Genomic DNA, 144,179 nt, shown 5'->3' with positions numbered 1-144,179 from the left:
CAGGGGCACGGAAGCAAGTGCCTGAAATATATGGTTGCAACGTTTAAATAGTGTTTTATCCTATCTTATATTCATATTACACTGTGGTATTACAGGAAAGACATTCATATATATATATATATATATATATATATATATATATATATATATATATATATATATATATATATATATATATATATATACATACACATACATACATGCTCCTATGTGTGTGTGTAATTAAATTGTAGTATAAATTCGCACAAGGAATGCGACATTTGATGCATAGCGGTTTCATTATACAAAAAATAGAATTACTATACGCAAATGCAGTATAATAGAGACTTCATCAATCGTTAAAACTGCCGAAGATAATTTATACCTAAGTCTAAAATAACTGATACATCAATGTCCGGGACCCTCCGCGGCTTTCGGTCTAATACCAGAACGTATTAACAGGGAGCGTTCATTATTTTCAGCATTTAACATCAGGGCGAAAATAATCTTCCAGTCATAATCGTTTAAGTCTGAGCTTATTCACTTCACTCATTAGGATTTCAGTATTTAAAATCTGGCTATTTGAAATATTTGGTCTCTTGTTCTTTCAAAACTTCCCTAATGCAGATTGAATGAATCGTGTGCAACAAAGCTAATTTCCCCAGATCTATGCATAAAAAAATCTCTTTCCCAGAGTCTGATACATAACTTCCAATCTATAAAGTGAGCGGAAAGACCTTTAATTTTATCATTACTGAGATGTTTTGCGCATGTTCGGATTTCTGTAGGCTTTTAGGGTCTTATTCCGCTGACAAAATGAGTGACAGGGTGTTGGTTTCCTGTTTCCTGACAGTGATAATTATGATTCATACACTGGTCAGATGATATGCTGTCTTGGGATCTTCCATAAATTCGATTTTAATACAGAACCGCTATCACGTTCAGTTTTTGTTCCTCTAAACTAGTGCGTGCTGTTCTATTTGTAGTATCAGCATTCATATTTCACGTCGAAATGCTACGCTGTCATCACCCTTGTGTACGTTTATTAAAAACTTTGCTTTCATAATAGAAAAATTTTATATCATTTTCAATTAGTTAAATTTTGCATCACATACCCTGAACACCCTTCATGCAAGCATTAGCTGTCAAAAACCTTCCAATAGTTTCCTGTACGACACGGATTTTGCTTTTAATTCCAGATTTCTTACACTGCATTTTGCTTACAGATACTTGATCCGCTGTGTCGTGTAGATGGCAATTAAGTAGTACTGTAACCATTTAATGTTAATGACAGTTATATATTACTACTAACATCTAGTCAAGGTCCAAAGAAAAGCGGAATTCAATGGTGATGGCAGTTAAATGTATATTGCTACCACCGTCTACCGCTTCTGATATTTGCCTGAAATGGTAAGAGATTAGTTATTGATAATCGTGTCGTATTCTCTTCGTCGGAGTTTCCTGGATGTAGGTTGATGATTAAAGATAATTTTCAGTAGTTTTATTGCGTATCGTACATCGCAGCCAGAGACCAGAGAGAGATGAAAATATACAAAAGTATAAACGATGCGATGATGCAAAACATATGAGCATCGGAGCTTAGCATACAATAAGGAATCATATCCTATTGCACCAGGTAGAACTAACAGAATCTTAGCCTGTGAGGTATAGTTCGAATAGGATACAATACATGGCATTAAAATCTGAACACGTTTACTATACGAGATTTCCCGCGCTGGTTACGCAAGATATCTTGCTCTGCGGAGTTATATAACTACACTGACATACGAGACAAACATGGCAGTTTCTTTACTCTTCACTAGTCACTAAACAAATATACATAACACGAACGCAAGCACCCTCTTCCTTGCCTAAACCTGTACTGCTCTTCCACTAATAATCCGTTAGTCGTATGTCTCAGTATATATCGATACACAACTACACACTCCCCACTTGTACTCGGTTTTGGTATGTCCTCATAATTAATAAAATTCTGTAATCACACTCATCACCTTTCCTCTTTACAAGAACAGTCGTTCCTCACAACTCATCTTTGGGAACCTTTCCGTTACCTAGGCGTAGCTTACACACCATGGGCAGCCACTGATTTATATACCCTTCCACTACCTTAGTGCAGCATGTCACTTGTCATTCTTTACCTTCAACATTCTCACTCCATCAACAAAGTATATACTGCATTCTCTTATCACAGCATCCCTCCATTTCTATCGTCTATTCTGACAAGGGACTTGACCCTGGAGATAGTGGTGAACCAGAATATTGAAAGACGAGAGCCAGCTTGGAAAAATGGAAAACAAAAGCAAGGTTAGAATTCAAAAATTTTTCTGTGGTACGGACCGAGTGGATACTGAACTGAGTTGGTTTCTGCAAATGCATTGAGGATATTGCATGTCATTTTCCCAGATGGATTAAGTTAAATTGCTTGTTAGTTTTTCTAACTAATGAAGGAATTTTCCTTATAAAAAAATCGGGTATTGTGTGTAAAAAATCTTCCACGGCTCATGATTTAGTACGAGAACAATTACATTAAAAAGCTCGGTACCTTAATAACCTGCACAAACTGTTCGTTATCATCTAGTTACTTACTAATCACTTCACAATGTCCAGTACTTTGCTAGTCGTTCTGCCAACCGCAACTCTCTGCTATTTTAGCTACTCGTTCAGAGGCTTAGGCGAACAAACACTTGACCAATCGCTTTTTATTTTGATTACGGATTAACTTAATTAGGATTCTAATAGACAGGAACTGTAGAGCTAGCCGATTACCCACTGGAAAACACACCCACACACTGCGTTGTTAAAAATATCACTTGGATTTGGAAGAAGGAAAAAAATGCCAAGTTTTGTCTATCGAGAAAGAGCCAATTAACAAACTTTTGTCTAATTAGTAGGGGAAATTCAGATACCAGGATTTTTTCTTTGGAGAAGAAGAAGAAGAAGAAGAAAACTGAACAGGAGGGATTTTGAACTATGTGATCTCTGGCCCCTGACATTTCTAAAGTAGTTCGCACATCAACTCGGTGACTATCTTCGGCAGCATGTGAGTTGGGCTTACAACATCATCCAAAAAATCTGCGTGAAACGGAAAGGTAAAACCTCTTGAATCCATTCCATTTATGATAAAAAGGCATTATATATATATATATATATATATATATATATATATATATATATATATATATATATATATATATATATATACATACACACACACATATATTAAGTACCCAATTCACTGTTGAGGTCAACAGACGCACAGAGGGTTTTAAGAGGACGAGCATAGATTGTTCCACGTGGCTCGGGAATCCAGGTGGAGTGGAAAATATAACAAAGTTTTGTTTGACTACCGTCCTACAAGCAATGACTTATGAACAAAATCTTGACCAGAGATTAGATGTGGCCTTTATGTGTTGCAGTCAACACACACACAAACACGTACGCACACACATGTATAAACACTTCTCTATATTTTTTCATCCATTTCTAGTCTTACAATTTTATTGCCGTAGTTTCTGAAAGAAGTACTCTCAGAGTCAAATACTGGCAACGCCATAAATACTTTTAACCGAAGTTAACTAGAAATGATATGACGTGATATGTCAGCAACTATGTTTTATTTCCTGGTTTACTTTCGGAGTCCCCTGTCGGTTCTCATTCTGTCCTTCGCGCGGGTATCGTTCTTTTTGTCAGTTGGTTCCAGGCACTTGAATAACCTGTTTTTCCTTATCTCAACTGTTTTAAATAAATGTCTTTTGCTTCTGCTGAAGGACTGAGGTTGGAGGTTGGGGAACGCCATGTCATACAGTTTTACTGGGTCTTCGCAGGTTTTTATTCCGATTTGGGGACAGCTTGAAGTGTCTACACGTGTATTCAGAAGTGCGGTTTCCAGTACCTTTGTTTCATTTGGGTTCCATTAATCTATATCTTTCCATGACATGTTTCTACATGTAGTTATGTTTTCCGTGGTATGCATGTGTAGGTCTTTTGTATATTTCGTAGTTGTATAGTTCCTCGTTGGACGAGTCGGTAGAGTTCTCGGCTAGCACTCTGCTACCCGAGTTCGAGTCTCCGTCCGGCCAATGAAGAATTAGAGGAATTTATTCCAGGTGACAGAAATTCATTTCTCGGTATAATGTGGTTCGGATTCCACAATAAGCTGTAGGTCCTGTTGCTAGGTAACCAATTGGTTCTTAGCCACGTAAAATAAGTCAATCCTTCGGGCCAGCCCTAGGAGAGCTGTTAATCAGCTCAGTGGTCTGGTTAAACTAAGATATACTTAACTTTTTAACTTTGTATCATTAATCAAGATTTTGCTTTGAAATATTTTACATTCAATTCCTACAATAGTAAATAGACGTTGAAGTCCAGTATGGGTGGGTGTCATCCTACTCCGGATGGACGAATACATTATCAGTTTGCCTTATTAACTGAACCATAAAACGCTGAGTATATTCTTCATCCAATAATTTACTATCCATTTCAGGGACCACGAGTCATCGTTTTTCTCAAATATCTTTCAAACTAATTATTTGATCGAAATGGTACTTTGGGACGGTGTACAAGACACCTCCCGCTAATTTTTGGCAATATAGTGCACTATCAAATGGTTTTAGTCAAGGCGTTTTCTCTTGACTTACACAGTGTTGCCACGCATCGCCAAACTATGCATTCGAACGTCCTTTATCCCCTTCCCGTCCCTCCCTCACCCTTCCCCTCCTCATCCCTTCCTCAACCAACATCCCTCGCCTCCCCATCTCCTCCCCCCTTTCTATGGGGGATAGCGGACGTTCGATTGCGTAGTTTAGGACTGGTGACTCATGCGACTTTGCATTTAAAAGTCGAGAGCAAACGCCTTATCCAACACCATTTGACAATGCACTATATTACCAAAAATTACCATTTCGAGCAAATAATTATTTTGAAAGATATTTGAGAAAAACGATGACTCACGGTCCCTGGAATGGATAGTAGTCAAGAATTGTAAATCGTTGTAGTAGTCTAGTCGTCTGCAATATAATATTGTTGTTAGGAACAATCGCTTGCCGATTGTTCCCTTGGTGGATTGTTGCCTCCTTTGTTTTCTTTGTTTTTCTTGCTGGCGAGTTGACGTCTGATGGATGGCGTCAGACTTCGTCAGTCAGGTTCAAAGCAGCAACGAACCAGGTTCTGGAGGGCAGAACGACCGTTGGTCCAGGGCAGCAGCAGGTATCCGTACCTGCGACTTTGCGAGTCAGGTTCGTAGCAGCAACGAGCCAGGTTCTGGAGGGCAGAACGACCGGTGGTCCAGGGCAGCAGTGAGTCAGCTGGAGTAGCAGCAGTAGGTATCCGTACCTGTGAGTCAGGTACTGGCAGCAGAGCAGAGCAGCAGAGAGTTTCTTGAGGACGAGATGGTTGCCGTGTCGGCTCTGTCATGGTCGTCGTAATTGAAGGAGGACGTCAGTACGTTTCTTGGAGGACGAGATGGTTGCCGTATCGGCTCTGTCGCGGTCGTCGGTACTGGAGGAGGACGTCAGCACTGTGCTTGAGGACGAGATGGTTGCCGTGTCGGCTCTGTCATGGTCGTCGTAATTGAAGGAGGACGTCAGTACGTTTCTTGGAGGACGAGATGGTTGCCGTATCGGCTCTGTCGCGGTCGTCGGTACTGGAGGAGGACGTCAGCACTGTGCTTGAGGACGAGATGGTTGCCGTGTCGGCTCTGTCATGGTCGTCGTAATTGAAGGAGGACGTCAGTACGTTTCTTGGAGGACGAGATGGTTGCCGTATCGGCTCTGTCGCGGTCGTCGGTACTGGAGGAGGACGTCAGCACTGTGCTTGAGGACGAGATGGTTGCCGTGTCGGCTCTGTCATGGTCGTCGTAATTGAAGGAGGACGTCAGTACGTTTCTTGGAGGACGAGATGGTTGCCGTATCGGCTCTGTCGCGGTCGTCGGTACTGGAGGAGGACGTCAGCACTGTGCTTGAGGACGAGATGGTTGCCGTGTCGGCTCTGTCATGGTCGTCGTAATTGAAGGAGGACGTCAGTACGTTTCTTGGAGGACGAGATGGTTGCCGTATCGGCTCTGTCGCGGTCGTCGGTACTGGAGGAGGACGTCAGCACTGTGCTTGAGGACGAGATGGTTGCCGTGTCGGCTCTGTCATGGTCGTCGTAATTGAAGGAGGACGTCAGTACGTTTCTTGGAGGACGAGATGGTTGCCGTATCGGCTCTGTCGCGGTCGTCGGTACTGGAGGAGGACGTCAGCACTGTGCTTGAGGACGAGATGGTTGCCGTGTCGGCTCTGTCATGGTCGTCGTAATTGAAGGAGGACGTCAGTACGTTTCTTGGAGGACGAGATGGTTGCCGTATCGGCTCTGTCGCGGTCGTCGGTACTGGAGGAGGACGTCAGCACTGTGCTTGAGGACGAGATGGTTGCCGTGTCGGCTCTGTCATGGTCGTCGTAATTGAAGGAGGACGTCAGTACGTTTCTTGGAGGACGAGATGGTTGCCGTATCGGCTCTGTCGCGGTCGTCGGTACTGGAGGAGGACGTCAGCACTGTGCTTGAGGACGAGATGGTTGTCGTGTCGGCTCTGTCTTTGTTGTCCTGCAGTGTTCCTGTTTTGGAGTCATTTGTTTTACGTCTTAATTACTCAGTAAAGCAACTATTGGAGTATTTATCATGCTGCTTATGAATTTTTTTTATACTAGTGTATTATGTTGCCTTTGTACTTATATATTTTGCTGCTCAAGTGTTATTGATTTCTTGTATTTGTGGTTTAATTACTGGGATTGTATTTTGCTGCTCAAGTGTTATTGATTTCTTGTATTTGTGGTTTAATTACTGGGATTGTATTTTGCTGCTTAAGATTTTGAGTTGAAGTTTAATTATTTTGATTGTATTTTGCTGCTCAATTTTTATTTATTAATTTATTTGGAGTTTAACATACTTCGTTTGTATGTTGTACGGACTCGATTTTGTTATGTTTAAATTTGTTCTCAAGTGATGTTTATTGACTTTTTTTCATTTTAAGTATTTCGTCATTGAGCCTGACTCATTTGTATATAATGTAAATTACTGTAAATAATAAATTAAGTTTAAGGTTACCCTTTTTGTATTTGTTCTGCTCCTCCCTCCTTTGTTTGTCACCTCGTCAGTCATTTCAGCCCAATTGCTTGTTTATTTTAAAAGAACCTATCGATCTCCAGAGGCGAGATCGTAACAATTGTACAAGTTATTGTACCAGTATTTTCAACGTTTTCATTGCTTAAACATTTCTTAGGTGACAGTTTCCTATTTTCCAGATTCAATGATTGATTCGTCAAATTTAGAAGGTTATTAATTGGTAGTTGAGCTTTCCACACCGTCTTCACTATTTGCCCCTTTGTATCATTTAATGATACAATGTCAATATTGAGCCGTTTTGTTTTTATCTCCACGAAGTCTCAGCCTTCATCTGTTTGCCCAGCTGTTTTCATCCTTCGTTGTATTCCCTGCTATTCGTGATAACTCCAGTATTGTCCATAACCAGTAAAACCGCGTATCACTTATTAAGACTCTACACTGTATTCAGTGTTTTTTCTTTCTTTTGTGCTACAAAGCATTTGAGGGGATGGCACCGCAGCTAGGTTCAGTTTTCAGTCGAATCAGTTTCAAGATTTGTGGCTGGGTCTTTGCTAGGAGTTTTAAAATGGCTACAGCTAAACTGTGGAATAGTTTGCCCACTGCTGTTGTGGAATTTTCTGACCTCCAAATGTTTATTTAAGCGAGGACCAAATTCATTCCCGCTTTCTGTTGACGTCTCCTGAATTCAGGTGCATCGGTCTTAATTTCTACTCCATCATATTCATGTATTTCTCACCTTTTCTGCTACTTATCTCTCTCAACAGGCTGATCCTGATTCCCCTTTGGAGCCTCTTGCGTCTATAGTCTATCCACGAAGGTTTTCAGCTGACGACTTAAAATAACGTTAGCATCAGCAACAACGATGTCAGTGATGGCAATAAATATCATTGGGATGGAGAAGGAAAAGTACGTAAAGTTAGTGGTAAGAGAAACTAAACTTGAAAAATATAACATTGAGTAAGGTCATGGAGACTTAGATCTCTTGATTTTTCAGTCATTCTTCTTCCACAAGTACATTTGGGAGTCCTCCTATCGACCCCCCCAACTTGGTTTATCGGTAGTTTACTTCGTGTTTGTCGGTTATAGCTTAGATTTTCCTTGAATTACTTGCTCTTTTGTTGGTCGCAACTGTTTTTATTATTGACTTTAATTATAGCTTTCATATCCCAGTTTTCCAAATAATTTTAGTTGTTGGGGCAATTTACTGAATAGTTCTGGGTTTGGTGCGCACACCTCTTTTCCGGTGGCCGGTAATAAAGTCATAGGGAAAAAAGTCACAATTTTGGCCAGGAAAAGTGTCACAGGAAAAAAATCACATTAATTTATGGTGGCCGGTAATAAAGTCACAGGGGAAAAATTCACAATATTTCTTGGGGGTCATTATCTTTATGATATTTACAGTCTTTTGTTTATGTTTTATAAGGAAATCCCCAACGAGCTTGTACTAAACACGCCGCAAAGGTGGATACATACCGGGTTAAAACCCTTGGCGGTCACTATCTAGGAAAGATTATCGTGACTTTTTTCCTGTGACTTTTTTTACCTGGTTTCTCTTTTCCAGTGTCTTTGTTGCATCTTGACTCCACGAATGAATGACAACATCTCCCAGGTGTAATTGCACTGAAAGTGGTATATTGCTTTTCATTCTAGGAGGCATCTCAAATAATTCGGTTTCCAATCCTCTCTGACGAGGTACGACAAAGCACCTATTTTGTTTTCAGTAGGTGGACAGTGATGCTCACTGAGGTTGGACATGACCTTATCAATTTTTTCATTACTGCTTTACGTTCTTCATGAAGTAAGCTTTATAAATTTATTTTTGTGAGTAATCAGGTTGACTGTTCATCATTAAGCTATAACAGTACTCTATTTTTATAATTACATGACTGAGGACCCATTTGTAGCGTATCCAAGTTTAAATATTTTCTTTATAAATTCCATATTTCTTTTGCTGTAATGCCCTGTTTTCTGTACATTTAATATTTGATGTCTTATCGAGATCTATGTTAGTGCTCCAAGATTTCCCACTGTTTTCACTACTTCTACTTGCATATTATTTATTTTGAGTGCTTTAATGTATATTTTTTATGTGGCCACAGTAATGTCTATCCTTTTCTCCCCTCGATTAGTTTCAGTCTTTCTCCGTCCACTTTTTAACATCCTCCATTGTGTCATTTATTTTGAACGTAACAGAATTGTGTAAAACCTCAAGTTATTTCATGTTCAGCGATAGTGTGAAGTGTATGCACTAAATAATGTATGCCACAGAACACTGCCTTGTGGGTCTGATTGATTTCCCGGGTGTTATCTGGCGCCATACTTGCCAGGATCATTGACACCGGATCATTAAATAAAAGCTTCAGACGACACCAGATAGATTTCCCTCCGTATGGTGTTAATCTTGACAAGACTTTTGGTTGGTGGGTTGTTTACATTAGGGCAGCACAAGCAATTTCCTGTGTGGAGTCGTTATGATACAGATTTCAAATGTTTGATTTGTGCCTTTTTTAATGTTTTGGATATTATCTACTTTGCTTTTAAATTTGGTTTTATATAAATGTGTACTTTTCTCACTGCCCGGATACAAGTATTTTTCTATGATAATGTTTATCATTAGGGGTGTGAAATTACACAACTTTATGAAAGTTTATGAACGTTTTCCACTGTTTCAGCGCGTGACATTAGAAACGGGTCATCTCCAAAGTATTTAGTGGAACATCATGCTCAAATAGCATCAACATCAACGATATTTATTTAATAGCCAATGATGATATTAAAAAAAAATGGGCAGAGAAGAAAAGTCTTTTGAAATTGAGAAGAGAGAATGGATTGAAAAGAACTGTAATACTGAGTAACGAGAAGGTTAATATGGCTTCATTTAAGTTATTTTTTAAGGACAAAAACTGGAAATTGGCGATGAAAGGACAGGCGTATATAGACGGGTCAGTTCGCTGTGTTCACTTTGTTTGGTTTTATGTACAGCCCTCCACAGGGATAATTCCCTCTCTGGCGGGCCCTTGTACGTTTTCGAAACAAGGTGCTTCTTATATTTTATAATTGTCTTTCAGTGTTTTCTTGTCAGTATCGTAGCTCCTGCAGAATAGAGAGTCTTCAGTTCCTTTTAAATTTGCATTTTCTTGTATGCTCTTCACTTCCAGATCATTTATCAGGTTTCTAATAGTGTTAGTTTTATTTCCTACGGACTGTATATTTATTAAATTACATGGAGGGTTATTAGTGAAAGCCATGGTCCGTATTATTTTTCACCCTTGATAGGCTACATATTCTTTATATACTGTGCACTTATTGCCATCATATGTTTTATGTTTAGTATCACTATGGCCTTTCTTTGCACTGTTTTTTTGTCTTTAATGATTCCGCATACGTTTTATCCATGTTTGTCATGGTCTTTACATCTTTATCAACATTGTCAATTTTGTTTTGGATTTCATCTATGTTGATCATTACGTTACTAGTTTTCTGAACCGAATCCTGAATCAACTTTGTTAATGTCTCTGTGTTTTCTTTTGTTTCTTCAAGTTCATCTTCGATGAGATTTTTGTGTGTTCTTTGTTCAGGCCTCTTGCATTTTTGTTACAGATGTACAATATATTCTCACTACCAAGTATAGGTGTGTATCTGGGCTCTATACCGGAGCATCTGTAATGAAACCAAGTGTCTTTCAAAGTATCACAGCAAGTTCCTTCATCAACAACTTCTCCAGAGCAAAGTCCTTTTCAGGTTGCTGACTCTCCTCGATTGGGGTTGACTCAGCTTTCTCCCAGTACTGTCTTTAGAGTTGCATCGTTACGTGCTGCACTGATAATTATGAGACAATGTTCGTATGATAGATTGATATTCCCTTTACTTGATTTAATTTCTATCGTACTTGTTTTCTCTTTTTCCTTCTTCTTCTTCTTCGTTTTCACTTTGAACATCGCGCAAGTCAGGCACTTTTACGCAGAGCACACGTTCGACCCGCACGAAAGCCGCTTACCTGTTGAAACAAGGTCTAGTACTAAATCGAGAGGTTGAGTGAAACACGTCCTTGGGAAAGTGTAAGGTATATGCGACCTAAGCTTCCAGTATTTAGAGTTAAACGTACGTGAACGTTGCATTATGTCTGAGAAAGTAAGTTACTAGGATAAATGAAAATGTCCTATGAAGGAAACAACCATTCTGTATAGCAGAGAAGACGTTGACGAGAAAGAAGAATGAGAACGAACAAGGGCTAGTACTAAATTGGAGATGCTGTAACAGAGGGAAAAATGTCAACTAAACTAGAGTAAACGTGAACGGCATTATGTCTGAGAAAGTAAGTTACTAGGATAAATGAAAATGTCCTATGAAGGAAACAACCATTCTGTATAGCAGAGAAGACTTGACGAGAAGAAGAATGAGAACGAAAAGGAGAGCTGTAACAGAGCCAAAATGTCAACTCTAGTTACACCGTACTACTACTACTACTACCAGACCTGACGTCTTGATCGAGAATCGTGAACACATCCAACATACATTGGACCCCAAGCCATCGTTTGCACCACGTTATTCGTGTGGGAGTCGTCGGCTGAAGATTAAATCGACGTGAATTGATATCATGTAATTAAGGAAAATGATTTTATTGGTGTAGAAGAGATATTTTAGTTTTATCCGGGAACATGAGCGTGTTATGAATGCCACACTGGGACTAACCTAGCTCACGTGAGCATCCTCCTTTATGGGACTTCGAAGAGGCCACTTTGATTACATTCATTATTTTACTGAAGGTAAGTGTATAACTTCGTCCTCTTCCAGCTTATCAGAAGCTCCCATGACTGGGAGAATTAATTAAAGCTTTTATTTTACACTTTACGATACTTATTTAGGACAGGCTGTATCCGTTGTACCAGTTGTTTACGTTCGGACAAAGGGTAATGACAGGCTATTACAGATTAAGGCAGATCTTTAAAATAGGACACATGTTCGAATATAAAAGCAAGTTTAGCCACATATTGGGATGTTTTTTGAAGTACCGATGCCTTGAATTATTTTGGACAAAAGTTGTAGAAATGGCAGTGACCTAGGCCACATTCAAAGGTAGCCTAGAAGTACGATTTTCGTGTTTATGGTGTATAATGTGATTTTAGATTTATAATCTTTATCTAACAGTAATGGGGACCACAATTAGTTAGGTAATATGAAAACTAGCAAAATCCATGAATGCCATTCAGACCTAACCCTACCCTAGGCTACCCAGCTTGACACATGGGATAACCCCCCCCCCTCCAACCTGATCTAGGGTGATGTAATCATTGAATGAATTACAAGATATATTCCAATTTAACCTAGTAGATTGATTGATGTGCTGGAGGCTTTGCTTTTGCATTTGCACCTCCAAAACATGTTTGTTTTAGGGTGCCATGTGGGTTAGGCTACTCCTCCTTGCTAAGTTTTTTCAGATTTTTTTCCCCTTTAATGTCACATCTCATCTAGCTGTTGTTTCTTTTGTTTTGTGTTACTTTTGTTGTTTATGAATAAGGCCATCATTTCATATAAGTTATCTATTCACATTTACCATTACTGCAGGTATATCTGTTATATAATTGCAAAGAATTAGTAAGTTTTCATCTCGTCCACACCACTTCATGTAGCAGTTTCTGCATTAATGCACTTCTTGTCCTGTAAGGGAAAACAGTTTGCCTGTGTCTTATATAGGATAATAGTTTGGCCTCTTGTCATAGACTGTTCTTGGGAAACTTTTCAGCTTTTGTACATTTCAAAGAAGTACCTGCTTTGTACTCCTTGGCCTAATTTTTCAGAGTGATTTTTCCTTTTAAGCTTTTGTGTACAGTTCTAAGTGTATTTGATGGCTTCTAGGGTTTGTTTACATATGCTTTTCTCTATTCTTTGGGGATTTTCTATTTTTGTTTCTGTAAAATTTCATATTTTCTCATCAACTTCTCACATGATTTTGGTATGACTAAGCACTTGATGTTGTGCAAGTCTTTCAGCTTTTGTTCTTGTTTTGTCACTTTTAATTTCCTCCCATTTTGAGTGGCTATTCCTTCATATTGAAAATTTTTTTTCTTTTGTTTTTGTACAAGTCCATTTCATAGTTTCTGTTGGTATACATTATTATTTCTTAGTACCTTTTTGTCTCATCTGTAGAATATGCTTGCAGAAGACACTCATTTGCAAATAAACAAGCTTTTTATGTTGACGTGATTTTTAAAATCGTGATTCTGATTTTGTAGTTCATTCATTATTATGTTATTAGTTTGAAGAGGACATTTGATCATGTGCATCCATGCCTTGAGACATTTGTAATTTCAATTTCTCCTTCTGTCTCTGCATATTTTATTTTTGTATGTTATTAGTTTGAAGAGGACATTTGATCTTGTGCATCCATGCCTTGAGGCATTTGTAATTTCAATTTATCCTTCTATCACTGCATATTTTATTTCTTTTTATCAATTATGTAAGTTAACTATTAAGGTTAATAGCTTGGCTGTCTGGTACTTTATTAAGGCCTCTTTCGGTTTTTTGTTTTTGATAGTCCAAGGCTTTGCTAAGGTCAATGAGTTATTTTTGATTTTCATAACGTATAATAAGAACATAACCAGTGAATAAGTTATGTTCTAGTTGGACTTCCCTTGATTAAAAGTTTATGGCTTTAGTTTGATTGTTTGTGGTATACTCTATTTGTATGCAGTTTCTCCAAGGCTTTATCCTCTGCTTTTTATGTTGAATTTGCTGTAGGTATGCTGTTGTGGGCTTGCAACAGATATCAATCTCATTCATGGCTCTCTTAATGTCAGGTTTCAGTGTACTGTAACTGTCCACAGGTTTTTTTTTTTTTTTTTTTTTTTTTTTTTTTTTTCTCCATGCACTGTTTTACTTGGTTAGCATTTATCTTTGAGTATGTCTTTTGTTTTATTATTTTGTTGTTGTGAATACCATGCCCATGTATTTTTGGAATGCTGATAAGCAGTTAAACATGATATCCCCTTCTTGGATTCACATCACTTCTTGTGATGACTTCTTTTAAATCATCCTCATAAGTTTTTCTTTATTCTGTATTTTTTCTTATTTTCTGTAAATCATGTTCCAGTGCTCCAACATTTATTGCCCTTTTTACTCCTTGGCTATTTATTTTTGTTTTGCATTGTACAGTACCAAGTTTTTCTTTGCTTTTGTTTTCTGTTTATCAGTGTATTGATGTCCCAATGTGTATTTTTGGCTTTTGCTCATTTATTTGTTTATTGTTGTTCTCATATTTGTATATTTCCTTAGGGCATTCAGCAGACCTTGGTCGCACTGAATGTTAACAACAAATAACAGCTTGTCTTTCCTTATCATGAAATTTATTGTGAAAGTTGGCCTTCTAAAACCTTTGGAAAATCTCCCCCAGATTATCTTAGATCATGTGAGGATACCTTCATATTGAAGAGATTAAAACATAACTATTTAGTTACTATTACACCAGTGAAAACAGAATATGTGATACTTAAAGAATAAACTGTATTGTTGCTTTTAGAGAGTGGTTCAAATAATTTTCAATCTGTTCCAGCATCTTTGGTCTTTGGTTTTATGCATAGCATCGTTAGGTCTGAATAAAACCATAGCATTATTAGGTCTGAGTGTTATTGGCTGCAATTATTAGAGCAGTCTGGGAGGGCTGACAAGTTTTATTCCTCTCCTCTGGTTGAGGATCTTTCTTGTTGTGAAATGGAGTATTTGGGATTAGATGATCTTTCACCTGTAGAACCCAGACAAGCAGATTAGAAGGCTTACCTTTGGTGCTCATAATGGTTCTTTTTTGCATTATGTTCCTTCAAAGTACAGTACTGGTTTATGTGCTCAATACGAATCAGTTGCCTGGTCATTCAAAAAAATTCAGATCCAAATAGACATAACGTAAAAATCTTTATACCACGTTCATTGTGGACAATGAACATTTGACAAAACTTGTATGCAGATAACACAAAATTCTTTAGACTTTGTTCATTGTGGACAGTGAACATCTGGAAAGACATACTGTATATGGTTTGGAAAGGGTGTACCTCCAGCATCTTTAACCATAGGTGCTGCCACAATGGATAAGGTCTATGGTTGTGCAGTCTATACAGATTGAGTATCTTTTAGCAGTATATTTACACACCACTCATGTCTAGTGTTGTAGTGAACTGATCAGTTTCTTTAGGCATTGGGACGGCTTATATTGTTATTGGGAGTAGGCTATGTGGTTGAAGTTATCATTATGGACAATTCTCTCATGAAAACTTTCTTACTCTGCTCTTGCCTGGTAGGGACTGTATGAGGTATGGCAATCCTTTCCAGGTTTGGCATAGGTGCTGCAAGTGCCAGTGGGTGATGCAGACCAATTGCTGTTTGTCACTGACTTGGCCTGTGGCCAGTGCTACCTGTGCCTAGTACTGAATGAATATCACTGGTGTCTGCCAGGTGTCCAGTCCAGCAGTGCTGTTTCAGTGTCAAATAGGGTCCATTCTCAGTGCAACTTTGGCACCGTACACCAAATACTAACTGTTTATATAAAGGAGAGAGACCACGCTCAGGACTATAAGAACCCTTTCAAACTTAGTGGCCTCCCAGCCTGGCCTTCCCAGTTGGTACAGATTTGTTTGCTGTTTGGTTAGCCTTGCATTTGGTATGCTCTGCTTGGGCACACAATTTCTAGTTTCTGGATTCTTGGTCCTGTCTTGCTTCTGTAGCAGCCTGTCACATTCTGGGTTTGGGTTTGTTTTCCAAGCAGAACCCCTTGTGTTTTGTGCTGGAAAGACTTCCCATGAGCAGTTTTTTTTTTTCCTTCTTACATTTCCATGGAAACCCTGACCAGGTCTCCCAGATCATGGTACATTGGTATTACCTGAGCTTTAATTCACTCAACAAAAATAGAGGAACCTTCTTGATCACTTCTCAGTTCTTGGAGGGTTGTAATGGTTCTTGATTTATCAGAGAAAGGAGGGTAGGGAAACACAAGAGGAGTAGTTCTTCCCCAAATTTTTTGTGTAAAAGACACTGACCTTAAGAGATATTGAGTTGTAAAGAATTACAGTTCATGCCAGGTATTACAAAATAATTCTGAATACTCTTTAAGTCATAGGTTTGCCAACAAAACCAAATAAATTTTATAAGAGATATGGTAACATGAATTTGAGTGAACCATGGCTCAACCTAAATTAGTATGCATTTTGATTCATGACATGACACATTACTTTATTCTTTCCAGAAGAAATAGATTTATTTTATGAATCCTACAATAGAATTAGTATGTCCTAATTTAGGCAAGGCATACCAGTGTCCTAGGATAGTTTATTCAGGTCTATTGATGGGTTTTTGTAATCTGCAAGCCCAGGCTTAGACCTCTTTTATCATTTTTGACTTTCATTTCTTCAGAAAATTGAACATACCCCATTTAAGGCTTTGTTTCTTAAAGTGAAGAATCAGAATAATTTGATGAGAAAAAATGTATTACCATGGTCTAGTATATAATTAAAGCTTGAATTTGAATGAACTGTGTTTCTGTTCATGACTAATACTTATACAAGGTACTTTGCTTAAATCCACCCACTTGTTACAACTGTATTGCATATCCTAGGCATCTTTTAGTTTGAGTGATGTTTAGTGACTGCAGTTTCTACTGTGCCCTGCTTGAGGATGAAGCCAAATTTTAAGCCAAGTTCATTTCTATTGCTTGATGCAAAATGAATGTTGATGAAAAATTGTTTGGGATGCATAAAAATCTTTATACCTAAATTTGGTTGGAGTGTCATAAACAGAGGCACTTTTATGCTTTGGTACAGTCCCAACATTAATCATATTATGTGCCCTGTCTGATCTGTTTCATTTGTCTTTCCAAATAAAGAACAGTAATTTTTTCATGGAAACTTGTTCAGTTAATCTCTTCTGTCTCCAATACTTTCTATTACTGTATACCTTTGATATTAAATACCTCAGTTATTTTACAGTTTCTTTAGTCATATCTTTATACACAATAGTACTTTGTATGAAAGAATTTGTTCTAACGCTTATCAAGAAATTAGTGTGTAAATTGCCATCAAGTACATTGTGTTGGTATACTGCATAGTACTGTACTTGTACAGGTCATGTCTACTTTATGTAAATATATGACCACCCTAGGTGTGTCTAGCTGTCTTAAATATTATGGTTTTACTGTACAACGTGGCCTGTATATGCTTTTGGACATGTTTAGTTGAGCTATGTAAGACCAGTTTTAGGCATTAGTGTCCCCTCTGTATGTTGCATTCCTATTTTGCGTCAAGTGGTAAGATGGAAACTATGATAATTCAGGAACAAGGTGAGGTCAAACCTTGCATCAGGTGGTAAGATGGAAACTGTGATGTTTCCAAAAACATAATGAAATTAAGTTAATGTAATTCAATTATTTTTTATTTTCACTATGCTGTATAATAGAAAACATTGTAATTTATGTCCATTGTTCAGACAGGCAAGTTTTAAAAGTAACATAATGCCAAAGTCTCTACATGGGGCAGTCATTTAAAAGCAACTGATGTATTTTGTCTACATTTCATTTTATGCTTTGAGTAAAAATGTTTCTAAGAATAGAATGGAATGGAAGGTGAAAATTGGTTTGAAATTAATTATTTGTCTTGTCAGTACTTTGTTAGGGAAAGTGAACGGTTTTTAGCCAGTACCGTAGTACAGCATATTTGTATTGTTTAAGAATGAATGTTTTTCTTATGTATTTTATCTGTACATTAACAAAAATCTGTGCCTATTTTAAATTTCTGTTTGTGTGGAAGTATCCTTGTAAGAAGGAAAGAAAGGGTATGTGTATTCTTTTAATAGTATACATGAGAGATATAGTGGAACCATCATGTGCATTTGTCTGATATTGAATGATTGATTGTCTATTATTTTGCTTTTCAGATTTGCTAAAAAATGCTCTACTTCTGTCCTACATGTGCAAATCTTTTGATCGTTGAGGAGGGCTCTCAGGTATGGGACTACAGTACTTCTTATCCAAGTGGTGAAAGATCCATGTTCTTGTTCTGGTAACTATAGTCTTAGAATGTTAAGTGGATTTCTTTGTTCGGGCACTTTTTATGTTTTATGACGAAGATGAAAATATTTAGTGCCTACTGTAGCTTTACACGGATGCCACGGAAGGATTAAGTTTGCATGTTGCCTGGTTATCAAGATGCAAAGACATGTGGTACATATGGTAATCCATATTTTCTACCTGATTTCTGCTTAATTTGTAGCTTGTGATTTATTTTAGTCTTTTTCTTTTATGACATGATGTACATACACAAATATCAACCCATGTTTGAAATATCAATGCACTGAGTCTGCACAAGCCACAAAAAATCAGTTTCTGTGTTGCTGGTATAATCCCTTTCACTGTGTTGTAATAGGTCATGAAATATCTTAAATGGATGTGAATGGGGGGTCAGTTGTCTCTATCTTATGGTTATAATTTTCCCACATCTGTATGACTCTAAATCCCAAGTAAGTTTCCCTCTTGGGCCAGTTTTTGGTTGTGAGTGTTTTCCGACTCTTGATTTACTCATGAGTGATAGGTTAAGTATACTTTGTGTATAACTGATCACATCCTTTGTGAAGCTGTAGCACAGAAGCTATTGTCTCTACACTTCTGTACCCCGTAGGGGGGTAGTACCGTTGGTGTACCTCGTGTGGTACTCTGTAGGCTTTACTTAAGGGTCTTTGCAGCATCCCTTCGGCCCCTAGCTGCAACCCCATACATTCCTTTTACTGTACCTCCCTTCATATTCTCTTCCTTCCATCTAACTTTCCACCCTTTCTAACAATTGTTTCAAAGTGCAACTGCGAGCTTTTCCTCCTGTTACATCTTGCAAACCTTCTTACTGTCAATTTCCATTTCAGCACTGAATGACCTCAGGTCCCAGTGCTTGGGCTTTGGCCAAAATTCCATATTCTATTCTATTTTACACTTCTGTACAAGAAAATGGGAAATTCTAAGGTGGGGTCATATTTCCTTTGGAGGATGACCCTTGTAGACACTTGTCTTCAAGGCACTGAGGTTGACTGAGTTACAGTGTCTACACTAGGATATGCTTTCAGAGTGACACTGATAGATAAAACAAGAGATCACTGGGATGGAGTTTGATGTACTGAACTACAGTAAATACAAAACTGCTGAAGAGTCCTAGAGATATCAAGGATGAAGAAAAGGGATTTTCCAAACTCCCATAGAGAGGATGGAGAGGTGTACCATGTGAGATATGAAAGACAGGCCCAGTAGATTTTGCCTTGTTGAAGTAAATTTCGGTTCCAGAAGACAAGTAATTTTGAAAACATTTTATTAAATTTTAAAAACATTTTATTAAATAAAAAACTAGATAGTTATTTGAATTTATTTTTGCACTTTGCTTTTACCTTTTTTGTGGGATGGTTAGAAATTTTTTCATTATTGTGGGAGGAGGAAAACTTCAAATATTAAAGATTTTTTGTGTTGGAGATTAAAGCAAGATACCATAGCTCTGAGATAATGGATAAAGCGCCCGAGCCTACACTGGTATATAAAGAAACTCGGATATATCGTTGTATATATATCGTGAATGCGTGTTTTTCTATAAAGTATTTTGTTCATAAGAGACTTACCTGTCAGATATATATATAGCTGTATTCTTTGATAGATCCGACAGAATTTCAAAACTTCGACACACGCGGTGGGAGATCAGGTGGTTAGTACCCATTCCTGCGCTGGGATGGGTATCTGGAATCATTCCATTTTCTGTTCAGATTTTTCTCTGTCGCATTACTGTCAACACTTATTTTCCAGTACCTCCATCTTAGATTTCGGATAAAACTTGGTTGTCACTTAAGTATTTGTTTGACTTTTGGTTTTTTGACTTGGACTTGTGGCTAGGCATACGCTATTGTGGACTGTTTTGGATTTTGCTTTGTTTTTTGCTTGGATTAAGATGTCTGAATCTAGTTCTGCTAGTTATAGGTTGCCGTGTACCAGGGCCTAGCCAGGTGAGGCTACCGAAAATTTGAGTAGATCCTCACTGTATGCTCGGGAGTGCAGAGGCATGTTTGTTTGTTGAATGGCCGATGCAAGGAGTGTAGATCTTTGTCTGATGCTAGTTGGAGGACTTACTTGATTCTTATGTAGAGAAAGTTAGGCGAGATAGGGTCAAGGAGTCTTCACTCCAGAGAGTGGTAGAGTCAGGGTAGTGTTTTTCACCTGCTAACCCTCCTGCTCGACGTAGCTCTTCCCTAACCCTGTGATTATTTGCCCCCAAGAAAGCCCGGGGGTTGTGTCTGGAAGGTGATGCCCTGGCCCGGTTATTATATCTTCCATTCATAACTTGGAAGCTAAAATGCTGCGCTCTTCAAAGTGCTGTGAAGTGCAGTGATGATGTCCTGTCCCCTAGTGTTGTGGAGGCGTCAGATCGGCCATTATAATGCCTCTAGGTCTAGACCTCTGTGGACTCCAGGACTCAGGGGAGTGGGCAAGTCGAACCGCCAAGAGGGTTCTGCGGACCCCCACCCGATCTGAAGTCCTTGGCATACTGATGGCGCTTAGGCTGCCAAAGGATGGGTAACAGGAGCACGAATCCTTGAGATTGCTTCTCATCCCCGATTCCTCCTCGGCGTCGGGTGGAAATCTCGGGACTCTAAGCCCTTTGAAGAGAAGCTTCAAAGAGGGGCGCTTCACGTCCCTTTTTTCTTGTAGCAGCTCTTCGCTCCTCGGAGGATTTTGGCGCCCTCCCGCGCAGAGGACTGGGGCGTCATCGGACGATGGCGCTTTTGAGCGCTCGCTCGCTCAGAAAAAGCTGTTGCTTCCCTGTGAGAAGGAAGAAGGCGTCCCCTCGCCCCTCGTCTTCTCACAGGATCAGCCCCTCTCCTGAGGAGGAGACTTCTCCTACTCGTAAGCTGCTGCTAGGCATGCAGAGGCAATTGGCTTCGTTAATGGCCCAGAAGGAGACTGATACGTGTCGTCGTCGGAAGGATTCCCGGCTGCCGATCAAGAGGTCCAAACCATCCCCTTCTCCTTCTCCACGTTCGTCGTCATCTCATGCTTCGCCGCCCTCTAGAAGTCCTTTTGCTCAGCGCTTTACTGGTCTCGGCGGGGATGCCAGTTTCCTCTGTTCCAGTGCGGTTGTGCCTCGGTCGGCTCCTCTTGTTTCTCGCGGGGCCCTTCTCATGCTGCTAAGCATGGCCAGCCTCATGCTGCTCGGCAGGGCCTCCTTGCTGCTCGACATGAGCGCCTCCTTGCTGCCAACAAATCATTGACGCCTCCTGGCTGCTCGCAGGCCTTTCCCTTGCTGCTTTCGGCAAGGCCTCCTTGCTGCCTAGGCAAAGACGCCTCCTAAGCTGCTCGCTCTTATCAGGGCGCTGCGTCGGATCGATCGTCAAGGCGCTCGTCGGGAATCTCGTCAGGACGTTCGTCTAGACTCTTCTGCCCGAGACTTTCGTGACCCCTCTCGGACTTCTTCCAAGCAGAAGTCCCTTTTGCGTGTTGGTCTGCAAGGGCTTCGTCCTCCCGGGTCTTCTCCTGCCCCTTCGGTTGTTCCTGTTGAAGAAGGAGAGCTGTCTAGCGCTTCGGATCCTGCAGTTGAGGATCAGTCCTCTACTTCTTCAACTTCTTCCGACCTACAAGTCTTAGCTAGGCTGCTGAAGGACTTGTTTGGGGACAAGTTTCCCAGCCTCACGCCCATGGCCCTCCCCTACTTCGCCTCGTCTAAATCACAAAGTCTTCTGGTTTTGTGAAAATGTAAGCTCACGTCTCTCTCTGAAGAGGGCCTTTAGAAGGTTCAGGAGTGGATGGACTCCAGGAAGGCCCAGTGCAAGACTTCTTTCGCCCACTGCCTCGTCAAGATTAGTGGAAAAGCAGGAATTTGATGCGAGACAGGAGAGAGGAGGTTGGTTGGAGAGTTCCTTCCTCTTCCCCAGGGGACTTTGCAACCTTGTGGGCGCCCCAGAAGAGTCTCTCTCCTTTCATCAGCCAAGGTGTCCTGGACTTTATCTGAGAGCGATCACCATCTGAAAGGCCTCTTTGGAGGTCTTTGTGATTTTCAAACTTTCTGGACTGGTGCCTGGGAGTCCTGGGCGTGCAGGCTCGTGGCCCCTGACTCAGATAGTCAGTTTGTTCAGCGTCCTATCCTGTATGGACAAGGCGGTTAGGGATGGCTCAGAAGAACTGGCTGCCCACTTCTGTGTGAGGGCTTTTAAAGAGAGAGCCATTTACTGCAACTTCACTGCGAAGTCGGTCTCTCCTTCTCAGAGAGCCAGAGTTGTTGTTAAGCTCTGCTTTCCTGGCCATCTTTTCCCCAGTCCTTGATCAGGATCGGCTGCCACTTTGCAAGAGAGAGGCTACTCAGGACCTCTGGCCCAGTCTTCCTAGGCGTCCAGCAGTCCAATAACTTCTTCCTTGGGCAGGCTTCCAAGATTGAAGCCCTTTCGTGGAGGACCCTCTTCTAGATCGTCCTTTAGAGAAGGGTCCTCAGAGGTAAACCCCTTCTAAGTCAGGGGCAGGAAGTGACTCCTTGGACTAGACACCAGTAGGAGCCAGGCTTCTTTCTTTTGCCCAGAGCTGAGAGAGAAGGGGCGGACAACTGGTCCCTCAGTCATCGAAAAGGATAAGATCCCATTCCTCGTCTTGCCTCCAGGGTGTACACGAAACCCATGAATCAACCTTCATCCTATCAGCATGGGAGAAGCAGCAGATTCTCTTGACCTAACAGAGCAAATGCTCGAGAAGGCTGTGAATAGATCTCAGATTTACAATCTGAGCTTTTACAACAGGCTGTTTCTGAGTACCGAAGCAGTCAGGGATGGAGACCAGTTCTGGGCGTCAGCAAGTTGAACCATTTGTTCTGAAAGAAAAGTTAAGTAATAGAGCGTCCCAGTCGGTCGCCCAGAGCCCTAAGACCAGAAGCGACTGGATGGTTTCTCGATCTCCAGGGCGCCTGCACCACGTCTCTACATCCTCGAGAAATGAAGGATTATCTCAGGGACAGAGTATTTCAGTTCAGGGCTCTCTTCCGGGCTCAGCACAGCTCTGTGATGCATTCACGATTTTAATGAGGAATGTTGCGAGATGAAAAGCCGCCTTGGAGGAATAAGAGTCTCTCTTTATTTGGGCCCGATTGGCTCATTGAGCCATTCAAATGGCCGAAGTGTCTGGAGGATCTTCACATGACTTTGAACTTGAAGTCCTAGAGGCTTCTGGTGAATTCTAAAAGTCCCATCTGACTGACTCAGTCCATCGTTTATCTAGGGATTAGATGATTCTCATTGGCTTTTAAAGTTTTCCGTCAAGACAACTGCAGTCTTTGAAACAAAGTTTCAGCCTTCCTGCGGAAAGAAACATGCTCGGTGAGGGAATGGATGAGTCTGCTGGGGACCATTTCATCGCTGGAGAAGTTTGTTTCTCTGGGGAGACTGCATCTCAGACCGCTTCAATTCTTCCTTGCAGAGAACTGGCAGGACAAGGAGAATCTGGAAGTTTCTCTGAGGATCTCGCCAAAGGTGAAGGATCACCTAAGGTGGTGGCTCGATCCATCAAAGTTGGCAGAAGGCCTTTCTCTCAAACTTCAGGGCGACCCTGATGTTGTTCTCAGCCGTCCCATCTCGAGGGTGAGAGCAGCACTGGAGGGCTGGTGAGCACCTGGAGAGGGAACAGGTGTCACAGCACGTAAACCTCAAGGGTAGAGGCGTTCAGATTTGGCCCTTCTTTTCTTGAGGGGCGAGTCACGAACCGAGTTGTCCAGATCAGCTCGGACAACACCACTGGCCCTGTCATTCCTCAAGAAACGAGAGACTGCCTCTGGTCCCTGTTCGCCTTAGCAAAGGACATCCTTCTGTACAGGCTCAGGCCGGAATATTACGATCCTCATGAGTTTGTTGCAGGCGTAGAGAACGTCCGTGCGGATCTTCTAAGTCAGACAACGACAACTGCTGCCGACCGAGTGGACCCTGCACCAAGAGGTGTGTCAAGGACTGTGGAAGCTTTGGGGACGTCCATTGGTAGATCTCTTTGCAACTTCCAAGACGAAGAGACTTCCTCTTTACTGCTCCCCTGTACTCGACCCGGGCGCTCTCCAGTAGGCGCTCTTCTCTGGGATTAGACGGGGATGGGCGTGTATGCCTTTCCCATTACAAAATCTCGGAGAAGTCAGCAGGAAGTTTGCGTCGTCGGAAGGGGCGAGGATGGCGTTAATGCGCCCGTTTGGCCTTGAGAATGGTTCACAGGGTCATGTCAACTACTAGTGGACTTTCGAGATCTCTGCCTGATCGATCTACTCAACAACCCCCCACTTGAGAGGTACCACAAAACCTCCCGGCTCTGAGTCTAACTGCATTCAGACTGCTGAGAAGCTGGCAGTAGAGAGTTTTCTATGAACCGAGTAATGAGCTATTACCAGAGCAAGAAGACTCTCTTCAGTAATTTGTACCAATAGTGGACCAACTAGGAGATGGTGTAGAAAATTATTTCACCTACCCACGACCTCTGTGAGCAGATAGCAGACTTCCTCTTGTTTCTGAGGAGTGATGTCAAACTAGCAGTCCCACGACTATCAAAGGGATATAGGAGTATGCTATCATCAGTTTTGACACTGACTTTGGATCTGTCCCCAACAACAAGGGCCTTCGCGATCTATTTAGATCCTTTGAAACCTCGAAGGTGCCTGAAAGCGGACTCCTTCTTGGAATTTGGATGTAGTGTTACGGTCCTGATGTCCAGTTCTTCCAGACCTCTTAGTTCTCGTCATTGAGGAACATTACCAGAAAGACTATTTTTCTAGCGCTCTAGCAACTGCGAGAGGGTTAGAACTAAACCTTTAGTAGACATATAGGCTTTAAGGACATAGCATGATTTGTTCTTTAAGCCCTACATTTTAGCGAAAAAGTGAGAACCCGTCTAACCCTTGGCACAAGAGCTTGAAATCAAAGTGTAGCTGAGATCCTAATTCAAGAGCCAGAGAGAGTCCTTTGCCCTGTTAGAATCTCCAAGTCTACCAGACAAGATGAAGTCGAGGCCCCTCAGATAGTTTATGAATTGTTCAGTAAAGGGCGGACTTACCTATGTCGAAGAATGCTCTGGCATTCTTCCTGAGGAACACGATTAAAGAAGCCCATTTATGCTGTCAAGACACTGATTTTAAACTTCAGAAAGTCAATGCTCACGAGGTGAGGGCGGTTGCAACTTCAGTGGCTTTTCAGAAGAATATATCCTCAGTAACATTCACAGTTTTACATTTTGGCGTAAGCAACTCTGTATTCGCTTCACACTACCTGAGAGATGTGAAGAGCGACATATGAGAACTACTTCATAAGCTAGGACCATCACGTTTCATGAGATGCTTTCCTGGGGGCGGGGATGGCCTCATCTATATAGAAAATGGTTGGATAGTGTTTCTGGTTGTTAATTAGAGCTGCCTGTGGCGGACTTCGCTCTTAGCTGGTTAGATTATCTGCTTAGTTGAAGCGCGGGTCAGGTGGTTGGTTTCGCCGTTTGCCTCATTGTATGGTCAATATGGTCTAGTCACATTGTGGTCACGCCCCGTTGATGGATCATCTAAGGGCTGCCAGCTATACAGGTGACACCCTTCACAGAGACTCTAGTTAAGCAGAGCGGACTTGGTGACAGTAATCAGAAGTCAGCTATGCTAGTGGGGAACCAAGGTATCTTTCACCTACATATGAGTGTGTTTCCTAAATCCTATTCTGTCTGTACCCACACTCCAATGGTGGTATTCAGCTATATATATCTGACAGGTAAGTCTCATGAACAAAATGATATTTAATGATAAAATAAAGATTTGTTCAAAACCTTACCTAACCAGATATATATATTCATAGTGCCCACCCACCTCCCCTCCCTCCAGGAGACAGTGGCACTAGAAAATCTGAATAGAAAATGGGAATGGTTCCTGATACCCGCCTCCCAGCGGCGGGAATGGGTACTAACCACCTGATCTCCCACTGCGTGTGTCGTAAGTTTTGAAATTCTGTCGGACTATCAGAGAATACAGCTATATATATATCTGCCAGGTAAGTATGAACAAACTTTATTTTATCATTAAAATATCATATTTATACCCTCTACCCCTTAAACTAAAATTCTTATAACCATCTATTTTAACAGTTCACTACCTAATTTAGTAGTTCAAACAAAAATATACCTTAAATTATCATAGTAAAACAATTTAATATTTAAAACAAAAATACACCCCAAGCCATCATCCCAAAACACCCAAAGTCACTTTACATTACCCTCCTACAACTGTTACTCTCAAGTATATACATACATCCCTAAAGCACTTATAACAATGGTTTACTAATTTTAAAATAATGTTAATGTAAAAACAGCAAAATATCTAAAATGTTTAATACATATTAAATAAATCTTTAATACAGGTTAAATAAATCTAATACAAATTAAATAAATCTCTTACAGAAGTGTGACAACTAATCAATTTATCCCTATACAGTATACGTAAACATAGTCGTTTTCTCTCATATTATTGAGCATAGTCGTTTTCTCTCATAGCATTAAAGTCGTTCCATTTTCATTTTTGCCATAAAGTATATTTTTAAACATCTAACTGACCTGGTAGTTATATATATAGCTTAAGTCCCTGACGTGACGGCAGAATTTCAAAAACTCACGGCAATCTCTGATCGGGTAGTCAGGTGGTCCACCTGTCGCCCTCTACCCAGGTAACTGGAACCATTCTACATATTCATAGATCTTCCTGCACGCCCGTACTTGGTGACATCGTTGGAATTTCGTTACATGGCCTGTGTTTTTTCAGTTGTTGGTGAAGTACACTTTGGCTTTGGCTTTCGCTCACTTTTGGATTTGCTTTTGGATTATTCTTAGACCTTTTAGATACTGATTGGTTTGAACCTCTGCTTGTGTTTTGGATCTCTCTTTTGATTTTTCAACATGTCTGACTCTTCATCGAGTGTAAGAATGTGTGTGAGGGGATGTAAGACTAGACTTGCTAAAGCCTCTTTGGATCCCCATCAAATATGTGTAAAATGTAGAGGTAAGAGTTGTCAGTTGGACAATAGATGTGATGAATGTTTGGGTCTGTCTGAAAGAGAAGATAAGTTAGATTACAACGGTATGTGAGAAAACTTGAAAGAGACGGCTCAGAAGAATGAGTTCTATATCTCACTCTTCAAGGGACAGTCAGAGGTGAATGTTTTAGCACCCATTCTAACAATCCAATTGACCCTTCTGCAGTGCGGTATTTCTAACTCCTTCTGATACAGGTAATGAGAACCAACTCTTCAGGATATGATGGCTGACCATTCATGCCTGAGAATAGATAGAATCCCTTAGAAGACAGGGAGAGATTGTAGTCCGATGAGAGATCTAAAAGTGAAAGTTTAGTGCAAGTGCAGTGGAGGTGCGACCGCTCGGTCTGTCGCTGGCTCTAGTCCTGGACCTCTTCAGCTCACCAGCCCCTGTGAGAAGGAATGTCGAAAGATGAAGGAGCGAGAGGCTTTATAGTTCCCAAGCGATCGTCCCCTCGGGCGTACCTGTTGGCCCGGCTTCCCAGGGCGCTCACCCACCGCCACAGAAAAGGCGAGGGATTAAATCGTGTTCTTCGTCTTGGACTGACGCGGTCCCCAGAGCCGAGGCTAGCATCTTAAATGAGTGGGGCCTCTCAAGAGAAAACTTCGCTGTTGCAGGGCGTCATAGAGAGGCGGCCAGTTCTCAAGTGACTTAAAGGATCGGCGGTACAGCGAACACAGAAAGAAGATTGGTCCTGCTCAAGAAGTTCCGATCGCTGTACGTGAACCTGAGGAAGCTTTTGACTGATGTCACACAGGCAGCCAGTTCTCAAGTGACCTCAAGGTTTGGCGGGACAGCGAACGCCAGAAGGCTGCACAACGGGACGCATAAGAAGTTGAACAACAAGGCGCCAAGCGTCATTTGGCTGGACACAAGGACGTGGATCTGCAGGAAGACAGACGCCAGGACGCCAGGCGTCAAGGAGTTCAGCGCCAGGACGCCAAGAAGTCAAGCTTCAGTAGATTGGGCTCCAGGACACCAGGCGTCAAGAATTTGGACGCCAGGACGTCAAGCATCATGAGACTGTACCACGGGAAGTTAATCTTTTAGAGAATGGCCTCCAAGACACCCAGGCGTCAAGAAGCTGGGCGTCAATATGTGGGAGCGCCAGGGCGTAAGCGTCAAGATGACATACACCAGGACTTCAAGCGTCATGAAACTGAACTCCAATATACAAAGGAGGACTTCACCGACCCGATAACAGGACAGCAGTCGGATGACGTGGAAGACGATCTGCCTCACTCACTAGACAATCCGGTGGATGACATATCGGACGAGGAAGTGCGAAAAGACCAACATCCCTCTTCGGACTTAAAGAAATTAATGAAAGTTTTCACGGAACCTTTTCCTGATAACTTCATTCCAGCCTCTCCTCGTTCTCCTCCATCAGAATTTACTTTAAGAAAGACGTCGTCAACGAACTTCTTTACGAAAATGGTTATGTCTCGCTCATCCACACGGGCTTTAAAATTGATGGAAGTGTGAATGAATACTAAGAAAGATCTAGGCCGGATGGTGTTCTCCTTTCCCCCAGCCAGGCTAGCTTCTAGATCTAGCGTTTGGTACGAAACTGGAGAATCTCTTGGCCTAGGAGTTCCCTCTTCTTCCCAGGGGGATTTCTCGAGCCTAGTAGACGCTTTCCGCCCTTTTAGCTATGATGAAGTCGAAGGTGTTTTGGTCCGCGTCTGAAATGGACCATCTTCTCAAAGGAATCTTTAGGGCCTTTGAGGTTTTTAATTTCCTTGACTGGACCCTGGGAGCCTTGGGTAAAAAGATGGATGCCAACAAGAATGCAGACATGGAGGATCTGGTACATATAATGGCTTGCATGGATAAGGCTCTCAGAGATGGTGCCAACGAGCTGGCGGTACTTTTCTCTGCAGGAATCTTAAAGAAAAGGGCACATCTTTGCTCTTTTCTTTCCAATGGAGTAACTACTATTCAAAAATCAGGAACTCCTTTATGCTCCTCTTTCTGCTCACCTGTTCCCTCAAGAGCTGGTAAAAGAAGTCACAGCGGCCTTATCACAAAAGGCCACGCAGGACTTGATTACGAAAACAGCTAAAAGTACCTTGTGGGCTTGTCGCATTGGAAGAATAGAGGAGAAGCTCTGTCAGCCCTTTACGTTTCAAAGCCCTCAGTAGAGGAAACTCAAGATCTGCAGGGAGAAGATCAACGAAGAGAGGCTACAGACAAGGAAAACACAGAGTCTGATGGGAGTCTCCTTCAGACAGCGGTAGGAGCCAGACTGAACAACTTCTGGCAAGTGTATGGGAGAGGGAGGTCCGGATCCGTGGTCCATCCAGTTGATCAAGGGGGTACAAGATCCCGCTTTCCTCATGGGGAAGCCCCTCTGGCATCAAGACTGATAGACCTTTCGGCCAAATACGAGAAAGCAGCGGAGGCTCTGCAACAGCAAATATCTCTTCTATTTGCAAAGAAAGCCATAGAAAGAGTTCAGGCGTGGATTCCCCGAAGTTTTACAATCGAAAGCATTCCTGGTTCCCAAGAACTCGAGATGGAGACGGTGTTGGGCGTGGTGCTCTCAGCGTTTTATACAAAGACAAAATTTACAATGGAAGCAGTGAAATCATCCCTAGCAGCAGTCAGACAGCCGCGACTGGATGGTATCATTGGATCTGCAGGATGCTTATTCCCATCCCTATCCACGAGCTCCAAGAAATATCGAGATTAGTTCACGGAAGAAGTGTTCAGTTTGAGCTCTGTTTCGGCCTCAAGTTTTCCGGATTGATGAACAGTGTAGCAGGAATGTTGCACAGGCATCAAGATCTCCTTATACCTAGGCAGCTAGCTTCTCAGGCCCCTTCCTGCGCTGCCTGGAAGGATCTTCAGACGACAATCCAGTTATCAGAAGAACTGAGCCCTACTTAACGCAAACAAGGAAAAATCCCAACTGATTCCATCCCAAGAGATTCTACACCTTAGGATGAGGATTCAGGAAGTCAGACTTTTAAACCCTTCCGTCGTTGTCAAGGGCCGGAACAAGCCTTAGAAAGATTCGGAGCTTCTTAAGGAAGCAGACATTGCTCGGTGAGGGAGATGGATGAGCCTGCCAGGATGCCCTTTCTCTCTGAGCAGTTTTGTCTCCTTGGGAGACTGAATCTTCGCCCGTTAAATTCCATCTCAGTCAGATTAGGACAAGGAAAAGAATTGGAGGCAGAAGTGTATCCCCATCCTGAAACCTGTGAGGCAATGTCTAAAATGGTGGGCAGCCATCCAAGCTCACGAGGAGGCCTTTCCTAAAACAGAGAGGAACCCAGACCTGAGTGTTGTTCTCCGGCGCATCGGACTCAGGATGGGAGAGCGACTCTGTAGGAATCAGCAGTCTCGGGCTCTTGGACCAAACAGCAAGAGTCTTGGCATATCAATCAGAAGGAACTAACAGCTATCCTTCTAGCTCTCAAAGAATACGAACAGGTAGTAAAAAACAAAGTGGTGCAGGTCAACTCCGACAACACAACAGCGCTGGCCTACATCAGCAAACAAGGGGGCACTCACTCCAAATCTCTATACGAGACAACAAGAAAGCTTCTTCTCTGGGCGAAGGAGAAGAATGTGATACTAACCCTTTATTCTAGGGCAGAGAAATATAAACGGTGTGCTGAGCAGGAAGGATCAGTCCTGCGTTGATTATATCAGAGCGTCAGCATGTTGGTTGGGATGACAGGCGCATAGACCTTTTCGCCACAACCTGCAGACGAGGATAGAAACTTATTGTTCCCCCGTTCCGGATCCAGAGGCTGCTTACATAGACGCGTTCCTCATGGACTGGTCAAACTTGGACGTTTATGCATTCCCACCTTTCAAAATAATCCACAAAGTATTGCAGAAGTTCGTGTCGCACGAGGGCACCAGAATGACTCTAGTCGCTCCTTACTGGCCCACAAGAGATTGGTTCACAGAGGTACTGGAATGGATAGTGGACACTCTAAGAGAACTTCCGCTAAGAGTAGATCTACTCAAACAACCCCACTTGGAAAGGTATCACCAAAACCTCCAAGCGCTACACATGACTGCCTTCAGACTATCGAGAAAACTGTAAGAGCTAGGGCACCGAGAAGGGAGGCAGCTAAGCCCAGCGTCGCAAGAGCAGGAGGGTCTTCCACCATTAAAGGTATACCAATCCAAGTGAAATTTTTAAAGGATGGTGTAAAACAACTCTGGATCCTCTACCAGTACCTCTGCTTGACTCAGATAGCAGACTTCCTTAGCCTTCATCTTAGGAAGAACCTTAGATTTTCAGCTTCACCATTAAAGGGGTATGAAGTATGTTAGCATCGGTCTTTAGACACAGAAACTAGACCTTTCTAACAATAAGGACCTCCAAGACCTCAGATCCTTGATACATCTAAGGAGAATTTACAGAATCACCGGCTTGGAACCTAGACGTGTCCTGGCTCCTCACGAGTGATAGATTTGAACCTTTACAAAGGCATCTTAAAAGATCTCACAGTAAAGCCCTTTCTAGTCAGTTTAGCTACTGCCAAAGCGAGAGTAAGTGAGATTCATGCTTTTAACAAAGCTATAGGTTTTAGACAAGGCAAAGCAGTTTGCTCACTTCGACTAGATTTTCTGGCAAAAAATGAACGTCCATCTCAACCTTGGCCCAAAGCATTCGAGATTCCGAACCTGTGGATGTCTGGGTGAAATAGAAAACTCTGTGCCAGTAGCTCAAAATATCATATCTAGAAAGGACAAAAAGACTACGGGGGATTCAGAAGGGCTTTGGTGCTCTGTCAAAAAACCCTCTTTACAAATGTCTAAGAATGCTCTGTCCTTTTTTATCAGACAATTAATAAAAGAAGCTCATTCGGGATGTAGGGAAGCGGACCACAAAATTCTAAAAGTTAAAGCTGCAGTCAGGCCAGTAGCAGCAACCTCTGCTGTTTTAAACCAATCAGGTCCCTCAGAGTATCTTGGAATCTGACCTTCTGGAGAGAACAAGTCTGTTTTGCCTCACATTACCTTAAACAGGTACAGACTGTTTATGAAGATTGTTACATGCTGGGTTCTTTTGTAGCTGCAAATTCAGTAGTGAGAAAAGAGCTACCCCTACAATCCCATAACCCAATACCCTTTTTCTTCCTTGGAACTAAGATGTTTTTGGTTGTTTGCAGAAAGCTGGGCGCCAGTCTTCCGCAATCATTAACTTGAACAGTTTTTAAATAATATCATTTTACTTCAGTTCTCTTAGTCAGGTGGTCGTTTGTTTCTTGATGGCGCCGGAATAAAGAATTATTAAAGGAGGTCTAGTCACTTAGGGTTATACACGGTTGGCAGCCCTAGGATTTTTCAGCCCCTGGGTAGATCGCTGGATCTCTTAAGGAATGCAGACATAATGAGGCAGGAAAACAATGAAGTCAGCTTCCTTAACAGGTAGGAACCTTTGATTGGTTTGCAAATTTTTTAGTATTTCAATTCCCAACGATGTTGGCTATCTCCTGACCCTCCACCAAAGAGTGTCAATCAACTATATATATATAACTATTAGATGAAGTTAGATGTTTGAAAATGTTATTTTCATAATAAAATAAATTTTGAACATGCCTGGTAGATTTATATATAATTAAATCCCCTCCCTCCCTCCCCACTAGAGACTAGGGGGCATGGAAGATCTGGGGAATATGTAGAATGGTTCCAGTTACCTGGGTAGAGGGTGCATAGGTGGATCACCTGACTACCTGATCGGCAATTGCCGCGAGTTTTTGAAATTCTGCCGTCACGTCAGGGACTTAAGCTATATATATAACTACCAGGTAAGTATGTTCAAAAATTTATTTTTTATGAAAATAACATTTTATAAACGAACAGCACCTGTAAAGTAAGATAAAAGCCTTACTATTAACCTGTTAAGCATCACCGATGGCATATCTCGGTCGGCAGCATCCCATATCAAACCGCCTTCAACGGAGTAATGCATTTTACCTCTTTCAAGGCTGGTGTGCTACTGAATTTGGTCCGAAATGCTCTTCCCTCTTATACAAATTGTAGGAACATCAGTTGGTAACACTATGAACTAAATTAGCAGTAAGTGGCAACTTTTTTTGTAAGGGAAAGACAGTCTGACAAGATAAATGACTGATTTATATTTGTTTGATCCCATTTATCCCTCATAATGAGCGATCTAAAGAGAAACAAAAGTGTTTTGCCTGAAGAAATACAATCTCTATTATCATTGCAGAGAATGATGATGACTACGATAAAAGGAAATACCAGCGCCTTTTCCATAATCAACGAAAAAATTACTCTCTCTCTCTCTCTCTCTCTCTCTCTCTCTCTCTCTCTCTCTCTCTCTCTCTCTCTGCTGCGGATTCCACAGGATAAGAGAAACCTGTTGAGTTCCCTTTACTTTTCTTTCACCCATAGGTGTGAAATTTGGTGTTCAGGATAAGGGAAACCTGTGGAGTTTTTTAATTTTTTCCCTTTTACATTTCATGCTTATAATCTTCAGGACATAAAAATACAAAATAAATATTTTCACCTTTTCTTCTTCTAAATTATTTATTGCCCTGATATCTTTATATAAAAATCAATATCAATTTAAAAAAGAACACACAAAAAAAAACATAAAGATTAGCGTAGATGAAATGACCCCTGTGTGAGCTAGAAAATGTGATGATACAGGAGCGACTTAACAGGTTAATATAAACTGCAGGATAGTGTACGGTACAGTACGTATTGTAAAGTGAAATTACTGTGTACAGTACTGTAAGCATAAGCATGTACTGTAGTCATGCATGGGTGATGCACTTTCTCCCTCACTCAAACTCCCAGCATTCCTTGTGGTGTGTGATTTGAAAAACCAGTTCGGTGCTTGATCTGGAGGCAAAAACCCTCAAATTGATATTTTCATTTCGCACCGAAATATCCGTAAGTACGATATACCACGATCCGTTATCTCAGTGCGCTACTGTACTGAATTTCCTGTCGAGAGGATTTTTTTTGTGAGGTAAATAAATAAAGTAATTTCAATCAGATATACGTAGACTTTATGAGCATCAAATGAAATGTTTATGATTAGGATGACAGACTAAAGGTTATCAAGGGAAACTGTTGTGATTGAGGAGGGAACATAGTCATCAAGCAGTAAGACTATGATCTCTATGATGTGTTCTGCATGAGTAGGGCATTTGTATAGTAGCTGTATTTTTCCCTTATTATATGAAATTAGGTTAGCCATGTATATTAGTTTGCCACTTGCTCTCAGAGAACATAAGTTTAATAAAAATGAATTTTAAAAACTGAAAAATGATTTAAAAGACTCAAGAACAGGTATCTGGTTGCAGTTAGAAGGTTTTGGGAGGAAAATGAATTGATAATGTGGTTTTTGTTGTAATGGAAATTAAGGGCATTTTTTTTCTGTAGAAGTTGTGTGGGGGTATTGGAGCCACTTAAGCTGAACTTTCACGTCATGAAGATGATAGATTTTGGAGTCTTTGATTGAAGTATGATACTTGAATAAATAAATGGTGACGTGAATTTGGGAATGCAAAATTGTACTAGGGAAAGGAAGATTTGAGATTCACCCTCTAAATAGAGATTTTGATTTTCAAGATAATGATTGTCTAGTTCTGTCAATAACTTTGTGGCTGACATGTGCATTTATCCCTGATGCAAAATGTAGCTTCCAGTTTGTACATAAATCTAGCAGATTAGTAGCTGGTGTTAATTTAAAAACAAAACTGCCAAAAGTAATTTAGTCTGAATTTTACGAGGCCAAAATTTTTCTTCTTTGGACTTGGTCCATATGTAAACCACCACTGTCAGCTAGGGATGGTAAACTGATAAATAACTCATGCATATTTCACTGCATATTTCACTGGGCTTTCAAGGCTTAGCAATCTTCTGCTACAGTAATCTTCTTGCTACATTTAATTATTTACTTTTTCATTTTATGAGAGCTGAATCTGTTGAATAATGTGGCTTTCCAGATGACAGCAAGAGTGAATATTACAATAATTATAGGCCAATGCAGTAAACCCCTGTATTCACATTTCACGATTCCTGGACTTGCCTACTCGTGGATTTCTCTGTAGAACATTTATACACATTATTCGTGGAAAATTCGCCCATTCACGGTATTTTTCATTGAGAAATATTCACTAATTACTGTATTTTCATGTCATTTTAATGACTAAATGAACTTTTTGTGATAAAACTATTAAAATACTCAGGTACCCAGGTAGTGCTCGAGTTACGATAATTTGCCTTACGATAATTCGATTTTCTGATGGGGTAAACAATTAATTACGACAATATTTATATAATATTTTTAAATTTGCGTGGGCGCAGGCAGCAGCTTGCAATCAGGCAGCGAGAGAGACCAAATTACAATAGCCCAACTTCTTTTCCTCGATCTCTTTATCCCATCTTCTAGTTAAAAAAGTAAAAGAGGATGATAAAAGTGTTGTTAGTAACGTTATACTCTTGTGTAAATGTGTACGGCCATAAACAACCAAAAGAGAAACTGTTTGGTATTTCAACCATTGTATGGTAGTAAACAATTACTGCAGTTATGTTACAAATGACGTTAAGTCGAATAGGACTGATATATCTTTACATGACACCCTTATTTGGCATGGATAAAAGATCGGCAAGAAAATATACTGCTAAATTTAAGCTGCAAGTTGTAGCTGAAGCTGAGAAAATGTTCAAGCCGCTAATGACTATAAATTATCGTGCATCGGCAACATGGATGAAACTTGACCGTAAATAAAATTGGAGAGAAAGTATTTTAATCAAAACTACTGGGCGTGAAACAACACACATTACTGCTGTTTTGACACCGATAAAAGATAAATACGTAAAGCTGGCATTATGATGAAATCCAGTGAAAATAGCGAACGGAATATTGATTTTTTTTTTATTCAAAACAAACGGCCAACGTCGTCTATTAATGAAAAAACAGCTAAATTAATTTCACAATGAGATGTATTTAAGTTATATCTCGACTTAAAAACATTTCGTATAATGAAAAATAACCTTGGCCCATATAAATAAAGTATATAGAGATTTATTTACGCTAACTAGAAGCATGAAAAGCACTCTGAACTGAGTTATGGAGAAATAAACTTACTGCACAATCGATTTCCAAACCAAAACATTGATCGCTATGATCGCAATTTATAACACAAAGCAATATAAGAATATATACAATATTATTGGATACAGTGCAGCAAAGCATAACATTTTAAAGATCGAATGAAAAGATGCATATTTGTGATGTTGATATTTGTATAATACAATAATATGTGAATATAGAGTACAGTATAAGGTAGGCTAGGCTACTGTATATGTATACGATATACCATAGTGTAGGCTCAGCTAATTCTTGTTTATTATTCAATTTCTCTTTGTATTGAATTATCGTAAGTCAATCTGCATGAACCTCCAGAAGTAGCTGATATTAATAATTACCATACTGTATATGTGTAGAGTATACTTTATAGTGTAGGCTAGGCTACCATATACAGTATGTCTACACAGTACTGAATTCCCTATTGTAGGCTAGGCTGTATTCGAGATAGGTTTTTTCCAACAAATGATGGGTTTTGTGGAACCTAACCCCATTGCAAGTAGGATAATACCTGTACAGTATAAGCATTTTTAGAGTTTTTTTTGTTTGAACTATCAAATGGGCAGTTCTAAGTGTTTTTTGAAGGGTTTTAAGTATTCGCAGATTTTAGCTATTCACGGGGGCCGGTGTGGTACGCATCCCCTGTGAAATGGGGGGGGCGCGGTTACTGTATCCATCTCCTAAATGCTCTTAAAGGTTGCTTAGAATTTGATTTTCAAGCCCTTTCACCATTAATCAAGACATTTACCCCCTAGAAGTCAGTATGCATGTAGGAAGCTTTTAGTTACTTGTGATTTCCTTTTGGATCTCACAATTACCTGGACCATGATACGTACGAATCAGTTACTTGTGATATCCTTTCTGATCATGAAAGTTGTGGTTAAGGAAATATAGATAATTGTAGTGAGTCCAGACTTAGTATTCAAGTCTGCTTTAGTACACTGCCATTAATTTGAACGTAAGGCTGGTGGTTGTTGAGTTGCCCTTAAAAGTTTACAGTATATATACTGTAATGCTGATATTGACAATGTTCATTGCACTTACGGTGCCAGTTGACTTTTTGTCGTTCATTCATTCGTCTTGTCTTCCAGAAGTAAAATAATGAACATATAGCAATAATAGCCATTGCAGCTTTGTTATGTTTCTCAGTTACACCAATAGTGGAGCTCAGTGCTTGGATGTAGCAGTCTACTTTATGCTAAGATAAATTCTAAGAAATTGTGGATAAGTGAATGGACATTTGCCTCACTATATTTGCAATAGATGTTGTATTAATATGCAGTTGTGGTTAGGTTTTTCTGTGCTGTGTGTTGGTAGAACTAAGAGCCCTGAAATGTCATAGATACATTATGAATGGCAGACATACTTTACCATATACATTATGAATGGCAGACATACTTTACCCATCAGTATGGTCCCATGTGCAAGCTACTGAGTGATTACTACAGTGTAATAATCATGGTGCCCTGTGAACTCCAGTTTGAAATCAATAATGACTGTTAATAATTTTTATTCACTGTGATGAAATGTATCATCTCTCCACTGTGTGACTGAGCTTCATGGACACTCCTTTTGTCAGTGATGTGGGACTTGCGTAAACCTACAGATCAACAAGTTTAAACTGTGCTGCAGTTGCAGTAAACCTGCTTGCTCATGTAGAATGGTCAGGTGAAAATATGATAGGCAATTAATTGTTCAGAGTTCAGTCTTGATGTGGCCTCACTTATATAATACCTTTGGTTTGTATGGTGTGAATTATTCAAATTATTTTAAAAATTTATACACCACTAGGAAGTAAGGTTCATTTATAAAAACAATGTAAACTTGGGATATAAGTACAGAATTGTATTAAACTGAATTTTCTTGCACACATATATATTCTGAGTTGTGAGTAGTTTTAATACTTATTGGCCTTTCTCAAGTAATAATTCTGGTATGATTGTTTGCTACTAATAGCAATTTTTGATTTTCCTCTAAATGAAAAGCTGGTTTCTTAATACCAGATAACATATCTTTATGATATACTTTTGCTTTCAGGATGCATACTTGCCTCACAATAGATGAATGTGTTTTTTCAAAGGTAGATAAAATATTTTTTCTCAATATTTTCCTCAATATATTTACATTTTTTGTTTTTTATTTTTCAGGGTATGCGCTTCTCATGTGTAACATGCCCTTACATTTTCCCAATCAAACGCTGTGTATCGTACAGAATCTACCCCAAGCTTAAAGCTCTTGATGATGTTTTAGGTGGGGCCGCTGCTTGGAAGAACGTTGACTCGACAGACGAACCATGTCCCAAGTGTTCCCACCCTAGAGCATTCTTCATGCAAGTTCAGACGAGGTCAGCTGATGAACCTATGACACTTTTCTACAAGTGTTGCTCACCGACTTGTGGCCATAGGTGGAAAGAGTAAAGAAACTTGAATTTTATGCTTTGAACTTTATATTCCTTGTAACGGTCTATGAAGCACAGAAGTGACAAATTTGATTAGTGCATAGACTTCACAGTGAGTGGTTTGAGACAGAGGTTGATACATATTGAAAGATCAATGAGGCAGTTTAGACCTGTCTTGAAAACACTTAGACTTATGAATAGTTCAGCACCAGCACCGGTAGTGAATGGCATTTGTGCAAGCAATGTCATAAACCTGAATGATGGTCAGAGTATAGATAATCATGCCAAAAGAGCCGCTACTGCCTTGAAGTCTGGCCATGTCATATCTGTTCCAACTGACACCATTTATGGTGTTGCTGCACTTGCACAAAATAAGGCTGCTATTGAAAGTATATATGAAATAAAGAAACGTAGTACATCCAAACCTTTGGCTATTTGTGTGTCTGAAGTAGATGATGTTTATTTGTGGGGTGAGGTGACTGTCCCTCATTCGTTACTTACATCCCTCTTACCTGGACCTGTAACCGTTGTTTTCAAGCGCACACCACAGCTGAACTCTTCACTGAATCCTGGGACAGAATTAGTTGGCATTCGTATCCCAGATCACAAGTTTATAAGGACAGTTGTAAGGTACTGTGGAACTCCTATAGCCCTTACAAGTGCAAACGTGAGTTCACAAGAAAGTCCTTTGAATATTATTGAATTTCAGGAACTATGGGATCAGTTACACTTGGTGTTTAATGGAGGATGTCTGGGAAAGAGCTCTGCATGCAGAGAAGGATCAACTGTGGTTGACCTTTCACAGCCAGGTTTATACAGACTTATTCGAAGAGGTAGTGCTTATGAACAGACTGTTAACATCCTTGAAAAATATGATCTATGCATAGTTGAATAGGTGTGTGTTTTATGGGTTCTGAAAGGTGAGCTAATGACACCCAAAGGAAAATTTCTGTCAACTATTTTAGAGATGCAAATTTAGTGTAAAGAATCGTTCCAGTACAGTAACTGAAAATGTTTAGTCAGAAAATTAAGAGAGAGAAAAGGGAAGCAGCCATCAGTGCTTCACTTATTGCCCGATTGCAGGAAGCAGTGCAGAGTGTCTTGCAACCTGGCAGTAGGGGAGAATTTACTGATTCACGAAGTTCTCCTGCAAGCCTGAACAGATCATTGCTAGGCCTTTCTGATAATACTAATGCCCTCTGCAATGTCTTGGAAGCCATTTTCATCCATGGTTTACGGGACTCCCTTGGGGAACGGATGTCCTCACTCCTTGGGTCTGACCCTGACCGAATGCCTGTGCCAAATTTCTGGCCAGTCATTATGGTTATTAGCCACCGAGATCTTATGGAGCAGGTGGGTAATGCAGCATAAATTGTAAAAATGAAGCAGTATTATGCCTAAAACCAGATCAATTCATAAGAGGACATTAAGGAAGCATAATGTAGTAGTTAATGAGGAATATTTTTGTTCACCATATACTGTATATTGTAGTTTTATAGTCATATTTGTGGTTTGTGACCAAAATGTCCCATAATATCTTGTTTGAGGAAAAGAAAATTATTTTCAACATCCAAAGTCAGAGCCATATTAAAATATGCACCGTACTTTCTCAAATTTGAATTTTCAGTTAGTCTTCAAATTATAATTAACATCTTTGATGTTTTTGCTGTAAGATTTTTAATTGGCTGTGAAGTATAATTAATGTATGGCAATTCAGGGCATTTTTCTGGGTTGATAGTTTCGTCAGGCTAGAGGTAATGCAGTTGATGGCTGTCAGAACAAAACTGCAGTGCTGAAGTTGATAGTTACGTAAGATTCATTGTTGTCACAGCAGCTTAATTTAGCATTTCCAATGTCCCAGGTGAGTGAGCTGTCCTTTATCACGAGTGAGGTTGGACGAAGCCGTGCCTGGGTCCGTCTGGCTCTTAACCAAGGACAAGTGTGTAGCTACCTAAGTGTGCTGCTTCAGGATAATCGAACTCTGAAAGATTATTATAGGTGTGTATGTTTTTAAGTGTTATCCTTTTCATAAGAGGAATGTTACATTTCCTCTTTATGTTGACTGTTAGAAGTGAGTATATTTTTGTGAAAGGTAAGCAATAGTAATACTCTGTCGTGTTCACAGAGTACTAACATAAGTACATTTTACTATAGTTCAAGGTTATCTTTTAAGTAGATTTTTTGCCATGTCTGTCTGTGCTTCTGCTGAAACCTGCAGTGATAGCTTCGTTGCTTCCTTCACTTTTGCACTTGTCTGCTAGCAGTAATTATTCAGTCTTGTTCAACGCTGTTGAATGTAACAGATTGTGCCTCAGATATTCAGGATTGCACATTTTTAATGGGGCAAGGGACTTTTGTTGTTCGACATAAATAAGAACTTATATTGAAAAGATTGGGTAGCAGATTCTGTTGTGGTGGAGGAGGCAGAACATTTTTTGTCACCTTCTTGACAATTTATTGTTAAGATAGAGTTAAGACGGCTGCAAAAAGGAGAATAGTAACACCATGAGAAAAGGTGCAAAAGTTTGAAGGATTGCTGTGATTATGAGTATCCCATTAGTAAATGATAAATAAACTTTATTGATGTGTAAGTCCTCTGCAAAATGGAGACCAAGGCACTTTACATATCCTATTGATGTGTAAGTCCTCTGCAAAATGGAGACCAAGGCACTTTACATATCCTGATGTTTCAGTCTTTTCATAGTAACAAAGTTTTTATATACATTAGTTGTGCATATAGGAAAGTTAGAGGGGTTACTGTACAGGACAAAGATTACCAGCATGAAGCAGAAGCTTCTGTTGAAGAGTCTTAGGATAAGTCATGATCCTTATGGTACCCAAGGCAGCCAAATGATTGGAAGCCTGTAGAAGGACCTGACCCCCATCCTCAAGAGGAGGGAAACGGACATCTGTTTGAGCACTGCTTCCAAGGTTTATGTGGGATTAACATAAGAATTGCAGTCATTAGATTATCCTGGATTCTATGTTTCAAACTCCTCATCCTCTCAGACAGTCATCAGAATTGTGGTTTTAGTTGCAGTGCAACATTCATGTTGCAGTCCTTTGTGGATGCATCTTGAGGATTAGCTTATCTTAGGTTTTCCCCAAAGCGCTTAATTGTGATTCTGTGCTGAAAATTCCTTGGCTTCTTGATTATTAAACGAGATTTCAGGCACTCCTGTATGAACAGATATATCTCAGTCTTTAATGGGCCATGACAGGAGGTTTAATGATGTCAGTTTAGCATACCAGTGTACTTGTTTAGCTTTCCACCTGTTGATATCCCTATGGATAAGCACCCATTCAATTTACAGCCCCATACATTCTCAGTTGCAAGTGCTCCTTATTTGTTTTACTTTCCATATTTTGTCATGTTTTATGAATTTTTTTACTTGTATGTGCATCATTATTTTAGATGCTTAAACTCATCTTCACCATCCACAAGGCCGTAAGCCATTACCAAATCCTAAGTCTGGATCTTCAGCTGTTCAAAGTATTTTGTCTGTTTCATTGTTATCTTCTGTATCTTTAAGGTTGATATTTTTTAAATAAACTGTTTGCACTTTGTTGTTCTCTATTCTTATGTATTGCTATTCTGTATCTCTCATTATTTACTATAAAATCTAATCATTTACTAAATGTTTTTCTTTAATTTTCATTCATAAATTTGTTCTCTGAGCTGTATATAAGTATCAGAAGATTATAACTTAGCAAATATGTACCAAGAACTTGATCATCTTTAATATGCATTTACCCTTGGTTCATTTATATTTTACAAAAACCTCTTACCACAAATGGCCTTGTAGTATGTCCCTTGTGTGGAGATGAATTTTACTGCTTGTAGATTTCTCTGACAAGCATACGTTAGCCTATAGAGGCATCTACATTTGTAATACAGTAGGACTTGCATTAGAATAAAATGTAGGACAAGCCAGTGTAGATATTATCCAGCTAAATGATTTAGATAAACACAATCAATCACCAGGGGGAGGAACTTACCGACCCGTTTGCTTGAGACTTCTTAGGGTAAAATCTCTGGTTAACCCACTGACAAGACTTTTTTGGTCTCCTCAGAACTGAACATCTATACCTTGTCACAAGGCTAGAGGTTTCAATTCAAGAACAAAATGAGATTCAAGACAGTAGATTTTCTCAAGAACAAAATGAGATTCAAGACAGTAGATTTTCTCAAGAACAAAATGAGATTCAAGACAGTAGATTTTCTCAAGAACAAAATGAGATTCAAGACAGTAGATTTTCTCAAGAACAAAATGAGATTCAAGACAGTAGATTTTCTCAAGAACAAAATGAGATTCATGATGGTAGATTTCCTCAAGAAGAAAATGAGATTCATGACAGTAGATTTTCTCAAGAATAAAATGAGATTCAAGACAGTAGATTTTCTCAAGAACAAAATGAGATTCAAGACAGTAGATTTTCTCAAGAACAAAATGAGATTCAAGACTAGATTTTCTCAAGAACAAAATGAGATTCAAGACAGTAGATTTTCTCAAGAACAAAATGAGATTCAAGACAGTAGATTTTCTCAAGAACAAAATGAGATTCAAGACAGTAGATTTTATCAAGAACAAAATGAGATTCAAGACAGTAGATTTTCTCAAGAACAAAATGAGATTCATGAGAGTAGATTTTCTCAAGAACAAAATGAGATTCAAGACAGTAGATTTTCTCAAGAACAAAATGAGATTCAAGACTAGATTTTCTCAAGAACAAAATGAGATTCAAGACAGAACAAAATAGATTTTTTTCTCAAGAATAAAATGAGATTCAAGACAGTAGATTTTCTCAAGAACAAAATGAGATTCAAGACTAGATTTTCTCAAGAACAAAATGAGATTCAATACAGTAGATTTTCTCAAGAACAAAATGAGATTCATGACAGTAGATATCCTCAAGAACAAAATGAGGTTCATGAGAGTAGATTTTCTCAAGAACAAAATGATATTCAAGACAGTAGATTTTCTCAAGAACAAAATGAGATTCAAGACAGAAGATTTGCTCAAGAACAAAATGAGATTCAAGACTAGATTTTCTCAAGAACAAAATGAGATTCAAGACTAGATTTTCTCAAGAACAAAATGAGATTCAAGACAGTAGATTTTTGAAGAGGATGATAGAAAACTGTCACAAATAATCAATTTCTAATTCTCTTGGTGTGATTAACTGGCCTTTGCAGGTTAAAAGACAATTGCAAATAAGATTTATTGAATTGGTTTAGATGAGAAGTATTTAGAGCACTGATTGATTTGATATCATTCAATGGCTGGAGTTCGTGTAGCAACTATGGCACCTGTAGAAATGGCTTATGGGCTTGCTGTGCATTAAGGTCTGGTCAGTTTTGTGAGGATGTTTCAAGAATCCCTAACTCTGTGCATCAGTTCTGATAAGCAGTGTCATAACATTTCTGAGTAATGAACATTCTGCATTAATAATACAGTATACAAAGTGATTTGAATAAAAGAGGGTTTTTTAGGTGTTTTTAATAGCAAGTATGCTTCTAAGCCCTTAGGTGGTTCAGCATAGTGGTGGGACTTCACAATTTTGCTGAAGATAAAACAAATACTAGAATTACAGTACTGTATTATTTTGTATTGGTGCCCTATATTGGCTTTGTGGAGTCTCTTAACCTGTAGAATGTCATTTATTGTAGACGTTGCCACTTCTGTATCGTCACATTTACTTTCTTACAGAGCAGTTATTTGGTCTGTGCTAGTTTTTATGCATTTTTAGGAGTTCTTTTTTTCACTGATATTGTTACTGCCCAGTCACTTGGCAATGTGATGGTTTTCTTCATGGTTTATGGTTTTCTTCAGAATCAGATCAATCTTCTTCACTGTCTATGTAGTCATAATTAATCTCTTCACTGAGTAGTGACAATATCTCTTACAAGCAAAAGCTTTTTCTTTCACTTTGGAACACTTACTAAGGGGGATAAATGGGATCAAAACAAAAAGAAATCAGATGTTTGTCAATGAACACCTGAAGCATAGCGGGAGGCGAGAGGTAGATGTCCTTTGTCAGACTGTCTTCTGTTACAAAAAAGTTGTCATTTACCCCTAATTCAGCTCATAGTGTTGCCAAATGATGTTCCTACAATTTGTATAGGAGTAAAATGTACAGTATTTCTGAGTTTGATTAGTGTGGCACCAGCCTTGAAAGTGGGAGAACAAGTTACACTGTTGCCATTGGTGACGCTTTACAGGTTAAGGAAACCTTACACTGTTGAGATGTAAGCTCACCCCAGAAGGCAGGCTATTTTGTCTTGGCCTTTTGCATGCTGCTGTAAGGGCATTCTTTTAGAGACCAAGAAAGAACCCCATAATGCTAGCCAGGGCTCATTGATCTTTCCTCATCAGACTAGAGCTCATAGAGCCAAATGTCCTGCACTCCACATGCAGCTAAAATACAGGAGACAATCTCCATAAACACCATCCAGCTTTGGTAGTGGGGTTTATATTCAGGTATGTATGTAAGTCCAAGACTAGTTAAGTCATTGTTCATGAAGTTAGTCTTATCCGTAGATACCTTTGATACAAAATTTGTCTTCAGTTTGGCATGTTTTACTGAAGATAGAAGCCATCTTCAACTGCATTTCTTTCTGTAGAGGACTGGAGGGTACATGGGTTAATTTAATAAAAGCAAGAGTACTTGATTTTTCTTTTTGTCATTTGCTGTTAACATGTTGATGCTGACCAAGTGGTGTGCAGTCAACTGAAGTATCATGGTTTTACTAGAGCTGATGTGATTTGTGTTGGGGATGTGCATAGGTCTACCTGCTGTCATCCCAGTTCTCCCTGGTCCTACCTTGATTGCTGATCATTTGTGTATGTGTTTTATATCTTGGGCATTATGCATCAGCACAGTGACCTTTTCCTTGCCTCTGCTTATTGTTATCAACCTGTAAACCATTCAACAGAGCAATCTTTTGGAAATTAAGAAAAAATTGTATGGATATTGGTCAGAAGATTAACATTGTTACATTTTTAAAGGAAACACTTTTGCATTTTATTATTTCCTTCATAAAATTAAGTTGATTTGCATTATGACCAAAACTATGGGGTTTTTTCACTGTTCAACATATGCACTTTAAGAAATGAAGACCAATTTTTTTTTCTGGTATCTTAGCACAGTTTGTATTTTGCTTACGTTTATTATTTGCTTATTTCTTGATGTTACTTTCATCACGTTACTCATGAATGTGCTAGGCTTGATTGGAAACAATTTTCTTCATGCAGAACCACAGCCTTTCTGCGAGACACTGAAAGATCAGACATCATGTTACGGGTATTACAGCCAATTTCTACCCTGACTTTCAACTTGGCCACTAATGCTGCTGTCTTGAATACATGGACACAAACTCCATTGGTTTTAGCTGGTCTTTGGGCACCAAGTACACAGGTAAGATATTGTGACGAATAGAACCTTTGTGCTTAACTATTGTGTTATAAGATTTGTTAATCCTCATATTTTCATGTGTGGTCTTTTCTTCACATTTCAGTATTTTACATTGTGTTTGTAGCATTTTTTATAAAGATGTTGATAGGATAGAAAACTTAAAACCTTTAACCCCACAGACCCAGGAGAAGGGAGAAAAAATGGCAGTAATGTGTAAGCATAGGTAAAGTTGCTAACTCTGTACTTCCATTTGTTGCTTTGTCATTCCAAGCCTAACCCTTCAAATGAGAATTAGGACTTTGCCATGTCAAATAATACTTAATGTAATACAGTAGCTAGTGTCACAGTAAAGATACAATGGATTGCAAATTTAAATGGCTTAGGGGATTTTTCTCTCAGGTTGCAGATTTCAAAAGGGGTAAAGGGTGTTCTATGCTTAATGGTATAGGAAAGAGTCATTGGAGAATAGATAGCAGGCAGATGATTATGGTGAAGGAGCTGAACTTGGAGAAAGCAGGATGTTTTTATCACCTTTGTTATTAAATGAAGGAATCAACAAGGTATAAGGACAGAGCAATAGAATACAGTAGTACTGTTGCCTAGATAACAAAGTTGTGTTATTTGCATTGAAGAAGAAAGTCTAGAGTAAATTATTTTAGACATGAGCCTCGGAGGAGGAAGAACCAAGAAGATATCAGTACAGTATCATATTGATTAAAGTAAGTAAACAAGCCACAGCAATTAAACAATAACATTATTACGAGCAAAGCATTGAAAAACAAACTTGTGACTATAAAATACCAAGATTCAAGGCTGCAGTGGCCTATAAATATTTTAAAAATTAAGAATTAGTAGAGATTTAGCGTTCTGATGCTGGAAAATAGGTGAAGATGGGTCCGCTTGCAGTGAGAGATGGAGATGGTTTGACATGCATAGATGAGAAGAGATGGACAGGTAGTGAGTGAAGTGGTACTATTGGAGGTGGCAGGAAGCTCACTAGTGGAAAGCCAGGAAAAAAAAGCATATATGTGGACTGGGTGAGAACTCAAACAGAAAGTACACAAAATAGGGGAGAATGGAAAGATCCAAGAAGTAGAGTCCACTAGAGGGAAACTTGTCATAAAAACTTAAATGAGTATGATGTATTTCTTTAATCTTTTTCTGTCATCCCAGAAAGTTGCAATTTAGTAATCTGAGATTAGTGTTCTCTTGTTTATGAAGATTAGACAAGCTAGTTTTGTATTTCAAGGGCTTTTTGCATATGGATTACACTCATACTTGTGTTTTTAAACCATCACATCATCATTAACATTCTTTGGTTCCTCTTTACAAAGGGAGATATTTAATGAGTTCTCTTGAGTCACTTGTATTTTATGCACCTTTTGCCTTAATTCACATTTGGTCCAGGCCTTCAGTGGTGCTTTCATCAGTGATTGTCTGGGCTTTCCCACAAGCCTTTGTCCTGCTCCTTCCTTATCTACTACAGGTTGTGAATCCTTTATCTGAGATGCTTGGGACCCAAAGTATTTTGGTTTTAAGATTTGTTTAGATTTTGGAGTACTTATATACAGCAGTCTCATTATTATGGCTGCCATGGATAATTGCAATTGTTGTAAAAAGATGGTTAATCTTAAAAGTGACATAAAGAGAGACTTTCAAAAGCCTTATTTTCCCAACTGTCTGAGAAACCCCTTCTGTTCCAGTATGGTCAGCTAAGTCTCTAGTATACCCCAAGATTAAGATCCCTCTGCCCCAGAGTCTGATAAACTTTAATGAAGCTTTTGTTTGCCCAGTTTGTGACCCCTTTTGGAGAGCATACACTGAGGTCACATACTTTATAAAAGAACTTTATTCTTCATTAACCTTTCATTTTTTCTTCCCTCTTGAATCACATTTTAGAATATTACATCTTGTAAAAGTAGGCAACTTCAGTCTGTCTTCCCACATCTTCATTCCATCAGTATTTCATTGCTCTGCTGCTGTTAGTTATCTAGTACAGATTCATAACCTCTCTACAAAATACATTTTCTCATTTCCTCTTGGTTGATACACCTATTCTCCTCTTTCCTACCATCATTCAAACTTTCATTTTGCTCACTTTTGAAATATTTAGTTTTGTATTTTTTAATGGTGGCTAGAGACAGGGGGACATTTCATTTGTAGCACTAGTAACATTTTGAAGCGATATATTCACTAGTTCCACTTTCCGTCACTGACTAATATGCCATTTCCCTTTCCTGTAACCTTGGCACTTACTTTCAGTGATGAAATTTTCACTCTGTAATAGTCCATCCTTTGTCTTCTGTACTTCTGGTCTCAAGACTTGCTGTGGGTTTGTATACAGTAGATGCTTGAGAGGTAAGTTCTTGCTTGGTCTGAGTCTAGCTTACTAGGTCTGGTAGGAGTGCAGGAAGACTCACTGAAGGAGGTTCAAAAAAGCATTGAACTAGAGAGACCATAAGGTCTCTTCAGCCTTGGGATCTGCAGGGTTGTGAGGTAGTCTGTGCCCTTTCTGCTGCCATTATAGCATGGCAAGATGTTCTTTAATCTCTGTTTGCTTTCTCTCCTTCTTTCCCTTTAAACTCACGAGGGCATCCACTCATTGAAGGAGTTGATTTTTTTTCATATTTTATAGATATCCCTTATGCCTCTACCTTGTTCCTATTTCCCCAATGCATCTGATGTTGTCATTCAAGGAGTTAGACTATTTGAAAGTAAAAGTAGTTGCTTGGCATATATGAAACTTATGAAAATATCTATATAATAATTATTGTTATAATTAGTTTTGGTGCTAGTTTTTAATCTCATATGCTTCATTTTTATATGAGGGTCTAAGGTTGGACTCATTTTTAAATGAAGGGCTAGGGTTTGACTAGGAAGTTAAAGAAGAAAGTGTAGAGGGAATGATTATGAAAAGTAAGACATTTGGCAATGCAAGTGGTGACCACAAGGAGGTTCTGTGGAAGTTTTGATACTCCCATATCATACTAGGCTGTTTGCCCTTTGCAGGGAATACAAACTATTACAAGCACAATATTTGGGTTTCCATTCCTCTCTTCTGGTATCTTTATTGAGTTATGGTTCAGCAACTTGAGAACATACATAAGTTAAACCCCATAAGAAATTTGGTATATGTTTAATGGGTTTAATTGTTAAAACCTTATGATATTTGCCTTTAGTTGAAGTAATGAATTTTGTAGATAAATCTTGTAAATAGAGGTATGAAAATTCAAGAAAATTATAGCATGTTTCAAAACTGTTTAACAAATTTCTAGGGTCTTTAAGAAGTGTTTTCAGTACTAATTTTTAAAAACTTAATTTCTTGTTGTATCTTTTTGTTTGGTATAAAAGTTATACAGTATATATTACAGTAACACACACACAGTACAGCTTTTACTTGGAAATATATTTTTAATGATTTGGAAATCACTAAACTGGGAAGTTTTTCTTTGTGAATAACTGGCTTGTAGGTAGATATTACTACTGCACTTTTCAACATTGGGGAATACCTCAGAGTATTTTATTCCCACAGGCTGTGGTTGCTGACCCTGTTTTGGCTGCTACTGATGTTGCCAGTACTGTTTATGATCAACCAACAGTTGGGGTAGCCATACCTGTTGTAGAGACTCCAATTTGTGATGAAATGTTCAATATGATCATTGGTGGCACTCCTGAAACTAGTTTTATTAAAGATTCAGTGGAGAGGCAGAACTCAGGTGAAGTTAAGGACAGCCAAAAATCTACAAAGCATGACCAGAAAGATTTAACTAGCAGTGACAAGAAATTTGTGAATAAAGAGGATGGTAACTTTCCTAGTCCCACTTGTGAGAATGTCGAATCTCCTGATATACAAGAGATTAGTGATCTGACAGAGAGTGCAGAACATGTCCAGACAGAACTTGCTAAAACTGATGAAGACCAGGAAAGTTCTGTGGAAAATTCTGTGTCTGATTCCTACAGGCGTAACTGGAGTGTGGACTCTGCCCAAAGTTTATATCAGTCAGGTCCTGCATTTGCAAAAATTATTTCAGAACTAGAAACTAACAATCCATTTTCTTACATGTGTAATGATACAATAGAAAGTAGCCAGACAGTTTTATCATCAGATTCAACACCAAGTCAAGAGGTAAGTTCTATACTTCATTATAAGCATAAAGTCAGTAGTGCTTGAAAAACAAAAATGACCATTTTGTGGTCAGGTCTGAAGTTCATGGTGGAACAGTATTTATGGCGACAGTATAATATGAATTTCTATACTTGTTGTTGCTTTCTATTTTACTGTTGCACTAAAATGTGTGTTGATGTACTTAAACAATTGGAAATTTTGTCTACCCAGTTAACTTTTATCATGTACTGTACATTGGTGTGTCATTTCAGTCGTCAAGGTCAGATGAAGCAGAGAAGCTAAATTATGAGGTAGTTCCACAGCAGCCAGTTTCCAAGGAGGTGAGTTTGTGAATAAATTAGATGTTGAGTATTGAGCGCAGTCACAATTGAAAGACAGTACATTATTACAAAAGAACTGGGAAGTTTAGAGAGTATCATATAAAGATTTTAAGTATCTCAGCTGCTGAAATTGAGTGCATTGAGAAGGCCTGAAATATTCATCATTTTAATGAAAGAAGGCAATAGTAGTGCTTGGTTTAAGATTTTGAGAAGAGTTTTAATATTCTGAAATAAAATTGATAGGAGATATCTGCTAAAATGAATGTAATAAAAGCTTTAGGAACAGATTCAACATGAGTTTCTTCATAGTCTTCTGATTCAGTTATCATTTACCATGAATATATCTCTTTTAACTAAAATGAAGCTGTTTAGAAACATTGCTTGTGCCACCAGATATAATTATACATCATAACTAATTTCACTTTTGTCCTTGGTCAGATCGTAGGCTTTATGGTTATATTTTCTTTTTATTATAGTTTACATTTTTTTTTTTTGCCTTTATGTGATTGTGCTGGATCAGATGTTTAAAGACCACCTCTTGAAGTACTGTGAACATTATTACATATAGCTTTATATTTTTATGGGAAAGCTATCCAAGTCTGCTTGTACTGAATGTGTTTGGGGTTGGATGTTTAGAATCAGTTATTTATTCACGGGTACAAGACAATTAAGTATGCACCTGTTTAAAATTTCATTACGTACTGTGCTACAGGTGTCTTATTTTTAATTATGCCCAGAGTTTAAGTTATGGCCTGAAAAGTGGCTTATGGCTGGTGAACATAGAAATTACTTTAATTTTACATGTCCATGTAAATTGAGAATTTCTTTGAACTTCTTTTAAGAATTTGAACTTGGTCGTGTGGTTGAACTGTCTTGTATAACTAACTGTTTGACTAAATGATTATGACTTAAGCAAGCATTAAAAACCAAGCATTAATGCATGAGTAAAAGTTGAGTTTCTTATAATTTGAGATGTTATATTTCAGGATATGGATCGTCTCTTACCACTTCTTACTAGACTGACAACAGAGGAAGGACTCGACTCCCAAGTGTATCAGTGTTACGAATGCAAGTCCTATATAGGAATGATATATGGAAAGCCAAGGTATGAAAAATACTTGCTTGGTGGAAAACACTATTTTGAGTTTATTTTTCAAATCACAGCTATTTTTTATAAGCTATATTTTGCAACATCTCCACTTATAATTTTCTGACTCCTAGTATTTTTGTCTGCCTTTGTACAAACAGAGAAAAGTGCTTTGAACATCTTGTTAAAAGGCAGTTTTGTTAGAATTGGATGATTGGTATAGATGGCTATTACAATATTCAGAAACATTGTGAGCATTGTGTAAAAAATGTGAGTTAGAAATTTCTTTCCTTTGTATATTATAATTGCCCATGGTTTTGTCCCCAGCATTTTTTGATACTCATGTTCTTATGATAGTGAGTAAAGTATATTTATTTACATTTCTAAAAGTTTTGTTTAAATTATTTTTTATGTAGACTGAGGTTTGATTTTTAGGATTATTGGAGTTTTTATGGTATTTTGACTTTTGTTTAGTTCATAAAATACAACTATTTGTAAACAAATGGAAACTAAAAGATATATGTGAGTGCCTTGGTAGATTCCAAGGCCTTACAGAAGAAACAGATATTCAGATAAAAGGCCATGGTTGGGATCTCTAAGAAAATTAAAGTAAGTAAAGGAACATATATTTATAGTAATAGGTAGAAGTTATGACACGAAACTACTGAATAATAATAGAATAAAGTATTGCAATAATGATGTTATTAAGTTGATAATAAGGTGTATGATTTACAGGATGGTTCCCCACAAAATAGGATTAAGAAAAGAGCAGTTGTAGGTTGCAGTAGTAGCTCTGTAGGTGGCAAAACCAGACTGCTGCATCATATTTTAAAATCAAATAGAGGAAAGGAAGCTAACTCATTACAGAGTCCTAAAGTCTGGATATGCATATATTATTTACCTGACTGCATTCCATTTCATGTATAAGCGCTACTTGATGTATAGTGTCTTTTATACATGTTATATTTTTCTTACATCCTCTTTCCAAAATATTTTTGGTGCTAGCTCTTTCCCTGACATTTTCCCTCAATTACATCAGATTACACCAGCCTCATATTTAATATCACTAGTACATTATAATGTCTTGGCTGGTATTTTGTATTCAGTCAGTACTGTAATGGGTTTCATGCTTACTAGATTTTCATAGTTGATGTAAAAAACTGGTAGTTCTCCAATTAAATAATTGAGAGTTAATGTCATGATAACATTATTTCACTTGGAAGGAGAATTGGACAATTTGCGATATCAGTTTTTGCATTTTTTATTTGCTTACCCCTGAATTATCTTGAAATGTCTTTTGCAGAGTTTGTAATTTTGACAAGAGGTACTATTGTTATGAATGTCATGAAGATGAGGTAGCTATTATACCTGCACGTCTGGTTCACAATTGGGATCTCAGCACTTACCCAGTCTGCAAGAAAAATTCTCAGTGGTTAACTGCCATTCACCATCAACCTCTGATTGATCTACGAACTGTTAACCCAAAATTATATTGTCATGTTGATGATCTCGCTGAAATGCAGGTGAGAAAATCTCTTTTGATTTATTGGTCAAGTGCAGTCTCTGCCCTTTTGCTGTAGGATGAAATGACTGCCTTTACTTCCCCCTCCACTGAGTTCACCTCCTACAAGATCAACCAGGTTCTTCCTACAAATGTTGTCAAGTTTGCTCCCCAGTACTAAACTTAATTTAAACTCTTTCAACCGTATTTTTCATAGTTTTTAAAAAATTCCTTGCCATCATCTGTCACAGACTGCAAATCTGTGGGTTATAAGGGTATATTCCATTCCATACTAAATCTCAGTGCATTGCTATAGGTCTTGGAAGACAGCAAGTAGAGTTTTATTGTACAATAGGGCTGCATGAATAATAGCATTTATTTTACTTTCTTCCGATTGTTTTCAAATCTCTTCTATTAGTAAAAGATCCTTCTTTGGTGTACTTCAGTGTGACTAACGGCTTGGTTACATGCCCAGTTTAGTGTGTACAGTACTTTGCTAATTAATTAAATCTGGCACCCTTTAGTATGAGCAGTGCTAAATATGATCAGCAAATCCCTCTGTGTGTTATTTTCAAGAACTGCAAGGATATTAATTTCTCTGTTAGAAGAAGATATCTTAGAGGTCCAACCTCAAATAGGACAAAGAGGTAAAAAAATCCTGTGGGGTACCTTTAATGTTGGATCAAAATAATTATTCTGGATTCAAGCGAAGCCTTATTTGTTGAGAGATTGTTAAGGTCCAAGTAGTCAAGATGAGTAGTTATTTTGTCTTTGGATGGGTATTTCTTCTAATGCAAACTATTACTCTGCTATGCTATATTATTTGGAGTGAATCTTACCAACTGTTAGGTGCGATTGGCATTCAAAATAAAACAAAATAACCCTCAGCCAACCCGCAATGACTGTTTCTATAATCACCTGTTTCCCACCAGGTGGCGTTGGAATATTTACATTCTTGTCAGGACTCTTCATGCTGTCTCCTTGTGCAGATGGTGTGAATCGGTGTTAGTAATATTGTTGGCTATTTCTGATTAATTTTTTCCTGTGTGGTATTGTGCTTCTTTTCTGTTTTTGCATTATGTCATCTACAACAAGCAAAGAAGAAAGCACTAGGCTGTATAGGAAAGAGTTTGTGGAAACCGAATGTTTTGGTTGTGCTTGGTGGCCACGTGTGTGTTAGCCTAGCTGTTGAAGCATGAAGGTGGTTTTGTTGATGTGAAGATAATAAGGAGTGATCTGATGAGAGGATGAAAATTTTGTGAAATATCGGAAGATGCTGGAGGCCAATAGTTTATATAGACAATAAGTTAGGGCACACCATAAACCTAGTAAGTCTTTTCCTGTTGTCTTTCGATGTTGCCTCTCCTCCTCCATTAGCCTACCTGATAGTTTGGCTAATTCCTCTCTCACTTGTGCTTTGCCTTCTTTTGCCCCCTATGTGGTTCAGGAGAAAAATAATAGGTAATTGAGAAATATTCTATGATTATGGTTAGAATTTGACCATATTTATCAGGGTGAAAATCACCCCCCATAGTGATCGACCTTTTTTGGTTTCCCTAGCAAGAGAAGAGGTGTCGGAGCCTTGCTGTCTGTCTGTAGCCCACCCTCTGGACTGCCCTGGGTCTGTTGGTTTCTTGGGAACCATGACTTATTAGGTCTGTGCCCTTTAGTACTACTCGTGTTCACCGGCTGAGTTGTCATCCATTTTGGAGAGAGGGATAGTGATGTATGTGAACTGGTAGAGTTATAGGGATAGACATAATACATTTACCTCAGTACTGAGCTGCCTGTCAATTCTTCTGTTATTTACTCACCCAGTATCCTCCTCCAAGTGGATGATAACCCTCCCCCTCTTACTCAGCTTTCCCCTCTTTCGTCTCATATTTGTCACCTTGTGACAATTATTCATTTTCATGATAGCGGCTCTTCCTGTTCCGCCGCTTATTTATATAGAGCAAGTTATTCTGGTAATAGAACGGCTCTTGCTTCTCTGCAGTGACCTCATAAGCTTTGTGCAGATGGCTCCGGCTGTTGTCACGGCTATGTGGTGACATCTTACAAGAACCCTCTACCTTCCCCTCCCAGGGGTGTCTCTCCCAGCTGTCCGGTACTTGCTACTGGCATTCCGTGACGTCATTACTGATGTTCTGTGGTATGTCACCTTCTCTGGCATTTTTCTGCTTCATCATCATCATCTGTAGGTTGCCATTTTCTTCCATCTCAGTTCCTCCATTCAGGCTTTAGGGGTTTCAGCTGTGATCTGGTTGATTCCCCTTTAGTATTTAAGTGGTGCATAGCTCGTGTTGTTCCATTTTCACTTCCTTTAGCCGAAGATGAATCCGTTGAGTGGTGCTCTTTAGTTTACTCTGACCTCTGCTTCTGTTAAAACGAGTCAGAAGTTGACACTGATTATGGTAAGGTATGTCATCATGGAATTAGTGTCTTTGGAAAATGGATGAACAGTCAAAAGATAAAGCTAGGAAACTGTTTAGTGCTGAGTATCTCTGCACCTTACTCGAACAGTGTATTGCACTTGTAACTGTGTTTATAGACAGCTCTTACGAACCTACCATCATAAGCAGTGTGCCAGCATGTTGCTGGCTTAATCTAAACAACAGAGGTGATCTCGGAAGTTATCCTTTAATGCTGGTTCTCGGATGCTACTGCAGCTATTTCCAGTTTTTGAAGCTGCTTAGAGCTGGGTTAGGACTTAGACTGGATATAAGTTTTTTCACTTTCCTCTGTTCAGCATGCAGATTTCAAGTTCTTGGACCAAGGAAGCTAGACTCTTCTAATTGGTAAGTACTTTGGCCTAATTGTGAGGCAGAAGTACCTTTGAATTCGGTATTTTGTTCTTAGCACTACAGCTCCATTACTGCAAGAGTAATACATATATGTGATTACAGTGTATACAGGCAGTCCCCGGTTCACGATGGGGGTTCCGTTTTTACGCCGCGTTGTAAACCGAAAAATCGTCGAAAATCGTCAAAAATCCTAAGAAAACCTTACTTTTAATGCTTTGGGTGTATTGAAAATGATGTAAACTGCATATTTATTGAGTTTTTCATAAAAAAAGCCTCCAAATTTTTATTATTCTGCCGTTTTTTAGTCATATTTCTTCCGTTGGATCGGTGTACGACACGTCGTAACCCTGGAACATGCGTCATAAACCGGGAAATAATTTCTGATGAATATATTTGAAAAGCGTCGTAACCTCGGAACGTCGTAACCTCGGAACGTCGTAACCTCGGAACGTTGTAAGCCGGACCCGTCGTAAAACGGGGACTGCCTGTATATACTGTATGTGTATATCTTGTAATGTTTATGCATGCATATGTAGGTATATATGTATATGTCTGTATGTACATCTGTAGACATTTGAAAGATGATGATGATAACAATTGTAAATATTAATCCTGAAGAGGCAGAGTTTCTTGATAATGCATCCAAGTCGCTGTTTTTGACAGTGTCCCATCATTGTCTCCTTAATCCCTAAGTGTTTATGGCCATCACCTAAGATGCCTCTAATCAGATTAGAAAATTCGTAGTACTACCTTTGAAGTTTTCCTTGTAGGGTCTTGCCCCTACAGCTTTTTTTGCATACAAGTTCCATGTAGAATTTCCCAAACCACTCTCTAGTTCTGCTTCAGTAGTGTCTTGGGTCACATTCTAAGTGGAAAAACTACACGTAACCATAACCGATGCTTTGAATTCTCACTTCAAGTAGGCTGTGTGATCCTCAGAAGGCCGTGTGCAGAGTTTCAGAAGTGGCTGGCAAAGCATCAAGTAGAACCTTTGGTAGTGATTATTCTCAGGGAAGGCTACTTTGTATCTTTTCATTATATTTTTACCCCTATCAGCTTCCTGATATCCTTCTCTTCACACAAGGAAGTCCAGAGTTGGGAGGGGTAGATTGGACAGTTGTTATGCTACAAGGCCATTGAGCCATGGCATTTCAAGTCTCAAGTTTATTCATAATACTCCCTTTTCGATGAGTTCTTCAGTTTGGTCTTGGTAGCCTTTCGGAAGGGCAAAGGATATTTCTGTCGATATGTAGGACACATGCTTCCACTTTCTGGTACACCTTTTAGCAGGATGGATTCAACTGCTTGGTATCGGAGTAGTTCTCTCATTTTTGGATGACTGGTATGTTCCCACCTCTGATGACCTTGAGGGTGAATAATTATATTTTGTCTAACCTCAGGGCTGAGCATTATGTTCAATACTGACTAATCTATGCTTTTCCAATCCAGTCAATTGTTAATCTTGGGATAAAAATTAGTCTCTCTTTAGGGGGGTTTTTCCAACAGAGATGGACAATTTTCTACCACTTTTGAGAACTTTAATGGGTTGGCCTGTAGACCTCAGGAACCTTTTACACTGTCCTCAGATTTTTTGGAGGCAGACTTGGGAGCCATTCTAAGAAACATTTGATGTCAGGGAGTTGGAAGGTAAACAATCTACAGCTTGTGGCAGTTTGGAATGGTTGTACACAAGAGAACATCTAGTCAGAGACAATGTGATTGCAGTCTTTTCCGACAATTCAACCTCTGATTCTTACATAAGATGATGAGAAGACACAGATCAAGAGATTTGTTCAGGCTAGCATAGAAACTTCCTTCTTTGGATAGAGCCCAGCAACATCATTCCTTTACCTCATTTTGTCTTATGGAAAAGCATTGTTATTGGAGACCAACTCAGCAGAAAAAGGCAAGGTCTTCAGTCAGATAGTCTCCTCTTCCTCAGGCTTGCCATAAGTTGTGGAACCTCTGAGGAGACCCAGACACCAATCTGCTCATGACTGCCCAAAACGCTACTCCCAGTTTACTGCCCTCCATGCCAGGATCCTCAGGCATGGGCAGTTGGTGCCTTCCTTCAGAATGGTTGAATCTAGATCTTTATGCTTTTCCTCTATCTGCAGCTTTGAGGAAATACTCAACAAGTTGTAAGGTTTCCAGAATACAAGGATGATTTTGATAGCTTGTTGATGGCCTGAAAGGGAATGTTTCCCCTCAGGAAAGATCTTTTCAAGACAGTTTTATTTTAGAAGATTCCATCAAACTTCCACATGCTTCATCTGACCACGTGGGGATTGTCATTGTCTGTTACGAGGTAAGGGCATTTCTAGAATGGCCATGGAAGCAATTCTTAAGTCTAGAAGGCCCTCCACTGTTCAACTTGTATATCAATAACTGTGGTCAGTTTATTGATCTTGATGCTTGTCCAGAGTGATATCCAGCACCTGTTCACTAGATAGCCTGATTCAAGTTCTGCCAGTATTTCAGGTATGCAAAGCAGTTTTCTCTCACAGTGATCAAAGGATATCGTTTTACATTGCATTCAGTTGTGCATCATGCTGACTGGAATATCTCTCACGATTAAGTTTGATGAGGTTTGATATCTTTTGTGAAGGGAATTTCAGTCTTCCTGTCGTGGTTTACGATGAAATTTAGACGTCCTCCAGACTTTTAACACAACCTCAGTTTGAGCCTTTTGATAAGGCATTACATAAGAACTTTGAAGACACCTTTCTTTTAGCTCTTGCTGCGGCAAAGTGTGTTAGTGAGCTTTAAGCCCTTTCTTGTATGTGGGCTTTGTTCTTGTGGCGACTTCTATCTTTTCTTTTATTGTTTAGAGAAAAGATATAGAAGTGAAAGCCCTTGTCAGATTTGTGAAGTGCCTAATTTAACTGCTTTGGTAGGCAGTGCTGAAGTGGCTATCTTATGTCCAGTTAAAACTCTTAAGGGTTTATATTAGTGAGCTTCGAGCCCTTTGTTGTATGTGGCCTTTGTTCTCGTGGCAACCTCTCTCTTTTCTTTCATTGCTTAGAGAAAAGATTAGCAGTGAAAGCCCTTCCCAGATTTGTGACAGTGCTTAATTTAACTGCTTTGTAGGCAAGGTAGCTTTGGTAGCTGCCTTATGTTTAGTTAGAATTCTTAAGGGTTTACCTGGATAGACATAAACCTTTAAGAGGAGGAGTTAGTATTTATCTGTGGTGTTAGGAGACCAAACACTCCTATGTCCAAGAATGCTTAAGTCAATGCATGCACAGTTGATTCCTGGGCTTTTACTATTTTTGAAAATAATCCTCATGACTTCCTTACTGTAAGGACATCTTTATTTCCTTTAAAACCTTTTGCTAGAGAAGGTTGTCATGCAAGCTAGGAGAGTTGTAACTGTTGTTGACTCATATTATTTACAAAATGTTCAAATTTAGCATCAGGTGTATAGCCCTTAGTCCCATCATTGCGGCGGGGACTCTCCTGAACGAAATATGATAGTAACCTTGCTTTCTATCTTGTCATTAGTTGTTAGGAAATCCCTCTGTTGAATTTTGGGAGCATGAAGGTACACATTGGTGTATAGGAGCACACCTTCATACAGTATATGAAGGTGGTAGTTGTCTTTAGTGTTGGACTGTCGGTTATGGGCTTTCGACTCAGGCACAGGAGTCACATGTACTCTATGAGATAGTGCTTTTTTCCTGTAAGGATCATCTGACAAGTATTGCTACAATGGCCTTACACCTTGTTGTGGTTCCAACCTCTGGTGACAGTACTTGCCAGAAGGATTATACAACAGGCAGGAATGTTGAGAAGTTTTTTCTCTCTGTAAAAAGCATTTAGTTCACTTGGCTGAACATTGTTTCTCTGGCTGCACTAACCCACCGTCCTCATTCAATGTGGAAGTCAGCTGACTTTAACAGTAGGTAAGATTCACTTCAAATAATGAAAATTTTCATGATGAAATGAAATTTATGGATACTTAACTACTGTTAAAGTGGAAACCCACCCTGCCTCCCCACATCTTCGTTGGTGGTCATGAAGAGTAAACATTCCAATGCCACCTGGTGGGAAACAGATGATTGCAGAGACAGTCCTAGCAAGTTAGCCAAGCGTTATTGTTTTATTCTGAATGCTGATTGCTCCTAATGGCATGAAGATATAAGCTAACTTTAACAGTAGGCAAGTAATCCAAATAATTAATTTTATCATGAAAATTTTCATTCTGTGTATTTTACCATGAGGGTTGAGATGTTGTCACAGCTGAATCATAGCTTTTGTAGACTTATTTTTTAATAAGCAGTATAAAATGCAAGGATAGGTCTAGGTTTTCATATTGGTATTTGAGTTTCTCAAATTATGAAATTTACTAACAAGCAAGATTTTTTTCATTTTAGTGTGACTATTTACAAAGAAGGGAAGACTTAAAACTTTTATGCTATGTTATAAAGAGAAATAAATGATCAGAACAGTAAGCACAACTTCCCGTTGACATAACTTTATTTTTAAATGGGATTCTTGTAAATTTGAGGCACTGTAATGTAATTCAATGTACTTGTGGTTGCTTCCATTTTAACATAATTTTATCTCGTCCAGATGCTGCGAACTCAACTCCTGTATGTTCGAGCTTATTTGTTCACTTGTAGATCAGATGCAGGAGATCAGTTGCGCAAGATGTTATGGCCAAGAGATCACATGTACGAGCATGTTCACCTGTATTCAGTATCAGTAAGTTACTTGTCAATTTTTGTCATGGTTGGTTTTATGTAGTAATTTCACTGTAAAACAGATAAGAAAGTGTGAAGATCAGATTGGCATCAAAGGGAACAGATGAAAACAAGGTGACCCAAGTCAAATAGGCAATGTAGAGCTCAGTAACCAGTGTAACTATTAATTAAGGAAAGCCAAGTTCATGTTGATAGACTTTTGTCAAGTGAATTTGCAGTAAATATTGGGATGTTAGAGGGTTATGTTTTGTCATCTTTGCTGTTTTCCCTCTTTCATGGACTTTATAATGAAAAAAGTGGTTGAAAATGGAAGAGGGTTTTGGCGTACAGTCATGACAGAAACTTAACAGATTTAGAATATGCAGATGATGCTATTTTCATTACAGATCTAGAATATGCAGATGATGCTATTTTCATTAGCAGAACAATACGAGATTTACAAAACTTGCTTAATAAAATATACCATATATTAAGAGAGAGATTATTCAAGAAAAACAAAATAACTGTAATGGGACAGTGCTCATGATGGGATGAAATAACATTAGATTAAGAAAGGATTGAGATTGAATCTTGATAATATTGAGGAACAACGATATCCAATATAGATTTGCTAGAGTTGAAATTTAGTGAAAGATAAAAAAAAAGGCAAATCAAACAGTGTAGAAGCTGAATAAGTTTGGAAATAAGAATGACATTGCATATGAAAGCAGATTATAGTATACATTAGTATAACCTGTATGCTGTATAGACATTAATTATGGTGTGACAAGGAAATTATATCTAATGATAAAGATTTGGTTGAATTGAGAGTAAAGCTTTAAGGAGAATAATAGGTGTCAGATAGCAGGTTAACAAGAAAGGATAATATAAGGGAAACTATGGAAGTTTAGCATGCAGATCTGATGATATGAAGAGGAGATGGATAAGGCTTGGACTTGTCGTTTGCACCTTCCGGCACCCAGAGAGAAAAGTGTGGGCTCCCGTGAGCACCAGAAGAGATTGAGGCTCCAGACTGACTTGGATGCTAACTTTGAGACAGATGGCTTTATGTGGAATGTAAAGCACAGGAAAGACATGGATGACAGAATTTATCTGAGGCCTGTAGTATCAAATGGCACTGGAGATGATGATGTTAATGTTAAAATTGTTACAGTTTTTATTATTTGAGCAGCATAAACAGAAAATTGATTTTCACATTGTCTAGACAAATCTGCTATGTGTAGTTTATTATTATTATGTATTAGGTAGTTTAACCATATCATGGTTAGTTGGGCTAGATTAAGTCAACCTTTGTCAGCACTGACCCTTGCCTTTGGTATTAAAAGTAGTAGGATGTCTGGTGTGAGCTTCTGGGCTGGTTAAATAATAGAGACCTTTCATATCAGAATTCTCTATGTATGTATATGGCTTAAAAGCCAAGTTTTGGGGCAGCAAGGCCATTCGGCACTGAAATGTAGAAGAATGAAGCAGACTAAAGTACAGGGCTATCCGTATCCGGGTTTGGTTTTATAAAATGCGTGAGACATTTGCCTTGACTTACTAAAGGTCACCAGAGGCTCACTTAAATTTTTGCCCAGCACCCATGATATTTCTTTCCCTCTATTGTATAGCAGTTTGACTAACATCCTGGCTGCCAAATGAACATACTCAGTACTGGCTACTTTGTAATGTTTCTGGTAATTAGCAAGCTTCTTGTCATGTAATCAGGTTCTCTGTATGCGAATATTTTTAACAAATTTATTTTTTTTTTATTTGAACAACTTAAGCTTGTTTTTCTTCTGTACAGTTATGTAATTTCATTTTGTGAAAGCTCACTTAGTAAATTACAGGTCCTATTGTTTTGTTCTGTGTGAATTTGGGTACTGTACAACTTTTGATACATCTTAAATAATTTTATGCTCTACATTAGTCTCCAGTACAAATCTTTGTACGTTTTACCTCCTCTAGCATTCCTTGTGCTTTGTACTGCTGGCAGCACTAAAGGTTCTTGGCAGTATCCCTGTGGCCACAGGTGCACTGTCTTACTATATTTTACTCAAGTTCCTCTGGTTTCTTTCCACCTAAGTATCAACCTTTCTCATTCCAGTTTTTAACTCATTAAAAAATAAATCTCTCTGGCCTGTCCTGTGAGAAGAAAAAAGTGACTCTGAACTTAATTTTATCACACTTATAGATTAACCTCAGTGCTAAGAAAATTCTTTATTCTAATATGGTAACTCATTCATTCATGCTGTATCTTTTGGTTTGAACCAGTGAGGAGGTTTAAAATTTTAGCTCATTTAATTCACAAAATACTTTTGTATAACAATCTTAAATTTTTGAAATGTTAATGCACAGAAAAATAGATGTAATTATTTTTTTTTTTAATTATAAAGTAGTTCAAAATTAAAGCATCACAGATTGAGAAGTTTTGTTCGTGAATGACTGCTGAAAACTGGAATATATGATAAAGTTGGACTACAAAGGAAGAAGTGACAGAAGGGAATGGATGGAAAGTAAAATACAGAAAGCAGTGTGCCTTGGACTAGTGTCTGCAAAGAACTTTGAGTGCCATCTACAAGTAGTATGCACTTAACAATGTAACCAGAAGGTAACTGTACTGATTATACAGTATTTTAATTAGTTTTCTTTAGTATTTTAAATTTATAAAATTATAAAAATGTTTATAATTGTCTTATGCAATTTTAGGATTTGTGTCTATTAGGACAAGGACAGCTTGTATCACGCGTGCGTCAAGCTGTAACTTTTGGGAGAGATCATGTTCAACAGTGTGAAGTTTGCTCGCCTCGAGGTTTTCTTTGTGAACTGTGCTCTGAAAAGGATGTCATTTATCCATTCCAGCTTGGCACAACTTACACCGTAAGTAATTGGAGAGGATTGTTACACTGAAAATTAGTTTAAAAAATTTAATTTCAGTTCAGTATAGACAAAATTTTTCAGGCCTACATCATTATTAGATTCAGACTCTTCAATTCACCAGGCATTACACAATAATGAGGAGTATTCAGCAGAGGCACTTAGGTTCCATACAGATATTTTTAATCAGACAATGTGGTCCCTTGTCATTGACAAAAATTTAAACAATGTTATCACTTGCAACCCTTTGTGGGTGTATACCAGTATGTAATAGGCCTTTTTGCTTTACTCCTTTAGCTTATAATTCCACCTATTTCTGTCTTATGTTTGTCATTGGTTTCCATTGATCTCTTCCCGACAAACTTTACATCTCTTTGACATGCTTGTGTGTCTCTTAAGTGTCCTGATAGTCCAATTAGATACTTGTACACCACTGTAGTCAACATGTTCTTAAGTACAACCGATTTTTCCTTCTACATAGGCTAGATGTGATGTGAGTTCTCTCCACTCTCTTCTATCTTTTTTGCTTTCTACCTGCACTTCCATCTACTTTGTGTATCCTTCTCCACAGTAATAACAATAATAATAATAATAATATCTACAAAAATTTTCCTTCTAAGGAAGCATCCCGTGCATTTCTTTCAGATTTTTTTTAATTACTTTACATAAATGTAGACAATGTGATACTTTTATCTCAGTAAAATAGCATTGTGATCATAGGTATTAGTAACTATGGCACAGTATTTATTTGGAATTTTGTATATAAGTTTCATTCAGTATGGTAATTTATAAGAAGTTGATTTTCCATGTTTCAAATCATTGTTTTTATATAAGTAACTTACCCAGTAATTACATAGCTATTTATTAGTTTCTTTTGACCGGCAGCTCAAAATTTTGAAATTGTGGGTCATGCTAGTTTGTTTTGGTTATGGCGACATGCCCCGCCCACTTTTGGGTGTAAGAGAAGGTACAACATAGCAAAGAGCTTCAATATGTTTCTGCTGGCTGTGGTTGAAGGACTGTGGTTGGCAGCAGGTCGAATTTTGGAATTTATACTTTGCTGGTTGTTTGCCTTATCTTCAATTGGTGAAGCATTTATTTTCGTAGCTTTTAGGCATAATTAAGATAGTGTTAGGTGAATTTTTATCATTGGTTGACAACTCTTCGCTTGTTTTTTTGACTTGTATTAGACTTTTCTAGGATGTCTGACACTAGTAGTTCTAGTGTTAGGTATTGCAGCAAAGGCTGCAATACTAGACTGACTAAAGAATCTTACGACTCGCACACTGTTCAGTAGATTCACGATGTGAGGAGTGTAGTAACTGGGATATTAAGAAGTGGAAGACTTTAGATGCATATCTCAAGAAACTAGCTAGAGATAGGAAGAGGAAAGCTATGGCTAGGGAATCTAGTAAAGCTTTAGCTAGTCAGGGTTCATCTGCTAAGTCGGATGCAATTGCTCCTGTAATTTCTTCCGTTCCCATTCCATCTCCTCCACCTGTGCAACCCTCTCCTTTACCTGGCTCTCATGTTTCCGACCCCATCACTGTCACCAGTCTGGAGTAAAAAATCAACACTCGTTTCGAGTTGATTGTTCAGTCGATCGCTAAATTAGCGTCGTCAGTGAAATTGCTAATGGACAAGAGTGAATCAGAGCGCCCCGTGGTGCCTTGTGCAAGTGCAGTGATAGTGAAGGAGGTGGCTGTTCGGCCCACTGATTCTCCTAGGCCAAGGTCCCTGACATACTCCCCAGCACCTGGGAGGAGTCAAACTGGCAGCCTAAGGGAGGTCGGTGGGGTCTGTCCCCGAGCAGTCGACCCCTCGGTTCAGTCTGTTGACGAATCCCAGGCTGCAACCAAAGGCCGTTGGAAAGGCCTTCAAGTGAGTGCTCATTGTAGGTATAGAGGGATGAATAAATTTGTTTTTATTTAGCATTTCCCAACGTTTTGTGAGAGAGAGAGAGAGAGAGAGAGAGAGAGAGAGAGAGAGAGAGAGAGAGAGAGAGAGAGAGAGAGCGAGTGTAATTGTTGTTGTGAGTGGTTCGGTTGTTGGAGTTCGTTTATGGCGCTGTCTGTCTGTCTGTCGGGAGTTTTTCGGTTTTGGGGAAGTCTTGGGCAGTTGAGGTCCAACCTTGAAAGTGAACGGGGAGTTCGTCTGTTTTTTTGGGACCACATTAATGGTTCATGTGTCTCTTCTTTTTTTGTTGGTTCGTTGTTGGTGGAGGGTCGGTTTAAGTTTTTTGTTTCGTGGTGTGTGCTGTGATTGGCGACCGTGGACCTTATCCATCTCCAGCAACTCAGGGTGAGTGTTGCGTGTTGTGTTGTTTGTGGGTGTGAATTCCGCCACATAATATTTGGCTGCAGCTGGTACAGCTGCAAGTGAGATTAGTGGCTGGTAGTGTGACTGAAGAGAAGGATGGAAGAGGAACTGGTAAGGTTGAGAGAGGAGAATGGTGGTTGAGGGGTGAGAATGAGAGATTGAGGAGTCAGTTGGAGGAGGTGGGGAATGCTAAGAAGTGCAAAAGAAGAAATGAAAGGAGAGATGAAAGAGTCAGAAGAGAGAATGGAAGACAGGATGGTAGAGGGATGGATAAAAAGTTGGAGGGGAATGATGGGTTGGGAAGAAATGGTTATGTTCATTTTTTTGGAGAAGGGGCTGTTGGAGATTTCTGGAACGTGTGAAGGGGCAAGAGAGAAAGAAAAGGAGGAAGAAGTGAATGGAAGCGTGAGTGATGAAAGTGATGTGGAAATAGGAAGTAAGAAACGAGAGAATGAAAGGCAGGGTAAGGAAAAGGGGAATGAAAAGCAGGGAAGGAATGGAGGGAAAGTAAGGATAAGTCAGGGGAAGAAAAAGGAAGAAGGGAAAGGGAAAGGAAACTGGTAAGAAGTGTAAGGAAGTGGGAAAGGCAGGAAAGAAGGGAGAGGGTGAAGGCAGTAGTGATAGTGAGGTGGATGGAGGTGTGGATAAAAGTGGATAAAAAGAGGGGAAAGAAGAGTGTAATGAGTAAGATGAATGTTGGAGTGGACTCTTTGTATTCGGAAGAGGGTATGAAAGGACAGAGTGAAAGTAGCGAAAGTGAGAGTGAAAGTGAGAAAGAAGTGAGAAAGGCTATGTATGTGAGGGAGGTACTGTGAAAGGTATAATGACTATGTAGGGATGTGCATGATTTCTTAAGGGAGTATGAAAGGTTTTGTCAGGATAAGTATGGGGAAAGTAAGAGAGTGTGGGCACGAGAATTAGGAGAATATTTGACTGGGTTTTTGCTTGATATGTATAGGGTTATTATGAGTGTGGGAGATGTTGAGTATGACAAGGTGAAAGCTAGACTAGTTGAGCAAGCGAAAGTGAGTGTTAAGTATAAGAGGAAGAATGAATTTGATGAGGCAAGAATGAAAGCTGGGGAAACCTTGTTTTGCTTGTAGGCTGGAGACCAAGGAAGAAGTTTGGGGATGATGGGATAGATGAATGTAAGGAGTTAGTACAAGTTGTTAGGGACAGTGCCAGATGGAGTTAGAGAATTTGTGAACTTGAAGCGGAAGGAGAAGAAAAAGATGGACTTTGACTTGGGGAGAAATTTTGGAAATTGACAGAAGATTGAGAGCTTGACAGGGTTATAAAAGAGAGCAGAAGTGTAAGTGTAAGGGGCTGGGGTAGATGAGAGTACTAGAGTTTGGAAGCTTTAGGGATGCAGTGTTGAGGGGCCCAATGAGAATGGCCGATTGTAATAGATAGGAGTGTAAGAGAAGTAATGTGGAGGTGCCAGTGAGGATGAATGGTGGGTTTGTAAGGGAACAACGGGTTGACGGGTTAGGGATTTTTCGATGAGTGGAAGTCGAGCTAAGTGTTTTAGATGTGGAAAGGAAGGACATACAAAGAATGAGTGTAGGTGTGGGCTTTGGGAGCGTGTTTGGTGTGAGCAACCGGACATTTGGTAAGGAGTGTACGAAAGATAGGGGTTAAATGCTACAGGTGCGGACAGGTGGGTCATGTTGCTAATGGTTGTAGGGGTACCTCCAGTGAATGTAATATGTGGCAACTGTGGTAAGAATGGGGTGAATGTGTTCAGAACCGTGTTGCGAAGTGTGTGTGAATGTGGAATGGAAGGGCATGTATCAAGTGTATGTAGACGAAAGAGGGTGACTGTGACAGCGAATTCGGGAAACTGAGTGTGAAGGGGGTTCAAATGGGTGGATCCTCCAGATTTTAAGCGGTGCGTGTGATGCATGTACGTAGGGGTTGTTGCATGAGGGGTTGTTGCATGAGGATCAGCAATTTGTTTTGATAGAGTATGGTAGAAAACGAAGAAAGGGAAGAACGTAAGTAAACTGAATGGTCGTAGTTGTGTGATAGGTGTGAGTGCCAAAGTGAAAATGAGTGATAAAGCTGAAAACGGATGAATGGGATGGTATGAATAGAACGTATAGCATATGCGGGTTTGATATAACCGAGTTGACTGAACGTGTAGGGGTTAGTGAACGGTTGGAGGTGTAAGAGTAAGAGAGCGTAGCAGTAATAGCGAGTGATTGAAAGCATGAATGAATCGTTGCAAGAATTGGAAAGGTCAATGAGCTTGGGGAGGTATTTGGGAACGAGTTAGAGGGTATAGATGAGATTGTGGATGAAATTGAGAGTGGTAATAGTGAAGAAGATAGCGTGAATCTGAGAGAGAATGGAGGAGAAGATGTGAGTTTGAATGTTGCTAGAAGAGAGAATGATTCTGAGAATGATTACGTGCCAGCAAACGCGATCTAGAGGACCTGCTAGTGAGCATCCATGGGTGTTGCATAAAGCAAAGACCCCAAATGCTAAAAAGGAGGAGAAATATAGAGGGATGAATAAATTTGTTTTTATTTAGCATTTCCCAACGTTTTGTGAGAGAGAGAGAGAGAGAGAGAGAGAGAGTGTAATTGTTCTTTGTTGGAGTTCGTTTATGGCGCTGTCTGTCTGTCTGTCGGGAGTTTTTAGGTTTTGGGAAGTCTTGGGCAGTTGAGGTCCAACCTTGAAAGTGAACGGGAGTTCATCTGTTTTTTTTGGACCACATTAATGGTTCATGTCTCTTTTTTTTTTTGGTTCGTTGTTGGTGGAGGGTCGGTTTAAGTTTTTTGTTTCGTGGGTGTGTGCTGTGATTGGCGACCGTGGACCTTATCCATCTCCAGCAACCGAAGATCAGGGTGAGTGTTGCGTGTTGTGTTGTTTGTGGGTGTGAATTCCGCCACAGTAGGTCCTCCAGCTCCAAAGATTTTAGTCCCAGGCGCGCACGGTGCTACGCGGACAAGTCACGCCCACTGAAAAGGAGTGCAGTGAGTTTGAGACTTCTTCCCCTGTTCCTTGTAAGAAGAGCAAGGATTCAGCAACACCCCAGAACAATTCTCTTCATCTTCTTCGAATGACGATCGTAATTTGGTGCTGAAGCGCCTTGTGGTGTGGAGACGTTCTTTGTCGAATAAAGAAGCTACTGCATTGGGTTGGGCACCCAGCGCCCGAAAGCCAGCACTAACTCAGCCAAGCTCCGTTTGCGGTTGAGCACCCGTTGCCGCCCAGTCTCCAACAGGTTTCGTCCCTGACTCCTGTCTCGACAGTGGCCCCCAATTGCCCATTGGTGCCTGCTCCTCCACCGCTTCTTACTAGTGTCTCTTGGACGTTGTTTTTCCGCCAGTTGACCCGATTCAGAGGAAACTGGATAATATTCTCAGTTTGCTTCAGAAGGCTCTTCCTATGGCTCAGACGACAGTGGACTTACCACTTTCTCCTGTCTCTTCTGAGGAAGAAGTTGTTCCAGAACAAGATGCTCCTTTGTTGGCGTACTCTGCTCTGTTGAGATTCCTGCTAGAGACTTATCCTAGCTTCTTTTCACCAGCTACTCCCTCCATTCTTGCTTCGACCTTCTTATGGAAGCCTCCTCAGTCGGTCCTTTGAAATTAACGAAATTAGTTCTTTCCTCTTCAGCAAAGAAGGCACTGGATGAAGTAGAAGGGTGGTTTTCTTAGAAGAGGGAACAAGACAAAGCAGTTTTTTGTTTCCCTCCTTCCAAGTTGTCCAGGTCGAGCTATAGGTTTTATGCGACCGGAGAAGCTCCTTCCCTGGGAGTCTCTACCTCCTCTCCGGGAGACTTCTCCGGCCTTATTGACTTAGCTAGGATAGGAGATCAGCTTTCTCCTCAGCCAAAATTATGTTCTCGGCCTCGGAACTTGCACACCTTCTTAAAAATATTTTTAAGGTGTTCGAAGTGATGAGCTTCCTTGACTGGGTGGTGGGCGCTCTGGCACGTAGACTTAGAGAGTACTTTGCTACCTCAAGAAATCTTGTCGGATCTCTTGGGAGTACTTTCCTGTATTCACAGGGGTGTTTGCGATAGTATGCAGGAGTTAGCCAGTCTGTATGCCATGGGTATTCTTAACCCTTTCCTGCTCAATTGACGTCATATTACGCAACAACCCCCTACCCCCCTTCTTGTCTGACTGACGTAATTATTACGTAAAATTTACCGACATTTTTCGTACGTGTGGTAGGGGTAAATTTTTTTTATTTTCGGACAGTTGGTGGTTTCCATAGGCTAAAGCATACCTTGGACCGTGTAACTCAGGCATCGATACGCCAGGCAAGCAGTCCCTATACTGCGCATGCGCAATTCCCTGGCATAGTAAATTTCCACAATGAAATCAGCTGATCCTACCCACGTTTCTCTCTCGTATCTTACATTTTTTTATAAAATGTAGGATTACATTATTGGAAACACTCTGTTTGGTATCCTCTATTTTCTATAAATTTTTAGTTCCTCTACTGTGCATGCGCAAATCCATGACGTAGTAAAATTCTCACAATGACATCAGCTGATCGCACCCACGCAGGCCTGGCAGGCCACACTTCTGTCAGAGACCATGCGTTTGGCTGGGTAAACACGTGTGGCTGTTTACATACAGCGACGTCAATTGAGAACAGTTTCCAACATGCTTTCGCAAAGTTTTTACAGTAAAACTAGTTAGTGCATCACATAAGAGACGTTTGGATTTTAGGCAAATCTCATTTTTTCATATACAGGCAGTCCCGGTAGTGCATCACATAAGAGACGTTCCTGGATTTTTTAGGAAATATGGCCCCAAAATGGCAGAATAATCTAATTTGAATTTTTGATGTAAAACATTTTTCATTATCATTAAAAGTAAGGTTTCTTATATTTTTATCGATATTTAGAGAATTTTGTTGGCTTTCTCATAAAAATAATTCATTCACCCAACTGTTATAGCTTTTGAGCTACTTAACGATAATGTTGACAACGGTAACATTTTTTTTTCGTTTCGAACAGCTTATAACGTCAAAATGAAACTGTTGCTGTTACCAAAGCCATTTTTCTTGACTCTCACTTTATTCCTCAACCTTTCCTCTACATTTTTGTATATTTACAAAGTAATTTCTATGAAAAAATCCGAGGTAGAGCTCTTCAAAAAAATGTCCAGCGATAATTCTCACCGTATGCCTGGCATAAAGCTCTGTTTCTTACCCACTTTTCTATCAATTTTTCACCAACTGGACTTATTCGTTTTTCATTGTTTTATATGTCGATATTTAGAGAATTTTCTTGGCTTTCTCATAAAAAATAATTCATTCGCCTAACTGTTATAGTTTTTGAGCTACTTAACAATAATGTTGACAACGGTAACTTTTTTTTTTTTTGATCAATTTATAACGTCAAAATGAAACTGTTGCCGTTACCAAAGCCATTTTTCTTGACTTTCCCTTTATTCTTCAACTTTTCCTCTACTTTTTGTATATTTACAAAGTAATTTCTATGAAAAATAACCGAGATAGGGCTCTTCAAAAAAAAAAATTTTTCTAGCGATAATTCTCACCATAGGCCGGGCAGAGCGCTCTGTTTCTCGCCCTCTTTTCTATCAATTTTTCACCAACTGGACTTATTCGTTTTCCATTTTTTATATGTCAATATTTAGGGAATTTTATTGGCTTTCTCATAAAAAAATTATTCATTCGCCTAACTGTTATAGCTTTTGAGCTACTTAACGATAATGTTGACAACGGTAACATTTTTTTCATTTCAATCAAATTATAACGTCAAAATGAAACTGTTGCCGTTACCAAAGCCATTTTTCTTGACTCTCACTTTATTCTACAACTTTTCCTCTACATTTTCGTATATTTACAAAGTAATTTCTATGAAAAATAACCGAGATAGGGCTCTTCAAAAAAAACTTTTTTCTAGCGATAATTCTCACCATACGCCGGGCAAATCGCTCTGTTTCTTACCCTCTTTTCTATAAATTTTTTCACCAACTGGACTTATTCGTTTTTCATTGTTTTATATATCAATATTTAGAGAATTTTGTTGGCTTTCTCATAAAAAAATAATCCATTCGCCTAACTGTTATAGCTTTTGAGCTACGAACGATAATGTTGACAACGGTAACATTTTTTTTCGTTTCAATCAATTTATAACGTCAAAATGAAACTGTTGCCGTTACCAAAGCCATTTTTCTTGACTCTCACTTTATTCTACAACTTTTCCTCTACATTTTCGTATATTTACAAAGTAATTTCTATGAAAAATAACCGAGATAGGGCTCTTCAAAAAAAACTTTTTTCTAGCGATAATTCTCACCATACGCCGGGCAAATCGCTCTGTTTCTTACCCTCTTTTCTATAAATTTTTTCACCAACTGGACTTATTCGTTTTTCATTGTTTTATATATCAATATTTAGAGAATTTTGTTGGCTTTCTCATAAAAAATAATCCATTCGCCTAACTGTTATAGCTTTTGAGCTACGAACGATAATGTTGACAATGGTAACATTTTTTTTTCAATCAATTTATAACGTCAAAATGAAACTGTTGCCGTTACCAAAGCCATTTTTCTTGACTCTCACATTATTCTTCAACTTTTCCTCTACATTTTCGTATATTTACAAAGTAATTTCTGTGAAAAATAACCGAGATAGGGCTCTTCAAAAAAATATTTTTTCTAGCGATAATTCTCACCATACGCCCGGCAGAGCGCTCTGTTTCTTGCCCTTTTTTCTATCAATTTTTTCACCAGCTGGACTTATTCGTTTTCCATTCTTTTATATGTCGATATTTAGAGAATTTTGTTGGCTTTCTCATAAAAAATAATTCATTCGCCTGACATTCATAGTTTTGTAGGTTACTGAACGAAAATATGAAAATAAGTAAAGATTTTTTTTTCGTGAAATAACTCACATTTTTTGTATTTAGAGGGCTGGGACTCTTATCCTGACTATTCCACCACAAAATATAAACATTTAGAAAAAAAGGACAGCAAAATGAACGTTGTTGGCATAAAATTTCTATTTTTGCTGAATTTTCGAAATAATTATTTTTTCGCACTGTCGAGCGCTCCCAGACACATCGGGGCTCATGTGCCCTCAGTGATGTGATAACTATACAGATATGAAAGGGTTAAGAAGAGGGAGCTTTGGTGCTCCTTTACTTCGAAAGGCGTCACTCCGACTCAGAGATCGGCCTTCCTATTCTCCCCCTTGGACAAGACATCTTTTTCCACAGGCTACAGTACTGAACATCGCCTTTGACTTGCAGAAAAAGAACACTCAGGACCTGCTCTTCCAGTCTATGAGACGCCCCAAGGAGTCTTCGACTCTTCCTCCCAGATCTTTGTCTCCGTTGCAACCTACTCCCTTTCGGAGCTCCTGTTCTAGATCCCAGACTAGAACAAGAACTTATATCTGTTTCCCATAGTGTTCCATCAAGAAGCCCTCTCCCAAGTCTTACTCCAAGAAATGAAAACAGTCCTCCATACTCAGGTAGGAGTGCAGCCCCTTCACTTTTGGGAACGGTGGGAACAAAAGGGAGCAAAATCTTGGATAGTGTCTGTCCTGAAGGAGGGCTACACTATCTGATTTTTGAACACTCCTCCTCTAATCTGCAAGCCTGTCGAATTGACAGCTTACTCTCCAGGCTCAGAGAGATTTGCTGCGCTCTTGCTAGAGGTGGAGTCCCTTGTTCAGAAAGAGGCTATAGAGCTAGTAGAGTACGTTCATTCTCTGGGATTCTACAACTGTCTCTTTGTGGTGCCCAAGTCATCAGGGGGCTGGAGACCTGTTTTGGACATAAGTGCTCTAAATGTCTTTGTCAAAAAGACAACATTCAAGATAGAAACAAACCATTCAGTCCTTGCATCCATTCGCCAGGGAGAGTGGATGGCGTCCATTGACATGCAGGACGCGTACTTTCACATTCCAGTACATCCAACTTCCAGAAAGTACCACAGGTTTGAGTTTCAGGCAAGGTGTTCCAATTTCGGGCTCTTTGCTTCGGCCTCTCAACAGCACCACAAATGTTCATGAGGGTATTGGCTCCCCTAGCGAAATGGCTTCATTTGATGGTGTTAAAGATCTCCCTATATTTAGACGACTGGCTACTACGTTCCCGCTCGAAAGCTCAATGTATGGAGGACATACACACGACTTCTCTTGGCTCAAGAATTGGGCCTTTTCATCGATCGGGACATGTCTTTCCTGACGCCTTCTCAGGAGATTCCTTATTTAGGGATGACAATCAACTCGCAGGATTTTCGGCTTTTTCCCAGTCCTGAAGAGAATAGAAAGTGTCTCCAGACAGTGAAAGAATTTCTGAATCTAAACTTTTGCTCAGCCAATCAGTGGCTGAGTCTTTTAGGTACCCTCTCATCCATGGAACAGTTCGTCACTCTGGAAGGACTTCATCTGAGGCCTCTCCAGTTTTTCCTCAGAGCCAGCTGGAACAGGAAAAATTTCAAGACTCGTTCGTGGTCCCAATAACGATGGAAATCAAGGAGGATCTTTGTTGGTGGAATTCCAGGAAGAGACTATCCGAAGGGAAATCTCTTCATCTTCTGAACCCCAGCCTAGAGTTCTTTTCAGATGTGTTGAACCTAGGTTGGGGAGCTCTTTTGGTATTAAAAGGAGTGTCAGGAACCTGGTCTCAGGAACAGCAAAACTGGCACATCAACGCGAAAGAATTACATGTGATATTTCTAGGCCTACAGTGCTTTGCTTCAGAAATTTGGGAGGAGGACAGTAGCAGTGCATTCTGACAACATGATGGCACTGGCGTACATCAAGAAACAAGGAAGAACCCTTTCTTTCTCCCTGTATGAAGCGGCAAGGACCTTCTTCTTTGGTTACAGGGGAGACTTAACGTTCTCGCGGAAGAATTGAGCGTCTAAGACAGATCCTTCCCACAGATTGGACATTAGACCTGTTGGTTTGTGTGGATCTGTGGAAGCTCTGGGGGAAACCCATGATAGATTTGTTCGCGTCTTCCATAAATCACTGACTTCCTCTCTTCTGCTCACCAGTTCCAAATCCCTTGGCATGGGCGACCAATGCACTGTTGCAGGATTGGTCCAACAAAGATCTGTATGCCTTTCCCCCAGTCAGTTTAGTGAGGTAAGTTATCGACAAATTCCGGTATCATCAAAACCTATCCATGATCTTGATAGCCCCCTTCTGGCCAGCAAAAGAGTGGTTCCTGGATCTACTAGAACTTCTTGCAGACTTCCCGAGACTGCTGCCACAGAAACAAGAACTTCTCAGGCAACTCACTTCCGTCGGTTTCACCAAAACCTGTCTTCTCTGGCCCTAACAGGTTCAAACTGTTGAGCAGCTGCTCCGAAAGAAGGGCTTTTCAAGAGTGGTTGCAGACACAGTTGCAAAGTGTAGAGGTCATTCTTCAGATAACGTCTACCAGGCAAAATAGTCCATCTTCAGGTCCTGGTGAAGACAAAATAACGTGTCCTCTTCTGAGACCTCTGTAGCAGAAATAGCGGACTTTCTTCACTTCCTACGCTCCACTAAAGGACTTTCCACCTCTACCATTAAAGGATACAGAGCTATGCTTAGCTCAGTTTTCTGCCATAAAGGAATGGACTTATCATCAAACCAGGATTTGTCCAACCTTAAGTCCATTGACACTGCAAAGCTTAAAGAAAAACCTTTGCTGTTCTGGAACTTAGACGTGGTCCTTAAGTGGCTTTCCAGTTCATGTTTTGAGCCCATGCAGTCTGTCTCTTTAAGGGATCTAACCAGGAAAACTTTTTCTTGTCGCCTTGGCCACCGCTAAGAGGTCCAGTGAAATCCGTGCTTTGGACGGAAACAGGATTTTCTCAGGGGAATGCAGTTTGCTCCTTTTCCCTAGACTTTCAGGCTAAAAACAAATCACCATTGAATCCACGGCCTCGTGCTTTTACGATCAAGAACTTGTCCGGGATAGTGGGGCTGTCTGAAGAAGAAAGAACTCTCTACACAGTAAGGGCCCGAGTTTTATCTTCACAGAATGAAGAACATTCGTGGCACTTCAAGGAACCTTTGGTGTTCTGTGAAATATCCCTCTAGACCCTTGTCTAACAATGCCCTGGCATTTTTTCTGAGGAATCTGATTTCCAAAGCACATTCCATGGTGAATGAAGACTCTCTCTCTTTCAAGGTAAAACCCCAAGAGATAAGAGCAGTCGCTACGTCTTTGGCGTTTAAGCGCAATTTATCCCTCATCAATTGTACAAGCGATGTTTTGGAAGTACAAGTTGGTGTCTGCATCGCATTATTTAAGGGATATCGAGACTACTTACAGTCAATGCAGTACCTTGGGTCCGTTTTACGTGGCTGGCGTGGTGTTGGGGAAGGAAACGTAGAAAGCAATGTCCTTTCTTTAATCTCTTCTCCTTGCTTAGGGTGTTGAGTTTTGGGGAGCCTGGGAGTACTATGTACTTGGAGTACCCTCCAGTCTTGGCTTGATTTTTGGTGGTTATGGTGACTATTTACTCTGGTTATTTTGTGTGGTGCTGCACCCTAGGTAGGGGCATCTTGTTGTACTTTACTAGCCCTCGGAAATTAGTCCATCGCTACAAAGCACCCACTGTAGTAGTAGGCCCTCAAGGCTTTACCACCTCACCTCTACTGGATAAGATGAGCGCCAACCAGAGGCAGTATCTACCTGTAGCAGAGCTGATTCAATGTTAGCAAATTTCTATTCTCAAACTCATTACTATTAATAATGTTTTGGGGTAGATATGCCTAACATTTCTACCTCCATTCAATGTGGGGATCAGCTATGTAATTACTGGGAAAGTTACTTATATAAAAATGACATTTTTTTTTATAATAAAATTAAGTTTTATATATACTTACCCAGCAATTACCTAATTGAAGCCCACCTGCCTCCCCTCAGTTGGACATAAGGGCATAAACAAATTGAAGCTCTTTGCTATGTTGTACCTTCTCTTACACCCGAAAGTGGGCGGGACACGTCACCATAACCAAAACAAACTAGGGTGACCCTTAATTTCAAAATTTTGAGCTGCTGGTTAAAAGAACTAATAGCTATGCAATTACTGGGTAAGTATATATAAAACTTTATTTTATTATAAAATGTCACTTTCACATTCTGCTTGAAGATGCATTTTTGTATTTATTTGTTTTTAATATATATACACCGGTAATTTGTATTGAGAAATCCCGTATAGTTTCTATTGTATAAGTAAAAATGTTGTATCAAATGTACAAGTGAAAAAATAAAGTACAGGTTGACCATCACTAATCCGGCATCGTTGGGACCTAGAGGGTGCCGGATTAGCCATTTATTAGGCTAGAATACATGAAACACAGTAGCTAAGCACCTCATCCTAGAATTAAAATATCCCATAAATCAGTGCAAGTTGGTTAATAAAGAAAAGACAATGATCAAATACAGGCAGTGCTCGAGTTACGATAATTCGACTTACGATATTTCGAGTTTACGAAGGGGATAGCAATTAATACCGATACGAAAATATTTAGGAAATATTTTTAGATTTCACGCAGGCAGCGAGAGAGACCAACTTACAATAGACCAACTTCTTTTCCTCCATCTCTTTATTCCATCTGCTAGTTAAAAAAGTAAAAGAGAATGATAAAAGTATATTGTTAGTAACGTTATACTCTTGCGTAAATGTATACAGCCATAAACAACCGAACGGGAAACTGTTGTTTTGCTAATAATCGTATCAGATAACAACTGTTGTGCTTGTATTTCAACCATCGTATGGTAATACACAATTACTATAGTTATGTTACAAATGACGTTAAGGACTGAAATATTTTTTACACTATACCCTTGTTTGCTTTGGAGAAAAGATCGGCAGGGAAATATACTGCTACAGTAACTTTAAGCTGCAAGTTGTAGCTGAAGCTGAGAAAACAATATTCAAGCTGCTAATGACTATAAATTATTGTGCATCGGCAACATGGATGAAATCGACTGTAAATAAAACTGGAGAGAATGTATTTTAATCAAAACTACTGGGCATGAAAGAATACAAATTACTACTGTTTTCACGCCGATAAAAGATAAATACGTAAAGCTCGTATTATGATGAAATCAAGAGAAAATAGCGAACGGAATCTTGATTTTTTTTACTAAAAAAAAAAAAGCCCCCAAAGCGGCCAGCCACGATTCCTGCAAACGTCATATATTAAAGAAAAAATAGCTAAATTAATTTCACAACGAGACCTATTTAAGTTATATTTCGACTTAAAAACACTTCTTATAACGAAAAATATCCTTGTCCCAAATAAATAAACTATCCATATTCATTTACGCTAACTAGAAGCAAGAAAAGCGCTTTGAACTTGGTTAAATGCGGCAATATCGATTCCCAAAACAAAACATTGATTGCAATTTATAATACAAAAGCAATATGAGAATATACGCAATTGGAAACAATGTAGTAAAGCATAACTTTTTAAAAGATCCATGAAAAAGATGCACATTCATTATGTTGATGTTTGTATAATACTGTTAATATGTGAATAGAGTTCAGTATAATGTAGGCTAGGCTACCAGTTTGTTGATGCAGCACACTGCGCCACCAAATCGAAGCGGCCGGCGAGCGAGTTAGCGCAGCGACCCGGGAAATTTGAAAATTAGTGCGGAAACAAGAAATTACTCTAGCCGAAATTTGTGCCGGATTACTGATTGTTCCGGACTACTGATTGCCGGATTAGTGATGGTCAACTTGTATTAAGTAAATATTAAGACTTAAGAGTGCAAAGTAGGAGAAGAATAGGGAAATAGAAAGTGTGCATAATTAACGTAAAAGAAAGCCAGTCTTACACTGAAGATTAGGGTGATAGACAGAATTCTATTAAACGACTAGTAATGTGGACCAAGGAGCGGCTATGTAATATCTAGATGTCCGGGTTGCTGTAATGCAGCAGTGTATCATCTTGTGCAGGTTATGATATCTGGGGAAATGTGGTCTGGTGAAATGCTTGTAACTTTTATCTTTCGTAGCCATAAGAGCCTGGCCATTAATATCTTTTGACATAAATTGTACATCAGCTAGCATGTTGTAAATTGTGTTGTGGTATTGTATGACAGTAATAATATTTATTAATACAAACTGTGTATTAGTGGTGCATATTTAACCACAACACATCATCTAGACTCCTATGCTTATATGGTACTCTCCTCTCCATTGGCAGTATGGCCCTATAAGACCCAGGATAATGATTTTCTCTGAAAAAGTGCATATGGCATACGGGCAAAGATGATGTATCACTCTAGTAGGTTAGATGTTTGTAAGCAACTTTTGTACTAAAACTTGAAGGATGTGAGTTTGCACATCATGTGGAGATGTAGTAGTTTTTTCTCTTTCTTTCAGTGTGGTGTTTGCTACGGCGTTTATCATGCAATTTGCGCGAGAGGGCAGAAAGAATGTCGTCGTTGTTTAAGGAGGCAAGCTAGGAAGGAGTCGGTTGAGGTGGAAAACAGAGAGGAAGTGTAACATTTTTTAGTTACATTGTATACTTTTTATACAAATTAGTCTGTAGTGTATTGTGTGCAGTGGTTTCTTGAAATATGTGTTTTAATGAAAATACATCTGTACTGATAGGGCCTTACCATACTGAGTATCTTTGACTTAAATCACTGTACGACATAAACGAAAGCTAATGAAACACAGTTGGAGATATCTGTACTGTGCTTGAAATTGTTAAACAACAATTATGTACTAGCACTAAATATCTAGTCTGAATACAAAGTTATCCAACTGACAACAAGTTCACTGTGGTTTACCGAGGGTTCTTATCTTACTCTTTCATTGCAAGAGTGAGCGCAAAGTATCTTAGCTTGTCACTACACTTGGTGCTCCTCTGTCGCAGCTATTTCTCACTAGCTTCATGTACTTGTATGGTGTTTTGTTGAATTTTTGCAAGCAAATTTATACTTCCTAGAGCGTAACATTTAATTTATACAACTCCCATGTTATTGTTTATAGTATTAAACATTCACAATAGAGGTCTGAAGTTTTAAGATGTAGGGGTGCAAATTTAACTTGCTGTGATATATATAGTCTTTACCATATGACCATTTCATTTACTTAAAGAACAAATGATAAATTTGCCCTTACAAATTATGTAAATATTTGCAAGTTATACCATTGGGTTTCTCTCCACACTTGAGTACAGTAGACTGTTGACTATGTATCATCCAGAATGGCACTGAGGATTAATAATCCTTGGAAGCATACCAAAGTGTTTTAAGTGTGGATTAATCTTCAGATGTTGATTGGAATCATTTAGTACCTCAGTAAATAGCAGTAGTGTGAGGAACTGCACATTGTTGATGACTTTGGATGAACTAATAGACCATATTGGCAGTTTGGTATATTTTGTCTTGAGTGCCTTGTAATCTTTTCATAATACTGTAGGTTTATTTTGTCATAAATGTGTTGTTGATGTCCACTATACTAAGAATGAATTTGAAGTTATATACTGTAATCCTTTTATGTTGTTATAATAAAGAACTGTAGTAGCTTCCATTGTGGAGTCTGTAGTATACCTGTACATGTAATGTATTTGTACAAAATTGAAATCCATTACCACATTGGAACTTCAAATATAGATATTGTTTGTACATAGCATAATTCTCAAAAACATTCTGTAAGATTTGAGCAGTGCTACATTATCTTCCCAAAGTACTATGGAACAAGTAATTTACTATAGAGTAAGAGTAATTTACCTCAAGCAATACACATGACTTTGGAGGGTTAGTTGGTGGGCCCTAGTTGTACTATATAGGAATGTGACTAGGTGATCCCATCACACAATGGTACAGTACTTTGCAGTAATAATCTAAGAGCAGCAGTTAGGTTTTTTAATATTTGAAACTACAACTTTTTTCCCTTATTTCAGAATGTGGTACATGATTGATTTAAGTGGACATAATTTGTTGTGGTTGTCATAAGCTTTGTCATGGATATCATTAGTATGTATAAACAATGAAAGCAGCCATTGGATTTATGCTACAGCTTTTTAGGACATGCTTGTATTCTCTGCAACACCAGAGGTTTTAATGAAATCATGTATACAAATTTGTAAACAAATCAGTCTCAGTGATGTAAATATCAAAAGGGAGAAAAAAAAATCTAAGGAAGGTATGTGTAATTTTGTTTGACCATAAACAAATAGATTTCTGATATGTATAAAGATTAACAAGGGACTGTGAATTAAGGTACAGCTCAATAGGGTAGATGGTCATTTCCTTTTGTTAGAATTGTCCTCTTCAGTTTCTATACATCCTGTATTTGGTGGAATGGCCTTTTTGTGTTGTTCTAAAGACAACTTGAAGTTTAGGGTTTAGCCTCTCTGCCATCTTTTTCTCTTAGGCTCTGATGATAATCTGTGTACTTGGATTGGACAGTCCAGGAAGAAATGTATCATTAAACAGACAGTCAGATTCTGCTGCTTTTATCCCTCTCTGCAGCTGCATGCACTGATTGGATTAACTTTTTCCCCTCTGTTTAGTTGTTTGCATTGTAGGGATTGGCCTTCTTTGCTGTCCCAGTGCTTGCAGTGGCTAGAGTGGTTTCTGCCACCTTGTGACTACAAACCCCCCCAGGGATTTGCCTCTACCACCATACAAACTGTTGATCTTCAAGTTTTGCATTGCTTACTATTATAGGACTGACCTTTCTGCTGCCCTGCAACTGTTCACAAAGGATTGGCCTCTTTTGTCACACTGCAACTGTATCCATTGATTGGTATGGCTCTGACACCTTGCAACTGCAATTGCTGCCTGGTCTCTGCCATTCAACAACTGCATCCCCTGCATCCTCTTTGCTGCCTTGCAACTATACTTGCTGGTTGGATTGGTCATTTTGCAATCTTGTAACTCCATCAGGTGATTGGATTAGCCATTTTTGTTGTCTTGTGACTCCATCCTCTGATAGAAATGGGATAGAAAATAATGAACAAATTAGAAGTTTAAAAAGAATCATTAAATAGAAGGATAAGCATGCAAATCACTAGTCAGGTGTTCCAATAGATAGGATTCATTGTTCAGACAGCATGGGTAATTTGACTTATTCGATGACTGAAATGACACACAAACAAAAATTAATTTAGACTAGTTTAGCAACTTATATTTTTCAATAAATAGCATACAGTATTTTCTTTCATATAATTTTCAGTATGTATCAAAGTTCCCACCTTCACATTCTGGATGGTAAATTGAAATTGCTCTGAGATGATGAAGTCAAACTAATCTTTAACTTCAAGGTACATATATTTTATTAAGTTGCTTCCAATAAAAATAAAAATGCAAAATGCAAATTAATGTGAAAAGGTAAAAATTTATTTTAATAAAATATTAATATTGAAATTTCAAATTAAAGATAAACTAGTAAAAAAATAAAGCACTTGCTACATATAAATATACCTACATACCACTTACTGAAAGAATTGGCAACTTTCTCATGTTCTTGGAAAACAAAATTAATACTGTAGTAGATACATAAAACATTATTGTAACTCTGGTTAGATTGGCTATTTTTCTGCGCTGTGACTATCTACTGGATGGATTGGCCTTTTGCTGCTTTGCAACTGCATCCTGTAAATTAGAGTGACCTCTTTGTTGCCTTTTCACTACCTGTAACTGCAACCACAAGGTTGATTAGCTATGCTGCCTTGCAACTGCATCCACTCTTTTAATTGACCTTTTTGGCCAACCTGCAACTTAATGGTAGGGTTGGGTTGATCCTTAAGCCATCCTGCAACTACTTTTGGTTGGACTGGCCTTTTCACCACCTTGAAACATCATCATCTGGTTGATTTGACCTTTTTGCTAACTTGTTACATCTCCTGAGGTTCAACTGGCCTTTTCACCACTGCAAATTCTTATTTTGGGTTGATTGGACTTTTTGCTGCATGATGACTGCATCATATGGCTTTCTTAGAAACACTGCTGCACTGCAAATGCAGTCTCTAGTTGGATTGGCTGTTTTGCCAACTGATGATATCTGATCAGTTTGTCCTTATCAGTGTTGTGACTTCATCCTTTGGGTTGACTGGACTTGTTGCTTCTTACTATAATATGGTTGCCTCATATAGTTATGTTTAGTGACCTTTGCCACACTGCAAATTCATCTGGTTTGAATGGTCTTTTTGCTGCACTGTTTTACATCCTCTGGTTGGATAGGCCTTTTCACTGTCCCATGAAGGCTTCCCTGGGGTGGATTGGCTTTTTTACTGCCCTATGACTGCAGGCTGTGCTTGGATTGTCCTTTTCATTATACTGTGACAGCATCTGGTTCAATTGGAATATAAAATTAAGGTAAAAGGCCAAGTGCTGGAGCTCATGAGGTCATTCAGAGCTGTTTAAACTTTTAAGAGGTGGAAAACTTTGCAGTTGCACTATGAAACAATTGTTAGGAAAGGGTGGAAAGAAAGATAGAAGATAGAAGAAACAAGAATATGAATGGAGGTTCAGTAAAGGGAATGAAAGAGGTTGCATCTAGGAACCAAAGTGATTATGCAAAAAACTTAAAGCATAAAAACTTAAGTAATGTCTACAGTGCACTGTGTGAGGTGCATTGATGACATTACTCCCTATGGGGGCCATTTGGTTAGATTGGTCTTTTTGCTGCCCTTCAGTGGCATGTCCTATTGGATGGGACTTCTTGGGCCCTGTTACACCATCTCCTGGTGGAATTGGCCTTTGTACTGCCCTATAACTTCATCCGCTGTGTGTTTTGGGCTTTTTTGCTTCTTGACTTGATCCTCTGGTTGGATTGACCTCTTTGCTGCCATACAGTCCATAGTTGGAGCAACCTTTTGGCCTCCTGACTAAATCATCTGGCTGAATTGTCATTTTCACTGTACTGCTGTATGTTTTGGGCTTTATTGCTTCATGGCTTGATCCTTTGGTTGGACTGACCTTTTTGCTTCATGACTTGATCATCTGGTTGGACTGACCTTTTTGCTGCCATACATTCCATGGTTGGATCAACCTTTTGTCCTCATTATGTCTAAATCATCTGGCTTAATTGTCATTTTCACTGCACTGCATTCCTCTGAATTGTTTGACCTTACTGCTGCCTTGCAAATACATGACTTTTATTTTGACTGGCCTCTTTGCTGACAACAGGACTTTCACAAACCAGAGGATGCAGCTGCAGGGCAGAAAAAAGGCCAAATCAGACAAGAGGGTGCAGTCCTAAGGCAGTTTGCACTGTTTCTTTGCTTTGGCTGTTTGGACTTTTTCTCTGCTCTGTGACCCAATTCTCTGGTAGCACTGTTGTGGTAATTACTGTATGACTGCACCCTTTGGTTTTCTGGTCTTTGCTCTGTTGCTGCATTATCTGGTTGTACAGGTATTGGCGTTTTCTCTTCTCTGCTACTGTAGACTCTTGTTGGACTGGCCTTCTTGCCACCCCTATAACTTACTACACCTTTTTTGTTGGATAGGCATTTTTGCAGCACTGTGGCTGCATCCTCTAGTGTGATAAAACCTTTTGCCATCCTAAGAATGAATGAGGCCTCTAGTTGGATGGGTCCTTTTGCTGCTTTGAGACTATCTTGTGGTTGGCTTGACCTTTTCATCACTACTTTGAGAATGTATTAATTGGTTTAATGACCTTTTTGCAGCAAGGGCAGTAAACAGGCCAATCAACTAGTGGATGTATTCATAAGGCAGAGAGGCGTAAAGGTCCATACAAGAGGATGTAGTTGCAAGGTACTGAGAGGTCATTGTAACTACAGTATGCAGTTGTAGGTGATGAAAAGGCCAAATCCAACCGTTGGATGCAGTTGCACTATGACAGAATTGGTAATCCAAACAAAGTATACAGTCACAGTACAAACCAACCAGAGGTTAGTGTTACAGAGTGGTGAAGATAATTCAAGAGTATGCAGTCACAGAGTAGCAAAAGGCTAATCAAAGAAGAGGATGTAGTTTCAGTTAAATAAAAAGACAAATTAACCTGAGTATGCAGTCACAGAGCTATCCAGCAGATCTTCTGGTTATGATGACCATTTTGCCTCCCTGCTATTGCATCTTTTCTTGCTATTCCATGCACTGCAACTGCATCCTCTAAATGAATTTGTTTTTTCACTGCCCTGCAATTGGGTCCTCTGGTTGGATTTGCATATTCATCACACTGCAACTGCATCCTCTAGCTGAACTGACCTGTTTGCTGCTCTGCAACTGTATCCTTTGGTTGGGTTAGTTTCCCCACTGTACAACCACACCCTCTGGTTGAATATGCCTTTTTGCTCCCTTGTGACTGCATCCTTTGGTTGAACTGGCTTTTTCATTGCCCTGAGACTGATTCTCTGGTTGGACACCCTTTCAAATTTTGGTTCTACTGACTGACCTTTTCACCACTTGTGACTACATCTGGTTGGACTGGCAGTTTTGCTGCTGGGTGACTTTATCCTCTGGCTAGGACTGGTCTTTCACCTTCCTGAGACATCTGGTTGGATTGGCCTTTTCTCTGCGTATACTGTATTGGCTTTTGCTCTGCTTGTGAACTGCATCTGGTTGTATTGGCCTTTGCTCTGCTTGTGAACTGCATCTGGGTGTATTGCTTTGTTTGTGAACTGCATCCGATTGTATTGGACTTTTTTTTTTCTTTGTAACTGCATCCTCTGGTTCAAATGGCCTTTTCACTGTACTGTATACTGTGATAGCTAGCATCTTCTGGTTAGATTCGTATTTTTGCCACTACAAATTTATCCTTTGGATGGATTGGTCTTTTCACTACACTTCAACTGCATCATCTGGTTGGATTGTTGTTTTCTTTGCCATCTGACAGCATTTCCTTTTTGGATTGGTCTTTTCCGTGCCATGCATCTGCATCCTCTGATTAGACTGATTATTAAAGCAGTGAGCAACAGGATCTATTTGGATTGATCTTTTTAAGCGCACAGTTACTGCATCCTTTGGTAAGATTGGCCTATCACTGCTCTCTGGCTAGATCCTTGGGATGGGTTTGATTTTTTGTTGCCCTCCAACTGCACCTTCTGGTTTTACTGGCCTTTTCTGTACTTTTTGCTCTGCTAGTTTGTTCTTGAGTTGGATTGGACTTTAGTTCTGTGGCTACATCCTCTTGAATAAACTGGATTTGTCACTGACCTACAATTGCATTCTTTGGTGTTATGTAGAGGTGCATTCTAGTAGGACCGGCCTTTTAGTCACTTTTATGACTGCCTTTCCTGGTTGGATTGGATTTTGTTCCACCATGTGCATACATTGTGGTATGATTGGGCTTTTTGCTTGCTGCCTTATGTCCGCATACTCTGGTTGGATTGGCATGGTCTCTGCATTGTGACAGTATTCTCCTGGCTGTATTAGTCCTTTTGCTGCCCAGTGACTGCCTCCTCTGGTTGGAGTGACCTTTTAACCTTCCCTGCAACCTTATTTGCTTGCTGAGTTTGCAAATTCTGTTGTTCATGACTTCACTTCTGTTTGGATTGGCCTTTTTGTTGCTCTGTTGTTGATCACATCCTTCAGTTGGTTTGACTTCTCGTCACCCAACAACTGCCATGTCCAGTTAGATTGGCCTTTTGCTGCCCTGCAACTAACCCTCCTGGTTAGGATGGTCTTTTTGCTGCCTAGCTTCTGCATCCTCAGGTTAGACTGGCCCTACTGGACTATAGCTGCATTGTTTGGATGGATTGGATTTTTTGTCTTCTGTATAGCTAGGCCTTTTTTGCTGCCCTTCAACTTCATCTTCTGGTTGGACAGACTTTTCACTGCACTTCAACTTCACACCCTTTGAGTGGTCTGGGTTTCTTGCTGCATGACTTCATCCTTTGGTTGGATTGACCTTTTTGTCACCCTGCAAATATTTTTCCTAGTTGGGTTGGCCATTTGGCAACATTGCCATTTTCACCGAATCGAGAATGCATCCTCTTGTTGAATAGGCCTTACTGCTGTTGCCACCATGCAAATGCATAATTAATGAGGTCATCTAGTCTAGCTGAAACTAGATTCTGCAAATCCAATCCAACCAGTGGTTGCAGATGCAGCATTGGAGAGGTTCCATCCAACCAATGGATGCTGTTGTAGTTGGCAAAAAGGCCAATCCAACCAGAGGATGCAGTCACATAGCAGCACAGTGTCCTATATTACCAAAGATAGCAGCCACAAGGTGGCATAAGAAAAATCTAACCAGAGGAGGAAATTACAAAGCAGTTAATTAATGCATTTGCTTGTTTTGCTGCAATGCAACTGCATTCCCCTGGTTGGACTGGACTGCTTAATGCATCCTCTGGATAGACTGACTCTTCATTGCATTGTGACTGTATTCTCCATATACTGGATTTGGCTCTGTGATTGCATTTTCTTCTTGTGGTTGTCTTGTCCCAGGTCTAACTGCATTCTGTGGTTGGTTTTAGCTGCCATGTGACTGCATCCTCTGTTTGGTTTGTCCATTTTGTTTCCCTGCAATAACATAGTTTGACTGGCTTACTAACTGTTCTGTGATTGAAATCCTTTTTTAAGATTGTAATTTTTGTTGCCCTGTGGTTGCTTCCTATGGGGTTACTTGTCTTTACTGTGTGTTCTGCTGCTTTATTATCTGGTTGGATTGGCCTTTCTCTGCATTGCAGCTGCGTATTCTGGTTGGACTGGTCTTTTCTCCCCATTGTGACAGCATCTCACAGTTTGGTTTTTTCACCTCCCTTTTACTTTCTTTAGCTGGAGTTTCTACTTGGATAGACCTTTTTACCTCCTTGTGACTTTATCATATTGTTGCATTAGACTTTTCACTACCTAGGTAGTGAACAGGCCAATCTAAGTGTGGATTCAGTCACAGACTTGAGTGGTAATAAAGCCCATTTAAGCAAAGGATGCAGTAGCAGGGCAGTGAAAAGGCCATTATTATCAGAGAATCCAGTCACATGCTAGCAATCAGATCAAAACCAACCATTGGATGCAGTCACCAGCAGCAAAACGGGTAATCCAAACAGAATATAGTTGCAAGGCAACAAAAATGACAACCCAATGGACTGTACACAATGGGGTGTACAATTATAGGGCCATAAGAAGCTTATCCAACAAGCAGATGCTATGGCTTGGAAGTAAAGAGGCCATTCCAAGCATAGAGTAACAGATTTTGGATGACAGCGAGCCAATCCAACCAATCAGTGCTCTATTCGATTGGTAGTTTTGAATAATTTGTGGTTGTATTCTCTAGATGGTTTGGCTTTTACAGTCCTGCAAGTACACCCTGTTGGTTGAATTAGCCTTCTTCCTGCATAGCATCTGTATCCCACAGTTTGCTTCCCATGAACTGCTTCCTCTCTTTGGTTGGACCTTAGTGGCTACCTTCAATTGCATCCTCTTGATTGGGCCTTTTGCTCACCTTCCGTGGATACTCAGGTTAGGTTGGCCTTTTTGCCACACTGCCACTTCATTCTCTGATTGGATTGGTCTTTTTGTCGTCCTGAGACAGCATTCTCTGGTTGAAATTGTATTTTCACTGCCTTGTTACTTCATATAACTGGCCTGGGACTGCGTCGTTGCACTGGTGCTATCTGGTACAACTTTATTCTGTGGTTGGTGTGGCCTCTATGCTGCCCTGTAACTGCATCCTTATGGTTGAATTAACCTTTTTGCAGACTTGGAGCTGTGTCCTTCTGGTTTGGTTGGACTTTTCACTTTCCTACGACAATGGCTGAGGTTGGATTGGCCTTTTCACCCTCTTGCAAACCACTGCATCCTCATAGTTGACGTGGTCTTTTTGCTTCCCAGCAACTGCTTCCTTCTGTTGGATTGGTGATCTGTGACCGCAAGTCCTGGTTGGATTGGCGTTTTATAATGCTTTGGTTCGATTTAACTTTCTGCTGCACTGCAGTGCATCCTCTGGTTTGATCATCATTTTTGCCTTGCTAGAGCTGCGTTATTCTTTTTGGACTGGCCCTTTTCTTGCCTAGTGACTGCATCATTCTGGTTGGATAAGCCTTTTCAGATGCCTGAAACTGCAGCCTTCTGGATGTATTGGCCTATTCACTGTCTTGCTAGTATATCTCATTCTGTTGGGACTGGCCTTTTTGCTGCCAAACATCGGCATCCCTGTAGTTTCATTGCCCTGCAGCTGCATCGTTTTGGTTGGGTTGGTCTTTTTGTTGCCCCGCAATTGTATTCTGGTTGATCAGTTTCTGTTGCCATGCAATTGCAGCACTATGGCTGAATTGGAGTTTTTGTTCTGCTGTGACTACGTCTTTTGCCTCTTTATGACTGCATCTTCTGAGTGGTTTTTCCTTTTTGCCACCATGTGATTGGAACCTGTGGTTGGATTGGCCTTCTTGCTGCACTGCAACTGCATCCTTAAGTTTTATTGGTCTTTTCACTGCTCTGTGACTGTATCCTCTGGTTGGATTGACCTTTTTGCATTGATAGAACTGCATTCTTGCTAGAATAGGATTTTTCTTGGCCCATGACTGCATGATTTTGTTAGATTAGTTTTTTAGTTGCCCTCAGATTGTAATATTGTGGTTGGATTGGACTTTTTGCCTGACTGTGACTGCAGCCTTCCAGTTAGATTGGCCTTTTTACTGATTGTTAATTGGATTAGTGCAGCTGCATCCTTGTTTGATTGGCTTTTTTGCTGTCCTACAACTGCATCATTCTGGTTGGATTGGCCTCTGTTGCCATGTGCTTGCATCCTTGTGGTTGAACTGGCCTTTTTGACCTTTGCTGCACTGTTGCCATGTGCTTGCATCCTTGTGGTTGAACTGGCCTTTTTGACCTTTGCTGCACTGCAGTGCATTATCTGGTTGGTCAGCCCATTTGCCTCTCTGGAACTGCATCATTCTGGTTGGATTGGCATCTTTGCTGCCCAATGACTGAATCATTCTTGCTGAACTGGCCTTTCTGCAACCCTGCAACTGCATTCTGAATGGACTGGCCTTTGTTGCCCTGCAACTGCATCTTCTATAGATGGATCAGCCTTTTTTGCATCTTTGTGGCTACATCTACTGGTTGGTTTGCCCTTTTCGCTCCTTGTAACAGCGGCTACATCTACTGGTTGGTTTGCCCTTTTCGCTCCTTGTAACAGCATCCTTTTGTTGGACTGACCTTTTCTTGCTGCACTGCAACTGCATCCTCAAGTTGTTTTGGTCGTTAAACTGCTCTGTGACTGCATCCTCTGGTTGGATTGGCCTTTTCATCACCCTATAACTGCATTTATTTAGCTAGCTTGGCTTTTCTGCTGCCTTGCGACTGTAATGGTTGGGGGAATAAATCTTTTTGTTTACTTGCGAATTTATCCTCTGTTTGAATTGGCTTTTCCACCTCCTTGTGACTGCATCTTTTGGTTTTACCAGCCTTTTCACTGCCCTGCATAATGGTTGGACTAGTCTGTTTGCTGCCCTGCAACTGTATTGGTCTGATAGGATTGGCCCTTTTGTTGTCCGTCTGACTGTAGCATCCTGGTTGGACTGGCCTTTTCACCACCAGTGACTGCATTCTCCTGCTAGGATTGGCTTCTTCAGTGCCTTGCAGCTGCATCCTTCTGGTTGGATTGGCATTTCTGGCCATTAAAGTAGCTGCATCCTAGCTTTTTGTTGACCTGTGACAATGTCCTGGTTGGATTGGCCTCTTTTCCTTTGTTGCACTGCAGTGCATCATCTGGTTGGACTGGCTTTTTCAGCACCCTATGACAATCTTTTGGCTAGATTGGTTTTTTTGCTACCTTGTGACTACGTTGATTGGTTGTACAGGCCATTTTAATTCCTTCCTTAACTTCATCTTTTAACTGAATTGGACTTCTTGTCTCCATGTGACTGCATCCTCTGGTTGAATTAGTCTTTACCACCCTGCGATTGCATCATTCCAGTTGAATTAACCTTTTTTGTTGCCGTGTGATTGCATCCTCTGCTGTTCTTTTCTTTCTATTGTTCTGTGACACACTTCTTTGGTTGGATTGGCCATTCCACTACCATATTACTTCATCCTATTTATAGTTTGCTTTTTTGCTGCCTCGTGTCTGCATCCTCTGGTTGAATAATCCTTTCTGCCACCATGTGATTGCTGCTGCTTGTTGGACTGGCCTTTTTGCCACCCTGCAACTACACTCTTCTGGTTGGATTGGCCTTTTAGCTTCTTGTGACTACATTCTCTGGTTGGGTTGGGTTTCTGCCAACCTTTGACTGCGTGCCCTGGTTGCATTGGCCTTTTTGTCTCCACATAACTGCATTCCCCTGTTGGAGTCTCTCTTGACCTTAGGCCACCTTGGCATGGCGAGGTGACTCTGAAACCCTTGGAATTTGTTCCTGAGATTAAGTCCAAGAGTCCTAAATATGTTATGTATTAATAATTCTTGTGGAATTTTCCAGTGTTGGTAAAATTTGACCTGATAAACAGGAAAATGTATCACAGGTGGGATTGGGATTATATCTGAAGCTAATACAGTAATGAGAACGTGGTAGGGTCATCAACTACCTGACAATGTTTGGATCCAAGGGATACCAGTGGGATTATTCACATGTACCTCACGGACAGAACTATCCTCTAGAGCTGGCTTGTAGGTTCCAGGGATGGTCTGGTTCTGGAGGACTCTTGGCAGTCTTTTGTGTAAATCCTCAGCTGAAAACCCTCATTGGTAGAATCAACAGACTATAAACCTATGAGGACTCCACATGGAAATCAGCCTGCGGAGAGAGAAGAGTTACAGGAAAAGGAGATAAATTTGAGGGAATAGAAAATCAAGCTGATATTCTTGAATTCAGGAGATGAGAGCAGGAAGCAGGAATGAATTTGCTCCTCACTTAAACATATGGAGATTGAAAGATTCCACAACTGCACAAGCAAACTATTCCACATTTTAGTTATAGCCAGAATCTCTCAGCATACTGTCTAATATTTAGCCTGATTCTTTTGCAGCAGCAGCCTGTCTAGCATTGCAAGCAATAACATCTAAGCTAGGTAAAGAATTAGTGCAGGGGAAGTTTGTCATATTACATTTTATGCAACAATGAACTCACTTAACATCCGTGCCACAAGTCAACAACAAGAGTTGGCAAAATAAACTTGACTGATGACGAACTCTGTCCAAGAGTTTGAAATTAGGGTCCGTACCCAAAGACCACACTGGAGAACAGTACTTCAAACTAGAGAGTTAAAACACGTAAGTATACAGTAATATCCATCACAAAACATTTGAAAACATTTCCACAAGATACAAACTTTTTGAAAACAGAGGAAGCAATGTTAAGTTTATGCTCCTCAAAAGTAAATTTCTTAGATAGCTACACCTGAAATCTTAAGTGTGTCACTTACATTTAGAATTCTACAATTTCTGCAACTGCAGACCCAAGGCATACCAAAGGCAGAGAAGGAACAGCAGCTAGAAGAGTAACATCAGCATCAAGTATAAACCAGTTTGTTCTCCAGACCTTAACCCCCTTCAAATCAACCACCTTGATGTGGTGGGGGCTATCGAACCTAGGGATCTATTTTTTTCCTAAGTTTTATCCCAAATTTGAAACCACATATATAATAATATATACTTTGAGTAATTTTTGTGGGTTTTTCCACTTTGTCAAAATTATCAAAATTAAATGGAAAACATATAGCATGGAGTGAGATTAAAAAATCTGAAGGCTAAATGAGTAGAGAGCTGGTAGAACCATGGTCCTGATAATGTTAGGACTTCTTGTTTATAAAGGCAGACTATTCTGTGGAGCTGGACCACGGATTCAGGCAGGGGCTCTGGTTCTAGGAATAGGACTCTCAGCTTTCTGTCTGGTTAGCCCATATTGTGATTAGGATGAAATGACTGTATTATTACAATACTCCTGAGTCTAGCAAGCCGATTTGCAAACTTGGGCCCTACTAATCATGATATGCCATCCTCTTTTGGGGTAAGGGAGTAGGGACACGGTTTGTTGAGTCAGTTTCCACTTGTGCCATTGAGTGGAACATTCAACTTCATAAAGCGCCAATGATATCTTTTTCAAGAGTTATTAATTTTTTTTTATCCTTTATGCAAAGTAGTCATGAAGATTTCAGTACCCCTGGACCTTATGATGGTAAAATTCTGGCACAGTCGATGACTATTGGAACGTCACTCCCGAATCTCCTTAGTATAGATATAAATGCTACAACGGAACATCCTGTTCCACGTAAAACATCAATTCCTAAAGACTCAGAGTTTAGAAAGTCAAAAAGAAACATAAGAATTTGTAAACTCCAGTATGCGTAACACTGGAACCATACAATGGACAACAATTCTAAAATAGAAAAGTAATCACTCTAAAACCCCATCAACACAAGACAACTCATCACCGATAGATAGCTGAGAAAAAGCTAAAAAAAGAAATAACTATCGACTCGATCCAACGCTAGTTCATTTTTAGGAACATTTTGGACCAGACAATTGGTCCAGATTTTTAATGTTAAGCAGAAAAGCAGATCTCACCAGCCATATTAGAAACAGATTAGAAATAGACACCCCCACACAAGAAGATATGGAATGTAGACATATCAAAAACAATGAATATAGCTAATACAAACAACAACCAAAGCCCAATCAACAACCTTTTACAAATAACAACAAATGAAATAAAAATTAACAACCAGCATGAAACACTTTAAACATACACAAAGGAACGTGTGCTCACAGACAATGATGAAAAAGAGCTACAATCAACCAAATCTTAATTGACTCCCTTAAATTAAGATACAACAACATACATGACTTGGAATTATATACTGTCCCAAGTAGAAAGGATGCAAATAAACATATTAAAATAGTCAAAATAAAATTTACAAACTGGGAACCACCACGAAAAATAAAAATTCTAGGGACTAAATGAGAGAGAGTTTTCTTACTTGTCCCTAGGCACCACTCTATGTTCTGTCTAAAATATGGCCATTCAGCAAAAAGATGTAGAAATAACGCTATATGTGCTGTATGTTCTGAAAACCACACAACAAATTGGAATTGCTAAACCTTCAAAATGTATGTAAATGCAAATTAAACCATCGTGCAAATCAAAGACAAAAGCATCAGTATTATACAGGAATTACAAATGTTAATGGACAGAACTGAAGCGTTATGCCATTAACAAAGCCTAAACTCGAACTGAAGGGTGAGAAAGAATCATTTGATCAGTAAAATGCCATTCATATTCAAATGTAACAATTCATAATAAACAAAATCCCAACACAGAATAGCCGAAAGGACATACTTCTCTCTCTACTACCTCATAAAAGCCCAAGGTATAGTTTGCAACCAGACCTCTCTTACATCGCAACAGACCTCCCCATTAACAAGCCCCAGTTAATCGTTCGAAACGAATTCCAATGATATGGAAAAATCAACGGGATTAATAATCCAGATCACCCGGATACTCGGTGCATCATCCACAGAAAACTTAACTGACAAAAATAACCATAATAGACAAAAAGGAAAGTAATTTACAAAAGAACTCCCTACGAGTGAAAGGATAACATTTTCCGTTTACAGATCCGATCTAGTAAACCCAGTCTCGCCATTAATCTGAAACGAATTACATTAACTACATCACAAGTGGAAATCCATAGTTTACCACAATCAAGACAAATATAGAATAACTATTCCCCAAATATGGATAAATCCCCTTTATTTACTTGTACTCTCATCACCAAACTCAACTTGAAAAACCTTCAATTAAACATCCCACTGAAGAATCAAACCCATAAAATTCATCAAATCACACGACTTCCATCAAATCACGACCCTCCAAGCAAGAACAAAGAGAAGAATAATAATAATAAACCTAAATTCAAAAACGAAATTTATACCAGCACATCCGAGTCCCAATACACCTATACCAGAATTCCTAACAAAAATATTTTTTTTCAACATCCAATATTGATATAATTGGGACCCAGAGATCAGAACCATTCATACAACATAGAACATTATCTATATTTTTGGATATCATCAATAGTGTTTCGTCATAACGTACAATCATTTACCTAGTAACAAAAATGAAAATATAATGAAATTTCATGAAATAACTGCGCCTAGGTTCCGAAAATGCCCTTTAACATTCCCATCAAGATGGCGAACTATGCGCGGAATCCTTAAAAAGAAAAAAATAGATTCGCAAATAAGGAAATATGAAGAACCAATCAATGCATCAATATTTCGTATCAAACCTAGCTACAAAGAAACCAAAGTAACTAAACTCCTTAAATGTTGCAGGACTATGGCTAAATCAACAATTAACTTACAAAATCTAACGCCAATCCCACCAAACAATGACTAATCAAATAATTCAATGGAACATGAATGGATTTTTTCCTGCTCGGCTTCGGCTATGTAATCCAGATAATACTAAGAACATAAACCTATTTGCATATGTCTGCAGCATATTGGTACAACTCTAGAACATTTAGAAACTATAATTAGCTTGCACTCTGTGGATGGCAAGCTACGAAAACAATATATATGTTCATAACGATTCAACTTATGAACCCTTAATATTACATCATTTTTGTCATATCAAGCCAACTGCAATCAAATTGCATAGCTACTTGAACAATCAAATTACATCTCTATACTAAACCTATGTAATCAATAAAATTTTAACTCAAACTTTAGTGATTTACCACAAATAAATAATGTAAAGGCCCCCTACTAATAGTAAGAGCGACTATGCCCATAATCCATTATGGATGCACGTGCTTTATTAGTAATGCAAACGTGAGAATTACGTAAATGTTCAGAATTTGTGCCTGAATGAAAAGTGATTCACCCGGCAATACTTCTCGAAAACTCCGTAACGCTTCTGCTTCAGCTAGATGTTTCATTATGCTCCGCTGCGATTAATCGAAAAATTGGAATGGGCGTCCTGGAACGATTCACACTGGTGATCACTTTCCAATTGTTTGAATTATTGAACAACAAAAAACAATCATTTCCATAAATATAACTTAAAGCTGATTGGGATAAATATAATTTACAAACTAGAAATATCCCTCCCTTTCCACTAAATCAAAACAATGATGTCACAAATGATCAACCCCTAATATATCCCCCGTTCCTTGGCGGTCTAACAATTTATCTTTCTTAAATCAAACCAAACACACTCTAGCACGTAATTTGAATAGACTAAGTCAAGATTAAACGCCACCTTAATAAAGGCCCTTGTAATACAAACAAACTAAGCAGGTAAAGTTATAAAATATTACTATCGACGCATTAAACCACTTTACAATAAAATGTAATGCAAAATTTTAGAAAAACAATATTCGAAAAAACAATCGTGGAAAAATTATATATCGGGTTGTCAAATACTTCAGTCAGGGGAAATGAAAATATTTAAAATTCGTAAAATTAATGGTAAACATAACGAGGATACCTAAGTATTACAATATAATGGCAAACTAAATCATAACTTTCTAGAGACATTTCAAATTATATTAATAGAAGGCATGTAGTAGAAGATATTGGCGCTTATTCGATTAGATGAACACTTCAAAAGAATCAGAACTAAAATGAATCATACACTTAATTTTGAAACTGATCCCCAGGGGACTGGCAAGTTATAATCAAAATTCAATTTAGTAAAACTTAATTTTTTATTAAAATCACATGTCGATCTTCAGCTCCGGGTCGGGATATGATTTCTTTGAAGAGCTGATCCCAAGGGTAGCTACACTAACTAAAGAATTCTTATTAAAATTGCTATATAATAACATATGGCTGTGCATGTCTTCCCAACTAAGTGGAGACATGCAGTAATCCCTTACCGTCATTGAAACCAGGAAAAAGAACCTAGCAACCCCACTAATTGCTGCAAGACAATATCATTAACAAGTTGCTTGCACGTAAAACTGTTGGAAAATGGTTGGTTGAGATTAACAGAGTATGCAACAAAATACCAATTTTATCACCTACCAATCGGGATCGGTAGCTGGTAGATCTACACTAGACCCTTCACTCAATTAGAAGATCATATTATTAAAGGATTTGAAAAGGAAAAATGACAGTGGCTATTTTCTTTATTCTAGAAAAGAGCATATGATACCACAAGGAGATACAATATTTATGCACAAACTCCACAGGTCGATATTCAGGTCACCTTCCATGTTATCAACAATTTTTTAACAGATGCGTACACACAAAGTACGCATAGAAAATACATACTCCAAATTTCTACACATACAAGAGGAGGGTATCCCTCAAGGCAGTGTTTTTGGGCTGCATCTTGTTGCCCTGGCAATAAAGAATGTTACTATTGACCTGCTTGGTGTACAAATAATTTATATGTGGATGATTTTGTAATATATTATTCAAGTTATTCTCTGAGACATGCTCAAAGAATACTTAATATAGCAACAAATATTATAACCATTTGGACTAACTCAGTAGTTTCAAGTTGTCGATAAATAAAACAAATGGCATTGTCTTCTACAAAGACAAAAAATGGTTGAAACAACTCAAACCATTAAGTTATATCTTTTATAATGAAAGATAAACATGTGCAATAGTGTTAAATATTTGGGTATAATTTTTAGCTTAACATTTAAAATTGGAAAGATCATGTCAAATATATCAAAGCCAAAGGATCAAGCCCTTACATTTATTAAAATCTCACACACCAAATAAGTTGCAGGGACGAGACACAATGTTAATGTTGTACAATGCAACAATTACTACTATCAATGATAAATCATAGCTATCCAATTTATTCAACTGCCTCAAGAGCTTAACTCTAAAATCTCTAGATGCTTTACATCACGAGCAGGCCAACTGCCTCTAAAATATTAGAGAGATCTAATTACTTTAAGAAGAGGCTTATCCCTTCAAGCAGGCACATCTCCTGTATCAAATAAATTTCTCAATCAAAATACAAATAACCCAAATCAAAACTCATTTCCTATAAAAACTAACCATCTATTGTACATAACATGATACCCAAATTTACACCAAAGAAATAATCAGATCACGCCATGGACACTTCTAAGGGCAAAATATTGCACATTTATCATATCTTTCGAAGAAGTATATGTTTGAACACAAAATATACCATCAAGCTGGAACACACAAGACGGAAGGGTAATCCTTCATGGCTCTATACAGATGGATCCAAAAATGAAGCTGGAGTGGGCTCATCAGCCTATCAAGAGTGATGAAAGCTATCCAAATGGGCCGTCCTCTAATATGCATCCAGTATTTTACAGCTGAATTAACAGCGCCACAATTGGCTCCAGATTATATCAAAGGACTTCCTTCCGGCACTCATGATGAGCGACTCAAGAAGTACAATTGAACCAATAGGATCATTTAAAATCAAATAATCACTTTGTCAAAATATCCAGGAAATTCATCAGTGGTGTCAAGTTCATGTGTGTTGGATCCCAGCCATAGTATTGAGGGTAATGAAAACAGATAAAGCTGCTAAATTTTGGCTTGTACAATCCCCCGACTACCACGAAAACTCCCATAATATCAGACTGGCTAGCATCGAGTTAAACCTTTAGTTATAAGGTTATTCGTGATTGGACAAATATACCCCTCAAAACAAACTAAAAGATAAATTAAGAACAAAGTTAAAAGTGGCATTCTTCTACTCAAAAACAAAGAATTGTGAAGTAATTTAACAAGACTCAAGAATAGAGACATTTTAGACTCAAACATGGTCATCTGATGTCAACTCCACACACAAATCCAATAACGTGAGAAGATCTACAACGTCCAATAATAATCAAACATCTTGACTGACTGTCCCAGATGGCAACATGAAAAGGAAGCTTACTTGTTTACAAAAATAAATCAATAAAGGATATTCTAGCTGAAGGTAATAAATTTTAATTAATAATATTCTCTTCTTAAATAAAATTAAATTAATAAAATATAATTTTTCCCCTTTTTTTCCATCGATTTTTTATTTTTAATTTTTTCCCATTTTTTATTTATTTAATTATTTAATTTTTTAGCATTCTTCCTCCCTTTTTTTCCAGCCTGAGAAGAACCTAAAAGAGAGTTCACCAGGGAGTCTAGTTAAAAACTATAACTCACTCCAGACCTTACCACATGTCACTAGCATAGATAATGAATGGCAAAGGTCCAAGAACACCTGAAATGACGTTAAAAAAGCTACCATACTGGCCATCACCACAGACCCTTTGGGTGCTGCCAATTAAAAATGGTTTTAAAATTCCTAATCATCTTAGATTTTAGGTAGGAGCTTTATGATTCACAGTCAAAGGCTGTACTAAATTCTTTAAAGACCATGCATGCCTCTATGGCACTCCAAGGCAGATATTGATAAGAGTGCATCACAAGCTTCAACACCTTGACAAAACCTAAACTGTGATGCTGGAAGCAGGTTATTGTCTTCAACAAATTTACAAGACGCAGTGAAGCTTCTCAAAAACTTTAGGTAAAATAGGGATAATTGAAATTCTGTAGACCTATATATATTCTGGGAGGCATGAGGATGGACTTAGTCCCTTAGGTAATGCAGCAATGATTACCTTCCAAAGAGAAGGAAAACCTGCAATTCCAACTAATTATATGGAAATATCAGTAATGTTAGGAACAATGAATTTGGCAGGCTTTTGAGAAAAAAAAAAGTACTGTTATGGTCTATGCTGCTGTAACTTTAAGGACCACTACTAAAGGTCACCACCACAGGAGAGCAAGATCTTCACACCCTTGTATGCTCTCTCATAGACAACTTGAGCTTGACTGCAAAGCTCTACGAAATTACAGCACAAAAAATCTGATTTATTGTTCCTCCATCAATGAGCTTGTTTTTCATGGTAAGCAAGCTTACATGCAGCATTAAACCATTATTATGATTGAGGTAGGAATGATTTTAGTCTTGTAATACTCTGTCCCATCAAGCAGCTTTGGTTTACATTTAGCCGCTCTAATTGCGATAGTGACATCCCACGCTGAGGTAGGGTAGGGAGTGAACATTTGGGAATTGGCTCTTACTGTAGCATTGCCTGAGGATAAACTCCAAGAAAAACTGCTATCTTTGCAAGAGTTCCAGGTTTATTTTTTTTTTCTCTCTTTCTCATATGATTAGTTTAATGGTACCTCTTGATAATCCTTCAGTACAGCTGACACATGACAAAAATATCAACGGCTATTCCTGTCAAACAAATAATGGACAAGCCAATTTGGACTACAATAGGGTAAGGGAGCTAATTCCCATGAAAGTGAGGTTATTCACAATGCATGTGGTAATGATACAATAATAAAGCTAGAAATAATAAACCATAATATGGTTAACACAAAAACAGATTCTTCATGTCGTGGAAATTCATTAAACTATTTTGAGATACTGTATGAGACTACTGAGCATTATGGGACTATTGTTGAATGAGAATGAATCTTTATAAATGAAAAGTGAAATTCTTGGATATTATTTAGTAACCATGGGGAAGCTTTTAAGGCAAGTTGCAACATTAGTACTTAATATAAAATTCATAGCAATGGCACAAACAGTTCCTAATGTCTTACAGGCCTGGAGACTGGATCAAGAAAACAATTTGCAAGTAAGATAAACACTTAGAAAACCTAAATGTCCAGTGTGGCATACTGTGTAACAGCTGGATAGGATAATGCAATTACTGTATCCCATTTTGGACAACATATTGTCCATGTAAATTCATCAACAAATTGCTTAGCAATTTAAAAACAGAAATGGTTATGATGTCAAACCCACATTATGTTTTGTTATATATATGGAAAGAAGAGATATAAAGTGTGTTCAGTAGAAGTGTGAAAGGTGCGAAAGTCACCTAAGACGTCTATAATTATCCTTACTTTTGATGGGCCTGATGTACCCTTCCACACAAATATTCAAACAAAAACCACTACAATATTACAGATGTTTCAAGTTTGGACACCACGTGCAATTTGTGGAAATTAAAAAAAATGAAAAATGTGAATCTTGCTGACAAGGAGATTGCACATATGAACTATAAATTCAGTGACAAGAATTGCTAGCAATATAAAATAGAAGCAGCAGCCCCCAACAAAACTTTAACCAAGCATACATTCTAAAAGATTACTAAAAGTAAAAAGTTATGCAAATGCAGTAGCAACAAAAATTACATCTAGATACCACTACTGTACTTTATCACCAAGCTCTCTCAGGGTAGATGTGCTGTCCTACAAGAAAAATCAACGATATAAGGAGGCCAGCATATTACCTTGCAAGACCTTACTAATGCCCTGCGTTCTCCAATCCCTTCCTTCCCCACTAAATGACTACCAAACTCTCTCAGGCAATGTCTTTTCCTAGTCTTGGGTAAGCATCAAGCATAGAGCTACTATGTGCACATGATGTGCAGAAGGTGTCTAAACCCTGATTCAATAATTGCAAAATAAGACCCTCTCCTTATCTCTTCCCCCACAACAAAGAAAAAAAAAAGAAGGTTGACAACAGGCTATCCAAGGGTTTAAAGCCCCTCGAAATTGATGTGTCATCATAATGCTCCTCATAGTACACCGACAAACGATACTAAAAGCAAGAACAATGGGAACAATCCAAAGATCAAGAAATCGGATGTCCAGCGCATCTGCTATTAAGTCTAATAAACTAAAATCTTAGTGCAAAGACCTTACAGGTGTTCCGGAATATAAATACTTTTGTCTGGTAAATTTCAGTGGAATTGTCAGGGTCTGGGACCTAAATGTGATGTACTAAAATTACTCAGACATGAATACTCCCCCATAGCTATATGTCTACTCGCACACGAACACTTTCCACCAAATTGCACTTAAGCCTACCACTTGTTATTACTAAAGCTGCTCATACTTGTGATTAAAGATTAATGGAACACAATCCAACTCAACACTCAGTAAAAATCTCGATCCACTGTCAACTCCTATTAAGTAGAGTGATAGGCCCTAAACAGCAAAAATGAAACTCAAACCATGAACAGGAAGGGCAAAATAAAAGCTTTGTAAACCTGTTAATAAATATATTTATACACAAATGGGTACCACCTAATTACATAATCACCTGAAAAGGAAAGGGACCACACGCCTGCTAACAATCGACCTTAGAGAAAGTTAAAGAAGGTGGGAAAGACACAAACATACTATGTCGAAAAAAATTATCACAAACGAACAGTACTAAAAAGAATCTTAAACCTTTTGTAACAACAAACCAAAATAACACATCATAATAACTGCAGATCATGATGTAAATAATGTTGACTGGCGATCCAATAAATCAATATATTAATGCAGACCAGGATATATCTATAACCCTACGGGTCACTCAAATGACTGACGTTCGTCAGCGAAAAAGTCCAACAGCAATATTTACACACGAGGATAATAACAATATTAAAAAGTGGCTTATAATTTCTTCGCCGCTGAAGCGAGTGACGACCTCAAGGATACATTGAACTATGTCATACACAAAAAGAAAATGATCCCCTTACGACCACTGGGGAGCCGAGACACCTGAGCGGTATGTCTCACTCACATGACGAAGCTCCTTTTATCTCCCCTTCTTCCGGGAGTCAAAGAAGCAGATACTGCCAATAATGCCTACGACATCCAAGAACCCCTTCTGTCGGGAGGCCAATAAAGATTAAAAGTCCTTCGGATGCCCTGTCATCGAAGAAAACACTGTAACGCTGAACATCCTACACACGCTCGCAAATATGTACTGGGAGAGTCCAAAGATGAAAGCGAACCACCTCCCGAGGTGATTAAATAACAAAGTGGAAACCAAAAGTGAACATACAAAATTTACAAAGTTGTAACCCCTTACATTAATCATCCAACACTTTCAAAACTGAACAGGTCCTAACATGAACCACTTCATTTATAATTTTACACTGCTCTAATGGGTGTTCTCAAATTTTGAATGTCCAACAGCAACCATTCTCCCCTAACTATGTAACCCCTTGGGGGGGTGGCACCATCAGTGCACCTGATGTGGTGCACTGTAGGTATTAAGGGTCTTTGCAGCGTCCCTTCGGCCCCTAGTTGTAACCCCTTCATTCCTTTTACTGTACCTCCGTTCATATTCTCTTCTATCTTACTGTCCACCCTCTCCTAACAATTGATTCACAGTGCAACTGCGAGGTTTTCCTCCTTGTTACACCCTTGAAACCTTTCCTGTCAATTTCTGTTTCAGCGCTGAATGGCCTTAGTTGCCCCAGTGCTTGGCATGCATGCCTAAAATCTATAAATCAGTCAGTCAATCTAACCATGTACCATATACTGTCAGCCTTAGCTATACTTAAGGAAATACATATTTAATTCCCAGTTACAGTTAATATTCATATACCAAGTGAATGCGTGATTAATGGCCGTCTATACTGCTTACTCTAATGCATTCCATAAAATCATATTGCAAGCATACCGCAGATTGGTACTCAAGGTGGCGTGACACTTGTGGGTGACCGACTACATTATCTCAAGTGCTCAAACCGACCTTTAACGCGACAAAACCAACGGTCTACAGATCAACGTTTTTAGATCAACGTTTATCTAACCAACGATGCACTCGACTCCACGTGCTCCTCTGGCGGAGCCCCTGGCTCTAAATGCTCCTCTATTGGGTCCTCAATGTTACATACCGATCTATTGGGTCTTTAACCGAGACCACCGATGTATAGTGACGAAATGCTGCTACTAAGTTCTACATATAAATTCCACACACTTAACGAAAACGGCAATGGGAGCGGGACTAAGCTAATCCATTTTCACTTTGATGGGTAAGTAAAGAAATTTAGAGTTTACAGAGACCGCACCCTAGTTCAAGCAAATGTTTATTGTAACGCACAATTACAAATGTAATGCTAATAATGAAAAGGGAACAAACAAGACTAATGAGTCATTAGCATTATCAGGTGCATTTGTCGCAAAGACAAAATTACCTTGATATTGGAAATGAATGAGGCATCTTGTTATGTCAAATTTCACCGTAGGCAAGACATTTGTAACCTGTCAGATTACCTTTTATGACAATTTTATTCTCTTTAATTGATAGTAGAACATGGCAATAGTATTGTATTAAAACATATCAATAACAATCTTTCAAGTACATGTCTTATGACTGTAGACCTACTCTAAATTAAATACCCACAACAAAAAAAGTCAACAGAATATACAAAGCACCCCATTTTAATATACTGTATATATATGTATATATATATATATATATATATATATATATATATATATATATATATATATATATAATATATATATATATATATATATATATATATACATGTTGGATATATGGCCAAACAATAAAATACTGAAATAACAACTGCGAATTTTTATATTGTAAAGAAATTTTATGAACTAATGATTGCAATCAACACTAAAATAATATAATATATATATATATATATATATATATATATATATATATATATATATATATATATATATATATATATATATATATATATATATATATATATATATATATATATATATAAAGAACACAGTTATAGCAACTCGTGATAAATATATACATTGTAGATAATGTACAGTAAAATATTGCATAATTCATCATAAACATGCTTATACACACTTCCGTACTAAGTTTCCACTCAGACAATTTCTTCTTCGGTCTCAGCATTTACTGTTGCTATAGGTCTTTGTATTATTCTTATCATATTTTGTATTGGTTCAAATTTTACACACCCTCCCTGACTCTTCACGTTTTCTGACACCACGGCTAATGCTGTCTGCATAGTTGACGATAATTCGTTTCTGATTTTTGTCTTTATGAGATTCGATTTCGAAAATATTCTTTCAGCATCAGCATTCGAGGTAAAACATTGAATATAAGCTGACCATTCTCGTCTCTTAACTTACATAGGTATTGGAAAAGTATCACCGGGCTGTTGGATTTCTTGACATCCTCTGGAATATTGACATTAGGAATATTTCGCTAATCTAACAGATTCAAATTCCCAGAAAATATACGAGGTACAGTACCTCAGCAGCAAGACCTGACAGTGTGGGTGTATTAAGTAATGCATCACTTCTGGTGCAATTTGGTACTGACTAAGCGCTGCACTGCTGCAACAATTTTGAGTCGAGAGGGAACCTTCTTTTATTTGCTTACAAGCCGTTACAAGAAACTGTCGACATCTCGTTCTTGCGTCGGTTATCATAGATGTATTTGATGATACTGTAGGATCTTGTAGTGCTCGGTGAACATTAGGTCCTAAATAAATTTGATTTAAGGAAACGAAGTTCCTGTTATCACTTGGGTCAATGCGAAGTGAGCTTGCTAGGCAAGACAAAACATCTCAAAATGTCTGAGTATAGTTCTCTGTATTTGTTATACAAAAGGTGAATAGTACTAGACCGACTCTTCTGAAACAGTTTATTGAAGTTGTCAAAATATGGCAAAATGTAATCCAAGAATTGGAAAAAAATTATGAACTGTTGGATCCCGCAAGGATGCTGGTGATAACAGTTTATCTTCTATCTCTTCTAGGTGCTTGTTCGTAAAATAAAGGGTTAAAGGCCTCCACAAGACGCGAGCCACTGCTATATGCAAAGAAAGCCACCGTGTCTGCGAAATGTTCTGCAGATTGTGTCGCTTCGTAATGCAAAAGTCTTGGAATTCTGAAAACTTCCGTGTGCAAAATATGTGTAGATAGACCGAATCAAGTCTTCACACTTTCTTGGAAGGGTTTTTGCCGCATTTGAAGCACATAGATGGATCGAGTGGCAAACACATTTGAAGATGGTTATTTCCGGAGCAGAGTTCTTTAACCTACTTGTTAGTGAATTGTGTAGGCCCATGATGTTGCTTGCCCCATCTGCGGCGAAACCGATTAAACTGTCAAGAGGAATTTCCCGCTCTTCAAGAACTCGAATAATGAGGGAAAAAGGATGTTGCCCTGTTGACCCTTCATTTTCTTTATTAGATTGACCATAGATATCGAGAAGATCTAATAATCTTGTTTGAATGCACTCAGTATCAATATCAAAATATTTCACTAACACAGCGCAGGTTTTCATTGTAATTGTGTCAGTGGTCTCATCAATAATTATGGAGAATTTGGTCTTCTTAAGAGAAGCCACTAATTCCTCTTGACTGGCTCTTCCTGTATGTTTTAAAACATAACTCGACTTTGACCGCTTTAATGTTATGGAATAAATCATCTTTGAATGTCAAATCTGTTATAACGTTCTTAAGTATATCAATAAGATGATCAGCAACATTTAAAGCGACACTATGCTCTGCAAAGAATGCTGCCAACTTTATCTCTGCTCTCGTTACTTGATCTTTCCTTTGTTTTATGTCATCTGCTGATGGAACTTTCCGCGTTCATATTGACTCACGTGCATTTTCTAATCTTTGAATGCTACGAGTATGGATTCTAGTTGACATATGACGCTTGACTGCTGTTAGTTCTGCGGTGAATGTTTTCTCACAGACTTTACAGTAGGCCTACCCTTGATGTGGACTCCCCTCGATCTTCTGAAGCCATAGGCTGAACTGATCACCTAACGCCCAAGCATCTCTGAACTTAAGTGTTGGAGCCATGATTAAACTGCAATCAGAACAACAAAATTCCTTAGGAAATTCACTATCGTTTGTATAGCCTAATAGCATACGTTTGCGTGTGTTCATGGGGAGAGAGAGAGAGAGAGAGAGAGAGAGAGAGAGAGAGAGAGAGAGAGAGAGAGAGAGAGAGAGAGAGAGAATTTGAATTTGAATCTGAAACCAGGTAATTTATGATATCTAAAATATTGAATGTTCCTACAAATATCAGGTTATGAGACCCTGGTTCCTATAACTAAGCTCGTTGCAACAGGCGTGCAAGACGGGAAGTTGTTAGACCCCTCAGTGGCAGAGTGCAAGTTTTAAAGACCGTAAAGGCTATGCGCCTCCATCAATGAAGTTTAAGTATTTATTTGTTAATGGAATAAAGTTGGGCACCTTACTAAATACGAAACACTAATTGATAATTACCAAATAAAGACGAGGAGCACTGGCCATACAAAATTTCTACTTGAACGTTAATAGAGCCTCTAGGGGGCGAGGATAAAGGAATCAAAGAGTGCAGTAATTCTGAAGGCATGTAAAATTTTCTTTAGTGTCACTGATATCTAAATATGGTAATATTCGACATATTTGAGACTAGTGCAACAGTTAATAACCAGAATATTTCGCAATATTCACTTCAAATCAAACTTAAGGGAAAAACTAAAGAAAACCTAAATAAAAGCAATATTCAGGCATGTGGAAAAAAACGTCTACACTCTCTGTGAATGTTGGATTTTTTTCCCATAGACTACATTTTCTCCACATGCTACCCAAAAATTCCACACTTTGGCAATCTGACGTAGGCCAGGGTGGTTCCAGTGGCTAGCACTGACTACGCTGCCAGGTGAAAGAAATGTAAACAAAATGTCACTAAAATCACAATTTTTAAAAGTAAATTGTATTTTTCCTAACTAAACAAATCCGAGGTCCTTTACATTAGGAATTACTTTCAACGTTACAGCTTTACTGTTTGCCAATCATGGTACCAGTTAATTCACTTATTTTTCTCGTCTACACTGATTTGCGTATACCAAATAATACTAGCTCGAAGCAGGTTATGAGATTAATATAAAATACCGAACCAAACAATGTATTTACAATTACAATACAGTATATACGAAGTACAAACATGTTTATCGTTGTTTAAAAAAATATTTACACAGTGTTAACGTCGAATTACAAAACGGCAGTGCATTGGTTTATATACAAAAAAAATAGATGGTTTATTCTACAATATGTGAATGAAATGTGAATGAAATAACTTATCTTTTATATACAGCCATTATTTGGTAGTTAATTTTACTTTTCTCTTTTATAGTCTTAAGTTTTTGTTGGTTATAATATACAGCAGTTATTTTCTTGGGAACAATAATTATTCAAAAACATTAGTAGAAGCCCATATTAATTTTGCTATTGTTTTCTGTACCATGCCCTTCATCGCAAAAATTCAATTTTGAAATAAGACTTCGTCATCAGCAAGAGGATTATATATCACTGTTTATGTCAAATTTTTCTGACTACTTGGTGTTTTGAAAGTAGGAGTGTTAATTTATTAATGATGATATAACTATAGGCCTGCATAACCATATTTGCCGTAATGTCATCTGGGCATAATAACGAACCCTTACTGATACCAGCAAGGTAATTGTGGTTCTCTGGCAAATTGTCCTCATCATCTGGACGTTATCAAATCTTCACAAGCGTTGCATTTTTCTTTTTTGAAAACTATGCAACAACAACAGTCTGCCAAATAATTTATGAAAAAAACTCCTTGCAATTATCAACGTCACTTAAATGTTACTTTCAGAGAAATATTATTATATATGCAAAACTCCTGTCTATAACTGGTACTCTCTAAATCGTTCCATTTCAAATCATCAAAACTTCTCAGCCCTGTTTTTTTTTTATTGTGGAAAGGCAATTCTTGCTTTAAGACATATCATCTAAAGCTTCTTTTCACATTCAAACAATTGACGTACGGAAATATTGTACTGATCACCTGTGCAAGTTGACGATATTGTCCAAACCTTGCCTCTAGATTTTCTGTTTGACATTTTCTTGTCAACACAACTCATTTTCAAACCAGATACAATAAACAGTATTCCGTTATTTCTAATACTACATAAGCTGCATGTTTCAGTGCTGTGAATGTTTTTTGTTAACGTTCCAGCAAACTCTTAAGCCATCCCACTTTTGTAGCCATTCGTAGAAATAGTTGAGAAATTGACATTTTATTGGAGTACGTGGCATATTTATTATTTAACCTTTGACCTTTATGGGGATTTTACATTCATTATTGTCCACGAAATTTTAAAAATTTGGACATTCTGCAACTTCTGAATAAAATGGCATACAGTGAATTTTTCCAAGAGTTAAAAGCTTAAATGAGATACTCAGTGAATATTTTTAAAACTAAATGAACATTGTTTCTCAAAGGTGGAGGGGAGTGATGCTTTTAATGACAGTTTGTATGAATTTTTCAACAGCGAACCATCATGAGACCATATTCTATCTCATGGAGAACGGGAACTTCATTGTTTTATTCATATCTTACTGGCCAAGCCAATTATTCCCGATACATTTCAACAAATGTACTGAATCATACACAAAAAACGGGGTTCTGTTACTCTGAAATTGGTGGGGATACACTATAGAATACTAGACCAGTGTAATTTTATACACTTTAACCAATCCAGGGCCAATAAGGTTTGTCCCTTACCTTTGACTATTGCTGAAGAAGAGAAGAGAAGATGGTAACTTGCCTATTTCCTGATCACTATACTGTACTTCCACTTGTGATGAACCTGTAACTTCTATGTCTGTGCCACTGTAACTCTTGAGCACCGTGTCTGAAGGTTTTATCACTAAGTTAGGTATTGTGTTTGCATCTTCACTAAACATCTTACCAGACGCAGGGCACTTGTCCCAATCATTGTTGTTATGATCTGTACCATATCTATAGCATGCTTAGCTAAATTTTTTTCTGGGGTTTCTCTGCACTTGCAGTAGGTTTACTTGTTTAATGTTTGCCCTTTCTTTGCATGCTGGCACCTTTTTATATGCTACTTGAATCACCTGGCTACTGCTGCCTATTATGACATTTGACTGGTAATTTGCCATTTTTAAAGCTCTTGCTAAGTCCTGAGCTAGGCGTTGTTTCACACAGGCTTACACACACTGGGAGTGGTTTCACACAGGCTTACTGGGAGTGGCGTTGTTTCACACTCACACTGGGAGTGGTTTCACACCGGCTCACACACACTGGGAGTGGTTTTTCACACACTCACACAGGGAGTAGCGTTGTTTCACACACACTGGGAGTGGTTTCCACACAGGCTTACTGGGGTGGCGTTGTTCCACACACATGGGGAGTGGTTTCACACAGGCGTTTTCACACACACTGGGGAGTGGTCACACACACAGGCTTTTCACACACTGGGAGTGGTTTCACAGGCTTACACACACTGGGAGTGGTTTCACACAGGCTTACACACACTGGGAGTGGTTTCACACAGGCTTACACACACTGGGAGTGGTTTCACACAGGCTTACACACACTGGGAGTGGTTTCACACAGGCTTACACACACTGGGAGTGGTTTCACACAGGCTTACACACACTGGGAGTGGTTTTACACACAGGCTTTCACACAGGCTTACACACTGGGGAGTGGTTTCACACAGGCTTACACACACACTGGGAGTGGTTTCACACAGGCTCACACACACTGGGAGTTATTTCACACAGGCTAACCTATTAGATTCGACTGAACTATAGAACAGCTCACACATGGGTCGTTTCACTGATTACCTTGAAATTTACTTTTTCTACAGTATTTTGGTTGCTTATCAAGAATTTACTGTCATTTTTTGGTGGACAACTATATCCTGTAATTAACCTTAGAACTGTTATTGTATGCTGGCCATCCTGGAATGCTATTGCGCATGCACAGTATTATAGCGGAACTTTTGGTGAAAAGTGGTTTCCTTCACCAGGGGGAACTGCCCAGTTGCTAAATAACATGGCCTACCAAGTTAGGTTAGGTTAGAGATATGTTAGGTTAGTATAGTACGTTTTATAATAGGTTTCCTTAGCCAGTCCATTCCTGAACATATGGCTCCCTATTGACTTGTGCATACGCAGAACCATTCCATGACAACAACCTTAAAGTCCGGTCTTTCTCCCAGAGATTTCCCCCACCCAAAACCCCGCATTCCCAAAGGGTCCCCAACCATGTTGGACAGGGGCTATTATTTTATAAGTTGCCAATTTACAATATTAAATTGTAACCTACATTTTTGAAAAGAGCTCTTTTTCACTCTCAGCCAGTTATTTTGAACCCTTAAACACTATGGGTTTCTCATGCAAAATGGCAAAATGATAAATAAAAAAATCAAGTTATGACAGTTTTTGCAGGCCCTGTAAAACAATTTGATTAATTATTTTCCACCCTCCATTTGCGAGGTATGTATATGGCAATATTTTTATTATGTAACTAGTAAAGACCAAGAACTTAGGTTACGTTAGGTTGGTATTTTAAAAAAATAGGTTATTTTACAGTGTAAGACAATCCCTCCATAGCTATCATTTCCCTTAGCCATTTTAGCAATGGAAAACACAAATGGTTTTTCCTGCAAAAAGGACTGGCTGGAGTCCTATTGGCAACTTATAGAATTTTACTGGATAGAAGTAGGCCTATGAGATAATAATAATTGACTGACAAACACCACCGCCACCTTTATCAGCAACACAAAGTACAGTATAGGAAAAATAAATTTTCAAGGTAATAGTCCGTGCGGAGCTGTTCTAGTTTTACCCGAATTCATACTATAATTCAGTCTAGGCTAAAGCAGTCTTTTTTTTTATATTGCACCTTAACTTGTTGCTCACAACTTCTACCTAATAGATTTTTCAGGCTACAGCTTTCTTAGGTTATACCTAATGTGACCAGATTTTTTTTTTTCTGTAGGATACATTATTGCATGGGGCTAACTTTACTATAGTGAAATCACAAAATATCAGTTATCGGACACACCAAACGATAAAAAGTGCTAGGTTTGTTTGTGAAAAAAGCGGGCGACGTAAAGATTGCGGACTTTACATTGCAGTCAAAAGTTATCCTAATGTCATCCGGAGACAGTGTCAAATAGCTTACCTGTTGCAATGAACTTATTGGCGAGTTTCTACTTGCAATAGTAAGTTCGTCCAATAAAAGACAAGAAGTTCACATGGCACGCTCCTTGGATAATGTTCGTTTCCACTTTCGGTCCGAACATCCCTAGTCAATTTTTATATCCTTCGAATCTTCATAAAAAATGGAAAAAAAACTGTCTTTAACTATACATAATTCTTGCAAACTTAATATTTATCACAAAAAAATTAAAATATGTAAAAAATGAGGATTGTTTCTTTCAATTTTGCAAAATGCACTTGGGGACATTTAAACCCCCTGGGGCTAGCACTAAACATGGTGAAATACATTTGACCCTTCAGGAACTAGTACTAAACACGGCAAAATACATTAGACCCCCAAGGCTTGTACTAAACACGGCGAAATACACGTCCCCCCAGGGACTAGTACTGAACACTGCAAAATACATTTGACCCGCCAGGGCCTAATACTAAACAGGCAAAACTGTGGGTGAATCACCGTTTCGCCGCGTTTAGCACTAGCCCTCATGGAGTTCGGACCGGAAACGAACTTACCCGCCATTTCATCGTACCATATAAATTTTATGGCCCAGCACAAAAATAAAACAGCAGACCCACGAAAAAACCTCGTACGTAAGTGACGTACGGGAAGGACACGCGTGAAAGAGAGAGAGTAGCTGGCTTACGTCATGGTGGTCGTCATGGCGTCATATCCAACAGACCCTGTTTCTCGGAGGTCTTACCTAACACTGATCTAATTAGCCCTAACATGTCAGTTGAGAGGGATTGTGCTTATGTAAAGAAATGCCTGTGTACTGTATACTGTAACCACATTGAAATATTATTGCTGTAAATAATGTAAGTTCAATCCTTTCAATAAAAGGAAAAAAATAGCCCTAACAAAAATTTTTTCTCTAAGTCAACGGGCACTTCCAGGATTAAGAGCTCCATGGGCGTTTTCCGAACGGTCGGAAAACATATAATAATTGTGACCGTCTCATCATACTTTACAGTGTAAGCACAGACACACAGACACGACACATTGCTACCATGGAACATTACTCGAGTAGGATGGTTCAATGGAAATGTTTATTTCCAATGAGATCACTTAAGACTAACAATGTTAAATTCTTCGCTAATTTGTGGCTTTTCCCCTAAACGGATTTTTTTTATAAGCATGGGAGTGTTGCTCTAATATCTTGTAAATGTTTTCATGCAAAAATGATCAGGAAAATAAGGATGAGAACAAAAAACCTATTGTTTTTACTGGATACTATTAGCGGAAACGCTTCCACGTACTGAAGTCTAGTTTAAGCCTCATTTTCATGCTATTACTAGCCATAATGTAATAAGTTATGGCAGGAATTATTGGTTTCAACAAATCCCAACCGCTTCGACAGCTGATCTAATTTTAGTTTAGGCGTCTGCTTCAAGACCGAACGAACAAGTCTATAAAGTGTGTGACATGTTTTCGAATTCCTTAAAGTTAAATCAGAGCTTAAACACGGCTGGAACCAGTTCCACATACAGAGCGGAGTTCTTAATTCTCATTTTTATTAAAATGGCTAAAGCTACATTTAGGAAATTTATAAAATTTTCTAAAAAAATGCCATTTTAAAAAGTAAAAGTTTACAGTGGAAATCAAACATCATATACAGAGCACCACTGTAAAGTTCTAAGGAAACCAACTTTCCTGGAGGACGATGGGGATAACAAGGAAGTGACAATCGGACAACTGCTGACAAAGAGGTCAATACCGCTGAATGTACTCGGCCTACTGTAGATGCAAGGTGGAAGCTCGTTAATATCTATGCATTACAGTCATCGGATTCCTGAGAATATCAATAGTGACGCGAGAAATTTTAGTTTGGAGTTTAATCTAGATTCAGGGTAAGATATAAGCAGAAATTTACGTATGGATTATCGCTTCAGGAGCCCTGAAATACCGGGATTATAATCGCTCATAAAGTGCAATAAAACCCATCTTTCATTTGTCAAGCGATTTCGAATTATTTGAGTTATATATTAAAGTACGAAGTATACTTCGTTCAGTAATATCAACTAAAAGTTTTTTTTCGTAATGCTGTGTTGTTGATAGTTTATGACGGCTGAACTACTATAAAAAAAAAAATAGTGCTGATCTTTTGGGTAAACAAGCCTTCAGTGGTCAAGTTCTCTGGGAGCTGTGAATACTGTAGTAAAAAAAATGGTCGGAAAACCTGTCAGCAATTCTTATAACCTATTATTCATCAATATTGTCAATCTGTGTAAGTCTGACAAATTACAAGAAAGCCCACGTATTCATAAATAAAACGTCAATTAAACTAGTGAAAGTTGTAAAATATACTCTATATTGGCTATAATCTTTAATCATTAATTTAAAAGTCCGTGATTGTCCAGTTCTAGTGTCAGTTAATAACAGATAATGTTAGTTCAGGATTTACTTTGCACCTTCAAATTTGTTTAAGTTCGGCATCTTTTTATAATTTGTTACAGCCTGCGTCACTGGGCGTCGGTCAAAACATTCGGGAATACATAAACTAACATTCTTTTAAACCCATATCAAATACGTCTAATTTAACGTGAAATTGCTGGTTCTTAGTAGCCTTCGAACCAGTGCATTTTACTTTTAAATAAACTACAGAGGTTTGAGTGTTAAAATATTTTACCCTTTATGTTCTATTGTGAAGTGAGCGTAACTGACATTGGCACTTCTAAAAGTCGTTATACCCGCACAGTTGTTACTAAAAAAGGCCGTTTCTTCCAGAACCAGCACTAACCGTCGTCCAGAGCCAGAAAATTTTAACCGGCTACCAGATTCGCAACCAAGATTGGTGCATTTCCAATAGTGTATACAAATGCACGATTTAAAAGCCCGCACATGACCTAGTGTAGACGGGACAGTTTTCAGTACAACTATCTAAACAAGAGCCTTTTTCACCACTGCATTTAACGCATATACAAAGTTAAGCTTAAACAAGCCACCTGTTCAATTACGTCAATTAGTCTATTTAGTGTAGAAATCCTTATGCAACAAAAAGCCGTGCCTTCAATTGACTAACAAAATTGATCATACCTATAAATGCTCATAATTAAACACGTGCTGGTCATAAGGCACTGGAATAACAGTAATTCAGTAAATAATAAAAATCACTCATAGCCTACTCACTATGGTTGAACGTAAACGAGGGCGTTATTGAATTAAAACCACCAGTTATAACACCCGTTCCTCACGTACAGCACAGGGATTGCTATTCAAAATCCAGAAACGGTTAATATTCAGAAATCGGCGTTTCGAGTAGCACTTCCAAAGAAGAATAACCAGCAGGCGGGAAATGAGTTATGAGGCACTGCACAGTTCAACGATCACCTGTAGAATGGAAGGTAAGCCGGCTTTCAAACGAAAGGTAACCTCGGTTTATGGAAAAAAAAAATACTGACAATCTAACGCGAATGGCTTTGTAAATGCTGATCCATAGAGATGAAATTGTTCTCTTGAGGCAGGCAGCGTATGAAATAATCAATTTGAACTACGGAAGATAAAAAATTGCTTGGAAACAAATTCGTCAACAATCTCAGCCATTTGTATTTCATGATGCCGTTAGATAATCAGCCTACATATATGTTATTTTCTTCAAATGCTTTAAATTACATATTAAGGTTTAAACCATAACTTTATTTATTACAAAAATGATAAACATAGAAGTTAGGATGATTTATATCTTTTATATATAAATAGATAAAGGATTATTAACGAGAAGAAGGAAATATATGTTGCTAACACTGGTCAAACGGAAAGGGCTCAGCCAGTGCTGAGGGTTACTTTCTTCTGATTTCCCCTCTTTACCTTGATATTATTCGAGCGTAGTTATTCACACCATTCTCTCCTTTCCTACAAAGACCAATTTCTTTTTAGAATGGAATCCTATCACCTCTCATCCTCACTTACAGCAGGGAGAGGCGTCAAGTATTTTTCCAGTTATTATTTGAGACCAGTCTTGATATTCAAAACAAAGCTCTCATTGGCTCGTTTACCTTCGTATAAATGGTTATGTCAAATATACCAGACAATAGCTTCACAAAGTTCACGTGGCAAATGTAAATAAAAAAAAAGATAAAAAAAGAATGGCCACTTATTTCTTTACAAACACAAACGCGTGCGCGTGTACATAAACATGTAATAATTACAAACACACACACACATATATATATATATATATATATATATATATATATATATATATATATATATATATATATATATATATATATATATATATATATATATATATATATATATATATATATATATATATATATATATATATATATATATATATATATATATATATATAATATATGAGATGTCCATATATGATTGTAAGGACTGGACAGTGTTTTACGCAATGTCTGGACACATTTTTTGCTATTTAATTCTGTACTTAAATTCCTTCGGTTTTGTAATACGTGACTTCGAACTGAATTGAATACAGAATTTAGGCCAAAGGCCAAGCACTGCGACCTATGAGGTCATTCAGCCCTGAAACGGAAATTAACAGTAAGATGGTTGAAGGGTGTAACAAGAGGAAAGCCTCGCAGTTGCACTATGAATCAATCGTTAGGAGAGGGTGGAAAGTTGGAAGAAAGAGAATATGAAAGGAGGTACAGTGAAAGGAACGAAAGCGGTTGCACCAAGGAGCCGCAGGCACGCTGCAAAGAACCTTAAGTAATGCCTACAGTGCACCGCATGAGGCGCACTGACGGCGCTAACCCCCCTACGGGGATGTGACTTCGAAACAGCAAATGTTACTAAATATATGACATATCAATCACATGTAACCAGTTGGCAGTTTTTCTTTTAAACACAGAAAGCAATGATATATACGCTGCGGAAATAGTAATTTCTTTAAACATGATCCTTTAGATTAGGAGGTAATGTAAGCTTTTTTTTTCACTTTTGCTTACCTTTTCCTTTTATTGAAGGTTCTGGAACAGAAATCAAAATAAGTGTGATGCTATTTTGTTACTAAATTAGCCATAAATTGACAGTGTTGCTCAGCAACTTGAAAACATCACTAACTGTCCTAGTACTGAGTCATATTAGGCAACAGCATCACGAATAAAAAGCTCATCAGGCAATACGAGGGTTCCAGTCATTCCTTTGAAGATATTCCATGAAGTCTGTACATGTCAAAACTTCCTTGGTAGCATTGATTGTTAAATAGAAAAAAAAATATTTCGATTCTTCAACTCTTCATGTTCTCTGGTGAATGAAAGGAAACAACTTTTTCATCAAACATATTATTTATACATGAACCAATTTACAATATTATTTATACATTGCAGGCAGCAATTGTCACATGTCCATCATTGGTAGTACACTTTCACTGGAAGAAGCAGGGGGACGACAGATTATCTGGAAACTTACATCATTCGCTGGTGGAAAAAGGACGGTCAGACCCATGGGAATAATTGAGAATAAAAAAAAATATTTCCATCACTGACACACTCCACACAACTCTGGTCACAAAAAAATACCACAAATGTCTTTTTTTTTTTTTTTAAAGATTCCACAGCCGTTCACAATGACAGTGCCACAGCTAAACGCCTTGTTAACAATACGACTCTATCTTCGCAGACAGACCTATATTCAAGTTACAAACCATATAGGAAAGAGGAAATAATCGTTTACAGTTAAAGGATATTAGTCCTTCTCCAAAGATAAGTTTCACTCAAAATAGCTCTAATAGAAATGACTGCTTGTTTACATCGAGTTCAACTACTGTAAAGTCGTTATTCAATGTGGTAGAGTATATACAGGAATTGTACAATTTCTCACCCCTATGCATAACAAGTAGATCATATTTGCTCAATCAAAACTTTGCAGTTTTCATCATTGATGTAATGTCCTTGGCCATTGGCCAGCATATCCTCTGTTTTTAAAAGATAATTCTTGCTGTACTGGAAGATAGACGCATTAATCTCTCCTCTATACTCATTATATTTGTATATCTATTTTCTAATTCACTTGACTACAGTGATACAACATGTACTTGTCCTTTCAGCTTTTCATTATACAGTATCATGAAAATATAAAATGGAACACACGAGACGAGGGTACAGTAAAAAATACCACACTGTAGAAGGGCTTTTAAAAAATCGTACACTAAACCACGCAAACACATGAAACCTCACAAAGGACAATTTTTTTTATTTTGTAAACGAACCCCTGAAAAAAAAAAATGTTTCTTGAATCTCCAAATTTCCAGAGCAGTCTCCTTAACCACCAGACAACTGTATGTTCACCCTGCGAATTGACTTAGTCTATGAAAATATGTCACATATATCTTGATAAATAAATGCATTCAGAAGTTCAACAAAAATATTTATCTTATGCATCACATTTAACTGCCACATTACATAAAGTTTTTTTTATATTTTCCCAGGACAGGATTCCCTAGCCTCGGCAGCTCCACGATACGAATCAATTCAGCCAAAAAATGATCACACACACGCATGCACACTTCTTTAAAAGTATGTGGAGCATACTGGCAGGTGTCCTGCCCCTTTACTAACACACATATAAAACAATTCCACCTAGCAGTATAGACTAGAGTGTCCTACCCCAAGGAGGCATTATTTACCCGCCTTGGTTCCTACCTATCGTTTCCTACATCTGGTGAGTGCTCATAGCTCAGTATGATGCTCAGGTCTAGGCATTTTTTTTTTGTTTTCAGTTTTGGCCAAGGGTCCAAGTGTGATCTTTTACGTTTTTGGAAAATACCTCGATTCCTAATGCCTTCTGTATATTAAGGGTACAGAAGATGGCCAAGACATCGTCATTAATTTCAGCATACTTGGCCGTTCTGCACACAAAAGGTTGAATTTACGAGTGCGAGGCTACATGGTTATTGTATTAGAATAACTCTCACTGTTATGCATGTCTTTTACTTATTCAAAAACAAAAAAGTATCTGATTTCTTTTTGTTCACTGGGTATATTAATTACCTCGATGTCCGTGCATTGAAATAGTGAGCATTTCTCTTTTATCACAGCTTCATAAAATACTGAAGTTGTACTAAACAAAAACTTATTTTGCATTTCTTAGAAGTATATTACAGCTGATTTGTGGTTCTCAGAATTCTAAACAGTTTTGTTTTTATCTCATCTACAACATTTAATGCTAAACATTTAATGTTGATTTATATCTATTGGACATTTTCAAGAAAATAACTTTTAGTTACTTTTGAAAAGGAAGTAATGCTTATGGTGCTAACATTTTTTGGTATACCTTCTTACTAGAGTATCAGTAATAGCAAGTGAATATTTGCAAAAGTGTACAGTAATACTTTTTATAATATCCAAATATTAGAAAATCTAAAGCAAAGAAACGATACCTTCATAATTTTTTCTATACTGTGCCTCTTCCCTAAACCACAAGTATTTCAAATATCACTTTAAACTTCTGTATTTCGTTCCCTAACTCAGAAGCCATGTCGATGTTGCAATTTACCCAAGTGATCTGCCAAACTTGAAGGAAGATTTCTTTCTTTTTTTTGGCGATAAATTATCCAGACCATACAGAGCATGGAAACACCTGTTTTTGTTTTGCTTTAAAACTCCTAAGGTTCTCGTTATGTGTTTCTTTACAACAGGTCATTGTGAAATTATAAAAATTACTCTGCAACCGTATTTCGGCTCACACATCAAAGGAACGGCAACTTAAAAGAGAGAAAAAAATAATTTACAACATTTATCGATAGATAGTTGCGAACTACGCGCTCTTGAGTCACGAATGCCGCACGAGTTGACTACGAGTGATGCTCATCGCAAATGGTTTTTTGTTTTGTTTACGTTTTCTTCTTCTTCTTCTTCTTCTTCTTCGCGGGCAGTGAATGAATCAAGAGACATAGCTGTCACAGTTTTAAAAAGCACATATAAACATGGAACCACCAGCAAAAGTAGCCCTAGGATTTTTAGCAATGCACTGAGCATATGCACTGCCCATGCATCGTGGAGCGAGTTAGCATACACGCACATACGTACACACACACACATACATCACTCTTGCCCTGAAGGGCGTACTAACACACACTCCATCTATATGCGACGGCAGCTTCTGGGGCCACCGAGGAGAAAAACACACGCTTTTTTTTACACCGTTGCAACGTCCAAATAATTGCAAACGAGTGTGCAAATTAGACTTTGCATTATTTACACCATTCACAAGCTTTGAGGAAATCCCAGGATGGAGGGTTTCCACTTCTATCGCCTAATCTATTTCTATGCACGACACAGTAAAATATGGGGGCCCATATCTCTCAGTTTGGTTTGTTAATTGATTAAGACCTATCTGATAATGTTGCATTTTTTCTTACATGGGGAACGGAAACGGATGAATGAGAATTTGTAACACTGGGGATATGGGGCTTCATAGCATAAGGAATAACATTAATTGTGCCATTTTGCGTAACGTAACATTTTTTTATACAATAGTTCAATAAACTCAGACAGCCAGCCATCTACATACTCGCCGACTGCTGATTTAAACTCTCTTTTAAAATCTCTACATAAAACCAACAATAAAATCTCTTCAAAATATAATTTGTGATACCAAATGAAAACTACCATTAGTGAGATATGTATTTGATATGGTTGTTTCAAGACCAAAAAATGAAAACGGGAAGACATGAGGGAGAATTAGATGCGGAAAAGGATAGTATCTATCAGCATTTCGTGATGACAGCAGCTGCAGTTCACGTTCTCTTATCAGCTCTGAGGGGCTTCTTGTGCGTGTCTGTCATCTTCATTTTGCCGCATTTGGGCGACACAGTTACGGTCCAAATTCGCACACAGTGCCTTAATTCCTACAGGAAAAAAATAGAAGGAATACAGCCTTCTGGAGATCGTGGTATTTTTTGTTATTTTTTAATATTTTTTTTGTTCAAGACCTCCATGTAAAATATGTGTGGCAGGTAGGTGATTCAGAAAGAATTCTTCCTAGAGAGGAAAATATGATAATAGTAGGAATCCTAAAAAGAGAGGTTACGACCCTCTCTGGAATGCTGCGATCGTTTTCTTGATCCACCTGACGGTGGTGGGCGTGATGTCGTCGTAGAGGCGTGGGCGTAATCCCTCTGTGCAACCTGTTGGTGCTGATGCGACGCCCACGATCTCCCACCGTCCAGCCCACTCACATAGGAGGCCTGCTCCGCTCTGCTCCGCAAGCTGGAATGACAGGTCTCAGTATTTACAAATCTACAGGGACAACTCTGACAAGTTCAAATAACCCACAAACAAAAGTAAACGATAAAACATTCCCTGCTCTGCAAGACGGAATGATGCAAAGAAAGTTTTAGTATTTGCAAATATACTCGAATGGCCCTAAACATTCATATAGCTAAGACAAAGAAATCAACAAAAGAAAATGGTTAAAACATCAATGAACTGAACAATATGCGATGAACAAAAGATGGATGAATTGTGATTCTTTCGCATAAGTTTATGAGGAGGATACATTTGTGAAAGGCGGTGATATACAACTAAGATTTTAATAATCTTTTTCTCTTATGGCAAGTGCTTGTGAAGGATGAATATGGGAGGAGGGTCTGGGGATATGAAGAAATTCAAAAGAATGTTCGTGGAGTCAAAATTACAAAAAAATATATTCACAATGAACAAAAAATCATAATTTTCTTACTTCGAAAATACGTAATTTCGTTAAAGCGAGTTTTAGCTATACTTAGAAACGTCAAGTCTGAGTAATTCAGAGATTTCAATGCGCAAAATCAAAACAGAGCATTCAAGCGTACAGATGACAAGGAGAGAGAGAGAGGGAGAAAGAGAGAGACCAAACAAAATCACATTTTCAGCAGAGCAAAGGTAGATAGATAGATCACAATACTTACAAGACATCTGTCTGTTCTATCCGTTTGTTGTGCACAAATAGTGTTTCCTCTGGGACCATCTATTCGCTGACAGGCGTCTTTATTGACAACCTTTACTGACAACTCCACCAAGGGATCACCTGTGCGAATGACACCAATAATAATAATAATAATAATAATAATAATAATAATAATAATAATAATAATAATAATAATAATAATAACAGAATCCCTACCGTGTATTACACTGATACATACATTGATACAGAAAGCACTTCAATTAATAATAATAATAATAATAATAATAATATTAAGATACTGTAACGTGGCTAATTCAATATTCTGACATTATATTAGACTTATGTTGATTTGGCAAGAACTCGCAATCTCAAGTTCTCTACGAACGTGAAATCTCCATGCTACATGTACAAATTATCAACGTTATGCAATTCGTCACCTAAAAATGAAATCAATAGGGGAAACAAGAAAGGGTAAAAAGAGCGGGATTCAATCTTCTGAAAGACGGTAAAAACAGAAGAAGGAGGAGAATTCCGACGCTCGATACATGAGGGAAAAGAGACAATCACCAACTTTACAAATGGCCACCTAGGAGGAGGAGGAGGAGGCGGAGGAGGAGTAGGAGGAGATGGAGACTCTTATGCTAAGCTCATCGGAGCAGAAGTAAAAATAATGACTGCAGAAAAGAGGCAGAGGGGCTACTTAGCAACAGAGGCTGGGTAGCTTATTTAGATTAGCCAGGTCTTATGCCAATACTGGCTCTTACACTAAGGCGGCTCGTAAGAGTGGCATTGTGTTAAAGGGATTAAAAGGCCTAGTAGAGACCTCTTGAGCTTGGATCCAACCAATCAAAACATGTGACAGAGAAAGAGGTTAGAGGAAAAGAGGTCTGAAGCACAGTTCAATGATTACACGAACTGCCTGCTCCAAGTTAGTACGCGATAATGGCTACTTACGTCTAGCACCCCAACCCAGGCTGCGACACTTCCTCTTAGCTAGCATGTCGACATTTCCGTGGGATCCTAGACAGGCTGGACGTACATAATCACTGAGCTCAACTTCTGCATCCGCCAACTGCGAAGAGAAATAAATTTACAGGAAATAAATTACACAAACATAAAACTCATAATAAATATAATACTATGGTTGACATTACCTAGAATGCCTGACTTTCAAACATGGCATTTACTTTTCAAACTCCAGCACATATCCGATCTACGTCAAAACTTTTGATGTATTTGTGAGAACTTTCCATCTCTAGTCGGTATTTCTTTAGTTTACAAAAAATACTTTGAATTAATAAGTATTTTCTCTAGCAGTTATGTATAGCGCTCAATGGATTTGAATTGAGCAATTGAAAATGCATTTTTTATTGCATGCCATTTCTCCCTTCAAAGGGGCATGCTTGGTTTCTTTCTGTAAATCTCCTTTAAGAAAAATGTTCTTGGCCCCACTCCCTAGGCTTCAACCCCAAATAACATCTATCTTTAGCAAGCGTTTAATGGTGTTACTGTACATGCACAGTGAATTGTAGTCTAGTATTAGAGTACGTGGGATAAAATGTGGGATCTCGAATTTTGTTTCGTAACTCGGGATTAAGAATCAACAAATAATTAGGACATTCGAATCTGCATCTCATGTTTTATGATGGGAAACATCGCTTATTTAATTATACAATTCGAGAAATCAGACGGAAGAAAAATATTCGTATAATTTTTGTTCTAGAAAATTATAATACTATTTATTGCTGCAGCTGATTTTTGCCTCCCTTTAACTTTCTCTGCTATGTAAATTGCAGTAACAAAGGATTTTCCTTCATAAAGCTAAATCTTATATAGTGCTGCATATGATGATAAACCCTTCTCTCTTTCTTTTGTAAATTACTTCATTAACAGTTACTTTTTTAATGCAATGAGTACTAGTGCAGTCAGCTAACTGCCTGATCTAGACCATGCATCATAAAAAGAGGAGATAATGGAGAAAAAAAAGGATGGGGAAGAAACCCGAAAAAGAGAAACCCAAATTAGTCGCCTCTCTTTCAAGAGAGACAAGAACGGAAGTAGTTTTAGTTTTCTGAAAAGAAAACTATTGTGCCGGCTTTGTCTGTCCGTCCGCACATTTTTCTGTCCGCCCCCAGACCTTAAAAACTACTGAGGCTAGAGGGCTGCAAATTGGTGTGTTGATCATCCACCCTCCAATCATCAAACATACCAAAATGCAGCTCTCTAGCCTCAGTAGTTTTTATTTTATTTAAGGTTAAAGTTAGCCATAGCCGCGCGTCTGGCAACGATATAGGACAGGCCACCACCGGGCCGCGGTTAAAGTTTCATGCAGCATTATACCGAGACCACCGAAAGATAGAGCTATTTTCGGTGGCCTTGATTATACGCTGTAGCGGCTGTACAGAAAACACGATTGCGCTGAAGGACCTAAGGCGCATTTTTTAGTGACGGTGTGACGGTCTGTTTTTTTTTTTGACGGAGCACTGATCGTGCACGTCTTGTATACTTTTTTTTCCCTCTGAAAACCCACCTTCGACCCGCAACAGTCGACTAAAAACTAGGTACTTAATTTACTGCTTAGAAAACCAGAGGCAGGTTCAGGGATTGAACAAGATGGGTTTTGCGTTGAACAGAGAGCGCTACCAATTGCACTATGAAATCTAGAGAGAGAGAGAGAGAGAGAGAGAGAGAGAGAGAGAGAGAGAGAGAGAGAGAGAGAGAGAGAGAGAATGCCAAAAGGTTTCGAAATAAATTCATAAGAAGATTTAGAAATATTCAGATCTTCCTTTTGTCTTCCCTTCCTCGTGCTTAAAATACAGTACAAGTTTGGTAGATCTTGCCATTAGCGTCCGCGTGGGAGGCTGTGTCAGGCAGAACCTACAGGGTCTTGGATTCAACCAGGTTGAAGCCTGGTTCTAGGATTCAGCATATCCTGCGCGTATACATAACGAAGGCAAACAAGCCAACAAACCCCGTACTTGATGAGGGGAGAGACTAGTGAATGCAACTCCTAACTTCAAACCCCAACTTTGCCGGTGGGAGAGTAACTTCTCGGCGTCTGAGATTCGTCGACTGCCGCCTGACCTCGGGAGACGTTGGAGAGGAGTGGTGTTCGAATCTTTGCAAAAACTTCAAGCGTTAAATGAATCAGTACCAATTCAACTTAATATTTCGCTATCTGATATACAGGGGTCATTGAATATAGATTTTCAGGCTACTGAAGTTTGTCTCACAAACCAATGCCACTGGATGAACTTGTGAAGTTAGTTAGAATATATATCATAATGATTTCAGGGTTCCACTAATTTGAGCGTCTCTGCGCACGTCTTGGCAAAAACAGAGATTTGAACGGATCAGTATTATCTATATGCCCAATTATTAAGCAAAAAGTATCCACTGTTTATCATGAAAATATCTGGATATCCAATGATATAGCTTATTCCTTTCCAGTACTTAAACAATAAAAAAGTTACGCCAAGGTATAACCGATAACATAACCAATAACATTTTTCAATAACTTAAATCTTTTTCCAGCGGTTCTCTCTACATTTTTACACATGCACAAATATTTACGAAAATCATTTTAGTAACAAGCTTTTTTACTCCAGAACATTTTGTCATTTTTACAAGAGAAGCGTGGTAATGGTCGCACTTTGTCAGTAATAATGCTTTTGAATATCTGTGCGCGCATTTTAAGTTATATCTCTTGCACCTAAGCTCCTTCAGGCAGTAGTTACATTGACTATCCATGACAAATACCAGTTGGGTAAATTATCCCTACATGCGAACTACGTAATAAAAAAAGAAAAAAAAAAAGAAGAAAAATGGTAGATGAACTTGACCATAATATTAAAGGTACCTGTCAAATTTTCCCATTAGTTTATTTGCGTCTGCTGCAATCCTGTGATTTAACGACCACATTTCTTGGTATGAGCGAAACCATGACAAGTTGTCTTAGAAATGTTTAAAAGACGGAAGAGTATTATGAAGAAAGGACCGAAAATCACGTAATAAAAAAGAGGAGGAGACAAGTGAGAGTAACCATGGGGGCGGAAGACCAGGCCTTGAAAGAAGAACATTCTGGCTGGCAAACAAAAGTATCCCTTTTATGAACAGAGGAAATAATCTATGATTCACGTTTAACGCCTGTGCTACTTCGTGGAGCATAGACGTGGTCACTGATGTTGCAGAGAGGTGGGGACCGGATGCCAGCAAATACGCTGAGATCTCAAAAACTGAGATAGTTTGGTCACGTAGTAACAAGCAGAAAGGGGCAATCAATAAGGGGAGAAGTAGATATGGAAGTAGCAAGAAGAAAACTAGAGGACGAACCCATAAAATCACGGAAAAAGGACACAGAAGGAGGCCCAAAACCGACTGGAAAATAGCCAGAAAGGGCACAGAGAAAACCGAGCGCAAAAACGTTAGTAATGATGATGACGATGATGATGATGAAGAACTTTTCGGACTCACCTTAATGAGGACAATCTGACTTCCTTCCACAGGGGACTTCACCATTCCTACGATAAGCCGCTCCTGCACCCAGGGGGCCTTCGATGATATGCGAATGCCACCGAGCTTCGCGACCCAAAGGGCTCGACCTTGTCTGTATGAAGTCCTTCAATTTAGGTCAATGTATGTCGCCAAATAATGGCACAGAGTGGGCATGGGAAATGGCATTTTGTTATGGGTAAATCCACAATAAGGAAGAGCTTTTTAATCACATGTCTATTCAGCATTGTATGAAAAGTGCTGCAAAATTTCAGTATTAACAAGCTATTCTAAAAAGACTTGACGATTTAAAGAGTATATATTTCAACAATGAACACTTATGAACATCAGTGCAAAGGAAACATGGGAAGAAATGCTATATTCATGCTTTTACATACTATTCAACAAAAAACTTGAAGAGTTTAAAGAATTCTCGTTAAAAAATTGGAAAATGAATAACGTCACTAAAGTAAAATATAAATCTTTAGATTATTCAACTGGGAAACAGTGATACAAACAGTGTACATACAAAAGTTGAAAATTGAATAACATCCCTGAAGCAAAAAATATTATTCTACTGGAAGAAACAAGGGCGTAAAGTATTATTATGTCGTAGAAGTAGAGGACTGAATAACATCACTGAGGAAAAAAGAATTTATGGTTATTCTGTTGGAAAACAAACACATGTATAAAATTCGTGTTGTAGCAATTGAAAACTGATTAATATCAATGAAGAAAAAGAATTTAGGATTGTGCCTTTACAAAAAAAATCAAGGACACTAAGAATTTGCGCTGAAATTGAAAATTGAATGACATCAATAAAGCAAAATGAATGTAATATTCTATTGGAAAACAATCAAGCACATAGAAAATATCTTGCTGAAAATGATAATTGAAAAACATCGAGAAAAAAAATAGAGTTAAAGACTATTATTTTACAAACAAGAGCAATCTGTGTAGTAGCTGAAAACTGAATAACACCACTGAAGAAAAATCTAAGATTAGCTATCCGACATGGCATTGATATAAAGAATATACATTACATGAATTAAAAAACTGAATAATATTAAAGAAAATAACAATAAACCAAAAACATTCAGTTATAAAAAATAATCATGAATAAAAAAAAGTATTCAGTATAAATTAAGAACAGAAGGTCATAACTGAAAAAAAAAGAGTAATCGATGATAATCTTATACGAAAAACTCGAGAAAATTACGAATTACAATGTGGAAACTGAAAATCAATTAAATTACATCACTAAGTGAGATCTCTGTTTTTGTATCTCTCAAAAAAAGGCAGTCAAGTAAACAAATAATCAATGCGGAAACTGAAAAACGAATATTACCGTTCGATAAAAAAGAATCCACGATTAGGTTACGAGATAAACTCACGAACATACAGAATTCGGAAATTGAAAATTCAAAATCATCACTGACTTAAACAAATCTAAGGCTCTTCCACTATTAGAAAAAGGAATTGAAAACTGAATATCATCTCTCCAAAAAAATAAAAAAAATCTAAAACGATTCCATCTGAAAACAAAAATGGATATAAAGAATTAAAGCTGTAAAAATTGAAAACTGAATAACATCAATCACTGACGGATAAAACAAATAAAAAAAGTGAAGGATATAAAACAATCAACACCTAGAAACTTACCCTTGGAAACACAGTGACGTGGTGAGAAGCCAGGAGGGATGGATCAGAGTGGCGTCACAGGCGTGGACGCCGTCTTTCAGCAGCGCTGCGGCCCAGGGCCAGTCTCCGCTGCCAACTGTGCGGACGACGCTGTCTTCCACCACCTTATGCTGGGGGGGCAGGTACAGCGGACGGACCCCGCATGCTGTAGGGGGCAATGCTACCCATTACAAAAAAGTCAGGTGGATTTGGGCAATGAAGTGAGCTATAGCACCTCCACAATGTGGCATGTTTATTCGTCAAGTATTTTACAGGCACATCTATCTATCTATTTATCTATCTTATCTATCTATACCTCTATATCCATCTATCTATCTATCTATCTGTCTATTATATATATATATATATATATATATATATATATATATATATATATATATATATATATATATATATATATATATATATATATATATATATATATATATATATATATATATATATATATATATATATATATATAGCCAGTTTCAATTGAATGCTGCCATTTCCATTTGAGTCTAATGCACAAGTTTAAGAAAAGAACGTAAATCTGATGACTACTGTACTGAAGCGGAGCTTTATGCTTTTAAGGAAATGTGCGTTATCACAAATGACGAAATACACAAAACAGTTTTTAATTGTATTTTTATTTCGAAAATGATCAGAGGATAAAACTGATCACAGAGCGAAGTCCATTCTCATAAAAAAAAAATAAAAGGCAACTTCTTATATAAGCTTCTTATGAACCATCTTTGAAATCTTCGGTGCTTTGTACCCTTTCACTGTCAAAACTTAGGATGGAACTGAATTAATATTATACTCAAGCTAATTCTTATGTTTTCTTAAATTGTCACCTAAAACTTACTTAATGATCTTTAATTGACCTGTGAAACAAGCGCTGTTAAGTAACGTTTGGCTTACCTAATTCTGAACATGCTATGTACACCACAGTCCGTCGCGTACAGTTGACAGGTTCAAAGGTGATGTTCGTGGAGTACACGTCTGTGATCTGCACGTAGCCTAAGCCAGGGACGTGATCGAACACATCTTCCGTCACAACCTCCACGAGTTCCACTCCGCTGAAAGAGACGAATGAAGAAATGTAGAGGCGGGAATATTACTCAAAATAACAGACTAAATGATAAGAGACAAAATTCCTCGATGAAGTCAATCATTTCCCCAGGTGATGGACGTCTAATATTTTTCTTTTCCTTTTAATAAAGAAGCAATAGTTATGTCAAAAATACAAAGAAGTTTCTGCAGTCTGGCTGACAGCTATATAGTAAATATACATACATACATAGACAGATGAATATATTTTTGAGAGAGAGAGAGAGAGAGAGAGAGAGAGAGAGAGAGAGAGAGAGAGAGAGAGAGAGAGAGAGAGAGAGAGAGTCCTTGATTCAACCTCGAATCCTTCCCTTGTCTCCTCAAAGGGGGCGGGAGATGCCTTGACAAACGTCCTTCCCATCTTCTCCTGAAGCCTTCAAAGAAAGGGGTAGGGGATACACAGTAGAAGGGGGAGGGGAGTTGGGAGGAGGGGGGTTAGTATAATTAGCTTACCTTGGGAAAGACGTAATTAAAAATGATCCATCGCTGCAAATGAGGTCGTAATGCAATTAGAAAGTTCAACGGGTTGACTCAGTCCAAGATGAGGAGAACATTGTTGTAAAGTCTCAGTGACAAAAGGGATAAAGGGAGGAGGAGGAGGAGGAGGGAGGAGGAGGAGGAGGAGGAGGAGGAGGAGGAGGAGGAGGAGGAGGAGGAGGAGGAGGAATAGATGATGTTGAAAGAAGAAGACCAAGGAGGTATAGGAGTAATGACTGAAAGAAGAGAAGAAATCTCAGGAAGGACGGCAAGAATTAGGGGAAGGAAGGACAGCAAACAAAAAAAAAAAAAATAAAAAAATAAATAATGAATGGGGGAATAAAGGAGCTCGAAAGCATACTGAAGAAATGCTGAATGGAGAAGGGGAAAAGTTAAGTTTTAAGGAAAAAATGAAGAGAAAGGAAGAAAATCAAAGAAGAGTTGAAGCACAAAGGATTGAAAAACTCGAAATGACTCGAACAGGACGTTTCGTTCGATTGGTACGAATCTCAGAAGCAACAGGATGGAGATGGGATATCTTTGCATCTGGGGGACGACTGACTGATTGATTTCTTTAAGCTGGAGTCAAAACAACCGTGGTCATCGGAACCCATCAGGGAAGGAAGGGCGGGGGTTGGGGAGGAGGGGTGTTATAAAAAAATGAAGAGAAACATGAAAATTCAAGTAGTCGGTTCATTACTGATAGGAGTTCAAAACGTATTTATGATAATAAGAGGAATTTGCGAAATGGTACTCTCCCTTTTGTTGGAACTTGAATTTTGTTTCTACCGTTTATACAAACAGACAGATGTACGCATTACGCGATCAAAATTCTTGCCTCAAGGATCCATGCTGGTTCTCATATGGTTTTTGAACTCTCTTTCAGCAAGACGGTACTGCAAGCCATTTACAAAAATGGTAATGCTTGTCTTGGCTCCGGCAGCCTTCCTGATTCTCTAATCAGGTAGGAGTTAGCCACGGAGGCTCCCAAAGGATTCTCCGGAGGTTCTCAAATCCTTCGGTGCCGGTTCCTCTCTCCATTCAATAATAGCAAAGGGCTCGCGAAGACTTTGATACAGTAGCTCAAATTAGCGTCACGCTAAGACCATTAAAACGGGGCCCCAGGAAGTACAACGAGCAGGGGGGGGGGGCCGATGGAACAGGGAATGGAAAAGGGACGCTCTTGCTGTGAACCTTTCTTTTCCTTCTTGGTATCCTTCTGCTACCGCTTCATCATTCGTATTTTGATAGGTGTCACACGCTTCTCTCCTCAGTCCTCAAATGTCTACTGTAAGTAGGAATCTTTCCTTTCCTTGAACAAGATCTATTTATCTTAGGGGTATCCTGATTCTTGATTCCTTCCCAACTTTCTCATTATTCTATCTCTTCCTGCTCATATCATCAATGCCGACCCCAAACGGCCCCTATAGGAATTCTACTGTTTCCTTCCCTTCCTCGACCCTGCGAGTCTCTCTCTCTCTCTCTCTCTCTCTCTCTCTCTCTCTCTCTCTCTCTCTCCTATCGAAAAGGATGCTGATGCGAGCTTCGTCAAAATTCAATTTTGATAAGGGCGAGAAGAATGGGTCAGGACTGCGTCCTTCCCTCGACGCCCTTTTTGCACTCACATTCTCAGAGCGCCGCCGCCCCTACCACCCCTTTTTCAGGAGCGGTTCGGCCGTCCCCGACAGAAGGAAATGATCAGGGTCTCCCTCCCGTTGATGTACTACTTCTGAACTCTCTCTCTCTCTCTCTCTCTCTCTCTCTCTCTCTCTCTCTCTCTCTCTCTCTCTCTCTCTCTCAGCGTTTGATTTTATTATTTTATAATTTCCCTAAACTGTTTTGTTATAGCCTGTCTGTCTCTTTAATTTTATAAGTTTACAAAAATTCATCTCTGTCTGTTAACTCTCTCTCTCTCTCTCTCTCTCTCTCTCTCTCTCTCAAGGTCACCGAAATGTATAAAGGGGAAATTACATTGTAAATTTTGTTCCATTTAAAGGTAAGAGGGCTAGCTAAAATGAAGAATATAAGAGAGAGAGAGAGAGAGGGAGGGGAGGGGGAGGAAAGTGTGGGGAGGGGAGGGAGGAGGAATATCAAACAAATCAAGAAAGAATCTTTACCTTAACCGGGGCAGGAGTAATTAACCTTAGATGCTACACCGAGAAATTCTCACAGAATTATCATTTGTTTGCAGTGGTCCTAAATTATACAATAAAGGGTATAAATAATAAAGTTATACAATTGTGAATCTAGATTATATAAAAGATCCCACCAGGGAATTGCCTGACTGGAAGGACTTTTTTAAGCAGTAATTGTCTTACATTGTATAGTACCAGGTCTTGATGTATCCAGGTTACATAGTAATGAGAGTAGATTACAATACAATACACCTAAATTACATTATAATAGAAAGATATGTAATAATGAATCTAAATAGGTTAAGTTCCATGAGAGGGGTATAAATAAATCTAAGCTATATTCCGATAGGTTTAAATAGGTTTAATTTGTAAAACAATGGGCCAACTTAGGTACAGACTAGATAAAAAAAAAGGTGTAAATGGGTGCAAGTCACCAAGTAGCGAGTCTAGGCTATATGGATGAAACTAAGTTTCAGTGTAATGGAGGCTATGCCAGTAATTACAGAAGTAGTTCAATTAATAATGAAGGCTAGCCATTACTCATATGGTAAGGGAGAGAGTTCATTAGTAATGGGCAACACAATTCATAATGATGTCTTATTCCAGGCCTATAAAATTTCGGCCTAACAGGTCATTATTTGACAAGAATATTACAAGATTCTAATTAACATAAATGAGTAGCACCATTCTAAAAAGTTTTTTTTTTCTGTTTGGTTGACGTCATTGGCCAACATGAAAACGTATAACTTTAAAGTACTTTGTAATATCTTATTGTTAAATGCTTTTACTATAAAGGAGATTTCTGTATTGATCTAAAACCTGATTTCCTCAGATTATTCAGGAAACTGAATAATACACGGTAAAATAGAAATAAAATGCAGATTAATCGACCACAGGAATAGGAAAATGAATGCAATATAAGATTAGAGCCACGCGTCTATATCTCAAACCACTCCAGCTATGCTTGTCAATAACTTGAATTTTCACCGCTCAAGCACAAACACGAGAACACTTTGTATTCATAAAAGGAGGACCTCACGCGATCTCTGCAATGGTCAAATGAAACACGATCTGTTTGGAAAGCTAATATACCGTTTGAGGCTGAAGGAAGGCGCCCGCAACTTTAATGAGCCTCGAATAAAAGAAAAACGTGAAAAAAAAAAAAAAAGAGAGAAAAAAAGATGGAGGCTGGAGAATGATGAATGAAGGCAGACCAAGTTTGGACAATTTTTGGGTTGAAACGAGAAGGAAATAAGGATTTTCTCTGGTCAGAGGAGAAACATTTTATTGAAGCACGGTCTAGTATGTATTTATGTCTACGAATATGTGCTGTATAGGACGTGAGCTGTATCATGACCTAAGGCGATACCTATAAATATATATAGCATATATAGTATATATATATGTGTGTATGTATATATATATATATTTATTTATTTATAGGTATTGCTTACGTCATGATATAGCTCACGTCCTATTCAGCATAGAAACACACACACACATATATACAGTATTATATCGGTGTATACATGTATGTATATATATATATATACATATATATATATATACATATATATATACATATATATATATATATATATATATATATATATATATATATATATATATATATATACATATATATATATATATACATATATATATATATATATATATATATATATATATATATATATATATATATATATATATATGCCTTTAAAAAGAAGGGCACCATCCTCCTGTTTCCCAGCAAGTCTTCAGGGACGAGGTTGATAACACCACAGCTTTTCTTGACCCCAGAAGACGCTAGCGGTCATTCACAGGTGGGTGAACTGGCAGGAGAAAGGCCTAAAGCGACCCACGGACCTAAGAAACGCGTACTCACCACCCAGCCGAGATCTAGACTGACTCTAGAGAATATAATGGAGGGAGCTTCTAGATATTTATACATTTATATATGTTATATATATACTATATATACATTTATTTATACATTTGTATATATATATATATATATATATATATATATATATATATATATATATTTATATATATATATATATATATATATATATATATATATATATATATATATATATATATATATATATATATATATATATATGCATATATGTACAGTATATAAACGCATTTATATGTGTATATATAATAAACACCTAACATGAATAAACAATCATTTAAAAACAAAATGGTAAACAGTGACTACAAGGAGTTCAATGCTAACTAGAGAGTACCCGGCAAATCTCTTCAGTCGAGGTGACTAAAGGTTTATCTACCACACTATGAGGAATCCGAAAGGTAAAAGAAAAAAAAAAAGAATTTTTTTTCTCATTTTTTTCGTATCGGAAAGTGCGTATAGGAAGCCATTTTATCTGCTCGACCGCGGGTGCGCAACATCAGAATAAAATTCGGCAGAATATCGTTTCTGAAAATATAGCAAAGCATATTCCAATGTGTTTTGTGTGTATTTTTGGGATGGTAAGGAGGGAGGAGGAGGAGGAGGAGGAGGAGGAGGAGGAGGAGGAGGAGGAGGAGGAGGAGGAGGAGGTAGGTGGAGGTGGGGGTATATAGGATGGGAGAGCAGTGGGGAAATGGGGGGAGGGGCTTCGTAAATTTACGAGACTGCAGGAAATAACCTTTTATCCCCCAAAGGCTGCTCCATCATGTTCAAAGCTGTGTTTTATTCGCCCGTGGTTTCAGGTGAACAGGTCCTGAAGTCAGTCTCTCTCTCTCTCTCTCTCTCTCTCTCTCTCTCTCTCTCTCTCTCTCTCCATCCCTTATGCATCTGTCTGTTTGAAAACTTATTCTCTAACTTTCATTATATTTATCTAATTTACTAATTTTCTTTCTGTTCAATTTATTCTCTCTCTCTCTCTCTCTCTCTCTCTCTCTCTCTCTCTCTCTCTCTCTCTCTCTCTCTCTCTCTCTCTGTCCTAATCAGTCAGTCAGATGAATTTCTCGTCTTTCTCTTTCTATATTTATCTATTTTATTCATTCTCTTTCTCGATCTCATTTCTCTTCCTATCCAAGTCTTTATCTACCTAATATTTCTTTTTACCTACCCACCTCTTCATTTGTTTAACTTTTCTCTCTCCCTGTCCATCTATCCACTCTCTCTCTCTCTCTCTCTCTCTCTCTCTCTCTCTCTCTCTCTCTCTCTCTCGGAGTGTGAGGGCCGGTCTCTTTCGGAAGGTCCGTCCTCTAAGCAAGAGGACAGCTTTAAATACATTTCGACGATTGTGCCCGCGAAGGCAGGCGTGACAACGTCTGTTGTTAATGATAATCAGATGTCAAGGACGAATTGGTGATGACGATTATCTACGGCAGTAAGCCGCGAGGAAAAGTTGAATGTGTTGGGAGGAAAGCGTCAATGAGTTGTGAGGAAGACTTGAAAGTATTGGGAAAAATAAAGTCAAATTATTGGGAAAACATATCAATGTTTTATGAAGGAAAATTTCGGCGAGTTGTGAGGAATAAATCAACGAATTTTGAGGATAACTTCAAATTATTGGGAAGAAAACATCAATGAGTTATAAAAAAAACATCAGTGAGTTGTGAGGATAACTTCAAATTATTGGGAAGAAAACATCAATGCCTTATGAAAAAACATCAGTGAGTTGTGAGGATAACTTCAAATTATTGGGAAGAAAACATCAATGCCTATGAAAAAAAATCAGTGAGTTGTGAGGATAACTTCAAATTATTGGGAAGAAAACATCAATGCCTTAAGAAAAAATATCAGGGAGTTGTGGGGGAAACTTCAGCGAAACTTGAGCGAGTTGAGAGGAAAACATCAATGAATTGTGATGAAAATATAAATTGATTGGAGGAAAATATAAGTGATCATGACGTTGTCAGTGTGTTAAAAAGCTGTAAAGAAAATTGAGTGTTTTGAGGAAAGCGTCAGTGAATTATGAAGAAAATGCAAAATTTCTGGGAGGAAAACGAGTATACTCTCCGGAAAAGTCAAAAGTGCAGCGATGAAAAAAAAAAAACAAGTGTTGTCAAGAAAACATTTCAGAGTGAAATGTTTTCTTGACAACATATAAAACAATTTGTAATTAGCGATGACAACGTCAATGTATTGGACAGAAAACATTAGTGTAGTGAAGAAAGCGCCGCTGTTTTTTAAGTTCAATTCTTATTAGGACAAGGAAACAGTATAAGTTAAATGTTTCTCCGTATTAAGTTTTACATACTCAGTTCTTTTATAAAATAACTTTTTAAGATTTTACTGTCCTCTTTTAGGCTTGGAAACGTTGTTACACTAAAGCAAATCATATAAAGAACTAAGGCAAAATGTCAAAAAACTCATAAAAACTTTATGCAAAATTTTTTTTATATGTGGAATCGATATAGCAAAGCTTTGATTTTGTTTCTGGTTTTTCCAACAGGCCACTTCAACTAAGAAGGGGTGCCTTCAAAGAGAGGCAATAACATCGTCACTTGTACATTCGTTGTCTAACTTTATCAACGCTTAACTTCCTACAAATAATCATCCATAGTCTTACAATTTCTTCACAGTCTTACACAGAACCCATAGTAAATATACAGGGTGTATATAAATATGTATATATATATATATATATATATATATATATATATATATATATATATATATATATATATATATATATATATATATATATATATATATATATATATATATATATATATATATATATATATATATATATAAACACATATATATTATATATATGGGCGTGGGTGTATACATAAAAGAACACTGACACAACATTACTAACTCGCACAAACAATTTAAACAATTTATGAATGGGAATCTGTCTACCTCTCTATCTGAGTATGCACAGCATAAAAGCATAAAATCTGCAGTAGACATACCTAAGCCTACATACATACATACACTTATATATATATATATATATATATATATATATATATATATATATTGTATATATATATATATATATATATATATATATATATATATATATATATATATATATATATATATATATATATATATATATATATATATATATACACATATCTCCACTTCTCACAGGTCACCTATCAATACTGATAATTAGAGGGAAGGAAGGAGCACCTTTGTGAAAAGCAATTAGATTCCGTCTCCTAATGAGAAATTATTAATTTCCAATCATGCCGTGGGATTTTACAGTACTCTATAATGAGAATATCCCGTCATTACACCATGTCATCACCGTGATTAATCGGAGTCGTGGAGAGGATGTAGGGTAATCATCAATATTCACAAAAGTATGTATAAAGATACGATATTCAGCGCTTCTGCGTAATAACCAAAAGTAATAAACAGGCAAAATGTACAAAATAAAGTAAAGAATACAATAATTATGCCTGTCAAAAGATTATTTAATTCGACCTAAATGAAAAAAAAATTATACCAGAGTAACCCAAGGTAAACTAGTGAAATGTAAAAGGGTAAAAAAGTTCATGAGATAAAAAAATAAGGAATATTCAAAAGTAAAATTTTTCTTCGTTACAAAAGCTATGAAAACAAAAGAAAGAAAAATCATTTTAATGAAGATTTACGATAACTATTTTCACGCCCAAGAAAATAACGAAACACTATCAGCAATAACGATGAACCATAAAATACAAAAATTAAAAGAACCAAGATAAAGAAAAACATTGACACAACAAAGACACCAAAGGATATCTATTACACAAAGGAGAAACACACAAGCAAAGGTAAAAACCTTACATGTCACGAAAAGCCAAAACAACACAAATATCAAAGAAAACAGAATCCGTTTTCTTTACGAAAATGAAAAACCACGCAGATGCAGCGAAGGCGATAAAGACCATACCTATCCAAAAAGGAAAAACAACACAGGCAGCAACTACCTTACTCCACCACGAAAACAACAAAAAACAAAAAGAAAACAAAGGCGAAAAAACAACACAATGAAAAACAACACAAACTTAACAAAGAAAACAGTAGCAACATCTACTGAGCCGAAGAAAACAACGCGCAAGACATGACAACAAAAACCAGACGTACCACGTAACATGAAGTCACACCAGCAAACAACATAACAAAACCACAAGAATAGCGACGAGGAAGAACAACAGCCCTAAAGCCAAGACAAAAAGAATGACACATACAACACCAAAAAAAAAAAAAAAAAAAAAAGAAGAAAAAAAGTCAGATTCAGCTCGGCCACCGGCAGCCATACCTATCACGACGGCTTGATAATAGATATAGAAGGAGAGGCAGAATAGAAGGGGAAGAAGGTCGTTACGTTCGGCATCTTCTCCGAAATTGGCTGTTATGTCCAAATAGACATTTTTATCTTTCAGAGGACCTCACCCCCACCCCCTCCCATCCCGCCCCTCCACCCACACTCTTAATCCCCCCACCCCACCCCATCCAGAGAAATGCCACAAAAAAATAAACCTTATTCCCGGATCCCTATCAACTCCCATCTAGGGGGAACGACGGTAATAGGGACAAAGACAAAAGGTTATTTTCTTAACACAGTTATCCACTTGTCCCGATAACTTGGTTATTATTCTTATTACTTCCGTTATTATTTTCACTTTAGTCCGGCATTTGACCTTGGAAAAACCAAAGATAACTTCGTCAATGGGATTTCAAAATTTGTAATAGGCTAATCGGACACTGATGGGGAAAAAAATTTAAAAAATGTCACCTATGTCACGTCGCTGTGGCATACAAAAATGCCATTAATTCAATTAATGAAGGATTCTTCTGTACATCTAATGGAGGTAGTTTAATTAATTCCAAGTGCGTAATATTTCACTGACTGAAAACAATGAATAAATATGAGTAAAACAATATCCTAAACCTCAATCATTACGTAATTAAATATATAAACCCATAAGGGGCTCTGAACCCCCATTTGTAATGCAGAGAGGGGCCGTTATGAGACCTAGTGCCTAAGCATCACTCATATTTATTTCAATTTCTTCCATTTCCATTTCTTATATATCATGACAAAGTTCTCGATTCGTTCACCCAAGTAACTGGGGCTATTCTATCTCACCAGGTAAAACTCTGTAATAAAGCTGGAACAGATGGAATAAAAAAAAAAACACTTGGTATTCCAGACAAAAAATATCCGAAGCACGCGGCAATCTAGACAAGAAAACAAAGCTGAATCAGGTGGTCTTCCTATCAAAGAAAAAAAAAAAAAAAAGAATTCCCGGTAGCATTTCGAAAAGAAAACTACATAAAGCAGGCAGACCAGCATTCCGTAAAAGAAGCTGAGAAGATTTAATTACGGATTTTTTTAAAGGCCTCGTTTGACTCGCATCCAGGACATTAGTGCCTAACTGCAACTTTAGTGACCTTTACATTTCAATTCTACTGCTCTTCAGGAAGGGGAATGGGGCCCATTCGTCCTATCAGGGGCTGTAAAATCAACTTTTGGTTTCGTGATATATTCCTCTCCAGATAAGAAGCTCATAGAGTGTTACTTCTTCCATCTTTCAGACTAAAAAATAAAGAAAAATGAGTGAAAAAAAGTCAGAACTAATGGAACAAAAATAATGGAGATGAACGGAAGAATCAACGAAAATTTTTCTTGAAAAATAATCTGAAGGTCAACATTTTCGAGTGATTATGCGATAGGAGGACATTTTTAATACATGAAAGAAAAACAGGTAAAGTTTTCGATGACTGAGAAAAGGCAACTTTCCGACGTTAATGCAAAGACACCAGTTTTAAGCAAGCTGAGAAAAACTTCCAGTTTTCCGACATCTTGGCAAGTAACACAAAATTTACCTAGACAGTTTGCCGAGAAAAGAAATTTTCAAGCGAAAAGAGCATTCCCCAAAAATGCTGAAAAAGCACGATAATATTTGAAAGGCAAGGACAGGAAACGGCTACTTTTTAGTATCACAGATCAAAACCCTTAGTCTTAAATGTCCCGACTGAGGAACAATCAATTTTTATAAATCAACTTCAAGAAACAGCCAAACACATCTGTAATAAGGTGAAGGGCATAAAATAACCATCTCTTCAGAAGCATACAAGGATTAAGAAATATTATTAGCAACTCGGTACAAAGCTCTGACAATAATCATCTCAATTTCAGTGCAGAGACACAATTACATTATTCAATTACATGGCTCTGAAATAATCGATTTTCCAGCCAGTCAAACAAGAAAAAGTTAATATTCAATCACATATCACGAGATATCTGATAAAAACGGAAAACGACAGTAGTAGTTTTACAATGACAAAGCTAAAAAAATCAGCAAAACATCCCCAACGGAGTAAAGAAAAGTTTTTAGTGATAAAACTAAGAAATGACCAAATTTTTCAGACAACACCAAATAGCCAACGTAATCTTTTATTGATAAGGCTAAAAAAAAATCAAAACTATCGGCATCACAGTAAAGAAAAAACCAGAATATTTAATGACAAGGCAATGAAAGAAACATTTTATTTTACAACGAAGATTATGAAACAACCAGATTTTTACGACGAAGACAATGAAACAACAAGAGTTTTCAGTAGCAAGAGAATGAAACAACAGATTTTTCAATAACAAGACAATGAAAAACCAGATTTTTCTCTAGCAAGGCAAAGAAACAACCCGATTTCGAATGACAACACATGTAAAAAAACATAGTTATTTTTCAGTGACAAGACTTAGAAAAATAAAATTTCCAGTGACAAGACTAAGAGAATTTGTTAAATGAAAATGCTAAGAAACAGTGAGAAGACTTAACAAACAATGTAATTTCCAGCGATAAAAAAAATCTGATTTCCAAAACAACACGAAAACAACAGAGGAAAATTTTTAACAAGAACACCAGATTCCCAAAATTTCCAATAACAACGCAAAACGATGGAAGAAAATTGATGAACGAGGAGTTAAAAAAAAAACCAAAAAGATAAATAACCAATCAGAAGACGACATCACAAAAGCCAAACAGCGCAGAGACTATGACAAACGGAGGAATGAAACAGCGATGAGAGCCGGCGGTGAAACGCCGCGATTCATTGCCGGAGGAACAACGAGCTTAACGTGGCATTGTTTCCTAAAGTCGAGTTTTGGATTCATTATGCGCCATCTTGGGTTTTATGTGGCACCATTTGCCCCGGACTTTCGCTCTGTCTCTGGACGTCAGGATCCCATAAACCTTATATAATTGTCTCTCCGTCTCTCTCCTATGAGGGACACGAGTGCAATGAAGGCATCGCCCCCAAGAATTAAAAGAAACGAGAGAGAGAGAGAGAGAGAGAGAGAGAGAGAGAGAGAGAGAGAGAGAGAGAGAGAGAGAGACAGAGAGAGAGAGAGAGACTGTGTTCTCCACAAAGAAAAAACAGGTAGCTCGATGGAGAGAGAGAGAGAGAGAGAGAGAGAGAGAGAGAGAGAGAGAGAGAGAGAGAGAGAGAGAGAGAGACTGTTACTCAATAAACTCAAATAAATGGAGGTAACTCAAGAGAGAGAGAGAGAGAGAGAGAGAGAGAGAGAGAGAGAGAGAGAGAGAGACTGTTGCTCTATAGACACAGGTAGCTCAAATAAAGAAAGAGAGAGAGAGAGAGAGAGAGAGAGAGAGAGAGAGAGAGAGAGCTGTGCAAAGACACAAGTAGTTCAAATAGATGGAGAGAGAGAGAGAGAGAGAGAGAGAGAGAGAGAGAGAGAGAGAGAGAGAGAGAGAGCTATGGATATGACATGCAGATTATTCCATCGTTATTTGTCCCCCCTGCTTTGCTTTTCAAGCGCCAACAATCAATTAAATGCAGTTCAATTTTAACTAAACCGTTATCTATGGGATCGTGAAGGTACAATTCTTTCATTTTCCAATATTCTTTTTTCACATTTGACTTTCTATTCTGTGGAAGATTAATCAAAATAGTGCCTACTTATATTTGTTCCAAATGAATATTCGTTCACTCTGAATAATAATAATAATAATAATAATAATAATAATAATAATAATAATAATAATAATAATAATAATAATAATAATAATAAACTATTTCATCATCATCGCAGACCATGTAGCTGAACGACAGATCTGCAACAGCTCCTCTCAATTTGTTTTTCAACGTGAGGAGGCCGACGGGACGTGCAGCTGCATGACCTCGTACGGCCAGAACTTGATGAAAAAAGTGGAATATGAGCAGAGTGAGGAAAGCGACAGGTAAACTTTCTGAATTAAACATGATCATAGGAATCAAGTTCTGATAAGCAAAGACATTTGGAAGTTCCCCAACCCCCCCTTCACCCGAAAAAAAAAAATGTCGACGCCGTAACATCACTGATCAAGCGGCTCACCTCCACGGGATAGAGCGAGAACAAGGAGGGAAGACCTACCCGTAGGTGAGGAGGTCGCAGGTGACCTCAGCCATGTTGTGGATGAGCTGGTGGGCGTCCTGCGTCGTGAGGGTCTTGTTGATGTTGTCGACGCAGACCCTGGCGGGTTGTCCTCCTTCGGTGTACCTGAGCAGCCCCTCCCGGTTGTAGACGACCCACTGCTGTTCCGTCAGGGCTTCCGGGTCGGTGGGGGTCGGTGTCAGCGATACTGCAGAAGAAAGAGGATAAAGGTGTTGGAAGGAATTGGAGGAAATCGAATTTCACAAAAAAATTCCTGTTAAAATTCCGCAGAGCCGCGAATGGAAAATATTTAAAATTTTTCAACGACTTATAATTCTAGTTCTCTGTGGCACTAAAATGAAGATTAGTGGTTTTTTTTTTACCTACTCTGAAGATGGAGATTCAGTCTAGAATGAAATAAAAAGATATTGGAGGAAATCGAATTTCACTGGACATTCTGTTAAAACTCCACAGGTCTTGGAAGAAAGGTGTGAAAAGAAGTGAGAATATTTTCGAAGGGATATGGGATAAATGAGTTAAAATGGCACAGAAGAAATTTGGCAAAAATGAGTTTAAATGCTTTCGAAGGGATGTGGGGTCAATTTGAAATGTTTTACAAAAGAAAAGATAAAAGTCCGGTAAATGTTGCAGAATTATAAAAAGGAAATACGAATGCTTTAAAAGGGAAACTATCTTCAAAGGGAATTTAAAGGTAAAACGTTTTATTAATAAAAATAATATCTGAAGTGACTTAGCAGGGCAATAAAATAGCTTTAATGTACCTTAAACTAAAAATGCCGAGTAAAAACTTTTTACAAAAGGGAAAACTAATTTGAGTATTAAACATGAAAATGAGAGTGATTTACAGTGATAATAAATAACAAAACATTATTTTTTACAGTGAAAGACATAGAAATGAAAATAGGAGCGTTTTAAAATGATAACATAAGAAATCATTATAATTTTCTTTACTGTCATAAACTTGTCAAATGCAAGTAAATTAAAGTCAACCTTGATCGTACCTTTCATAAATTATTCACTACTTAAATGCCGCATCCGTATAGAAATATAAAGGTTAACTGTTCAAAGACGGCGGGAAGATGATAAAAGATTAGATAAAAAAAGAAAAAGCTGGAGAAGGAGATAACATTAGAAAAAAAAATAACTGGGGAGGGAAACAGTATCTCAGTGTGGACGTGATCTGCAGAGTATACTCACAGCATCCTCTTTCATCTGCACCATTTGGACAATCTTCAATCCCGTCACACCTCCGCTCCTGAGAGACACAGGAGCCGCCGGAACCACACCTGCCAGGTAAACAAACGTCACACATGCATATACACAGGGAACCACACCTGCCAGGTAAACAAACGTCATTAAACACATGCATATACTGTACAGAAGGAACCACACCTGCCAGGTAATCAAACGTCATTAAACACATGCATATATACACAGGGAACCAAACCTGCCAGGTAAACAAACGTCATTAAACACACGCACATACACAGGGTACCACACCTGCCAGGTAAACAAAGTCATTAAATACATGCATATACACAGGGAACCACACCTGCCAGGTGAACAAGCGTCATTAAACACACGCACATACACACGGAACCACACCTGCCAGGTGAACAAACGTCATTAACACATGCACATACACAGACTGTGGGTTACATATTGTAATCACTTGTATACCTGTCAGGATAACGAATCTTAGCTTATTTAATGCACATCTATCAAGAAATAACGATTAGAGAAACTTCCGTTAATATATAACGTAAATACTACCACGATTGTCTAAAAAAGAATGAAAAAAGAAATCTTTAAAATTATGCGATTACATAACTTAATTACTCAAATTATTTGTAGGTATAAGTTTGATTGAATATAAAAAATTACAGACATACATTTCTACATACATAATACATACATAAACATAATATATATATATATATATATATATATATATATATATATATATATATATATATATATATATGTATACATATATATAATGAATGTGTAATATATCTAAATATAACGTAAAATTAAAGCAGAAGAGTTTATGCATTTCTTACAAAGCAGATATACTGAGATAATCTTCTAATACCTTACTGTTTCATTATATATATATATATATATATATATATATATATATATATAATATATATACATATATATATATATATATATAATATATATATATATATATATATATATATATAAAAATAATATAATTAGCATTTATAATGCAATATAATATTTAGCATTTAAGAGCATTCGGAGGCATGTTCCTATCTTATGTATTGTAAAATTGCTGTGAATATCGACTTAAAATAAGAATCGCCATTAAACGATAAACACTGGAGCGAAAGAGTTCCCTTTTAATTTGGAACTTAAACGCTATCCATCAACAAGATAAAAATAATAAACGATTCGACGTGAAACCTGAATCTGAAATGCCCAGTAATATTGCTAAATGCGTGTAATTAATGATGCCGAAACCATTAACATGCCTTCAGTCCGACGCGGTTTTACTAATGATAAAGCATATAGACTTCATTCACATGATTGGTTAAGCATATGCTTTATTTCATTCGACGT

The 144,179-nt window shown here is 38.4% G+C and overlaps 3 protein-coding genes and 1 long non-coding RNA gene across 25 annotated transcripts in view; 2 read left to right on the top strand and 2 right to left on the bottom strand.

Annotated features, from left to right (window-relative positions):
- Positions 1–38,815: 38,815 nt before the first annotated feature.
- Tcs1 (Threonyl-carbamoyl synthesis 1) lies at positions 38,816–39,688 on the top strand. Its single transcript, XM_067089562.1, has one exon. The coding sequence runs from the start codon at positions 38,816–38,818 to the stop codon at positions 39,554–39,556; it is 741 nt and encodes a 246-aa protein (XP_066945663.1). The 3' UTR covers positions 39,557–39,688.
- On the top strand, positions 39,673–80,300 carry Plekhm1 (Pleckstrin homology and RUN domain containing M1). The gene is made up of 10 exons (XM_067089558.1): positions 39,673–40,014; positions 40,523–40,659; positions 45,918–46,080; positions 49,610–50,203; positions 50,455–50,523; positions 51,510–51,628; positions 52,914–53,133; positions 60,491–60,622; positions 63,310–63,480; positions 79,143–80,300. The coding sequence occupies exons 1-10, from the start codon at positions 39,673–39,675 to the stop codon at positions 79,263–79,265; spliced, it is 2,070 nt and encodes a 689-aa protein (XP_066945659.1). The 3' UTR covers positions 79,266–80,300.
- Positions 80,301–80,911: 611 nt separating this feature from the next.
- LOC136830239 (uncharacterized) lies at positions 80,912–114,800 on the bottom strand. The gene is made up of 3 exons (XR_010850608.1): positions 114,590–114,800; positions 91,208–91,416; positions 80,912–81,703 (listed from the first exon to the last, which is right to left on the bottom strand). It is a non-coding gene; the product is annotated as an uncharacterized lncRNA (long non-coding RNA).
- A 1,905-nt stretch (positions 114,801–116,705) lies between these two features.
- The window catches only part of LOC136830235 (atrial natriuretic peptide-converting enzyme), an 848,233-nt gene continuing 820,759 nt past the window's right edge, over positions 116,706–144,179 (bottom strand). For 15 of the 22 annotated variants that reach the window (XM_067089549.1, XM_067089546.1, XM_067089543.1 and 12 more), the window contains 8 exons: positions 142,788–142,876; positions 141,570–141,777; positions 128,423–128,580; positions 127,481–127,664; positions 125,801–125,933; positions 122,282–122,399; positions 121,329–121,447; positions 116,706–120,648 (listed from right to left, as the gene is read on the bottom strand). In XM_067089549.1, coding sequence (XP_066945650.1) covers positions 120,466–120,648; positions 121,329–121,447; positions 122,282–122,399; positions 125,801–125,933; positions 127,481–127,664; positions 128,423–128,580; positions 141,570–141,777; positions 142,788–142,876 — 1,192 coding nt within the window. In that variant the 3' untranslated portion in view covers positions 116,706–120,465. Of the gene's footprint in view, positions 120,649–121,328; positions 121,448–122,281; positions 122,400–125,800; positions 125,946–127,480; positions 127,665–128,422; positions 128,581–141,569; positions 141,778–142,787; positions 142,877–144,179 lie in introns of all 22 variants that reach the window. The other 7 variants (XM_067089544.1, XM_067089545.1, XM_067089553.1 and 4 more) reach the window with 1 other exon arrangement.

The sequence above is a fragment of the Macrobrachium rosenbergii genome, chromosome 46 (genome assembly GCF_040412425.1).
Source record: "Macrobrachium rosenbergii isolate ZJJX-2024 chromosome 46, ASM4041242v1, whole genome shotgun sequence".
NCBI lineage: Eukaryota > Metazoa > Arthropoda > Malacostraca > Decapoda > Palaemonidae > Macrobrachium > Macrobrachium rosenbergii.
The sequence above is the reverse complement of the archived record's forward strand: the minus strand, read 5'-3'. Positions and strand labels throughout refer to the sequence as shown.

Excerpts from the sequence above, each read along its gene's own strand:
- Plekhm1 (XM_067089558.1), top strand. The coding sequence starts at position 39,673 with ATGTTTAGTCAGAAAATTAAGAGAGAGAAAAGGGAAGCAGCCATCAGT. Across the intron at positions 60,623-63,309 it reads TTCACCTGTATTCAGTATCA|GATTTGTGTCTATTAGGACA; the intron begins GTAAGTTACTTG and ends ATGCAATTTTAG. Across the intron at positions 63,481-79,142 it reads AGCTTGGCACAACTTACACC|TGTGGTGTTTGCTACGGCGT; the intron begins GTAAGTAATTGG and ends TCTTTCTTTCAG.
- Tcs1 (XM_067089562.1), top strand. The coding sequence starts at position 38,816 with ATGAGGCAGTTTAGACCTGTCTTGAAAACACTTAGACTTATGAATAGT.